This window comes from Lissotriton helveticus, chromosome 1_1 (genome assembly GCF_964261635.1).
Source record: "Lissotriton helveticus chromosome 1_1, aLisHel1.1, whole genome shotgun sequence".
Lineage (NCBI taxonomy): Eukaryota > Metazoa > Chordata > Amphibia > Caudata > Salamandridae > Lissotriton > Lissotriton helveticus.
Window position 1 is genome coordinate 894,365,652 of NC_136057.1, and position 144,179 is coordinate 894,509,830.

A 144,179-nucleotide genomic window follows, 5' to 3' on the forward strand; every position below is an offset into this window, starting at 1 on the left:
TGTTTCAATGGGTGAGAAGAGAGAAAAGTTGACAAATGGGAAATGTGCTTGTGTAACGTTTCAGGGATTTGCCCATATCTTCTGTGTGATAACAGTATTGTGCGGAACTGCCGCAGACGGGGCAGGTAGGAGCAGTGGTGTGTTGGGGATGTAATGGCGTGGCAGAGTGGAAATTGGACAACAGGATATGTGTTGGACATATTTACATCAGAGGATACTCTCACCATCTGCTTTGTGATTTAGGCTGGCACATGGTGAAGTACTTTTTGGAGATTTTGTGGCAGGTTACGACCCCCATGAAAAATAATTTACACTGTTGTTGCATCACTTCTGTGACACGACGGTGGTTTACAACAGACAACACATTTAGGATTATTTGCAACATGACGCTACCATGGTGAATCGTCGTGTTGTGAGGCCCTGCGCAACGTCAGCTTGGAGGTAGGCAGGGTGTGCACTCCTTTGGGATATGCCGCGTCCAAGTGAGTCAGTGTAATCTACATGATTTCACAGTATCACTTATCAGAGGGTGCTGCGACGCAACCTTACACATGCTTGAAGCAGACGTAAGGAGTGGCACAGCACGTTAGGTATGGGCAGTGCATGGACATTGTTGGAGTTGCAACGCTCTTGCGACACAACTTCAGCAAAGCCCCCCCTAGACACCATCAGATTCAACACACATCTGTTTATCCCTGCACCACAGTGCACCACCATATGTACACGACACATCCGTGTTTGCGCAAGGGTTGAATTGCATGTCACATTGGTACTGGCGCTTCCCTGCTAACGTTTGTCTTTAGCTAATTTATTTATTTAACTTAATTTTAAATTTCCATTTGTCACTGCACATTTTCAGTCAATATGTACAGTTATTGAATTAGCTGGGTTGTGAATGTATGGCATCAGTACTGTGCACATGTTTTTAATAGGGTGGGGGGTATTAGCCTTTTCTGATGCAAAGGATTCTGGGACTTGTGGTGCTACGTAGTGAGTGACACATGAGTCTCTGACTAACCATATATTTATATGCATTTTGGACAATTTCCATGATCACTATGACAGTGTAACACAGACAATCTCTTCATGCACTTTTTCTTTTCATTCCACTTACCTGGTACCACGTAGCGGACGTCACTAACAGGCAGCCCATGGACCAAGTGGGGGTGTATAGTTGTTAGGATATCCTCCTCCAGTGGGGTGAGCTGGATGCGGGGTCCAGGGCATGCAGCAGGGAGGACTCTCCTCAGTTCTTTCCTGGAGTACTTTTCCTTAACCCTCTGCTTTTCGTCCTGCCACTTTTTTTTAATGTCCTGTACAGTTCGCATCTCCACCCCCAGGGCTGAGACAGCAGTGGCTATCTGCTGCCATAGTTCTTGCTTCTGTGCACCACTGGTGCAATATGGTGGTAGCCCATATAGGCACTTGTGGTGCCTTACTATATATTCCACGAGCATGGTGGTCTCCTCTGCTGAGATTTTTTTTTTCTTCGCATCTCCATGGTCTCTGGCACTGGAAGCGTTGTAGTAACAGTCGCTCTGTGGCCAAACCTGTTCCTTCACTGTGTGCTGCTTTTATGTGTGTTGTGGTACTGGTCAAATAGTGTTAATTGGCTTTAGCTGGAGCGTGGTGGGGGATGGTAGGCAGTGGCAGCATACACCATGGCAAAATGGAGCTGTTGGCTGGGATTGGCTGCTGTGTGTCAGCTGATCCATGTTGGGGGATGGGTGGACCTTGGCCAGGTGTTTCCCCTTGGCTAACGTTATTATTATTATTATTAACGTGACCAACGGCCAGCAATCGTAATTTACGGCCCGTAATCATAATTTACGGCCCGTAATCGTAATTTACGGCCCGTAATCGTAATTTACGGCAAAGTGCCGTAAATTACGATTACGGGCCGTAAATTACGATTACGGGCCGTAAATTACGATTACGGGCTGTAAATTACTCCCCGGCGGCGGACGTAAAGTTAGTAGTCGTAAGTTCATTCTGTGAATCCCGAAAGTAGTAAGTTCATTCTGTGAATACCAAATAGTAGTAAGTGCATTCTGTGACTACCAAATAGTAGTAAGTTTAGGATTTTGTCTTAAGTTCATTCTGTGAATCGGGCCCATGGTTTGGTTCCTTTTTAGTAACTATTATGCAGAAACATGGTTTGTTGCATTTTTAGCAACTATTAATGTAGAAATTATTTTTGGTGAAATCTGCTAATTATGTGGCAAATGGTGGATTAAGTGGCAAATGCAGCAAGTTCATAATTAACTGGTAAATGATGCGGCCACAGAACAGCATCATTCTAATCACGGATGTCAATTATTGGTCGCAACTGCGACCCCTAAGCCACCTGTTGTGATCCCTGCCACCTTGCTTGAGACCGCTGGCTGTTTATCAGCCTTGGCAGGCGCACTGGTGAGCAGCGCTTGATTGCACTGCTGTGCTGAAGCTCTGCCTGCAGAGACATCATGATGGTGTGCAAGTTGGCTCTGGATAGGGGAAAGAACTCGTCTCACTTTTTGCTATGGTTACCTTGAGCAAGGCCGTCCAGTGCAGTACTTGGTTTCATATATTGTATGTATCTTCTGCAGGCCTGGGCCAGAAAGCTGACAAATGAGCACAAAGTGCATGGAGCATGGCTGGACATGATTGGACAGTGACTAACTACACATCCTGCAGCACATGTGTGTAAGTGCAGGCACACACATCTGCTGCACCCTACCCTAGCTGAAGACATGGTGGCTGATGCAGTATGTGTACCACCGTGTTTGGGACCACCAACTGGGTCCCAGGGCCATTAATCTGGTAGCACAAAAGCGCAACCAATGATGACAGCCCAGGCAAAATTTTTGGCCAGCTCCCACGTGGCTCGGCCTCAGAGCAGAGTTGGACTCATGCCTGCTGGGTGTCAAGACTCTGGAACAGTGATCTTCAAACTGTGGAGTGCACCACCCTGGCGGGTGTGAAGTCTTCTGAAAGGGGGCGCAGCTCCACACAACCCCACTAGTTCACGAGTCCAAAAAGAAAGTCACTCGCAGTTATCTTCAAAATATTTTGTTACCTGGTCCCCTCGTTTTGTATTTTGTGGCGTTATTTTTTTAAGGCAGTTTGACTTCTACTGCAAATGCTTTTTTTCGGCCAAAAGACCTTAGTGGGAACACTGGGAACTAGGTAAGAAGGACTAGACTGCAATCTGAAGGCAGCCTGAGCAAAATGTTGAAAACAGCACCTGCTACCTTTCTGTCTGTTTCCAACATCTATTTCTCACATTATGCACCCTATGTGCTTATTGGATTAAACCTGGCTGCTGGAGAAATAGGTCGTTGACCTTAAAAAACTGGCAGCTAACGGCCCCCACAGAACTCCCCCGGGGCAAGGAAATGCCCGACGGGCTAAACCGCTAATCAGACCCTGCCCATGGGCCTGTTGAATGAGTCCTGTACTAGGGTGACCAGACGTACCGGATTAGCCCGGACAGTCCAGTTTTTTTTAAGGACTGTCCCTGCGTACCTACACCTTCTCCTAAAACATAAAATGTCACTGTTTTTAAGGAAGGCTCGGGTGAACCTGCATAATAATCACAGTGTTGTGCAGGTTCACATTTCAACCACCCTCTTAGAAACCAGGGACAGAAGTTGATTTGTTTAAACACCCTTGGTGTGCTGCCTTGTTTCATTTAACTAGCACAGGAAGAGTAAATAATGTGTGAAGCCGGCCCGGACCTCTTTCAGGCAGGGGATATATATATATATATATATATATATATACATATATATATATATATATATATATATATATATCACCTACTGGCGGTCGCCAGTAGGTAGCTATAGTTAGGACCTAGTTTCCATAGGAAATCCGCAACATTCTATTGGGAATAACTTTGGCGCTGGTGGACGAATTTTCTCAAAGAAGATTGCCCGCTCCGCTCTGCTCCTTCCCTGAAAGTTTGGGGGGGATTCATCAAGCGGGGGCCGAGATAAAAGGGGGGTCCCAAAACGTGTTTTCTCCATGTTAATTTCCATAGGGCGGTTGGACTCACTTTTAGCCCGAATGGCTGAATGGATTCCCACCAAACTTGGCAAAATTGTAGGGACTGGTAGCCCGATGCGCCTTTGATATGTCTCAAGATATGTGCTCCAGTCGATTTTGAGTAATTTAGGTTAAAAAATATATATATATCTATATGCGCGCCCCGGTACGAGCACCGGGGCGCGTACCAGCGCGCTACGCGAGTTAGCGAGCAGAAAGCTGATTGGCTCCCGGGTGTCTGTCAACATTCCAAACAGTCCGGAGCAGCCGCCATCTTGTGTCTCGGTAGGATCGAGACACAAGAGGTGGCAAAAACAAAGGGGGAAATGACCAAAAGGGGGCACCGGGGAGCGTACCGGGGAGCGTACCATGGGGAAAACCCAGTGAAACAGTAAAATAATAATGTAAAGTGCTTAGAGGTAGGGTAGCTCTGAATAGAGTTGTTGTGTTGTATGGGTGATTTAAGTACCAACATGTAGGTACCAATGCAGAGTCTTAAATTCAATGTACACCGTCTTTTCTGTAGATATCTTGCATGTTGTTACAGAAGTTATTGTGGTATATGGAATCCATACCATAGTCTGTCAGGAAAGCAGAAACAGATCCTTTAAGCACTCCCTGAGAAGGCCTAGGGGATCATGGGTAGTCTACCCTGCTCCCTTATGATGTTTTAAAATTGCACAGTATACTGTAAGTCTCACTTTATATTATAATCATTTTGGTACTACTTCATGAATTACATATAAAAATGAATAATCTCTCAAACAATTTTTAATTATTAAATAAAAATGTGTTGTTTAGAATTTTCATAGTTTAATAAAACTTCCAGCATCAGATGATCTGGAATCTCCTCAAAATTGCATGATTCAATATTTGGTAAACAGTCAATAAATTGTTGGTCCAGAGACTCATCCATAAAATCCTCGTCAATAAAATCTTCTTGAAGAATCTCCTCATCAGTAATTTCGAAATAAATATTGATGTTTTCTTGCTGTAAATTGCATAAAAAATAACTATATCAGTAGAGTTAGGGCACTGTTGGGTTTAAGTTCAGAGAGGTACTTCTGAGTTTTTAACAGTGAAGTTATCTTTGGGCAGTGTATGGTATCAGGCAGGAAGTAGAAATATAAAAAAGTGCATGTGATGAAGCCTAAGTAAATTCATAATTATACCAGAGAAGCCTAACTCAATCTATAACTATAACAAAGAAGGGACAGTAAATAACTAACAGAAAACATTTTTCTAAATTAACTTAAAGTGCACAACATAGTTCCCCTTACAAATTAACAACTTACCTTTCAGAGAGCAGTTGAAGTTTTCTGTGAAAATCCTTTAGAAATGTACATCAGGTAATACTAGTCAAAATGGCCGTGTTTCCCTCTCATTTTTCATATATATTCATGTACATAACCAATCAAATGTCAGCACATAAAAATACAAAACGAAAGTAACATTTTAATTGGTTGTAAAATCTAACACTTTCATATGTGTTTTTGTCATGTCATTTACCTCAGGATATTTAGACAGGGCTACAGCCCAAATTGCTCAATGGAATTCCACCAAATTTGGGAAAATGGTAGGGACTGGTATGTAGTAGGGCCTATTCTATATTTGGTGAAAGTCTCTCCAGTGGTTTTTATGTAAATTAACTTTCCAAAATTTTTGGGGAGCGCTTACCGGTGCATGCCCCGGTACGCGCACCGGCAGCGCTACGGGAGTCCTCCATCTTGTGTTTCGGAAGAATTGAGACACAAGATGGAGGATAAACAACGTTGGGAATGGGTAAAAGGGGGCACGGTAGACACTCCCTGACCCCCTTGGTTTTCTGAGGGGGGCTTAGGAGGCCCATATAGGCACACCGGGAAGCGTACCGGGGAGCGCACAGGAAAGCGTACCGGGGAGCGTACTTTGGTGAAAAACAGTGAAAAAAGTTAGAGTAAAGTAATCATTTTGAGTGATCAGAGGTAGGGTAGCCCTGAAAAGAGCTTTTGGGTTCTGTGGCTGATTTAGGTACCTACAAGTAGGTTCCAATGCACAGTCTTAAATTTAGGAGGAATATTTTATTCCCCTCATCTGAGAAGTGCACACCATCTCCTCTGTAGATATCTTGCATGTTGTAACGCAAGTTATTGTTGTATATTGAACCCATTCCATAGTCTCTCATGTAAGCAGAAATAGATTTATTCACATGTTTCCGTGCTTTCTCAAATTGTGGACAAAATTGGTTGGACCACTTCCATTTCTGTCTTTGGCATATATTGGAATATACCGAGGCAGTTTGTGGAAAAAGTGTCATCAATTGCCCAAAGGTGTCCTTTAAAAGCATTTCCAGACCTACCCCAGTCAAAGTGCCTAGGTCATTTCCACCACTGTGCAAAATTATGAGGTCAGGGTGTGGCAGATGGTAAAAGGTTTTCACCAATGGTATCAATTGATGACATCTCAATCCTCTTTGGCCAATCCACTTGATGTCTACATTTGGTAAATCAAGGTTGTGAAAATTTCTGATAGCTGCATACCTTTGAGCCCAGTGGATGTAGCTATGTCCAATAATCCAGACAGAATACATGGTGAGAGGAGGTTCTGGTGCAGTCAGATGAAGTGTGGGAATGAAATGGCAGTTGGAACAGTAGGAGTTTGTAAAAAAAAACTGTGGGGTTTCAGTGCTCTTGAATCACAAGCAATGATTGGTGGATTCAGATAGTTGAAAACTGAAAGTTAGGGTGCATGGTTCTGTTCTGTGAAAGAAGTAATTTGTATGGTTAGGAAAAAGTCATTTAAAGAAACATTGCACCGGATAAGCTGGTTAAGCTGGTGTATTGAGAGGTCAAACATCCTTGCTGAGTTCATTTGCAACATTGTAGAATAAACGTTTAATCCTGAGAGCTCAGTGAGGAGGGAGTTGCTATGGTAACAGGTAGAAAGGGCTGAGGGGGTGAAGGGTGTTGGTTTGAAAATAGAGAGGGAAGAGTTTTGATTGGTTAACATGAGGGATATGTGTGTAGAATTAGAGGTTTTCTGTGCCATTCATGGTTGCAGTGCCTGGAGTGCATACCTTTTGCTCTGCTAAAGAAATATTGGTGTGTGTGTCTGACACTGTTCTCAATCTCCCAAAGCATTTGTAAAGGTGAGTAATGATTCATTTAATATAGATAGAGACTTGTATACTCTATGGAGACGATTTGGAAGCAAAATGTGTTTTTTTAATGTTGCTTTGTGTCATGTTTTTTGATAATGCTTGGTAAAACGTTTTTGCTGCATAGAGTAAATGTATTTTGTAAAATTGTGAAGTTTCAGTAGTGACATGGAATGCTTGTACATAGGACCTGTGCTGTGTTTCTTAAATGTGATGTGAAAAACGATTTTGGGGAAAATAAATAGAGTTTACATTTTTGAGAAGGAATAAATAGTGTCTATATGATTAAAGAAATATATTTGAACCTTTCACAATGATGTCACCTGTGTTATCTCAGATTAGGAAGCACATTGAACTTCTTTCTTGTTGGTTTGTGTCATGTTTTTTGATAATGCTTGGTATGAACATTTGCAAGATAGAGGATTTATATTTTGTGAAATAGTGAGGTTTCAGTAGTGAAATTGAATGTTTGTACATAGGACCTGCACTCTGTTTCTAAAATGTTATTTAAAAAACGATTTTGGGGCAAATGAATGGCTTTTACATTTTTGAGAAGGAATAAATAGTGTCTGCATGATTAAATAAATAGATTTGAACCTTTCACAATCATGTCACCTGTGTTACCTCAGATTAGGAAGCAGATTGAGCTTCTTTCTTGTTGGTTTGTGTCATGTTTTTTGATAAAGCTTGGTATGAACATTTGCATGATAGAGGAATTGTATTTTGTAAAATAGTAATGTTTCACTAGTGCAAATGAATGCTTGTACATAGGATCTGCGCACTGTTTCTTAAATGTTATTTAAAAAATGATTTGGGGGCAAATGAATGGCTTTTACATTTTTGAGAAGGAATAAATAGTGTCTGCATGATTAAATAAATATATTTGAAGCTTTCACAATGATGTCACCTGTGTTACCTCAAATTAGGAAGCAGATTGAGCTTTTTTCTTGTTGAATTGTGTCATGGTTTTCGATAATGCTTGGTAGCAATGTTTGCAAGATAGAGGAATTGTATATTATAAAATAGTAATGTTTCACTAGTGAAATGGAAGGCTTGTACATAGGATCTGCGCACTGTTTCTTAAATGTTATATAAAAAACGATTTTGGGGCAAATGAATGGCTTTTACATTTTTGAGAAGGAACAAATAGTGTCTGCATGATTAAATAAATATATTTGAAGCTTTCCCAATGATGTCACCTGTGTTACCTCAGATTAGGAAGCAGATTGAGCTTCTTTCTCGTTGGTTTGTGTAATGTTTTTTGATAATGCTTGATATCAACATTTGCAAGGTAGAGGAATTGTATTTTGTAAAATAGTAATGTTTCACTAGTGAAAATGAATGCTTGTACATAGGATCTGCGCACTGTTTCTTAAATGTTATTGGAAAAACGATTTGGGGCAAATGAATAGCTTTTACATTTTTGAGAAGGAATAAATAGTGTCTGCAAGATTAAATAGATATATTTGAACCTTTCACAATCATGTCACCTGTGTTTCCTCAGATTAGGAAGTAGATTGTGCAGATGAGGTGAGGTATGTTCAGGGGTGCAGAGGAGGTTACTCCCTCTCCCTATTACATCCTTTCTCTGTCTAACAACATATTATACACTCTGTCTGTATTACTCCTTCTCTATGTTTTACTCCCTCTACCTGTTTCTTTGTCTGACTCTCTCTGTGTCTTTGTGTTACTCCCTCTAGCTCTTTTTCTCTGTCTTACTCCTAGTTACATAGTTGCTGCGGTATAAACTTAGATATGTTGTAAACTAGTGTTTATATTGTTTGCTTATTGTCATTGCTTTGTTTTTTGGTAATAGTGGTCTATAATGTGTTATTTTTTTTGTTTACCACAGATTGAAATCAAGATTTCAATAGTAAAGAAATATGCCCTCAAGGCAGAGGAGAAGGAAAGATGCCAAGCGGAAAAAATCAAAAACAGCAACGGAATTAAAGCACACCCCTATAACAAATACTTCAAAAAACACCAAAAAAGCTCCTGGTAAGACAAATAAGTCTTTTTTTTCGGAACATATGTAGATAAAAAAAAAAATGTTAATGGAAATGTCAATATACCGAAGGAGAGACCAAATTTGAAAAAGAAGGAGAGGCCCCCCAAAAATGTTAATACTGGAGCAGGAGAGTTCAAGTTCAAGTTCAGAAATTTGTATAGCGCACAACTCACCCAGAGGGTCTCAAGGCGCTTGAGGGAGGGAGGTGAATTTACTTATCGAATATCCAGGTTTTTAGTTGCTTTCTGAAAGAGAGGTGGTTCTGAGTGAGTGAGGCGGAGGTGGGTGGGGAGAGAATTCCAGGTTTTAGCAGCTAAGTAGGAGAAGGATCTTCCCCCCTTGGTGGATCTGTGGATGCGCGGGATTGCGGCGATGGCTTGATTGGACGATCGTAGTTGGCGGGAGGGGGTGTAGAAGGATAGACGCGTGTTGAGGCATTCGGGTCCTAGGTCGTAGAGGGCTTTGTGTGCGTGGGTGAGGAGACGGAACGTTATTCTCTTGTTGACAGGGAGCCAATGGAGGTCTTTCAGATGGTCGGAAATGTGAGCTTGCCGAGGGATGTCCAAAATGAGCCTGGCTGAGGCGTTTTGGATGCGTTGGAGTTTTTTCTGTAGTTTGGCTGTGGTTCCGGCGTAAAGGGTGTTGCCGTAATCCAATCGGCTTGTGACCAGTGCGTGGGTGACTGTCTTCCTTGTTTCGGTGGGCATCCAACGGAAGATTTTTTTGAGCATTCGTAGGATGTTGAAGCAAGATGATGAGACGGCGTTGACTTGTCTGGTCATCGAGAGGGAGCAGTCTAGGATGAAGCCCAGGTTACGTGCGTGGTCCGTAGGTATGGGTGCGGTTCCGAGGGCCGGTGGCCACCATGAGTTGTCCCAGGCAGAGGGGGATGGACCTAGGATGAGGACTTCTGTTTTGTCCGAGTTTAGTTTTAGACGGCTGTTCTTCATCCATTCGGCTACTTCTTTCATTCCTTCGTGTAGGTTGGTTTTGGCGGTGTTTGGGTCTTTTGTGAGGGAGAGGATCAGCTGGGTGTCGTCTGCGTAGGAGATGATGTTAGGTTGTGTTGGCGCGCGATGGATGCGAGGGGACTCATGTATACGTTGAAGAGGGTGGGGCTGAGTGACGATCCTTGTGGTACGCCGCAGATGACTTCGGTGGCCTCTGATTTGAAAGGGGGAGGCGGACTCTCTGGGTTCTTCCGGTGAGGAACGATATTATCCAGTCCAATGCCTTTCCTTGTACTCCGATGTTGCTGAGGCGTTGTATGAGGGTGCTATGACAGACTGTGTCGAAGGCTGCGGAGAGGTCAAGTAAGATGAGAGCAACTGTTTCTCCGTTGTCCAGTAGTGTTCGGATGTCATCTGTTGCTGCGATGAGGGCGGTTTCGGTGCTGTGTTTGGCTCGGAAGCCTGATTGAGAGAAGTCGAGGGATTTGTTGGATTCTAGGAAGGCGGCGAGCTGACTGTTGACGGCTTTCTCGATGACTTTGGCGGGGAATGGGAGGAGCGAGATGGGGCGGTAGTTCTTAAGTTCGGTTGGGTCAGCCGTGGGTTTCTTCAGAAGGGCGCTGAGTTCGGCATGTTTCCAGTTTTCTGGGAAGGTGGCGGAGTTGAGGGAGCAGTTGATTACGTCTCGGAGATGGGGTGCGATGATGGAGTCTGCTTTGTTGAAGATGTGGTGGGGACAAGGGTCGGTTGGCGATCCTGAGTGGATGGAATTCATCAGGGGGATGGTGTCTTCATTGGTGATTGGGTTCCAGGCGCAAAGGTTGTTAGAGGGGGGTTTTGGTTCGGAGGTGGGTGGAGTGGGCCGGTCTTCGGACTGGTTTTGAAAGCTGTTGTGTATTTCGGCGATTTTGTTGTGGAAGAATGATGATAGAGAGTCGCAGAGGTCTTGGGAGGGGGTGATGTCGTTAGTGCCTGCGGAGGGGTTAGTGAATTCTTTGACGATGTTGAATAGTTCCTTGCTGTTTTGGGCATTGTTGTCAAGTCGATCCTTAAATGCTGATTTCTTGGTGGATCGGATGAGTTGGTGGTGTTTGCGGGTGGCGTTTTTGAAGGAGGCTAGGTTGTCAGTGGTAGGGTTTTTTCTCCAGGTTTTCTCGAGAGTCCGACAGAGCTTCTTGGATTTCTTAAGGTCATCGTTGAACCAGGGGGCTTTTTTGTTCCCTTGCTTGATTAGATGGTTTTTCAAGGGTGCTAGTTCGTCTGCGCTGTGGGTGATCCATTGTGTGAGGTTGGTGGCTGCTTGGATTGGGTCCGATGAATTGGCAGGAGTGTTTTGTTGAAGCGACGAGAAGAGCTGGTCGGTGGTGATTTTGTTCCAGTTTCTTCGGGGAATAGGTTGTGGGGGGTTATGGGACGTGGCTTTTTTGTAGTGGAAGTGAACGCAGCTGTGGTCCGTCCAGTGGAGAGCTGTGGTGTGATCGAAGGAGATGTGCTTGCTGGAGGTGAAGATAGGGTCGAGCGTGTGTCCGGCGGAGTGGGTGGGGGTGTCAACGAGTTGTTTGAGTCCGAGATTGGCAATGTTGTCCAGAAGGGTGGTGGTGTTGTTGTCGTTTTTCTTGTCCAGGTGGAAGTTGAGGTCTCCCAGTAGAATGTAGTTCTCGGATGGGATGGCATGTGGGCTGATGAAGTCAGCGATGTCTTCACTGAATTGTGAGCGGGGTCCTGGGGGTCTGTAGATAAGGGTGCCTCTGAGTGTGGTTTTGGGGTCGGTGTGTATCTGGAAGTGAAGGTGTTCGGCGGTAGCGAGGTTATCGTCGGAGCTGGTCGTGATGCGGATGGTGTTCTTATGGACGATGGCGATGCCTCCTCCTGTTTGGTTGATGCGGTCCTTTCGGATGATCTTGTCGGTGTCCTGGATGGCTATGGCGATGTCGGGGGCTGATGAGGCGTTCATCCAAGTTTCTGTAAGGAAGGCAACGTCCGGCGATGTAGTGTCGAGTAGGTTCCAGAGTTCGATGGAGTGTCTGTGGACTGAGCGGGTGTTGAGCAGTAAGCACTTTAGGTGGTTAGTGTCGGAGCTCTGTTTGGAGTTTGTGGATTTGGTGTGGGTCCTGATGCAGTCGAACTTGCAGGAGTGGCAGGTGAAGGGTCCATGGGTGTGTCCTGGAGCGGCTTGGTAGCAGTTAGGGAGTGGGCTGGGGTTAAGTGCTGAGAGGGTTGCGGCGTCGTATGCTAAGCGGGTGGAATGGGATTTGCGTGGACCAGGGGGGCTTGCGCTGGACGCGGTCCAGGCGCGGACGGGCGTAGACGGGCTTACCTTTGGCGCACCTTTGGCGCGCATAGTGCGCGACCGCTGCGCGTGAACGCTGCACGCGTAGGCATCTGTCATATGTGGATAGTGGAAGGGGAGGGGCGAGGGAGGATCAGCTGGGAGGCGGGAGCGGGGTGGAGATCAGGCCAGGGAGGCACAACACAACAACAAAAAACAAAATGGCAGCAAGCCAATATCGCAACAGGATTGGGGCACAATTGTAAATAGCGCGATGCAAATGGCAGTGGCGCCGGCACAATCAGGCACAAATAAGTCTGCAGGCAGCCCTGCACAAGTTCAAATATCGTACAAGCGCACCTTGGCAATCAAGCGCTACGATCTAATTTACATCAGCAATTTAATAAATAATAATAAACAAGCGGAGCAATCTAGCGCTACGAACTCTAATAAATAATTATGCAGGCTCAAGCCCTGATCTTTGGACTGGGTAGGAGTGTTATGCTTAATTCAGATACTCTGTCCATCACCACCCCCTTTTTGAATCGTTTTGGCACCACAAGTGTGGAAGGGTATGCTCAGATGTGAGTCCCTTGCACACTGCACCATCAGGATTCAAGCAAGCCGGGCCGAAGATGGCTGTAATGCCAGAAACCGGTCCCCGGAAGCTTGTTTCCTTTCCAGTAAAGAATTGGCTTGGTAGTTTGGTCTGCCCTGTTCCCATGATGCACTGGGCCAGGGTCAGACTAATTTGCATGTAGCCAGGTTCTGAACTGGGATGGTGCAGTGAGCTAAAAAACGGTGATGGATCAAGCCCTGATCTTTGGACTGGGTAGGAGTGTTCTGCTTAATTCAGATATTCTGTCCATCACCACCCCCTTTTTTAATCGTTTTGGCACCACAAGTGTGGAAGGGTATGCTCAGATGTGAGTCCCTTGCTCACTGCACCATCAGGATTCAAGCAAGCCGGGCCGAAGACGGCTGTAATGCCAGAAACCGGTCCCCGGAAGCTTGTTTCCTTTCCAGTAAAGAATTGGCTTGGTAGTTTGGTCTGCCCTGTTCCCATGATGCACTGGGCCAGGGTCAGACTAATATGCATGTAGCCAGGTTCTGAACTGCGATGGTGCAGTGAGCTAAAAAACGGTGATGGATCAAGCCCTGATCTTTGGACTGGGTAGGAGTGTTCTGCTTAATTCAGATACTCTGTCCATCACCACCCCCTTTTTGAATCGTTTTGGCACCACAAGTGTGGAAGGGTATGCTCAGATGTGAGTCCCTTGCTCACTGCACCATCAGGATTCAAGCAAGCTGGGCCGAAGACGGCTGTAATGCCAGAAACCGGTCCCCGGAAGCTTGTTTCCTTTCCAGTAAAGAATTGGCTTGGTAGTTTGGTCTGCCCTGTTCCCATGATGCACTGGGCCAGGGTCAGACTAATTTGCATGTAGCCAGGTTCTGAACTGGGATGGTGCAGTGAGCTAAAAAACGGTGATGGATCAAGCCCTGATCTTTGGACTGGGTAGGAGTGTTCTGCTTAATTCAGATACTCTGTCCATCCCACCCCCTTTTTGAATCGTTTTGGCACCACAAGTGTGGAAGGGTATGCTCAGATGTGAGTCCCTTGCTCACTGCACCATCAGGATTCAAGCAAGCCGGGCCGAAGACGGCTGTAATGCCAGAAACCGGTCCCCGGAAGCTTGTTTCCTTTCCAGTAAAGAATTGGCTTGGTAGTTTGGTCTGCCTTGTTCCCATGATGCACTGGGCCAGGGTCAGACTAATTTGCATGTAGCCAGGTTCTGAACTGGGATGGTGCAGTGAGCTAAAAAACGGTGATGGATCAAGCCCTGATCTTTGGACTGGGTAGGAGTGTTCTGCTTAATTCAGATACTCTGTCCATCACCACCCCCTTTTTGAATCGTTTTGGCACCACAAGTGTGGAAGGGTATGCTCAGATGTGAGTCCCTTGCTCACTGCACCATCAGAATTCAAGCAAGCCGGGCCGAAGACGGCTGTAATGCCAGAAACCGGTCCCCGGAAGCTTGTTTCCTTTCCAGTAAAGAATTGGCTTGGTAGTTTGGTCTGCCCTGTTCCCATGATGCACTGGGCCAGGGTCAGACTAATTTGCATGTAGCCAGTGTCTGAACTGGGATGGTGCAGTGAGCTAAAAAACGGTGATGGATCAAGCCCTGATCTTTGGACTGGGTAGGAGTGTTCTGCTTAATTCAGATACTCTGTCCATCACCACCCCCCCTTTTTGAATCGTTACGATACCAGGCAGGGCAGGGAGCAGCGTGTGGAGCGACCTCTTCTGCTGGGAGCAGTACGGTCACAGCGCTATCATGGCAGACCGGGGGTAAACAGTATCAGTGGGAGGGAGGATCAGCTGGGAGGCGGGAGCGGGGTGGAGATCAGGGCAGGGAGGCACAACACAACAACAGAAAACAAAATGGCAGCAAGCCAATATCGCAACAGGATTGGGGCACAATTGTAAATAGCGCGATGCAAATGGCAGTGGTGCCGGCACAATCAGGCACAAATAAGTCTGCAGGCAGCCCAGCACAAGTTCAAATATTGTTCAAGCGCACCTTGGCAATCAAGCGCTACCATCTAATTTACATCAGCAATTTAATAAATAATAATAAACAGGCGGGGCAATCTAGCGCTACGAACTCTAATAAATAATTATGCAGGCTAAAGCAGTTGTAGGTGCAAGGCGAGATAGGCACTCAGCAGTCTGGCGGTAAGTGCTACGATACCAGGCGAGGCAGGGAGCAGCGTGTGGAGCGACCTCTTCTGCTGGGAGCAGGACGGTCACAGCGCTAACACGGCAGAGCGGGGGTAAACAGTATCAGTGGCAGGGATGATCAGCTGGGAGGTGGGAGCGGGGTGGAGATCAGGGCAGGGAGGCACAACACAACAACAAAAAAACAAATGGCAGCAAGCCAATATCGCAACAGGATGGGGGCACAATTTTAAATAGCGCGATGTAAATGGCAGTGGTGCCGGCACAATCAGGCACAAATAAGTCTGCAGGCAGCCCAGCACAAGTTCAAATATCGTACAAGCGCACCTTGGCAATCAAGCGCTACGATCTAATTTACATCAGCAATTTAATAAATAATAATAAACAGGCTGGGCAATCTAGCGCTACGAACTCTAATAAATAATTATGCAGGCTAAAGCAGTTGTGGGTGCAAGGTGAGATAGGCACTCAGCAGTCTGGCGGTAAGCGCTACGATACCAGGCGAGGCAGGGAGCAGCTTGTGGAGCGACCTCTTCTGCTGGGAGCAGTACGGTCACAGCGCTACCACGGCAGAGCGGGGGTAAACAGTATCAGTGGGAGGGAGGATCAGCTGGGAGGCGGGAGCGGGGTGGAGATCAGGGCAGGGAGGCACAACACAAAAACAAAAAACAAAATGGCAGCAAGCCAATATCGCAACAGGATTGGGGCACAATTGTAAATAGCGCAATGCAAATGGCAGTAGTGCCGGCACAATCAGGCACAAATAAGTCTGCAGGCAGCCCAGCACAAGTTCAAATATCGTACAAGCGCACCTTGGCAATCAAGCGCTACCATCTAATTTACATCAGCAATTTAATAAATAATAATAAACAGGCGGGGCAATCTAGCGCTACGAACTCTAATAAATAATTATGCAGGCTAAAGCAGTTGTGGGTGCAAGGCGAGATAGGCACTCAGCAGTCTGGCGGTAAGCGCTACGATACCAGGCGAGGCAGGGAGCAGCGTGTGGAGCGACCTCTTCTGCTGGGAGCAGGATGGTCACAGCGCTACCACGGCAGAGCGGGGGTAAACAGTATCAGTGGGAGGGAGGATTAGCTGGGAGGTGGGAGCGGGGTGGAGATCAGGGCAGGGAGGCACAACACAACAACAAAAAACAAAATGGCAGCAAGCCAATATCGCAACAGGATTGGGGCACAATTGTAAATAACGCGATGTAAATGGCAGTGGTGCCGGCACAATCACGCACAAATAAGTCTGCAGGCAGCCCAGCACAAGTTCAAATATTGTACAAGCGCACCTTGGCAATCAAGCGCTGTGGTTCGGAAGATTCTGGATTCCTGTAATCGTTCTGGACTCGAGAATTAAAACTTTGTTGAAACATGACGAATTTGGTATCAAAAGACCGAGAATGACGAGCATACCATGTACAAATATTTTCAGCATATTCGGGTGACGATGTCACCTCAAAATCGTCATTTACGTCCTGAACCCTTGGCCTCCATTTATGTGTTGCCCTTTACATAGGCCTTAATCCAGCTGAATTCAATTCCACAAGGACACATACTCCTTAATCGACTTTTCTATGACCTGTGCAAGTTGGAACCATTGCCCCAGGCCGAACTCGTTAGGTCAGTTCCCCTCCCAGTGGCCGAACAAGATAGCATCAGGGCTCAACAGGCCATAAAACCATTTCAGCGCGCACACCTGCCGTATCTTACTCCCATCTGTCTCTACTCTTTTTGCTTCACTTACTTTATGGTGGGGAGGTGCCTGTTTTATTGGGGGTCCACCGATATCTGATGAAATGTTGGGCCTTGCCGGGTGATTTGTTGTGGGCAGCACGACGTGAAATATGTACATGTCATCATGACTCTGCTTTTACTTTGTAACCAAAACCTGTAAATGATATATTGCAAATTCGAAGAATGTTTGCCTGAAGCCGAATATTCTGTATAAAGAGAGAAGCCTGACTTTGTAAATTCGAGCAGTCTCCTGAGAATATACTTCCCCGTGTGTTGTACTTCTAGGACACTTGTTACCTTGGTTGCAGCCAATAAATCGATCTTTGACTTCACCTAGAAGACTCTGAGTTTCTGTGGTCTGGATCAGGAAGAACCCGAGGTCTCTGGGTGTACCCTGACACCGCTGGGTTACCGGTTCTGTGCCGGTTCTTAAAAACCCAGTACCTCAGCTGGCGCCCAACGTGGGGTGATTCCAGTGGTACCAGTCAGCCAGAGGTTCGTGAGGAGCTTCGTGTGAAAATTCCGGAGGACGGCCAACCACCTCATCGACCCCTGCATGTCGACGTGGTCCGAAGGTCTTTGCTGCGAGGTTCCCCGCTTCCCGACGGCTACAAGGACTGCTGCCCTGGCTATCACCCTGATTTGGACCCTTGAAGTTTGGTAGAGCAAAACACTAAGACGAGTCTTCTGGTGACGTCATCGATATCTCAGTTAAGTATAAGTGGAGCGTCTCCCAGTCCTTAGTTGGTCTTGATCTTGGGTATCCTTTGGGATAATTGTTGGTACTTGCAAGCACCAAAACCGAAGGACTCGTGTATTCACGAGAAATATCGTAATCGATAATCCTTTGAAGTTTGGAACTAGACTAGAGAGCAAAGATGCCTAGTCTTAGACTTGGAAATTTGTTTTGCCTTGGTTATAATAATAGGGACTCCCGATTGGAGGACTCATGTCCGGTTCCTCCGGTTGGAACTCCAACCTACAAGTTATATGTCAAACACGGAGTAGGCCCCATCACATACAATGAAGTGTGGATCAAATATACAAGGAAAGATGGTGTTTTAAAATGGCCCCAATATGGTAGCTTTGATACCGAAACCTTAGATAACCTTGAAGTTAAACTGTTCAAAAAGAAAGCCCGGCCGGCGATGTTTGACTCTTTTCGCCTATGGCGTAAGGAGGCCAAACAAAAGGAAATCAAATTAGCTACGAAAAATAAGAGAGAAGGAGGACTTTCAGTAATGCAAGCTGGTATGCAGTTTAAAGACAATGAAGAAGAGCAGATGAGTGAGCAGTTGCACAGGCAACGTAAAATGGCAATAGATAAATGTTATCCAGTTTTGCCGTCTCTTCAGCAAGAGGCAGCAAAAGAGCGTGAAAAAGATCCATTGATGTCACATTTGTTAAGTTCGCCACCCCCCTATGCGCAAAATGCCACGGCACCCCCGCAACCTTTAGTTGTGCAACCTGTACCTCCTATTCCTCCGCAGCACTCACCAGCTGTTCTCCAGCTGGCTCCTGTCCCTATGGTGCAGCCTCCTCAAGGCCCAGCAATCACACCTGTTTCACCTGTGCTTTCCACAATTTTGCCTACTGTACTTTCTACTTCTCCTAATGCTCCCTCAACGATTTTGCCTAGTGCTCCTTCTATTTCTCCTGATGCCTCCTCTGATATTGTCTCTGCCCCTGCCTTATCTCACCCCGTTTTTCTACCCGTTCTTCCCTCAGTTTCACGTTCCATTCGGCAGAAAATGGCCAGCACTGTCACTAACCTTTTCTCACCTCTTTTCGGGTCGCCTACTACGACCCCTAAAATGGAACGAAGACAGTTGCGAAGTCGACTGCCTGACTATCAAGAGAGAGACTCATTGAATCGTTTAGCACGGAAATGGGTCATAGACACCGTAAAGTATGATGTAGAGTCTGTCATGGAAGTCTTCCATCAATGGGAAGCACCGACGCAGAGATATGTTTTCGAACAGATGTGCGTTTTCCTTTGCGAGGATTTGGAAGACAATGATCTGGAATGCAACCCGCAAGAATTGTGTCGTGTACGGTTTAAGTTTGGAGAGGGCATGATTGTAGGTCCCGATGTAGAGCAAGCGGTTGAAATATTGTTATCATATCGGAGTAAGGGGAGCAGTTCTGGGTCACAATCTGAGCCTAGTGCATCTAGTAGGAAAAAGGCGCGACAATACCCCATGAGAGAAGTCCCCCCACAATGGAGAGAGGGCGACACAACTGTTAACCCACCTATTCTGCCACACTTTCAGCGTGTATGGGTACATGTCCCATGGAAGCGAGCTGAAGTTTTAGCACTTAAACAGACATTACCTGATCCGCGTAAAAATCCTGCAGGGTATTACAAAGAATTGTCACAGACTGCTGGATCATGCATAATGAATTTAGCCGATATCGATATGTTATTTGGGAATGTTGTTCCACAGCCTTTATGGGGTAAAATTCGTCATACAGATCATGATCAGGAATTAGGTGACTCATGGGCTAATATTGCCGCTGCAGACGCCCGACAAGTTGGTGGTGCTAAGCCTGAGCCTTTGATAGCAGAACTCCCTGGTAGAATAGTTGATTACATGAAAACGATAATGCCTGCAATACGCGTGAATTGGGATAAGTTGTCTGCATGTAAGCAGAAGAAAGACGAAACAGTCTCAGATTTCTTCACCAGGTTTGAAGAAACATTTGTCGACCACAGCGGTCAAGATATGACCACAGTAGGTGGTCAGAGATTGTTTGTCGATAAATTTGTGCACAATCTGCTTCCAGAATTGTGTAAAAAGTTAAAGGATTCAGAAAGTTCTTGGGCAGTCTCATCTTCAGCGCAGATATTAGCTACTGCACAATATTACGAAAATAGAGACAAGGACGAGAAAGGTAGAGTAGAAAAGAAAACTAAAGAGCTGAAAACGAAGGTTTTGCTACAGCAAGCATATCCGCCACGTGGTGGTGGTAATCAAAATAATAATGGTCAGAATAACTATCAGAATAATTTTCAGCACCCTCAACAGTATCAGAGGAACTCGCAAAGAGTCGAGTATACTCAGCCACGTGTCCCTGTAGGCCCCAACCAGTGTTCGTATTGCAAGGAAGAAGGTAATTTCAAGTATAGTTGTCCTATTTTGTTACAGCTTGCCAATGGTGCTTCTGGTGTAAGAGGTTGTGGTGTTCAGCAAGCGCCTAGAGGTAGAGGACGTGGAAACGTCCCCCAGAACACACGTCCCCTTCCACCACAAAATTCTATGAATAGGTTCGATCAGCAGAACAACGCATCTGACAGGACAGCTCAATACTACGTTGATGATTACTATACAGAAAATGAGTATTTGGAGGGTAATGATTGCTAGGACAGCCAAAGACAAAGAGAGGGAGTTGTTTCAGTTCCAGTAGATCAGAGTGGACCCTACGTTGAGGTGATTACATCAGGTGTGCCAGAGCCTTTTCTGTTGGATACTGGTGCTACAAAGAGTTCTATTATGCACTCCAAACTCCCTGGCGCACCTTTGTCTGGCGAAATTAACGTTTCTGTAGGTTTTTCTGGCGCCCCAGTTAGGAATCCGATTTCTGACCCTTTGTCTCTTTCTGTTGGTCCTTGCGAATTCGAAGCACCCCTCATTTTGACAACAGGTTGTGGTGAAAACTTGGTAGGATTGGATTTGTTAAAAAGATTGTATGCGACTTTGTACTGTTCTCCTTCAGGAGTACAACTTACTTTAGGCAAGAAAGTGGTTTCTCCCATGTATTTGTCGAGGGATAAACTTCCAGCAGAATTGTCGTTTCTTCCAGACATTCTTTGGGCCGCTGGTCCTAATGATGTAGGCCTTTTAGAAATTCCACCATATGTTGTAACATTGAAAGCCAAAGTTAAAATGCCACGAATTCCCTGATACAAAATCTCGAGTGAAGGTGAAAAAGCTTTGCTAGCGATCGTTTACGAATTGATTGAAAAGGATGTGATTGAAGAAACACGAGGCAACGTTTGCAATAGTCCAGTTCTGCCTGTTTTAAAACGAACTGACCCTTCTCAGCCACCTGTGTACAGATTCGTGATTGATCTTAGAGAGGTGAATAAAATAGTTGTGCCACAATTCCCAGTTGTCCCCGACATTACCACATTATTGACTGTGATTCCAGCTTCTGCCTCTTGGTTTTCGGTGATTGATCTGAAAAATGCTTTCTTCAGCATCCCGATTGCTGAGGAGAGCAGGGATATTTTTTCCTTCAGTTTAGGAGGTCGCAGCTTCCGCTTTAAACGCGGTCCTCAGGGCTACTGTGAAAGTCCATCAATATATAGTCAAGCTCTAAAAACACAGCTTGATACGATTGTTTTACCTGAAGGTGCTACTCTTGTACAGTACGTGGATGATTTGCTCATTGCTGCAGACACTGAGGAAATTTGTAAAAAGGCAACGCTGTCATTATTGCGTCATCTGTGTGAACTTCATCACAAGGTGTCACTTTCCAAACTGCAATATTGCCGACAAGAAGTGACCTACTTAGGTCACCTCTTATCGAAGGAGGGAAGGAAACTGACCCCAGAAAGAATTCAGGCAATAGCGAAATTGAATGTGCCAAGAACACAGAGAGAAGTGCGTGCTTTCTTGGGCATTACATCGTACTGTAGACAGTGGATTCCAAATTTTTCGTTATTAGCCAAACCCTTGGTGGTATTAACGTGCAAAAATACACCCAATCCCATTCCTTGGTCTGAAGAGTGTCAGAAAAGTGTTCTCGAATTGCGCACAGCATTGTGTTCGGCTCCTGCGTTAGGTACCCCCGATTACAGTAAGCCTTTCACATTATATGTCCACGAGAAAGGGGGCTGTGCATTGTCTGTGTTGACTCAGTTGTTTGGAGGTAGGCAGCGTCCATTTGCCTATTTTTTGTCGACTTTGGATCTGGTAGCAAAAGCATTGCCAAGTTGTTTAAGAGCCACAGCAGCAGCAGCTGTTTCTATTCGACAGTCTGCTGGTCTAGTAATGAATAATACACTAGTCGTGATGGTCCCACATGCAGTAGACACGTTGTTAAATAGAACCAAGACACAAAACTTAACTAGTGCTCGACTGTCCAGTTACGAATTGACATTACTAGCGAGTCATGTGCACATAAAAAGGTGCAGTACCTTAAACTTAGCTACGTTGTTGCCAATTGCAGAGGAATCAGATGTTTCAGAACAGCACGATTGTTTTCTCAGAACAGAGGAAGAGACGATAGGGAGAGTAGATCTATCCGATACTCCTCTTGCTAAATGTGATGGTACATTATGGGTGGATGGTTCATGCTTTAAGCTCCCGAGTGGTGACACGACTGCAGCATATGCTGTCACGACTTTGCATACCGTTGTTGAAGCTGCACGTGTCCCACATAATTCGGCTCAAGCAGCAGAATTAATTGCACTACAAGAGCATGTGTGCTGTCTAAAGGGATGAAAGTGACTATCTACACTGATAGTCAGTATGCATTTGGAGTGGCTCACAGTTTTGGGCGATTGTGGAGAGAACGTGGGTTCCTGACGTCGCATGGAGCTAAGATTCAGCATGGTCAGTTGGTGAGCTTCTTGAATCACTGACCTTGCCCCTGAAAATGGCGATTGTGAAATATAGTGCTCACAAGAAGGTGACTGATGATGTTGGTCGTGGAAATGCATTTGCTGATGAGATCGCGAAAGAAACGGCAAAGAATGTAATGAGCCGAATGTATGTTGCAGGTCCTACAAGATGGACTGGTGATGTTGGAATATGTGAAGACACAATAGAGAGTGTGAAGTCCATCCAAGCGGAGGCCACAGAGAAAGAATTGAGCACGTGGAGAGAAAGTACGGGTAGAATGGATGCAAATGGTTGTTGGATTGAATTATCAGAGCATCAGAGATGGTTGTTACCCGATGCATATGTGCTTGCAGTGGTTACAATGGCTCATGGAATGGCTCATATCAGCGTGAAAGGGATTTGCGAGTTGTTGGCCCCAGTATGGAAGAATTTAGGGATTCCCAAGTGTGCAGAGAATGTTGTCAAGAATTGCATGGTATGTCTGAAACACAATCCTGGTAGGGGAACCCCAACTCCAGCTGGTCATTTTGCACCTCCTACGTATCCGTTCGAGGTTTTGCAGCTAGATTTTATTCACATGGAGAGGTGCAACAATTTAAAATACGTACTCGTCGTTGTTTGTGCCTTCTCAAGATGGGTAGAAGCCTATCCCCTAAAAGACAATACTGCCTTGTCCACAGCAAAAGCTCTTGTGAAAGAGTACCTCCCCAGGTTTGGAATGCCTAGAATGGTCTGGTTTGATAATGGAAGCGAATTTGTGGGTCGTGTGATGAAGAGAGTGTGTGAAGGGCTAGGTATCCGGCAGAAGTTCCACGCTGCAAATCACCCCCAATCAGCTGGATTAGTAGAATGTTACAATGGCACTTTAAAACTTAAACTGGCCAAAATCCAAGCGAGCACAGGTCTTAAATGGCCTGACGCTCTACCCTTAGCACTCCTGTCCACTAGAATGACTGTGCATTCACGAGTGAAACTTAGTCCATATGAGATAGTTTTTGGCCGGCCAGCCAACATATGGGGAGTGCCTAGACCCACTAAGTTCAGCGAGCTTGAACACCCTATTTTGCTCGATTATCTGTATGAATTGACGGCTAAATTGCGTGTTTTGCATCAACAGGTTCACAGCACCCTGCCTCCGGTCTCTGAGACTCCGGGTCACGCCATTGACCCCGGTTCCTGGGTTCTTGTCCGCAACTTTCAAAGAACGAAGAACGACCAGCCCAGGTGGACCGGGCCTCACCTCGTCCTTCTTTCTACAAGAACAGCCGTTCGGGTGGAGGGGAAGACCAACTGGGTCCACGGGATCCATTGTAAGAAGATCCCTTTCCCTCTTCCTCCTGACCAGCGGGTCCAGAAGGGTGCCGCTGACCCAGAACCTAAAACAGTGCCACACGCCGCCCCCTTTAATGATTTGTATATAAAAAGAACTGACTCTGAGCGAGAAAGTGAAAACATTTTGCACAAGGCTGTGCCGCCACCCAATCGATTGAACACTACAGAGCCTGACCTTTTGTTCCAGGATCAGACAATACCTGGAAAACAACGATATAATTTGAGACCGAGGAAAACGAACTAATAAAACACTTTCTTTTTGCAATTTGAGACCAAGATCCATGGACTAATAAAAAGATATTTCTTTCTCCTCCCAAATACTATTTTTGAAAGTGCAGCTCTCCCATCTAAAAAACTTGCTTATTTTTGATTTTCGAACCGCCATCCGGGTTCCGCTGCTAGGGCCGCGGTTGATTAAAGTCTTTGGGGTACAGCTGACGACGTTAGGTCGGTAGTTCTAGTTGGTCCAAGGGAGTTGCCCTAGACTGACAGAAGCATCCCTTAGCAGAGGCAACCTCCCACCGCGGGCAGCACTTTAGAGAGGATGGAGTTTTCCGATGTGGAAAGACCTGCCAAACGGACGAATTTTAAGCACAAATTGTGCAACGTGATGACAAGGAAAAGTTTTATAATATTGGGTATTTCTATGTTATTCAGAATAATGATATTTTTGATAAGTTATGTCTTATTTTTTTTTCGTGTAACATTTGCACCCACTGCATCACCCATACCTCCTCCTACTGTTTCCTCTCTTTCTTTCCACCCTCTGCCTGACCACGAATCAAATAGGAGATTGGAGTTCATCAATAACTCCTTTGTTCAGTTGTTACACCAACATCAACTTGTAATGAACAAAACTAACTGTTGGGTGTGCGGTCTTATGCCTCACACCACGGATAACGGTATCCCTTATCTGGTCCTGCCATTTAGTCACAATGGTTCTGTATGGGCATATAGGACAATGTTCATATATGCACACGAAATCTACCCCCTGCGTTCTGTAACAGACAATCCTAGAAAAAGTGCTCTAGTCAAGGGTATAGTAGACATGATTAAGGAAGGTATTTCTTATGAGACTATCCCGAGAGAAGAGACGCTATTATACATAGGATGGAACATGACTGGATATGGAGCTACTCTGAGTGAGAAACAGCAAGCCAAGAGATCTTCCCCGATCTGGATTGTACCCCATCAGGGTCATCTGTGTCTGCAAGGTAATGGCACGAATCCCAGGGCTCAGTTAGGGAAGAGTGTCTGTACTGAAACGTATGTTTTTGGATCTCAGACTTCCCCCGCGTTTTTAGCAGCTAAGGGTACCTATTTCATCTGCCACGATAGAGCCTATACATGGTTGCCCCCTGACTTTTCGGGCTCATGTTTTGTTTCCTTTCTGTTGCCTCCCACCTACACAGCAGCGGCAGACTACCACAGGACAAGGATAGTTAGAGGTGTTTTGAGTGAAGAAGACACTGCAGGTCAAGAATTTGGGGACTTTGCAAAGAGTTTTCTGCCGTTCTGGGGATCCATGGCTAACAGCAGGAACATTAGGCAATTAACAAGGGTAGTTGAGTCCACTGTGATTGAAACTGCTGGTGCCCTTAGTAACTTGACTGCTGAGCTCCAGTCGGATCGACTTATGACCCTTCAGAACAGGGTCGCTCTAGATGTCATACTTGCAGACCGAGGTGGGGTATGCAGATTGATCCAATCGAGTTGTTGCGTTTTCATCCCAGATAACGCTCCAACAGTGTACCAGGCCATCTCCAAACTACATAAGATTTCCGAATCTATTCATGTGGATAAAGGAGATTGGTCGTTAATGGGATGGTTCTGGGAACTGATATCCGCCTGGGGATGGAAAATTCTGATGGTCATTGGGATGGTCTTAGCCATTCTTTTCCTGTTCTGTCTGTGCATACAGTGTGCTCCTGCAATATGTGGCCTCTGTGTTACATCATGTGTAAGAGATGAACTAAGTACTAGAATGATGTTACAGCAACATCTCAATGACTTTAGGAATATAGATCTGGACTCAGATTAACATGAGGATAGATTAATTGCCTATGTAAGGGCAAAAGGAGGGTTTGTGGTTCTGAAGATTCTGGATTCCTGTAATCGTTCTGGACTCGAGAATTAAAACTTCGTCGAAACATGACGAATTTGGTATCAAAAGACCGAGAATGACGAGCATACCATGTACAAATATTTTCAGCATATTCGGGTGACGATTTCACCTCGAAATCGTCATTTACGTCCTGAACCCTTGGCCTCCATTTATGTGTTGCCCTTTACATAGGCCTTAATCCAGCTGAATTCAATTCCACAAGGACACATACTCCTTAATCGACTTTTCTATGACCTGTGCAAGTTGGAACCATTGCCCCAGGCCGAACTTGTTAGGTCAGTTCCCCTCCCAGTGGCCGAACAAGATAGCATCAGGGCTCAACAGGCCATAAAACCATTTCAGCGCGCACACCTGCCGTATCTTACTCCCATCTGTCTCTACTCTTTTTGCTTCACTTACTTTATGGTGGGGAGGTGCCTGTTTTATTGGGGGTCCAACGATATCTGATGAAATGTTGGGCCTTGCCGGGTGATTTGTTGTGGGCAGCACGACGTGAAATATGTACATGTCATCATGACTCTGCTTTTCCTTTGTAACCAAAACCTGTAAATGATATATTGCAAATTCGAAGAATGTTTGCCTGAAGCCGAATATTCTGTATAAAGAGAGAAGCCTGACTTTGTAAATTCGAGCAGTCTCCTGAGAATATACTTCCCCATGTGTTGTACTTCTAGGACACTTGTTACCTTGGTTGCAGCCAATAAATCGATCTTTGACTTCACCTAGAAGACTCTGATTTTCTGTGGTCTGGATCAGGAAGAACCCGAGGTCTCTGGGTGTACCCTGACACCGCTGGGTTACCGGTTCTGTGCCGGTTCTTAAAAACCCAGTACCTCAGCGCTACCATCTAATTTACATCAGCAATTTAATAAATAATAATAAACAGGCGGGTCAATCTAGCGCTACGAACTCTAATAAATAATTATGCAGGCTAAAGCAGTTGTGGGTGCAAGGCGAGATAGGCACTCAGCAGTCTGGCGGTAAGCGCTACGATACCAGGCGAGGCAGGGAGCAGCGTGTGGAGCGACCTCTTCTGCTGGGAGCAGGACGGTCACCAGGAGAGAACAGTATGTATAGGAATAGAAGGCAAAACTAATTTAGGGACTTTCGTAGACGAATGTTTCGCAATAGGGTAGTTTTAAATTTGTTAAAAAATATTAAGAAAGGTAAACAGAGAGCTGCTTTTTACAAGAAAAAGAAAAATGTAGAGAAGATTGTTGATCAGGCTTTTGAAGTTAAGAAAAAATTATTTATTTTAGTAATCAATAGAATTAGGATACTTAACAAGGCAATTGATGTTTTCAAATCAAACAGTAGATGCAAAAGAATAATTAATCGGACTAATTTTTGTAAAGTTCTTGCTGGAGAATGGATGCGTAGTTCAAGTTGTGAGCCATTTTTTAATGAGGAGAGTTACTTCCAGAAGAATGTTTTGGTGCATGCAGTTGACACCAGTGGTCGAGCATATGAGGTGAAAGACGGTTGTCCGATTGAAAAAGAGAAACTTGTGTCTAGAGATGCAGAGGAGGTGTTAGCTGATGAAGTTTTAGGGAGACGTACTAAGGGTCCTGTGTACACTTGGAAGTGTAGTAGTATTTGTAGTGTGCGACAGGATTCAATTGATTTGCTTCGTAATTTCTTACGGACATATAGTAAGAAAAGTCTAAAACAGAAAATGAAGATGTTGCAAGACTTAGATCTTTGCAGAGTGAGAGAAAACACAGGTTTGCATGGGCATTCACTGGCTTGTCTTTCTAGAAAAGTATGTCAGAGTGTTTTTCATCATTTTAGGATGTTAGCAGTGCATCATACTAAAATGAGGAAATTAGTGAGAATGTTGTATTATGCAAAAAGTCCAGCACTTAAGCTTAAACAGTTAAACAGTGCTCTTTTGCATGGAACTGAATTAGATGTGTAGAACATTTGTGAAGAAATTGAGTTAAGTTACTTTCGTGAAAAAGAGGACAGTGTAGAAATTGACACAGTAATAGAAGGTAATGTGGAAGACAATGTACAGATTTCAAGTACAGAAAAGTTTGACCAGGAAATTTCCAAGTTTAAGGTGAAATCAAGTGAAAGGCCAAATTTTAGTTGTGTGTGTTGTCGACGAACTCAATATAAGCATCAGACTAGATTAGTTGATTTATATGTAAAAAGCGAAAAGGTAAATAATAATGAGTGGAAGGATTTTGCAACTTATTTATTGGTAGAAAATTGTTTTGATTTGGGTTCCGATCAACGTATTTGTAAATATTGTTATAATAAATTCAATGAAAACAGAATGCCTGCTAGAGCTGTTCATAATAATCTGGAGTTGGTAGACATTCCTTCTGAATTTATGGATTTAAATACCTATGAGTCTATTCTGATTCAATGTGTGCATCCTTTTCAGGCTATTGTCCGCATGGAGCCTAAGATAGGGAAATTGCCTCCTTCAGATTTACAGAGAGGATTAAAGGGAAGAGTTGTTTATTTGCCTCTAGATTGCAAGAAAAATATTGATACAATTGGTGTAGAAAAAGTGGAAGAGGAACCTCTGGGTATTCTAGTTAATGGGGTTCCGACAAAGAGTAAGAAAATCTGGCAAGATTTAGTGGATCTTAGGAAAGTTAAAAAGGCAACGTTGTATTTGGTCAAAAACAATGAGTACTACAAACATGTATGTGTTGGAGCAGAGGAAACAGTTGCAGAAGAAGACAGTGATTGTTCAGCCGGCCAAATTGAAAAAGTTGATGTGTCTAGAAGTGAAGAAATATATGAACATTATACTGTTCATCCTTTGCATTCCAAAGAAGTAATGGGGAATGCAATTGACTTGTTTTAAATGAAAGCAGCAAAAGGAAGTCCCATTAGTGTATGGGAAGAAAGTTTGGAAGCTCGTTGTTTTCCACAGTTATTTCCAACAGGTCAAGGTGGACGATATGACGATCGACCACTTCAAATTCCTGCATCTGAATACCGGACTTTAAGATTATATGCTGAAGATCCAAGATTTCGTCAATGCATTCCGTATTTGTTTCATCTACTGTATGAAAGTGACTTGTCTGGGCTTTCTTATGCAGTGAACCACATACTGAAAAGTGGACCACATCTGCAAAATGTTTCGGCGATTGACTTTATGGAGAAAGTCAATCTGCAAGACAGTATTTTGGAATCTCAGCTAATCAATCTCATGGCATGTCAACGTGGTACAAACGAGTATTGGTTCCGTCGACATGGGGAATTGAAATGTATGCTAAGAAACTTAGGAACTCCTACATGGTTCCTCACTCTTAGCTGTGCTGAGTATGCATGGGACGACTTACTTTAATTTCTACAAGAGGCAAACGCAAACATACAAAATATAGAATTCAAAACACCTGGAGAACTGTGTTCTTTGGATCAAGTGAATGTATGCAGATATTTCAATCATGGATTTGAAGCTATGATGTCTTTTATTACCAACAAAAAAAAATCCTCCCCTTGGAGAGGTTTTGGATTTCTTTTGGAGAAAGGAGTATCAAGCGAGAGGTGCTCCTCACATACATATGTTGTTGTGGATTAAAGATGCACCCAAATTTGGAACAGATTCGGATGAGACAGTGATGAGCTTCATTGAAGAGTATTCAACATGTGCTGTTCCGAAAACTACCGAAGAAAACAGTTTAAGGCGACAAGTTTTACGCTTTCAATCCCATCGTTGTGGAAAGTACTGTCGTCGAAAATTCAGAAACAAGGACAAGTTCTACGCAAAATGTCGTTTTGGGTTTCCACGACCAGTGATTTCTAAAGGAAGAGTAAATAATTTGATGTCTTCTCTGCGACATACTGTGACGAGGAAATCACCAAAAAATACATACAATTTAAAAAGAAACGAAGAGTCCAAGTACATCAACGACTACAACCCAGTGATTTTTTCCATGTGGAATGCTAACATGGATATTCAGTTCGTTGCTGACAACTCTATTGCTGTGGCTCGATATGTGACGTCTTACATCACAAAAAAAGAAAAGACAGAACTGAAGGAAATGTGGGGGGACATTTCACATGAAAAGAATATAAGTAAAAAATTATACAGTTTCAGTCTGAAGATGTTGTCGCATCAAGAAATTGGAGCATATGAATGTTCTGATCGGTTATCATCAGCAAGTCTCTATGCCAAATCTCGAACAATCATTTGGGCGAGTCTAGGTCTTGCTGCAACACGAAACCGAGTTTTGAAATCTGTACAAGAAATTGAGTATTTGGCGGCGAAAGAACCAAACAGTACAGATATTTTGAAGACAAACATGTTGGATACATACTATCCAAATAGAAGTAGTCATCTTGAGAACAGTTGTTTGTATGATGTTCTGAAAAACTATATTTATAAGAGGAACATCAGAGAAGATATCAATAATGGACTATATGCTGTCATTGGGTGTGAAGGATGTCTAGTGAAGCAGAGAAAAGGCCATTTGATTAATCATCGAAAATTGAGTTGCGAAAATCCAGAGAAAAGGGAATTTTACTATTTAGCTCTTTTGCGACTCTTTAAGCCATGGCGTATAGAAGAGGAACTACTTGGAGATTTTCTCTGTTACGAAGATTCTTTTAATGCAACCAAGGATACCATAGAATGTCCTGTTTTTCCAAATTATCTGCAAATGTTGAACGAAGAAATAGAGCAAGAATCCACAATTGCTGTAGAGATTGCTAGAGACAGTTCTCAAGACAGTCAGAGTTCTACTTCATTGAGTCAGGATCCACTAGGAGGACCAATTATCCAAAATAAAGCTGCCACTGCCATGGATGAGATGGAAAGAGCTATGGAACAAGCTCAAGAGGATGTAGTTAACTTAGAAGATTTGGTAAAACAACTAAACCTTGAGCAGAAACAGATATATGACTAAGTCACAGAACAGGTTGAACATGGATTCAGTCATGAGAAAAAGAGTGCTCATGTACATCATTTAAGCCTGTCCGACTGTACGTGAGTGGAGAAGCGGGAACTGGGAAAAGTTTTCTGATTAAAGCAATTGCAACTTATCTGCAGAAAAGGACTGAATCACCGCTGTCTTGTGTTGTTACCGCTCCAACTGGGCTTGCAGCACATAACATTAAAGGGATTACTTTACATTGTTTACTGATGCTACCAGTTGAGCATGATAATAAATTGCAATACCACAAGCTATCTGGAGATGCTTGTTCTGAACTTTCCAGAGTCCTGAAGAAAATGAAACTTCTTATCATTGATGAAGTAAGCATGGTCTCAAATCTAATGCTTGCTTTTGTGCATTTGAGAATGCAAAAAATCCTTAGAACAGAGTATGATGTGTTATTTGGAGGGAAACACATTATTGTTTTTGGAGATCAACTGCAGTTGACTCCAGTGTTTAAAATGCTCACGCATGAAGATACCAGGAAGTGCCTAGGAAGCATTGGAAACGTTAATATGTGGTTAAATTTCAAATATGCAGAACTACTTCAAAATATGCGACAGGCAAAGGATGAAGATTATAAAAATATTCTACAAGATGTAAGAATCGAAAAGTAAGTGAGCATGGGAAAGAAGCATTACATGCACGATTAATTTCAAATTTGTATCCAAATGAAAACATTCTTCCAGAGAATATTTTTAAGAAAATTACTGAGAACAAATCTGGGATATGTTTGATGCCAACTCTGCAAGAATGTTCCATCTTCAACAACAAAATGTTAAAGTTAGAAAATGAAGAGATCGTGAAACTGGAAGCTAGAGATAAAATAGAGCATATGGGAGCAACAATTATTTTGTTAGAAAATTTGAAATCAAAATTGGATTCATTAGAGAAGAGTATATCTAAAACTGCTGGTTTTGAAAAGACTCTGAATGTGTGTTTAAATTGTCGTATCATTTTGAGAAGGAATTTAAATGTTGATAGAGGTCTGGTAAATGGATCAATGGGTCATGTTGTTGAATTTCTGAATTACAGAAATAGAGATGGAATTGAATTTTTAAAAATTAAATTTGATGGCATTGAGGAAGTGCAACAAATCAGTCGTTGTTCTTCTAGATTTTTGCTTGTAAAAGACTTATATGTTCGCCGAAAACAGTTTCCTGTTTGTTTGGCATATGCGGTGACAATTCATAAATCTCAAGGTTTAAGTGTAGATAGTGCTTTGGTGAACATTGGAAGTTCTGTGTTTAAAGAGGGTATGGCATATGTGGCATTATCACGAGTCAGAACTTTATCAGGATTGTACTTGGTTGAGTGTGATGAGACAAAGATTTGTGCAGATCTAGATTATGTTAAAGAATACAATAGGTTAAGGAGAGAATATGCTCCACATTTGCCTCAATATCCTCTGTTTGAAAAACGTGTGGTAGGCCGAAAAATGAGAATAATTGCAGTGAGGTAGTAGCAAAAAGACAAAAAGTAGATGAAACTGTAATTGTAAGCAGAAAGAGAAAGGATTCTGTTGAAGATGTTGTTGGATTGCAGTTTGAAAACAGTTCTGGTGTCAACTGCTATGCTAATGTAGTGGTTAATGTTGTTTTTTTTCTTCAAAATTTACAAGAACAGATTGTTGAAAATCGAGATCAAAGATTTTGCTGTTTATTGAATTCTGTGTTTGAGAAATGTAGCAGTGATAGAGCAAAAATAGAAAGTGTTACAGAAATTCGAAATCTTTTAGACATATGTTCTGGTCAAAATCAATTTTCACAGAATATTCAGCAGGATTGTCAGGATTTTTAAATTTTTATGTTTGGTGTATTGGAAGATGAAGGTGTAGATGTAGAAAATCTTTTTGGCCTTTCTTATCAATGGCAGCATGACTGTGACAATTGTAGTTTATCAAGTAGTACTAGAATAGGCACTGAAAGATTTATATATTTGACTTTACCAGACTGCAAATCAGTGTCTTTTAATAATCTAGTTAAAGCAGATGATCACAATATGGTGTGTACCCAATGTAAGTGTGCAATGCTGTCCACATTATTTATACAAACTTATGGTCAGTATGTCATTTTAATGTTCCAACGATGTAGACCTGATGGAACTAAATTGACAACTTCTATTAAAAATTTCGTGGCCTCTCAGTTATCAATTTCAGGAAGAACCTTTGCAACTCTAGCTATTATTTATCATGATGGTCCTTCAACAACATCAGGGCATTACACATGCTATTTAAAATGTCAAAAAGGGTGGCAGCTGTGTAATGATACTCATTTGACTTCCAAACAACGTTTGCCTTTTGACTTAAAAAAATCATACCTAGTGTTTTTAGAACCAAAATTTAAGTAAAGGTAATTGGCCTATGAAGATGGGAGCAGTTAATAAAAGTTAGTTTACTGTTTAAAATTATATTCAGAGTAAAAGTGATCAAGATAATATAAAAAATTGAGTTGTCATATAGGTACTGTAAGTGGATATCATAGTAAGTGATATCAGTATTATAGGAAATGTTGAATATGAGTGAGCCAGAGATGAAAATATGAATATTTAAACATTGTGAAAATGTTCTATGAGCTTTTCTTTCAGAACGTCGGGAAAACGGTAATTTCAGAGTTTGTTTTGAGTAATTTGAAAACATACTGATACATCTGACACTATTTGGCCTTAAGGAAAATTGAAGGATTGAGCAAAGAGTCATGACTGAACACAAGGAGGAAATGAAAACATTGAAAAATATTTCAGATGTTCTTGGAGCTTTTCTTATAGAAAGTCGATGAAATGGAAGTTTTAGAGAACAGCAGAGTACTTTCCAACGAAAAGGACCTTCATGATGTATTATTTGGCCTAAAGGAAAAGTAAGTAAATCAAAGATTAGTGTACATATGTGATTTGTAAGTTTATATGTTTTTTTTAAACACAATCTTTTAGAATTCTGTCTTTTCCTCCTTTGCTCTTTTCGTAATTCCTCTTTACTCACTCACCTCTTTTGTCGTACTCTGTCACTATAACTCACCCACTCTCCCTCACTTATCTTTCTTTGCTCCTTTCTTTTGTCTTCTTCTCTCTGTTTTTCGTTGACTACCTCTATGTCCTCAGTCCCTCACTCTCCTTGTGTTATGCTCACTTGTGTTTATCTACCTTCTATCATTTCGCTTACAACAACTTCACTGCTCCTCTCTCATCGTTTTTCATCCCATTTCTTTTACTCCGGTTCCATTACTACCCCTCATTTCCTATTTTTCAGTGTCCTTCTCTTTACTTTTATCACCGAATCACATTCTCTCTGTTCCACTTTTTTTAAACTCTTGACCTGTCTCTTCTATTTTAAAATATATATGTTACTAATTATAACTTATTTGTTCTTCTCTCTTTCACAGATACAAAGTGTAGTAAAAACATGTAATTAAATTTACATTAATTATATGGTAAGTGTGACTAAAAAAATTTAGTTTGTTATCACCCTTTGCTTTAACCTCACTACTATTCTCTCACCCTACCTCACTCCTGTTTCCTTACTCTGTTTCCCTCACTTATTCTTATCCTACATGTTTACTCCTCTTTCCTTCACTCTCTGTCAGGACCCAGAATCTTCGCAGGAACAAAATGGCCGCTTGTTCCCAACTCCCCACCGCCGGTGACGTCGCGCTTCTGACAGAGCAACTCCACCAACGGATTGGAAAGGGGAATTGGAAGAGAAAGAAGAGACACTCCAAGTGTTGTCCTCGAATAATCTTCTGAGGAGGCCACTGGTCTTCGTACTTCTTGAAGGGTTCCTAATGCACAGATGGGAAGATACTTAAACACAAACACTCTAACAATTCCCAGTCTTATTATTCTCTAATATTAAATCTACTATACCAGTGTTAACTTGGAGTATTGCCTCTCTTCTGTGGTGTAGTTATGGTACTCAATGGAACTAGCAGAGCATGTGAACTGTAATGAGAAAACAATCTTAGTACTAATTCTTAACGTCTTCCTTGTGTGTTCTCTTTAACTAATGTACCTTTACCTTCTAATTCCAAAGAGGAGTTGTCTATACAATATCTTTAAATGAAGTTCGACACTTGACTTCTTTTCTTAGTCCTGAAATTGTTGAACGAGTAGGTCCTTTATTAGACGCGCAAAAAGGAACGAGGAAGGAAGGAATGGAAGGAAAAGATAGGTAACATTCAACTTATGCGGCGGCCATCTTGCAATGGTCAGTTGTCATTATACGTTATACCAAAGATTGACCATTTGTGGTTTGATTACCACTTTGGGTCTTCTCTTAGAGGTACAAGGCAAAGGTTGGTTCAGGATGGTAATAATTGCGTGGTTCCTGACAGTACCCATCCGCAATGACCGATTTATCGGTCCTGGCTTGTGAGGATGTTGTGAATGAAAGCGATTGACTAACTGAGGGGCATGAACATCAGCAGATGGCTCCCATGACCTATCCTCAGGGCCATAGCCTGTCCAATCAAATAAATAGAACAGTTTCCCCTTAGAAAGTTTAGAGTCCAGAATCTCTTTTACCTCAAATTCAGGGTGTCCATCTACCTCTAATGGTTCCGGGGGTTTTGAAAGTCGTACAGTAAGGGCGGTCTTTTTTAAAAGAGAAACATGGAAGACTGGATGGATGCCTAACTTGGGAGGTAATTTCAATTTTACAGTAACAGGCCCTAAAACTTGTGCAATGGAGTAGGGACCTACACAACGGGGCTGAAACTTCCTATTTCCTTTCAAACGAAGGTTTTTAGTAGACAACCAAACCTGATCTCCCACTTCATACTTGGGGGCAGGTTTCCTATGCCAATCGGCTCCCTTCTTGTATTTCTCCTTAGCTTTAATTAGATTAGATTCTGCCGACTGATGAAGGGCTGTTAGGTCTCTCGCTAGTATTTCCACCGCTGGAACTTTCAAATCTAATTGTGTGTGAAAAGGGTTCGGATGATAACCATAATTTAGATAAAAGGGTGAATAACCAGTAGATACACTCTTGGCATTGTTACATGCAAATTCGGCCATCCACAGTGTCTCTGACCAGCTACCCCCCCGATCCAGGAGGTACAAACGAAGATATTGTTCTAGTTCTTGATTTATTCTCTCCGTTTGACCGTGCCTCTGGGTGATAGCTGGTAGAGTATCTGGGTTCCACTCCTAATCCCTGCAGGAAGGCCTTCCAAAAATGGGACACAAATTGGGTACCTCGATCCGAAATTACCACTTTGGGAACCCCATGGATCTTGACAATATGCTCACTGAACACCTTGGCTAACTCTTTTGCTGAGGGTACCCCCTTGAAAGGGATGAAATGAGACATCTTGGAGAAGGTATCCACCACCACAATAATAGTGTTAAAACCTTGACTCAAGGGCAAATCTACAATCAAATCCATAGAAATAACCTGCCACGGATGAGAAGGAGTAGGCAAAGGCTGCAACATACCTTGAGGAGCTTGTCTGCAAGCCTTCCCTCGAGCACACAATTCACAAGATTGAACATATTGCTTAACATGCGAGGACAACCCAGGCCACCAAAAATAGCGCTGAACTAAATCCAGAGTTTTATTGATTTCCTTATGACCTGCTAGAGGCTGATCATGGCATTCTTGAAGGGCTTGATCTTGTAATTCCTTGGTGGGCAAATACAAAGAGTCTTTATAGTACGGTAACTGATTGTAAATTTTTCTATCCACATCATGGGAAGCCCACTGTTGCATTGCCTCTGGAGAAAGACTTTTTTGTATTTCTTCATGAAACTTCTCAATCCAAAGAGCACATACAAATTTAGATTCAGGGATGATGGCTCGTGGTTCGACTGAATGTTCAACCTCCTCTGTATTCAGCCGCGTCAAAGCATCTGCTTTTCCATTTTTACTTCCTGGACGAAAAGTGATAACAAAATCAAAATCCGCAAAATATAAGGACCAACGTAACTGCCTAGGAGTCAAGATCCTGGCGGTCTTCAAAAATAGGAGGTTCTTATGGTCTGTGATTACTGTGACCGTGTACTTGGCTCCCAATAAGTAGTGTCTCCAATCTTCGAATGCATCTTTCACCGCTAAGAGTTCTTTCTCGGTAATAGTATAATTAATTTCAGCAGAGCTCAATTTCCGAGATCGATACGCCACAGGATGTAGCTGTCCAGTGTCACGATGTCGTTGTGAAAGAACACCTCCTATTGCCTGATCAGAAGCATCCGCTTCAACAAAGAAAGGCTTGTCTGGATCTGCATGTAAAAGGATCGGTGCGGAAGTAAATCTTTCCTTCAAACTGGAGAAAGCTTGTTCTGCTTCAGAAGTCCATTGAAATTTTACTCCTTTTTTCAACAAACGAGTGATGGGTACGATCAGCTGAGAGAAACCTTGAATAAATCGTTGGTAAAAATTGGCAAAGCCCAAAAACCTCTGAATCTCCTTTACATCTTTAGGTGATGGCCACTCAGAAACTGCTTGCACCTTACGTTCATCCATAGTAACTCCATGTGCAGATAAAATGAACCCCAAAAACTCCACTTGAGGAGAACCGAAAACACATTTTTCAAGTTTCACATAGAGCTGATTGGTGCGCAAACGCTCTAATACCAAACGCACATGCTCATGATGATCTCGAGGGTCTTTGGAGTAGATTAAAATATCATCTAAATAGATCACTGCAATCTTGTCCAGTAGGTCTCCCATTACATCATTGATGAAATGTTGAAAGACTGCGGGGGCATTGCAAAGCCCAAAGGGCATGACTCGATAATCAAACAATCCAAACTTTGTTCGAAACGCAGTCTTCCACTCGTGGCCTTCCTTCATTCGAATCAAATGGTAAGCCCCGCGCAAGTCTAATTTAGTGAAAATTTTGGCCTCTTTAATTTGATCCAGCAAAACTGAAATCAGCGGAAGTGGATAACGATTCTTGATCGTAACTCGATTTAGGGCTCGATAATCAATACAAGTTCTCAAGGTTCTCTTAGGAATAAAAAACAAAGGCGAGGATACTGGAGACTGCGAAGGTCGAATAAACCCATTGGCAAGGTATCTGTCTAGGTATTCTTTGAGGTGTTGGTTTTCTGCTTCTGTTAAGGCGTATATCCTACTACACGGGAGTACATAACCAGGCTCCAGATCAATTGCACAATCGTAAGGACGATGCGGAGGTAACTGTTCAGCTTCTTTTTCACTAAAAACTTCTGCAAACTCTAAATACTCCTGGGGAATCTCAATGGAGTTGATTACTCCGATAGACTGTCCTCCAAAAGATAATAAACTTGCTTGAGTAGGTTCCAACTCTGATTCATGTAAGTGATAACAATGTTCCTGGCTGAAGGTAGATTGCATTTGCACTGTTCGATTTTCCCAATCTATGGTTGGATTGTGCATAGTCAGCCACGGTAACCCCAGAATGAGCTGAAATTGAGGCGCATCAATCAAATTAAACTGTAGAATCTCCCGATGACCATCTGACTGGATTAATTCTAGCGGTTCGGTGTGACAAGTGATGGGGCCCAAAGACAAGTTGGTTCCATCAACAGCGCGAACTGGCTCACTCTTTTCTTTCCGAATTGCTTGTATTCCAATTCGCTGGGCATACTTGATGTCACAGAAATTTCTGGTGGCTCCAGAATCCAACATTATGGCTACTCCCAAAATGTCTTTTTTTTTAAACTTGAGAGTCATATGAAGTATCACATGAGGGGTAAACGTTTGCAAGGTGTTCATAATTACATGAGTGTCCGGGATCGTCTTCTCTAATTTCGCCATCAGAGCGACCCCCTCTACTGATGGTTCAAGGCGTTTCCCTCCTTCGGAAACTTGGGTCTCTTTTGACACTCTTTTACGAAATGTCTAGGTGTTCCACAATATAAACACAGTTTCTTTAATCGCCGCTGGTCCTTTTCCTCTTTACTCAAAGGACCACGAACGGCTCCAATTTGCATGGGCTCCACCTCTGAATTGGAACCTGCCGACTTCCCTCCTTCCGTTCGGACTCTGTCAAAGCGTGGGATATTCCATTTGAACTCTTTCCTCTTCTCACCTTTTCTTTCTGAGTTACGGAAATCGATTTCCAAAACAAGATCCACCAAAGCAGACAGATCGGTAGGCCGATTGGGAATCTGAGCAAGGGTGTCTTTTATTTCATCTCGTAGACCTCTATAGAAGAGCGCTGCCCTTTTTTCTTCTGGCCAGTTAGTTTCCACCAGTAGTTTGTTAAATTGTGTCAAGTAAGTAATCAAATCTTTGTTTCCTTGACGAAGCTCAAGCAACTCATTATCAGTGGCCTGGGATATCCGACGCCTGCCGAATATGCGCAAAAATTCAGCTTTAAACAAATCAAAATCCTGTAAAAAAGTATCAACTCTAGTTACCAAAGGCATGGCCCAATTCGCCGCATCACCTCCTAAATAGGACAAAACAAACGCTACCTTAGACTGGGCATCTGGGAATAGGGTAGAACGGCACATAAAATGCAAGGAACACTGAGTTAAAAATAATTGGGCCGTTTGTGGGTCTCCTAGGAACCTTTCAGGTGCTGCCAAAGGAATTAATGGTGAAATGGAATGAATTACTTGGGCCACTGTTTGGGGATCTTGAACAGGTACTGACTTGACTGTTGTGGAAGAAGCTGCTACTGGATTCCCCATAACCAACCCATCAACCTTCTGTGAGAGAAGCATGGTTTCCTGTCGGGACACAACTAACTCTTGTCTTAAATTTTTATTTTCTTCTCTGACTGCCCCTATCTCACGCTGGATTCCTCCTATCATCTCACCCAAGGACTTTAAATTAAACCCCTCCACCATTTTGCTCGGGCGAAGTAATTTCGTGGGCACTTCAATCTGTCAGGACCCAGAATCTTCGCAGGAACAAAATGGCCGATTGTTCCCAACTCCCCACCGCCGGTGACGTCGCGCTTCTGACAGAGCAACTCCACCAACGGAAGGGAAAGGGGAATTGGAAGAGAAAGAAGAGACACTCCAAGTGTTGTCCTCGAATAATCTTCTGAGGAGGCCACTGGTCTTCGTACTTCTTGAAGGGTTCCTAATGCACAGATGGGAAGATACTTAAACACAAACACTCTAACAATTCCCAGTCTTATTATTCTCTAATAATAAATTTACTATACCAGTGTTAACTTGGAGTATTGCCTCTCTTCTGTGGTGTAGTTATGGTACTCAATGGAACTAGCAGAGCATGTGAACTGTAATGAGAAAACAATCTTAGTACTAATTCTTAACGTCTTCCTTGTGTGTTCTCTTCAACTAATGTACCTTTACCTTCTAATTCCAAAGAGGAGTTGTCTATACCATATCTTTAAATGAAGTTCGACACTTGACTTCTTTTCTTAGTCCTGAAATTGTTGAACGAGTAGGTCCTTTATTAGACGCGCAAAAAGGAACGAGGAAGGAAGGAAGGGAAGGAAAAGATAGGTAAAGCGCTAAAGGACGGGGTTTAGTTAGTTTAGTTTAGTTTATGACATTTGTTAAGCGCTTGGTTGCACAGAGAACAGTGCGTCCCCGCGCTGACGACCCTACCTACATCTCTTCAGCTTAGCACACAGAGGGTGAGCACAAGGACACGGGTGAACTATGCTGAGTTTATCATGGGGAAAAGATGGGTTTTCAGCCTCTGTCTGAACCTGGTTTCAGACGGCTCCATCGTTGTCTTGAAGAGATAATGTTCAGTGCGACAACCTATGGAAAAGTCTTACTTGGTAGTGGCGACGCTCGACTTATCCAGACACTATCTTACTGTCCCTCCTATTGAGTTCTCACGCTGATTCTTCCGATACTTCTTGGCGCATGAAGCCCTCGGAATCTCTGGTGACAACTTGCCGTTTTTTCCTGCTGCGAATTCTCAGCGCACGATATCCTCTGGAACTCTGAACCCTAGATAACAACAGGAATATCCGAGAGTGGAATGAGACTAGCTGAGCCTCTCGGAAACGGAATGACTTCTAAACTGGAATTTTATGAAACGCCCTCTCACGCACTAGACGGAGAGACGGTTCGGAACGTGTTGCTTCAAACAGATTCAAATTGAAGTGCGCAGTGGAACCTGCACGCGTCATCTAAATAGACTAGACTGTGAATGTGAAACAAAATGGCGTCGCATTCAACTTATGCGGCGGCCATCTTGCAATGGTCAGTTGTCATTATACGTTATACCAAAGATTGACCATTTGTGGTTTGATTACCACTTTGGGTCTTCTCTTAGAGGTACAAGGCAAAGGTTGGTTCAGGATGGTAATAATTGCGTGGTTCCTGACACTCTCCTACCACATTCAACTTCTTTCAGTCCCCCGGCTTTACTTCCCTTACCCTTTGTTCCCTTCCTTCGCTCCCTCACTCATTCCCTTTCCCTTACTCACTTACTCCACTCCTCTCACTCCTTCTCTCAGTCCGTCTGTCCTCACAGTTCCTCACTCCCGTTCCCTCATTCTGTCTCACTTACCCTCACTGTCTCTGTCCCCTCACTCTGTCACTACTCTTTCGTCATGCCCACTCCCTACAACTCACCCACACTCCCTCACTTACCTTTCTTTGGTGCTTCACTCAGTCCCTTTCATTCACTCCTTCCTTTACTCTCTCTGTCCTTTCTCTCTGTCACTCCCCATGTCTTACCCTTATTCACTTTTATCCACCCTCTTTCACCCCGCTTTACTTACACTCACTGCTCTTTTCTCACCCTACCTCACCGTTGTTCCTTTACTCCGGTTCCGTCACTACCCCTCATTCCCCATCCTTTACTGTCCTTCCCTTTAGTTTCAACACCCACTCGCATTCTCCCAGTACCTCTACTTTAGTCTTCTTCCTCTCTCTTCCCTTCTTTCGCTCCCTTATTCATTTTTCTTTTCTCACTTACACCCTATTACACCTTCTCTCTGTCTTACTATGTAATACACAGTCCCTCTGTGTTGCTCCCTCTAGCTCTCTTTCTCTTAACATCACTCTCTCTGTGTCCTTCCCTCATGCTCACTCCTTCTTTATTTTTTTTTATTTTTTTTTGGGTGCGCGCCCCGGTACGCGTACCAGTGCGCGTACCCTGGAGAAAAAATAATGACAGAGTTTTTTTAAAAATGTAGTTTTTTTTAATAAATTGGAAGTAGTTCTAAAAAGAACTGTTTTTTTATTCTTTTTGTTGTTTTATATTTTTTTATTGTTTTTTTGAACTTTTTTACTTTTTTTGGCTTTTATGAACAATTTTATATTTTTTTTGTATTTTTTATGGGGAGAAACAAAAAACAGGGAATTGTAAACGGCTCAACTGGAGCAAAAAAAAAGCAGGAAAAAAATTAAGGTTTCTTTGGGCACTTGTGGTTATCACCAGCATGGTTGATGAGTGTAATACTTTGCTCACCATAGGTAATTGTTTTTCCACAAAATATACAAACGATTTTGTATCCACCAAACTTGGTTTGAATGTTTGGGACCATCTCCCTTGTCTCTGGACCCAAGGGAGTGGGTTCTTTCCTTGTTGAGGTTCTGGAAGATGATTGGGGAAGGTTTCTGGACAGTTCTCTCACACCTCTGCCGCAGAATAGTTGTTAGGATGCTTGCGTTCCATGTGGTGAATCATGGTGTAATTACCAAAAGAATATTTTTTTGTAGGGTTCCCCCTGGAAAGTTCAGTGCCACAGATCAGACAAGTCACTTTTGCTGCATTGACTTTCTTCTGGCCTCTTGGGAATTTGAAAAACTCCCACACAATGTGCTCTCTCGGTTTGTAAGGGGGATTGTCTTCAGGCAGGAAAGTCCTCCTCTCCTCCTCCTCCTCTTCCTCCTCCTCCTCTTCTTCACCACCAATGTGGTGTTGTGGTGGTCCTTGTGGTGGTGGTGGTGGTGGTGCAGATGCACCTGCTGCTGCTGCTACTGTAGCCATTTCTTAATGAATGAAAACAGGTCTTCCTCACTCAAAGAACTAAGTGAGAATGGGGAAAAAAGGTGGGGGCTTTCATCATTTGGAAAACAAAACTGTTCTGAACCAATGAAAAGTGTTATTTTCAGGTCACATGACCCGGTCTTTCATCATTTGGAAACCAAAAGTGTTCTGAACCAATAAAAAGTGTTATTTTCAGGTCACATGACCCAACGCGCTTACGCTACGCGCCCCGGTGCGCACCCGGCGGCGCTTACGTTGCGCGATCGTATGCGCTCGGGCGCTTCCGGGTGCGCTTACGCCGTGCGTCATAAGACGCATCACGCGGCTACGTGATACGTCACGAAGATGTTTTCGTTCGCGGCAATAGCGCTAACGGGACGCTCACCGGTACGCGCACCGGGGCGTGCCGTAACACAGCGCTTACCTGTGCGCTCACCGGTACTCGCACCGGGAGCGCACCGAGGCAAAAATTTTAAAAAAAAGGGAAAAATATATATAGTATTACATAAATATACAATATAAAATTCAATATAAAAATATTACATTTCATACCTATAGAGATTTGCTATTAAAAAACTTTTGAAATTCACTGAAAAAAACATAGGTTTGAGGCCCTGTATATAGTTAGGAATTAGCATTTACAAAACCTATGAAATTCACTGAAAAAACCATAGGTTTCACACCAGTTATAGTTAGGAATTAGCATTTAAAAAACCTATGAAATTCACTGAAAAAACCATAGGTTTCACACCAGTTATAGTTAGGAATTAGCATTTAAAAAACCAATTAAATTCACTGAAAAAACCATAGGTTTCACACCAGTTATAGTTAGCTGGAAATCGTACTCGCATAAAACCATTGAAATTCCCACGTTATAGTTAGTTGGACTCACTATAACTTGCGCGTGCAATGCACTGTTGATGACGTCACATATTACATCACTCATGACATGGTCAGTGACATCACTCATGACATCACTGATGACACCATCCTTGTGACAGAGTGACAGAGTGACAGACCTTGGTTTTATGCGAGTAAAATTTCCAGCTAACTATAACTGGTGTAAAACCTATGGTTTTTTCAGTAAATATATATATATAGATTGTAGGTACTTTACCTCTGGTAGGGGATTCTAATGTTGTAATGACGGCCCCGATACCACTTTGGCCCTACTTCGCAGTCGGTTGCAGCAGTACGAGGGGACACGGTGTGGTGATCGTGGACGTTTGGATCCTATCATGGAGACATTTGCATCACCTATCTGCAGAATAACAGCGAGCCTACACCGATGTGTTTTCCTTGCTTCCCATACCGCCGACCTGGAGACATAGCCATGATGTATTCTGGGAGTTGCAGTTGGAACATTCATGCAACGAGCAACAGGTGTGCTAAAACATTTGGGGAGGGGCATTTTAGGCACGCTTACTTACAGCAGCAGTATTGGGCCAATAGGATGCAGGACTCCACGCAGTACAGGGCGCTGAGGAAGGCAAGATGCCGAAATGCATTCGCCGCTACTGTTTTGGTCCAAAAATAAACGTGTCTCCGTGCTGTGAAAACCCCTCTGGCCTCTGATTGCTTTCTTGGAGGTGATGTTTTGTTATACTTTGCCGCGCCAGCCAGTGACGCGGAAACAGATGGCCCTGCTGCACGAAGTGACCCGGACAGACCTGGCACCACGTTGCTTGTCGGCGTTTGTTACTCGGGGTACCAAGAAGTCCGGAGACCACCGACTGCGAAAAACAAGGACTGGAGATTGTAGGTACTTTACCTCTGGTAGAGGATTCTAATGTTGTAATGACGGCCCCGATACCACTTTGGCCCTACTTCGCAGTCGGTTGCAGCAGTACGAGGGGACACGGTGTGGTGATTGTGGACGTTTGGATCCTATCCTGGAGACATTTGCATCACCTATCTGCAGAATAACAGCGAGCCTACACCGATGTGTTTTCCTTGCTTCCCATGCCGCCGACCTGGAGACATAGCCATGATGTATTCTGGGAGTTGCAGTTGGAACATTCATGCAACGAGCAACAGGTGTGCTAAAACATTTGGGATGGGGCATTTTAGGCACGCTTACTTACAGCAGCAGTATTGGGCCAATAGGATGCAGGGCTCCACGCAGTACAGGGCGCTGAGGAAGGCAAGATGCCGAAATGCATTCGCCGCTACTGTTTTGGTCCAAAAATAAACGTGTCTCCGTGCTGTGAAAACCCCTCTGGCCTCTGATTGCTTTCTTGGAGGTGATGTTTTGTTATACTTTGCCGCGCCAGCCAGTGACGCGGAAACAGATGGCCCTGCTGCACGAAGTGACCCGGACAGACCTGGCACCACGTTGCTTGTCGGCGTTTGTTACTCGGGGTACCGAGAAGTCCGGAGACCACCGACTGCGAAAAACAAGGACTGGAGATTGTAGGTACTTTACCTCTGGTAGGGGATTCTAATGTTGTAATGACGGCCCGATACCACTTTGGCCCTACTTCGCAGTCGGTTGCAGCAGTACGAGGGGACACGGTGTGGTGATCGTGGACGTTTGGATCCTATCCTGGAGACATTTGCATCACCTATCTGCAGAATAACAGCGAGCCTACACCGATGTGTTTTCCTTGCTTCCCATGCCGCCGACCTGGAGACATAGCCATGATGTATTCTGGGAGTTGCAGTTGGAACATTCATGCAACGAGCAACAGGTGTGCTAAAACATTTGGGGAGGGGCATTTTAGGCACGCTTACTTACAGCAGCAGTATTGGGCCAATAGGATGCAGGACTCCACGCAGTACAGGGCGCTGAGGAAGGCAAGATGCCGAAATGCATTCGCCGCTACTGTTTTGGTCCAAAAATAAACGTGTCTCCGTGCTGTGAAAACCCCTCTGGCCTCTGATTGCTTTCTTGGAGGTGATGTTTTGTTATACTTTGCCGCGCCAGCCAGTGACGCGGAAACAGATGGCCCTGCTGCACGAAGTGACCCGGACAGACCTGGCACCACGTTGCTTGTCGGCGTTTGTTACTCGGGGTACCGAGAAGTCCGGAGACCACCGACTGCGAAAAACAAGGACTGGAGATTGTAGGTACTTTACCTCTGGTAGGGGATTCTAATGTTGTAATGACGGCCCCGATACCACTTTGGCCCTACTTCGCAGTCGGTTGCAGCAGTACGAGGGGACACGGTGTGGTGATCGTGGACGTTTGGATCCTATCCTGGAGACATTTGCATCACCTATCTGCAGAATAACAGCGAGCCTACACCGATGTGTTTTCCTTGCTTCCCATGCCGCCGACCTGGAGACATAGCCATGATGTATTCTGGGAGTTGCAGTTAGAACATTCATGCAACGAGCAACAGGTGTGCTAAAACATTTGGGGAGGGGCATTTTAGGCACGCTTACTTACAGCAGCAGTATTGGGCCAATAGGATGCAGGACTCCACGCAGTACAGGGCGCTGAGGAAGGCAAGATGCCGAAATGCATTCGCCGCTACTGTTTTGGTCCAAAAATAAACGTGTCTCTGTGCTGTGAAAACCCCTCTGGCCTCTGATTGCTTTCTTGGAGGTGATGTTTTGATATATATATAGATATATATATATATATATATATATATATATATATATATATATATATATATATATGAATCCGACTGTGATCCAAAGTTCAAGCATCCGGGTGCTCTTCAGCGGTGCACGCAAGGCGCGGCAGGACCCAGCCGCGTACGTATTTCTTTTGCGGTTTCTCCCGAAGGGGAGAATAGTTCCTTGTGCACTCCCAAGCTTCACAATAACTTTCTCTTACACGTATTGGTTCGTGTCTGAGTCGACACGAACCATTCTAAGTGAAGGATCTGCTATCCTACAAATGAACTGCTAAATCTTCCACACGTTTAGACCACCTAGCGACTTCGTTTGGAGATCGATAATGAAGCTCCAGTCTTCTCAAACATTTTTCTCTATTGCCTCCCCTTATGTTCTTTGGAACATGGTCCAGGCAAAACTACTGCAAAAGCAGCCTGTTGCTATCGTGATGACTCGCAAAGTGGCGTGCAACTGGGTAATTTATATCTAGGCTTGTTATGGCTCTTTGGTGTTCCAATACCCTTAGTTTTACTGGGTTCTTCGTGCTTTCTACGTAACGTAAGTTACATGGGCAAGTCAAGCAGTACACCACATACGGGGTGCTACATGTCATCAATTTGTTTAACTGTTTCTCTCTCATAATCCCTCTACCCTTCTATTTGTATGTGGTGACTCTCTTGCTGGTGGAACAAGCCCTGCATTTACCACAGGGAAACGAGCCACGGAGACTCTGTAGGCCTGACTCTAGTTTCCTGCCTTCTAGGTGACTTGCCACTAATTCATCCAGGGCCAGACTGGCCATAGCGGGCACCAGGCAATCCCTTGATGCGCCGCAAGGGTGGGGCCGGTTTTGGGCACCTGGGGGCCATTTTTGTTACAGGGCCGTTTTTGCAGCTTAGCTGCAAAATTGGCCCTGTACCAAAATCGGCCAAAAACCGGCCCCGGCAAAGAGCTCGGCGGCACCTCCAACCCCCCCGAGTGGGGGGGAGGGGGAGCGGCCGAGCACTTTGTCAGGGCCGGTTGTGGTTCCCAGTCCGGCCCAGAAATTCATCTCTTCTGGATCTCGATCTCGTGAATGTTAGACTCTGTTCCATAGGCAGATCTCTCCCTATAATCGTGTCAGACTTTAGAAATCTCCAATTCCTGAATAGAATGGCTCGTATTTTTTGTGCTGCGCTAGAATAATTGGTTATCATTCTGAATCTGTTTTCTGGTCTCTGTTCTTCACCCTGTATACTGTCTGGTCTCAGAAGCCCCAGTCTCTCTTTACCTGCTGATTTCTGTTCTGCGTTCTTTAAGGATTTTTCAGAATAACCCCTTTCTCTAAAACACTGGAAGCTCTCTTTGGCTGCCATACCGTAATCCTCATCTCTGGAGCTGTTCTATTTGATCCAAAGCAATTCCCCATAGGGGATACACTTAATAAGCCAGTGAACCAATCCATTTTTTTAAAAAAAACATCCATGTAAACCCTTATTTTAACATTTATTGTTCCATCAACTTTTACATATACATATATAACACATATTTATTTTTTTAAAATACACACATTCACTGGATGGTGTCATCAGTGATGTCATGAGTGATGTCACTGACCATGTCATGAGTGATGTAATTTGTGACGTCATCAGCAGTGCATTGCACGCGCAAGTTATAGTGAGTCCAACTAACTATAACGTGGGAATTTCAATGGTTTTATGCGAGTAAAATTTCCAGCTAACTATAACTGGTGTGAAACCTATGGTTTTTTCAGTGAATTTAATAGGTTTTTTAAATGCTAATTCCTAACTATAACTGGTGTGAAACCTATGGTTTTTTCAGTGAATTTCTTAGGTTTTTTAATAGCAAATCTCTATAGGTATGAAATGTAATATTTTTATAACGAATTTTATATGGTATAATTATGTAATACTTTTTTTTTGCCCCGGAGCACTCCCGGGGCGCGTACCGATGCGCTTACCGGTAAGCGCAGTGCTACGGCGCGCCCCGGGGCGCGTACCGGTGAGCGTCCCGTTAGCGCTATTCCCGCGAATGAAAACAACATTGTGACGTATCGTGTAGCCGCGTGATGCGTCATATGACGCACAGCGTAAGCGCACCCGGAAGCACGCGAGCGCATACGATCGCGAAACGTCCTGACGCGCTTACGCAATGTGCCCCGGGGCGCGACTACGGGCGCGCCCCGGGGCACGACTACGGGCGAGCCCCGGGGCGCGTAGCGTAAGCGCGTCGGGTCATGTGACCTGAAAATAACACTTTTCATTGGTTCACAACACTTTTGGTTTCCAAATGATGAAAGCCCTGGTCATGTGACTTTAAAATAACACTTTTCATTGGTTCACAACACTTTTGGTTTCCAAATGATGAAAGCCCTGGTCATGTGACTTGAAAATAACACTTTTCATTGGTTAAGAACACTTTTATTTTCCAAATGATGAAAGCCCCCACCTTTTTTCCTCATTTTCACTTTGTTATTTGAGTGAGGAAGACCTGCTTTTTCCTTACTGAGATGGCTACAGTCATATCAGCAGCTGGAGCATCTGCCCCACCACCACCACCACCACCATCAAAAAGACCACCAGAAGTTCACATTGGTGGTCAAGAAGAAGAGGAGGAGGATGATGAAGAGGAGGAACAGACAAGGCATTTCCTGCCTGAAGATAATCAGCCCTACAAACCAAAAGAGCACTTCGTATGGGAGTTCTACAAAATCCCAATCGCTGCGAAAGTGACTTGTTTGATTTGTGGTGCTGAGTTGTTCAGGGGGAACCCTAACAAAAAATATTCCTTCGGGAATCATACCATGATTCGGCACATGATGCGTTTGCACCCAAACAACTATTCTGCTGCAGAGGTAAGGGACCTCTGCAGTAAGCTACCCCCATCAACATCCAGACCCTCAACATCCAAAGAACCAACTCCATCGGGTACAGAGGCAAGCGAGACGATGCCTATCATACAACCAAAATTTAACGATTTTAAAATCGTGTGCAAATATTGTGGAAAGACACTTTGCTATGGTGAGCAAAGTATAAAACTTATTATCTGTGCTGGTGATAACCATAAGTGCCCGAAAAAACCCTAATTTTTTCTGTTTTTTTTTTGCTCCAGTTGAGCCATTTACAATTCCCTGTTTTTTGTTACTCCCCATAAAAAATACAAAAAAATATAAAACTGTTCAGAAAAGCCAAAAAAAGTAAAAAATGTTCAAAAAACAATAAAAAAAATATAAAACAACAAAAAGAATAAAAAAACAGTTCTTTTTAGAACTACCTTTAATTTATAAAAATAAACCTATATTTTTAAAGAATCTCTGTCAATCTTTTTTCTGCAGGGTACGCGTACCGGTACGTGCACCGGGGCGCGCACCGAGGCACGCACGCAAAAAATAAAATAAAGAAAGAGTGAGCATGAGGGAAGAACACAGAGAGAGTAATGTTAAGAGAAAAAGAGCTAGAGGGAGCAACACAGAGGGATTGTTTATTACATAGTAAAAAACAGAGAAGGTGTAATAGGGTGTAAGTGAGAAAAGGAAAATGAATAAGGGAGCGAAAGAAGGGAAGAGACAAAAAGAAGACTAAAGTAGAGGTACTGGTAGAATGTGAGTGGGTGTTGAAAGTAAAAGGAAGGACAGTAAAGAATGGGGGATGAGGGGTAGTGACGGAACCGGAATAAATGAACAACAGTGAGGGAGGGTGAGAAAAGAGCAGTGAGTGTAAGTAAAGAGGGGTGAAAGAGGGTGGATAAAAGTGAATAAGGGTAAGACATGGGGAGTGACAGAGAGAAAAGAGAGAGAGAGTAAAGGAAGGAGTGACTGAAAGAGTCTGAGTGAAACAGGAAAGAAAGGTAAGTAAGGCAGGGTGGGGGACTTATAGGGAGTCAGTGGGTGTAGGTGGGGGTGTGGGTGTGTAAGGTGTGTGTGTGGGTGTGGGGTGTGGGGTGTTTGGGTGTGGGTGTGTGAGATATGTGTGGGGGGTGTGGGTGTGGGGGGTATGTGTGTGGAGTGTGTGTGTGTATGTGGGATGTGTGGGTGTGTGTGTGTGTGTGTGTGAGGAGTGTGTGTGTGGCTGTGTGTGTGTGTGTTTAAGGTGTGTGTGTGGTGTGTGTGTGGGGTGTATGTCAGAGGTGTGTGTGTGTGTTGGGGGAGGTGTGTGTATAGGAGTGAAGTAAATGATTAAGGGAAAGAGAATGAGTGAGGGAGCAAAGGAAGGGAACAGAGGGTAAGGGAAGTAAAGAATGGGGACTGAAAGAAGTTGAATGTAGATGGGGAAATAGGGAAAGGGTAGTAAACATGGAGAATATGAATAAGTGAGGGAAGCAGAGTAAAGAAACAGGAGTGAGGTAGGTTGAGAAAATAGTAGTGAGGTTAAAGCAAAGGGTGATGACAAACTACATTTTTTAGTCACACTTATCATATTTACTACATTTTGTATCTGTGAAAGAGAGAAGAAAAAATAAGTTATAATTAGTAAAATATGTATTTTAAAATAAAAGATACAAATGAAGAGGTTAAAAATCATAACAGTGTATTTAGAAATAAAGTAAGAGTGAAGGACACAGAAAGCGAAATAAAGTGAGGTAGAAGGACAAAAAGAGGGAAAAAGAAATAGAAGGAGAGCAAATTACTAAGAGTAAGGCATATAGATTCACTGACAGAGAGGAAGAGAAGAAGAGAGAAATGAACTGAAGGTAAGAAAGATACTAAAAGAATGTGAGTTAGCAAACCTAAATCAGGAAACAGGAGTAAGTAAAAAGACAATGACTGAGAGGGAAAGGAGTCTAATTAAGGATGCATTTAGAAGAATGAGGAATGGAAGATAAATGAGAGTAAGTGAAGGAGAGTCATAGAGTGAAGGGATGAAGGGAGAGAGGATAATATAGAAGGATTGAGGGAAAAGGAGTGAGGAAGTTAGTAGACAGAGAGACTAAGGGAAGGACTGAGCGAAGTGGAGTACAATGAGTGAGGAAAGAAAAATGAGTAAGGGAGCAAAAGAAGGAAAGAGAGGAGAAGAAGACTAAAGCAGTGGTACTGAGAGAAAGTGATTCGGTGATGAAAGTAAAGAGAAGGACACTGAAAGATAGGAAATGAGGGGTAGTAATGGAACCGGACTAAAAGAAATGGGTTGAAGAACGATGAGAGAGGAGCAGTGAAGTTGTTGTAAGAGAAATGATAGAAGGTAGATAAACACCAGTGAACATAACACAAGGAGAGTGAGGGACTGAGGACATAGAGGTAGCGAACGGAAAATAGAGAGAAGAGGTCAAAAGAAAGGAGCAAACAAAGATAAGCGAGGGAGAGTGGGTGATTTATAGTGATAGAGTGCGACAATACTGCTGAGTGAGTAAAGAGGAATTACTAAAAGAGCAAAGAAGAAAAAGACGGAAAAGGGAAGTAAAGCAGAGAGACTGAAAGCTGAATAGTTATGCAAGGGAGAGAGGGGATGCAGACAATTGAAATGAGAATGAGGGGTTGTAAAAGAAGTGGAGTAAAGGAACGGGGCTGAAAGAGAGTGAAAGAAAAACATTATAAGTGAGTAAAAAGAGCTGAAAGAGGGTGGAAAAAGGAATGTGAGTGTGAGACAATGGGAATACAATTTAAATTACACAATACAAACTATAGAATAACTTGTACAACATGTTACATAGTTTATTTTTGCTGTTCTCAGAATATATTGAATTTCACTTAAAAAAGTGAATTCAAACTACTCATCATATGACAGCGGGGAAAAAAAACACAATCAAAAAGATTGTGTTTTAAAAAAAAACATCTAAACTTAAAAATCACAAATGTACACTAATCTTTGATTCACTTACTTTTCCTTTAGGCCAAATAGTATATCATGAAGGTCCTTTTCGTTGGAAAGTACTCTGCTGTTCACTAAAAAATCCAATTCATCGACTTTCTAGAAGAAAAGCTCCAAGAACATCTGAAATATTTTTATTATTTTCATATACTCCTTTTTTTCAGTCATGACTCTTTGCTCATTCTTTCACTTTTCCTTAAGGCTAAATAGTGTCAGATGTATCATTATATTTTCAAATTAATTAAAAGAAACTCTGAAATTACCGTTTTTACGACTTTCTGAAAGAAAGGCTCATACAACATTTTCACAATATTTAAATATTCGTAATTCCATCTCTGACTCACTCATGTTCATCATTTCCTATAACACTGATATCACTTACTATGAGATCCACTTACAGTACCAATATGACAACTCCATTTTTTATATTATCTTGATCACTTTTACTCAGAATATAATTTTAAACAGCAAACTAACCTTTATTAACTGCTCCCGTCTTCATAGGCCAATTACCTTTACTTAAATGTTGGTTCTAAAAACACTAGGTATGAATTTTTTAAGTCAAAAGGCAAACGTTGTTTGAAAGTCAAATGAGTGTCATTACAGTGGGTCCAACCTTTACGACTTTTTAAATAGCATGTGTAATGCCCTGATGTTGTTGAAGGACCGTCATGACAAATAATAGCTACAGTTGCAAAGGTTCTTCCTGAAATTGATAACTGAGAAGCCACAACATTTTTAATAGAAGTTGACAATTTACTTCCATCAGGTCTACATCAATGGAACATTAAAATCACATATTTACCATAAGTTTGTAAAAATAATGTGGACAGCATTGCAAACTTACATTGGGTACACACCATATTGTGATCAGCTGCTTTAACTAGATTATTAAAAGGCACTGATTTGCAGTCTGGTAAACTCAAATATATCAATCTAGTACTACTTGATAAACTACAGTTGTCGCAGTCATGCTGCCATTGATAAGAAAGGCTAAAAAGATTTTTTATAACTACACCTTCCTCTTCCAAAACATCAAACATATACATAAAAAATTCCTGACAATCCTGCTGAATATTCTGTGAAAATTGATTTTGACCAGAACATATGTCTAGAAGATTTCTAATTTCTGAAACACTTTCTATTTTTGCTCTATCACTGCTACATTTCTCAAACACAGAATTCAATAAACAGCAGAATGTTTGATAACGATTTTCAACAATCTGTTCTTGTAAATTTTGAAGAAAAAAAACAACATTAAGCACTACATTAGCATAGCAGTTGACACCAGAACTGTTTTCAAACTGAAATCCAACAACATCTTCAACAGAATCCTTTTTCTTTCTACTTACAATTACAGTTTCATCTACTTTTTGTCTTTTTGCTACTACCTCACTGCAATTATTCTCATTTCTTCTTTTTCGGCCTACCACACGTTTTTCAAACAGAGGATATTGAGGCAAATGTGGAGCATACTCTCTTCTTAACCTATTGTATTCCTTAACACAATCTAGATCAGCACAAATCTTTGTTTCATCACACTCAATCAAGTACAATCCTGATAAAGTTCTGACTCGTGATAATGCCACATATGCCATACCCTCTTTAAACACAGAACTTCCAATGTTCACCAAAGCACTATCTACACCTAAACCTTGAGATTTATGAATTGTCACCGCATATGCCAAACAAACAGGAAACTGTTTTCGGCGAACATAAAAGTCTTTCACAAGCAGAAATCTAGCTGAACAACCACAAATTTGTTCTATTTCGTCAATGCCATCAAATTTAATTTTTAAAATTTCAATTCCATCTCTATTTTTGTAATTCACAAAACCAACAACATGACCCATTGCTCCATTTACCAGACCTCTTTCAACATTTAAATTCCTTCTCAAAATGATACGACAATTTAAACACACATTCAGAGTCTTTTCAAAAACAGCAGTTTTCGATATACTCTTCTCTAATGAATCCAATTTTGATTTCAAATTTTCAGACAAAATAATTGTTGCTCCCATATGTTCTATTTTATCTATAGCTTCCAGTTTCACAATCTCTTCATTTTCTAACTTTAACATTTTGTTGTTGAAAATGGAACATTCTTTCAGAGTTGGCATCAAACATATTCCAGATTTGTTCTCGTTAATTTTCTTAAAAATATTCTCTGAAAGAATGTTTTCATTTGGATACAAATTTGAAGTTAATCGTGCATGTAAAGTTTCTTTCCCATGCTCACTTACTTTTCCGATTCTTACATCTTGTAGAATATTTTTATAATCTTCATCCTTTGCCTGTCGCATATTTTGAAGTAGTTCTGCATATTTGAAATTTAACCATATATTAATGTTTCCAATGCTTCATAGGCACTCCCTGGTATCTTCATGCGTGACCATTTTAAACACTGGTTGTCCTTTCACTGGAGTCAATTGCAGTAGATCTCCAAAAACAATAATGTGTTTTCCTCTGAATAAGACATCATAGTCTGTTCTAAGAATTTCTTGCATTCTCAAATGCACAAAAGCAAGCATTAGATTTGAGACCATGCTTACCTCATCAATGATAAGAAGTTTCATTTTCTTCAGGACTCTTGAAACTTCAGAACAAGCATCTCCAGATAGCTTGTGGTATTGTAATTTGTTATCATGCTCAACTGGTAGCATCAGTAAACGATGTAAAGTAATCCCTTTAATGTTATGTGCTGCAAGCCCGGTTGGAGCAGTAACAACACAAGACAACGCTGATTCAGTCCTTTTCTGCAAATAAGTTGCAATTGCTTTAATCAGAAAACTTTTTCCAGTTCCCGCTTCTCCACTCACGTACAGTCGGACAGGCTTAAATGATGTACATGAGCACTCTTTTTTCTCATGACTGAATCCATGTTCAACCTGTTCTGTGACTTCGTCATATATCTGTTTCTGCTCAATGTTTAGTTGTTTCACCAAATCTTCTAAGTTAACTACATCCTCTTCAGCTTGTTCCATAGCTCTTTCCACCTCATCCATAGCAGTTGAAGCCTCATTTTGAATAATTGGTCCTCCTAGTGGATCCTGACTCAATGAAGTAGAACTCTGACTGTCTTGAGAACTGTCTCTCGCAATCTCTGCAGCAATTGTTGCTTCTTGCTCTATTTCTTCGTTCAACAGTCTTCATAACAGAGAAAATCTCCAAGTAGTTAATCTTCTGTACGCCATGGTTTAAAGAGTTGCAAAAGAGCCAAATAGTAGAATTCCCTTTTGTCTGTATTTTCGCAACTTAATTTTCGATGATTAATCAAATGACCTTTTCTCTGTTTCACTAGACATCCTTCACATCCAATGACAGCATATATTCCATTATTGATATCTTCTCGGATGTTCCTCTTATAAATATATCTTTGCAGAACTTCATAGAGACAAGCGTTCTCAAGGTAAGGACTTCTATTTGGATAGTATGTATCCAACATGTTTGTCTTCAAAATATCTGTACTTTCTGGTTCTTTCTCCGCCAAATACTCTATTTCTTGTACAGATTTCAAAACTCGGTTTCGTGTTGCAGCAAGACCTAGACTCACCCAAATGATGGTTCTGGATTTGGCATATAGACTTGCTGATGACAATCGATCAGAACATTCATATGCTCCAATTTCTCGATGTGACAACATCTTCAGACTGTAACTGTATAATTTCTTGCTTAGACTCTTTTCATGTGAAATATCCTCCCACATTTCCTTCAGTTCTGTCTTTTCTTTTTTTGTGATGTAATACGTCACATATCGAGCCACAGCAATAGAGTTGTCAGCAACGAATTGAATATCCATGTTAGCATTCCACATGGACAAAATCACTGGGTTGTAGTCGTTGATGTACTTGGATTCTTCGTTTTTTTTAAATTGTATGTATTTTTGGGTGATTTCCTCGTCACAGTATGTCGTAGAGAAGACATCAAATTATTTACTCTTCCTTTAGAAATCACTGGTCGTGGAAAGCTGAAAAGGACATTTTGTGTAGAACTTTTCCTTGTTTTTGAATTTTCTACGACAATACTTCCCACAAAGGTGGGATTGAAAGCGTAAAACTTGTTGCCTTAAGCTGTTTTCCTCGGTAGTTTTCGGAACAGCACATTTTGAATACTCTTCAATGAAACTCATCACTGTTTCATCCGAATCTGTTCCAAATTTGGGTGCATCTTTAATCCATAACAACATATGTATGTGAGGAGCACCTCTCGCTTGATACTCCTTTCTCCAAAAGAAATCCAAAACCTCTCCAAGGGGAGGATTTTTTTTGTTGGTAATGAAAGACATCATAGCTTCAAATCTATGATTGAAATATCTGCATACATTCACTGGATCCAAAGAACACAGTTCTCCAGGTGTTTTGAATTCTATATTTTGTATGTTTGCATTTGCCTCTCGTAGAAATTGAAGTAAGTCATCCCATGCATACTCAGCACAGCTAAGAGTGAGGAACCATGTAGGAGTTCCTAAGTTTCTTAGCATACATTTCAATTCCCCATGACGACGGTACCAATACTCGTTTGTACCACGCTGACATGCCATGAGATTGATTAGATGAGATTCCAAAATATTATCCTGCAGATTGAGTTTCTCCATAAAGTCCCTCGCGGAAACATTTTGCAGATGTGCTCCACTTTTCAGTATATGGTTTACTGCATAAGAAAGCCCAGACAAGTCACTTTCATACAGTAGATGAAACAAATATGGGATGCATTGACAAAACCTTGGATCTTCAGCATATAATCTTAAAGTCCGGTATTCAGATGCAGGAATTTGAAGTGGTCAATCGTCATATCGTCCACCTCGACCTGTTGGAAATAGCTGTGGAAAACAACGAGCTTCCAAAATTTCTTCCCATACACTAATGGGACTTCCTTTTGCTGATTTCATTTGAAACAAGTCAATTGCATTCTCCATTACTTCTTTGGAATGCAAAGGATGAACAGTATAATGTTCATATATTTCTTCACTTCTAGACACATCAACTTTTTCAATTTGGCCAGCTCAACAATCACTGTCTTAATCTGCAGCTGTTTCCAAATACAACGTTGCCTTTTTGACTTTCCTAACATCCACTAAATCTTGCCAGATTTTCTTACTCTTTGTCGGAACCCCATTAACTAGAATAACCAGAGGTTCCTCTTCCACTTTCTCTACACCAATTGTATCAATATTTTTCTTGAAATCTAGAGGCAAATAAACAACTCTTCCCTTTAATCCTCTCTGTAAATCTGAAGGAGGCAATTTCCCTATCCTAGGCTCCATGCGAACAATTGCCTGAAAAGGATGGACACATTGAATCAAAATAGACTCATATGTATTTAAATCCATAAATTCAGGAGGAACGTCTACCAACTCCAGATTATTATGAACAGCTCTAGCAGGCATTCTGTTTTGATTTAATTTATCATAACAATATCTACAAATACGCTGATCAGAACTCAAATCAAAAAAATTCTCCACCCACAAATAAGTTGCAAAATCCTTCCACTCATAATTATTTATCTTTTCACTTTTTACGTATAAATCAACTAATCTAGTTTTATGCTTATAATGAGTTCATCGACAACACACCCAAGTAAAATTCGGCCTTTCACTTGATTTCACCTTAAACCTGATAATTTCCTGGTCAAACTTTTCTGTACTTGAAATCTGTACATTGTCTTCCACATTACCTTGAATTTCTGTGTCAATTTCTACACTGTCCTCTTTTTCACCAAAATAACAAGTCTCAATTTCTTCACAAATCTTCTTCACATCTAATTCAGTTCCATGCAAAAGAGCACTGTTTAATTGTTTAAGCTTAAGTGCCGGACTTTTTGCATAATACAACCTTCTCACTAATTTCCTCATTTTGTTATGATGCACTGCTAACATCCTAAAATGATGAAAAACACTCTGACAGACTTTTCTAGAAAGACAAGCCAGTGAATGTCCTTGCAAACCTGTGTTTTCTTCCACTCTGCAAGGATCTAAGTCTTGCAACATCTTCATTTTCTGTTTTAGAGTTTTCCTACTATATGTACGTTAGAAATTACAAAACAAATCGATTGATTCCTGTCGCACACTACAAATACTACTACACTTCCAAATGTACACTGGACCCTTAGTACGTCTCCCTAAAACTTCATCAGTTAACACCTCTTCTGGTTCTCTAGGCACAAGTTTCTCTTTTTCAATCGGACAACCGTCTTTCACCTCATATGCTCGACCACTGGTGTCAACTGCATGCACTAAATCATTCTCCTGAAAGTAACTCTCCTCATTAAAAAATGGCTCACAACTTGAACTGTGCATCCATTCTCCAGAAAAAACTTTACAAAAATTAGTCCGTTTAATTTCTGTTTTCCATTTACTGTTTGATTTGAAAACATCAATTGTCTTGTTAAGTGTCCTAATTCTATTGATTATTAAAATAAATATTTTTTTCTTAACTTCAAAAGCCTGATCAACAATTTTCTCTACACTTTTCTTTTTCTTATAAAAAGCAGATCTCTGTTTACCTTTTTTAATATTTTTTAACAAATTTAAAACCACCCTATTGCGAAACATTCGTTTACGAATGTCCCTAAATTGATTTTGCCTTCTATTCCTATACATATTATTGTCTCCTGCTGCAGTAGTAACATTTTTTGGGAATCTTTCCTTCCTCTTCAAATTTGCTCTCTCCTTCTCTTTTTCTACATTCTGTCCAACATTTTTTTTTGATCTACATATGTTCCGTAAGAAAGACTTAGTTGTCTTACCAGGAGCTTTTTTCCTGTTTTTTGAAGTATTTGTTGTAGGAGACTGCTTTAATTCCGTTGCTGTTTTTGATTTTTTCCGCTTAGCATCTTTTCGTCTCCTTTGCCTTGAGGGCATATTTCCTTACTATTGAAATCTTGATTTTAATCGGTGGAAAACAAAAAAAATAAAAAAATCATTATAGACCACTATTACCAAACAACAAAACAATGACAATAAGCAAACAATATAAACACTATAATACTTATACATATGACCTTATCTCTGTTTTTTAAATATAATTCTGAAAAAATATTTCGGGCACATGAATTGGTTTTACATTATTGACAAGGATTAGATAGTATCTGCATGACTAAAAAAATATATTTGCACATTTCACAATCATATCACCTGTGTTTCCTCAGATTAGTATGCAGATTGTACACATGAGGTAAGGACTGTCCTGGGGAGCATAGGTGGTGAGGCCGGTGTCTAAGAGTGCACTGGACTGCACTTCATGAAGCCTATCCCCCACTGCACTCTTAGACACAGCCCTCACCTCCTTTCCACCCCTGGACAGACCTCTCTTCCACTACACTCTTCAACACAGGCATCACCTCCTATGCACCCCTGGACAATCCTCACCTCATCTGCAACCCTGAATAGACCTCAACTCATCTGCACCATTAGACAGGCCTCAGTTCATCTACACCCCTGGACACGCCTCATCTCATCTGCACCCTGTTACCATCAATTATACTCAATGTATTGAGGCCTGTCCAAGGGGCACAGACTAGATAATGCTTGTCTAAGGGTCAGAGGAGGTAAGTCCTCTCAATTGCACTCATGGACACAGGCCTCAACTCCTTTGCGCCCCTGAACATGCCTCACCTCATCTGCACAATCCACTTCCTAATTTGAGGAAACACAGGTAACATAAATTTCCTCTCTCTTGCAAACATTCCTACCAAGCATTACCAACAAAATGACACAAACCAACAGCAAAGAAGCTCAGTGTCCTTCCTAATCTGAGGTAACACAGGTGACATGATTGTGAAAAGTTCAAATATTTTTATGTAATCATGCACACAATATTTATTCCTTCTCAAAAATGTAAAAGCCATTGATTTGCCCCAAAATCGTTTTTTGAATAACATTTTAGAAACAGAGCGCAGGTCCTATGTACAAGCATTCCATTTCAGTACTGAAAACTCACTATTTTACAAAATACATTTCCTCTCTCTTGCAAACATTCCTACCAAGCATTACCAAAAAAATGACACAAACCAACAGCAAAGAAGCTCAGTCTGCTTCCTAATCTGAGGTAACACAGGTGACATGATTGTGAAAGGTTCAAATATTTTTATGTAATCATGCACACACTATTTATTCCTTCTCAAAAATGTAAAAGCCATTGATTTGCCCCAAAATCGTTTTTTGAATAACATTTTAGAAACAGAGCGCAGGTCCTATGTACAAGCATTCCATTTCAGTACTGAAAACTCACTATTTTACAAAATACATTTCCTCTCTATTGCAAACATTCCTACCAAGCATTACCAAAAAAATGACACAAACCAACAGCAAACAAGCTCAGTCTGCTTCCTAATCTGAGGTAACACAGCTAACCTGATTGTGAAAGGTTCAAATATTTTTATGTACTCATGCACACACTATTTATTCCTTCTCAAAAATGTAAAAGCCATTAATTTGCCCCAAAACGTTTTTTGAATAACATTTTAGAAACAGAGCGCAGGTCCTATGTACAAGCATTCCATTTTAGTACTGAAAACTCACTATTTTACAAAATACATTTCCTCTCTCTTGCAAACATTCCTACCAAGCTTTACCAAAAAAATGACACAAACCAACAGCAAAGAAGCTCAGCCTGCTTCCTAATATGAGATAACACAGGTGACATGATTGTGAAAGGTTCAAATATTTTTATGTAATCACGCACACACTATTTATTCCTTCTCAAAAGTGTAAAAGCCATTGATTTGCCCCAAAATCGTTTTTTGAATAACATTTTAGAAACAGAACCCAGGTCCTATGTACAAGCATTCCATTTCAGTACTGAAAACTCACTATTTTACAAAATACATTTCCTCTCTCTTGCAAACATTCCTACCAAGCATTACCAAAAAAATGACACAAACCAACAGCAAAGAAGCTCAGTCTGCTTCCTAATCTGAGGTAACACAGGTGACATGATTGTGAAAGGTTCAAATATTTTTATGTAATCATGCACACTATTTGTTCCTTCTCAAAAATGTAAAAGCCATTCATTTGCCCCAAAATCGTTTTTTGAATAACATTTTAGAAACAGAGCACAGGTCCTATGTACAAGCGTTCATTTTCACTACTTAAACCCATTGATTTGCCCTAAAATCGTTTTTTAAATAACATTTTAGAAACAGAGCACAGGTCCTATGTACAAACATTCAATTTCACTACTGAAACCCATTGATTTGCCTCAAAATCATTTTTGTAATAACATTTTAGAAACAGAGCGCAGGTCCTATGTACAACCATTCAACTTCACTACTGAAACCTCACTATTTCACAAAATAAAAATACTCTATCTTGCAAATGTAGATACAACGCATTATCAAAAAGCATGACACAAACCAACAGCAAAGAAGCTCAGAGCCTCATTTATGAGGCCCTGCGTCAGTTTTGCGCTGGTGATGCGTCACTTTTTGTGACGCATCGGCGGCATAAAACATGTGCCTTGTTGCGCCATATTTTAAAAATGACGCATCTAGGTAGATGCGTCACTTTTTAAACTCCTGCGCCACATTATACCTGCGTCAGGTATAATGTATGCAGAGGGGGCGTTCCCCCGTAAAAAACCTCGTAATAGTGATGCAGTGAAATCTATGAGATTTCACTGCGTCATTTTTAGGACGCTGTTACGTCAAAATCTTGCGCCTGCCTCACAGCAGGCGTAAGACTGACGCAAGCCCTTTCACATGGGGCTTTCCCCATTTGAAAGGACGCATTGCTGGAGTTGCGTCACTTTTGTGACACACTCCAGCAATGCGTCACTTTTGCGCTTACAGATACATCAGAAATACTGACTTATCTGTAACTCCTTGCGACATGATGCGTCATACATTAAATATGACGCATCATTGGTGTCGCAAGGAGTGCGCAGTGAAAACTGACGCATCGCTGTTTTCATAAATAAGGCCCTCAGTGTGCTTCCTAATCTGAGGTAACACAGGTGACATGATTGTGAAAGGTTCAAATATTTTTATGTAATCATGCACACACTATTTATTCCTTCTCAAAAATGTAAAAACCATTGATTTGCCCCAAAACCGTTTTTACAATAACATTTTAGAAACAGAGCGCAGGTCATATGTACAAGCATTCCATTTCAGTACTGAAAACTCACTATTTTACAAAATACATTTCCTCTCTCTTGCAAACATTCCTACCAAGCTTTACCAAACAAATGACACAAACCAACAGCAAAGAACCTCAGTCTGCTTCCTAATCTGAGGTAACACAGGTGACATGATTGTGAAAGGTTCAAATATTTTTATGTAATCATGCACACACTATTTATTCCTTCTCAAAAATGTAAAAGCCATTGATTTGCCCCAAAATCGTTTTTTGAATAACATTTTAGAAACAGAGCGCAGGTCATATGTACAAGCATTCCATTTCAGTACTGAAAACTCACTATTTTACAAAATACATTTCCTCTCTCTTGCAAACATTCCTACCAAGCATTACCAAAACAATGACACAAACTAACAGCAAAGAAGCTCAGTCTGCTTCCTAATCTGAAGTAACACAGGTGACATGATTGTGAAAGGTTCAAATATTTTTATGTAATCATGCACACACTATTTATTCCGTCTCAAAAATGTAAAAGTCATTGATTTGCCCCAAAATCGTTTTTTGAATAACATTTTAGAAACAGAGCGCAGGTCCTATGTACAAGCATTCAATTTCACTACTAAAACCTCACTATTTTACAAAATACAAATCCTCTATCTTGCAAATATTGATACCATGCATTTTCAAAAAGCATCACACAAACCAACAGCAAAGAAGCTCAATGTGCTTCCTAATCTGAACTCTCTATCTATATTGAATGAATCATAACTCACCTTTACAAATGCTTTGGGAGATTAAGAACAGTGTCAGATACACACACCAATATTTCTTTAGCAGAGCAAAAGGTATGTACTCCAGGCACTGCAACCATGAATGGCACAGAAAACCTCTAATTCTACACACATATCCCTCATGTTAACCAATTAAAACTCTTCCCTCTCTATTTTCAAATCAACACCCTTCCCCCCCTCAACTCTTTCTACCTGTTATCATAGCAACTCCCTCCTCACTGAGCTCTCAGGGTTAACAGTTTATTCTACAATGTTGCAAATGAACTCAGCAAGGATGTTTGACCTCTCAATACACCAGCTTATCAGGTACAATGTTTCTTTTAATGACTTTTTCTTAACCATTCAAATTACTTCTTTCACAGAACAGAACCATGCACCCTAACTTTCAGTTTTCAACTATCTGAATCCACCAATCATTGCTTGTGATTCAAGAGCACTGAAACTCCACATTTTTTTTTTGCAAACTCCTACTGTTCCAACTGCCATTTTATTCCTACACTTCATCTGACTGCACCAGAACCTCCTCTCACCATGGACTCTGTCTGGATTATTAGACATAGCTACATTCACTGGGCTCAAAGGTATGCAGCTATCAGAAATGTTCACTACCTTGATTTACCAAATGTGCACATAAAATGGATTGGCCAAAGAGGATTGAGATGTCATCAATTGATACCATTGGTGAAAACCTTTTACCATCTGCCACACCCTGACCTCATAATTTTGCACTGTGGTGGAAATGACCTAGGCACTTTGACTGGGATAGGTCTGGAGATGCTTTTAAAGGACACCTTTGGGCAATTGATGACACATTTTCCACAAACTGCCTTGGTATATTCCAATATATGCCAAAGACAGAAATGGAAGTGGTCCAACCAATGTTGTCCACAATTTGAGAAAGCACGGAAACATGTGAATAAATCTGTTTCTGCTTACATGAGAGACTATGGAATGGGTTCAATATACAACAATAACTTGCATTACAACATGCAAGATATCTACAGAGGAGATGGTGTGCACTTCTCAGATGAGGGGAATAGAATATTCCTCCTGAATATAAGACTGTGCATTGGAACCTACTTGTACGGACCTAAATCAGCCACAGAACCCAAAAGCTCTTTTCAGAGCTACCCTACCTCTGATCACTCAAAATGATTACTTTTCTCTAACTCTTTTCACTATTTTTCACCAAAGTACCCTCCCCGGTATGCTCCCCGGTACGCGTACCGGGCGCTTCCCCCGTGAATTTTTTTTAAAAATGTTGCTTTTTTTGGGCCTATATGGGCCTCCTAAACCCCCCTCAGAAAACCTAGGGGGTCAGGGGGTGTCTACCGTGCCCCCTTTTACCCATTCCCAACATTGTTTGTCCACCATCTTGTGTCTCAAATCTACCGAAATACAAGATGGAGGACTCCCGTTGCGCTTACCGGTACGCGTACCGGGGCGCACACCGGTGAGCGCTCCCAAAAGTTTTTTAAAAGTTAATTTACATAAAAACCACTGGAGAGACTTTCACCAAATATAGAATAGACCCTACTACATACCAGTCCCTACCATTTTCCCAAATTTGGTGGAATTCCATTGAGCCATTTGAGCTGTAGCCCTGTCTAAATATCCTGAGGTAAATTACATAACAAAAACACATATGAAGTGTTAGGATTTACAACCAATTAAAATGTTACTTTCATTTTCTACTTTTTTTTTTCTTGACATTTGATTGGATATGTACATGAATATAAATGAAAAATGAGAGGGAAACACGGCCATTTTGACTACACCTACCTGAGGTACATCTTGAAAAAATGTTCTCCATTTATCTTCATCACCTTTTAATAAGGTAAGTTGTTAATTTGTAAGGGGTACTTTAAGTTAATTTGTAAAAACTATTTCTCATAGTTATTTACTGTCCCTCTGTTATAGTTATAGATTGAGATAGGCTTCTCTGTTATAGTTATGGATTGAGTTAGGCTTCTCTGTTACAATTATGAAATTACTTAGGCTTCTTCACATACACTTTTTTGATATTTCGACTTCCTGCCTGATACCATACACTGCCCAAAGATAACTTCACTGTTAAAAACTCAGAAGTACCTGTCTAAACTTAAACCCAACACTGCCCTAACTCTACTGATATATTTATTTTTAATGCAGTTTACAGCAAGAAAATGGAAGGAGAAGCAAATATTTCTTTCAAAATAGTTCTTCAAAACAATCCTGAGGAAGACTTTGACTTTATGGATCAGTCTCTAGATGAAGAGTTAGTTAATTGTGTGGAAGAAATGGAATCATGGACTGAAAATGAGGACATTCCTGATGATATAATTTTGGAAGTGTTATTAAATTTTGAAAAATCACAGCAATAAATTATTATTTAATAATTAAAAATTGTTCCAGACTTTATTCTTTTTTATATGTAATTCATGAAATAGTACCAAAATGAATATAATATAATGTGAGACTTATAGTATACTGTGCAACTTTTTTATGTTACATAGTAATTTTGCTCATAGTCACTTCCTTTCTCCCACTATATTATCTTCAATGTGTATTTGACATCTCTTTTTCATCTCCTGCCTTCATGTTGTTTCTACTTTCCTGACAAACTATGGTATGGATTCCATATACCACAATAACTTCTGTAACAACATGCAAATTATCTACAGAGGAGACAATCTATATTGAATTTAAAACTCTGCATTGGTACCTACATGCTGGTACTTATATCACCCACACAACACAACAACTCTATGCAGAGCTACCCTACCTCTAAGCACTTTAAATTATTATTTTACTGCTTCACTGGGTTTGCCTCTTGGTACGCTCCCCGGTAAGCTCCCCGGTGCGCGTACCGGACGCTCCCCCGCGAAAATCGAAAAAAAAGTAAAACATTTTTTTGTCCCGCTGGACCCTTTTATGGCCCCCACATCAAACCTAAGGGTTAGAGGGGGTCTACCCTGCCCCCTTTTGGTCATTTCCCTCTTTGTTTTTGCCATCTCTTGTGTCTCGATCCTACCGAGACACAAGATGGCGGCCGCTCCGGACTGTTTGGAATGTTTACAGACACCCGAGAGCCAATCAGCTTTCCGCGCGCGAACTCGCGTAGCGCGCTGGTACGCGCCTGGTGCGCGTACCGGGGCGCGCTTATAGATATATATATTTTTTTTAACCTAAATTATTCACAATCCTCTGGAGCGCACATCTTGAGACATAGCAAAGGCACATCGGGCTACCAGTCCCTACAATTTTGGCAAGTTTGGTGAAAATCCATTCAGCCGTTTGAGCTAAAAGTGAGTACAACCGCCCTATGGAAATTAACATGGGGAAAACACGTTTTGGGACCCCCCTTTTATCTCGGCCCCCGCTTGACGAATCCCCCCCAGAGGAAAGGAGCGGAGTGCAGCGAGGCAAATTTGAGGAAAATTACAGGCAGATCCCTCAATCTGCGCCAAAGTTATTCCCAATAGAATGTTGCGGATTTCCTATGGAAAACAATCCTAACTATGACTACCTACTGGCGACCGCCAGTAGGTAATATATATATATATGTTACCTACTTGCGATAGCCAATAGTTATATATAGTTAGGACCTAGCTACCATAGGAAATCCGCAACATTCTATTGGGAATAACTTTGGCGCGGTTGAGGAATTTGCGTGTAATTTTCAAAAATTTAGGCCAGCTCCGCTCCGCTTCTTCCCTGGAAGGTTCAGGGGGATTCGTCATGCGGGGGCCGAGAAAAAAGGGTTGTCCCAAAATGTGTTTTCCCCATGTTAATTTCCATAGGATGAATAGACAAGGCAACAGCCCGAACCGCTGAATGGAATTACACCAAACTTTGCAAAATTGTAGGGACTGGTACGCAGAAGTGCCTTTTCTATATTTGGTGAAAATTGCTCCAGTGGTTTTTATGAAAATTAACTTCAAAAACACATATATATCTATATAAGCTTACTGTAAGCTTACTGAACTCTGTACCTTCCCGAGTACGAGCTGCATTCTGATTGGCTGCCAATGTCTGTCAGCACTCCAAAACAGAAATTGTTGGCAGCCATCATGTACCTCGGTAGACTGAGGCACAGGAAAGCTGAAAAACAAACGTGTAGAACTCAAAAAGGGGGCAGGGTAGAAGCACCCTGACCCCCTAGGCCTGCTCAGGGGGTCCCACAAGGACCCCCAAGGCAAAAAAAAAATTTGTTTTCAAAATTCAAATTCTTCATCCAAGAAGTGTTGGCAGCCATCTTGGGACCAATATACATGATAGCACCTCATTAAAAAGCATTGCAGTTAATAGAAGGTTTTAGGACTTTAGTTACATTATAAATCATTTGTTGATGGTACCATACTCATTTTAGGAATTGTGATGTGTTCTAAGGTGATTTTACCATGTGCAAAAGCCTTCTGCTGGGATATCATGAATCATGTTTGAAAGAAAACTATTATCTCATGCTTTTCCCACAGTGGTTTGGAAGGGGATCTATAAGCTAACCGGAAAGCATATTTTCTGTAAATTCACATTATCCTTCTCAGTCATGTGAGAATGAAGTCTGACATTCTCAGTAAAACATGTACATCCAACAAGGACAGAGACTGTCAGTTGATTCCTTTGTGTTCTACTGCAGCTTCCCAGAGTGTTCTAAAGAACAACTAGAGCGCTAACTGTCCTACTTATTACAAAGGTATGGCACACCTGAAGCCATCTTGTTAGGAATAAAGTGGTAACTCTTAAAACATTTAACTTAAAAAGGAACAAAATGAGGGGTATATTTTGCCATAGAAAGTATGATTAGTGCTGCAGAAAGAAAAATTAGGCCACATTTTGAGTGACTTCTTAAATCCTCTTCTATTTCATTAAAAAATTCTGACATGCAGTCTCCCAAGATGGCCACCAGAGACAAAAGAGCCCAAATGTAGCCCAAATATCACCCAGATGTAGCCCAAGTATAGCCCAATGACAGAATGTCCCAGAGTGTTCTAAAGAACAACTAGAGCGCTAACAGTCTTACTTATGACAAAAGTATGGCACACCAGAAGCCATCTTGATTGGAATGAAGTGGTAAGTCTGAAAACATTTAATTTAAAAAGGAACAAAATTAGGGGGTTCATTTTGCCATAGAAAGTATGATTAGTGCTTCAGAAAGGTAAATTAGGGCACATTTTGAGTGACTTCTCAAATCCTCTTCTATTTCATTAAAAAACTTCTGACATGCAGTCTCCCAAGATAGCCACCAGAGACAAATGAGCCCAAACGTAGCCCAAATAGCACCCAGATGTAGCCCAAGTATAGCCCAATGACAGAATGTCTCAGAGTGTTCTAAAGAACAACTAGAGCGCTAACGGTCTTACTTATGACAAAATTATGGCACACCACAAGCCATTTTGATTGGAATGAAATGGTAACTCTTAAAACATTTAATATAAAAAGGAACAAAATGAGGGGGTATATTTTGCCACAGAAAGTATGATTAGTGCTGCAGAAAGAAAAATTAGGGCACATTTTGAGTGACTTCTCAAATCCTCTTCTATTTCATTAAAAAATTCTGACATGCAGTCTCCCAAGATGGCCACCAGAGACAAAAGAGCCTAAATGTAGCCCAAATATCACCCAGATGTAGCCCAAGTATAGCCCAATGACAGAATGTCCCAGAGTGTTCTAAAGAACAACTAGAGCACTAACAGTCTTACTTATGACAAAAGTGTGGCACAACAGAAGCCATCTTTATTTGAATGAAGTGGTAAGTCTGAAAACATTTAATTTAAAAAGCAACAACATGAGGGGGTTCATTTTGCCATAGAAAGTATGATTAGTGCTTCAGAAAGAAAAATTAGGGCACATTTTGAGTGACTTCTCAAATCCTCTTCTATTTCATTAAAAAATTCTGACATGCAGTCTCCCAAGATGGCCACCAGAGACAAAAGAGCCCAAATGTAGCCCAAATATCACCAGATGTAGCCCAAGTATAGCACAATGACAGAATGTCCCAGAGTGTTCTAAAGAACAACTAGAGCGCTAAATGTAAATGTCTTGTAAAGCGCACTGCTGCCCTGAGGCGTCGTGGCGCTGTAGACCGCTGGGGAACCCGTCCTGGCTATCCCTGTGAGATGGTCCCTACTGGGTATCTCCAAGGTGAAACCAGGCATCCCCGGCGAATGTGGGGGGCTGTTGTAGAGATGAGGCAAGCTAATGCCCAGAGTTGCCGAGTGTGATCCCTGGTTAGAGTAGGCACCGAGGCGAGAATTATCGAGTCCGCTGACTCTGGTCCACGACCGGCCGCGTCGGGAATTGAACCCTGGTCCCAGGCCGTTCTCTGCTTCCGGGTCTGCCGCCTCTAACCAGTCAGCCACACCACTTCACATTAACACTAACAGTCTTACTTATGACAAAAGTATGGCACAACAGAAGCCATCTTGATTGGAATAAAGTGGTAAGTCTGAAAACATTTAATTTAAAAAGGAACAGCATGAGGGGGTTCATTTGGCCATAGAAAGTATGATTAGTGCTTCAGAAAGAAAAATTAGGGCACATTTTGAGTGACTTCTCAAATCCTCTTCTATTTCATTAAAAAAATTCTGACAGGCAGACTGAAACATGCACTTTGAATATCAGCAGCAGACTTCCCTGGTGAGCAGTAGCTTTACTACAGTGATATAATGAGCAACTAGAGTGCTAACATTCAGAATTTATGGCAAATGTGTGACACATCTGAAGGCCTTCTTGATGGAACCAAAGTAAACAAGCATTGAAAATGCAATAGATCTCGCCCTCGTTTAAGTTAAAGCCATTCTGTTTGTAATGAGGTGGCTTTTTAGCTTTGCTTTTAATAGTGTTTTTCAAACTTTTGTGTAAATAACATGCATATGTATGCATATATGTATATGTATGCATGCATTTATATTTGTATTTATATAGATATGCAGATTATATATGTTTATATATATATGCACATACATATATATAAATGCAAATATATGCATATATATATGTGTGTATATGTGTGCGTGTAGATAGACCGAGGCACAAGAAAGCAGAAAAACAAACATGAAGAACACAAAAAGGGGGCAGGGTAGATACACCCTAACCCCCTAAGCCTGCCAAGGTGCTCCCACAAGGACAAAAAAGGCCCACTTTTTTTTTTTTTTTTAAACCTGGTCTGTTTTTTTAAAAATTACCCCCCGGGGGGACCAAATCGCTGCGGCATAGTGATAAAGAAGTGTGGGGGGTCCACAATCCCCCAACACTGATCCGGGGACCGCCGGCCCCGGGGCAAAGCAACGCAGCCCCTTGGCGCATACTGGAGGCTCCTGGTGGGCTACTTGACCCCCAGGGACCCCCAGTATGCAAGAGGAATTAGTTCCTATTCTGCAAACACGCCAGGGGTTGCGCTGCAGAGAGGTGTAAAAAAGGGTGTGGCCTCATTACACCTCTCTGCAAAGCAGCCCCCTGGCGCATACTGCAGCTTCCAGGTGGGCTAGTTGGCCCCAAGGGACCCACAGTATGCAAGGGGAATTAGTTCCCCCTCTGCAAACACGCCCGGGGGCTGCGTTGCAGAGAGGTGTAAAAAAGGGTGTGACCTCATTACACCTCTCTGTAATGCAGCTCCCTGGCTTATACTGGAAGCTCCTGGTGGGCTAGTTGCCCCCCAGTACCCCCAGTATGCTAGGGGAATTAGTTCCTCCTCTGCAAACACGCCAGGGGTTGCGTTGCAGAACATTGTAAAAAGGGAGGCGTGCCCTCTGAACACCTGCCTGCAAAATGTAGTAAATCAGTATAAAAAAAATAACAATTAATACATTTAAAAATTGTCAATGGAAAAACCATAGGTTTCAGGCCTTATATAGTTAGGAATTAGCATTTAAAAAACCTTGCAAATTCACTAAAAAAAACATAGGTTTCAGGCCTTATATAGTTAGGAATTAGCATTTAAAAAACCTTGCAAATTCACTGGAAAAACCATAGGTTTCAGTCCTTATATAGTTAGGAATTAACATTTAAAAAACTTTGCAAATTCACTGAAAAAACCATAGGTTTCAGGCCTTATATAGTTAGGAATTAGCATTTAAAAAACCTTTGAAATTCACTGAAAAAACCATAGGTTTCAGGCCTTATATAGTTAGGAATTAGCTTTTAAAAAACCTTTGAAATTCACTCAAAAAACTATAAGTTTTAGGGGTGTTATAGTTATCTGGACATTTCACTCATACAAAACCATTGAAATTGCTCCTATATAGTTAGTTGTACTAACTATATTTCGCGCACCCGCAATCCACTGCTGATGATGTCACATATTAGATCATTCATGACATGGTCAGTGACATCACTGATGACATCTCAAATGACATCACTGATGACATCACTGATGACATCATCCATGTGACAATCACATACACCTTTTCATACACTATTAACATTTTTCATCACTCTTTGTAAAATACAGAGTATCATATTTGAATCCATTGTCACAGCAATACAAGTATCTAAAAATCCACTCAGTGATTCATAGATGTATATACACATCTAATCACGTACCTGTAGATTCACTCATACATGCTGTCAATGAACAATAGAACAATATCAAAAATACTTATACACCTATATAGACATTAAACAACAGCACACATCCTATTCACATATGAAGTCATCCTACTCACTTATGCAAACAATGGATCATACTTACATATTTACTTAGCAAAACACTTATACAAACACCACTTCATCTATTCATTTAGATGGTAAGTCATACTTAGTGAAGCATAAAATCATTATTACAAGTATACAGTTATCCATACAGTCACTCACACAATCATTGAGTCTTATGTATACTTATTTATATACAACAACTGACACATACACTGCCTTTTATTTTTCTAGTTTGTTGGACATGTACCATTGAGAAATATATTTGCTCATCACCACACCCATAAAGAGATTCACTCACCCAAACTGTTAGAACATGTAGTTTTAACTTCATATATCTACTGAATCAACTATTCACTCATCTTTGGACAGTCACACCCCCCCCACCGAACCACACACACTTTCACACTCCCATACAAATACTCAGTTAACTAATCAATAACTAATATTGACTTTCACATAGCTAGTAACCAAGTGTAGAATCAGTTTACACAACTGACAAAGTGATACAGATATTCACACAGTTTAGTCACTATCCACTATATTTAGTGGGACATTATAAATTGATCAAGTAAACAGTCAATTACACTGCTACTAAATCCTCCTTCCAAATATTTATTTATATATATCCACTGATTCTTCAATGCAAATTGCTATATATATAATGCATATTTAAATAACGAAGCAAACCACATCCACTGGATGATGTCATCAGTGATGTCATCAGTGATGTCATTTGAGATGTCATCAGTGATGTCACTGACCATGTCATGAATTATCTAATATGTGACATCATCAGCAGTGGATTGCGGGTGCGCGAAATATAGTTAGTACAACTAACTATGTAGGAGCAATTTCAATGGTTTTGTATGAGTGAAATGTCCAGCTAACTATAACACCCCTAAAACTTATAGGGGCATATTATCAAGGAAAGGCGATATATTATCGGCGCTTTTATCGGCAGGAAACTGCCGATAAAGCGGCGATAATGGCCTTCATAATATGCTCTATGAATTCCAATCAAAGCCCATGTTAGATGTGTTCACATCTAACATGGGCTTCGATTGGAATTCATAGAGCATATTATCAAGGCCATTATCGCCGCTTTATCGGCAGTTTCCTGCCGATAAAAGCGGCGAAAATGTATCGCCTGTCTTTGATAATATGCCCCATAGTTTTTTGAGTGAATTTCAAAGGTTTTTTAAAAGCTAATTCCTAACTATATAAGGCCTGAAACCTATGTTTTTTTCAGTGAATATATATATATGTATGTATGTATATATATATATATATATATATATATATATATATATATATATATATATATTTATATATATAATGCACTGAGGCATAATAGGACATTTAGTCCTATTTCTATGTCTGTGCCCTCCCCTATCTGTACTGAGGAGAAGATCTCCAGGGAAACATAGGGCAAACAGGTAGTTTAAAAAATATATATATTATTTTATTTTACCCCTTTCAATAATACAATACAGACAAAATCAAAAGAATAGAAAATAGAAAAAAAGGACAAATCTCCATACAATAAAATGACAATGAAAAGATAAAGACATAATCAGCTTAAATATTCCTGCCAACCAAAATTCAGATAATACTCAACCAAAACGACAATTCACAATAAACAATCAAATCATACAATACTTGACTTTACGATATGAGTAATTCTCCGAAGAACAACAAGGTCATCCTTCCAATATCACCACTGCTTTAGCGGATGCATCACTCTTTTCACTTTATGTATTCAAGCACCAGGTAAGGCAGTTATGTCAATTGTGGCAGTGGATTCCCTTTCGCCAGTGGAGGTGTTACTGATTGTGTTAAAGTTTGAGTCTCAATATAGGTGGCATATAGGCTCCAAAAGTTCTTTGGGCGGCTTCTAGGGGGGAGGAGCACACTGTATATTTCTGTTTGCACGGGGTTGTTTGTTGGCCCAGGCCAATTTAATTAACAATGAACGAAGGTGTTTGAAGAATTGGGCTGTCAGGACCATAGATATATTAATAAAAAGGAAAAGAAAGCGGAGTAGGACAACCATTTTCATTAATGATATTCTACACAGATAGGGAGAGGAGAGGCGACTCCAGCGCGCAATGTCGTCCGTTAGTAACAATGTGACTATAATTTTCTCGGAAGACAAGGTCTGAACTTGTGTGTATTTTGATCCCCAAATAGCGTACTGTGTCAGTGGACCATTGTAACGGAAAGTCTAATTCCTCAGGGGAAATCGCTGGAGTGAGGGGGAATATCACAGACTTCGTCCAATTTATCTTAAGGCCAGATAGCTCACCAAATCGTACTATTTCACGCAACAAAGGAGAAACATTAGTGACCGGATCCCTTATATACAGGAGAATATTGTCTGCATATGAGGATACCATGAGGTTATAGCCCGGAAATCGTATTGCTATGGTGTTCTCACAGTGCGCATGTCAGTGGCTCAGCCTCCAGTTCATACAGCAGTGGTGACAGGGGGCAGCCCTGTCTGGTGCCCCTGGATATTCCCAGGGGAGCAGTAACCACGTCGCCCACCCTCACTCTAGCAGTGGGATTCTTATAGGGTGTACTAATTAGGCTTAGATACACACTTACCATCCCCATGCGCTCCAAAGTCTGCATCATGAACTTCCATTCCACCAAAACAAATGCTTTTTCAGCACCTAAAATGATTGCCGCTGCCTTAGTGGCAGGGGCAGTATGTTGTATAGCACCGAAGACTGTGCGCAGATCATATGTAAGAGTGTGTCCTGGTATAAACCCTGCCTGTTCTACTCCCACTAAGGTTGACATTAATGTGGCAAATCTATTTGTGAGCACCGTGGCGAAGATCTTCAATCAATCAATCAATCAATCAATCCACAATTTGTATAGCGCGCTACTCACCCAGTAGGATCTCAAGGCGCTGGGGGAGGGGTTCGTTACTGCTCGAAAAGCCAGGTCTTGAGTAGTTTCCTGAAGGAGAGGTGGTCCTGGGTCAGTGCTGGGTGGATGGGGAGGGAGTTCCATGTCTTAGCCGCGAGGTAGGAGAAGGATCTCCCTCCAGCGGTGGCTCTGCGAATGCGTGGTACGGCGGCGAGGGCGAGGCTGGCCGATCGTAGCTGGCGGTGGGTGTGTAGAAAGTGAGGCGGCTGTTGAGGTACTTCGGGCCCATGTCATGGAGAGCCTTGTGTGTGTAGGTGAGGAGTCTGAACGTGATCCTCTTGTTGACGGGGAGCCAGTGCAGGTCTCTCAGGTGGGTAGAGATGTGGCTGCGGCGAGGGATGTCCAGGATGAGTCATGCCGGAGTCGTTCTGTATGCGCTGGAGTCTTTTCTGTAGTTTGGCAGTGGTTCCCGCGTAGAGGGTGTTCGCGTAGTCCAGTTGGCTGGTGACGAGTGCCTGGGTGACTGTCTTCCTGGTTTTGGTGGGGATCCATTGGAAGATCTTGCGGAGCATGCGCAGGGTGTTGAAGCACGATGACGATACGGCGTTGACTTGTCTGGTCATCGAGAGGGAGGAGTCCAGGATGAAGCCCAGGTTTCGTGCGTGGTCCGTTGGCTTGGGGGTGGTACCCAGGGCAGGGGGCCACCTGGAGTCGTCCCAGGCGGAGGGCGATGATCCCAGAATGAGGACTTCCGTCTTGTCTGAGTTCAGTTTCAGGCGGCTGTTCTTCATCCACTCGGCGACGTCTTTCATCCCTTTGTGTAGGCTGGCTCTGGCGGTGGCGGGGTCGTTGGTGAGGGAGAGGATCAGCTGGGTGTCGTCGGCGTAGGAGATGATGTTAAGGTTGTGTTGGCGTGCGATGGCTGCGAGGGGGCTCATGTAGACGTTGAAGAGGGTGGGGCTGAGTGAGGATCCATGTGGTACGCCGCAGATGACTTCGGTGGCCTCGGATCTGAACGGGGGGAGGCGGACTCTCTGGGTTCTACCGGCGAGGAGCGAGATGATCCACTCCAGTGCCTTCTCTTGGATTCCGATGTTGCTGAGGCGCTGTACTAGGGTGCGGTGGCAGACAGTGTCGAATGCTGCAGAGAGGTCCAGGAGGATGAGGGCCGCTGTTTCCCTGTTGTCGAGCAGGGATCTGATGTCGTCGGTGGCTGCGATGAGGGCGGTCTCGGTGCTGTGGTTGGCTCGGAAGCCGGACTGTAAAGGGTCGAGGGATCCGTTTGTCTTGAGGAAGGCGGCGAACTGTTTGTTGACGGTCTTCTCGATGACTTTGGCAGGAAAAGGGAGGAGCGAGATGGGGCGGAAGTTCTTGAGGTCGGTGGGGTCCGCTGTTGGTTTCTTCAGGAGGGCGCTGAGATCAGTGTGCTTCCAGCTCTCCGGGAAGGTGGCGGTGTTGAAGGAGATGTTGATGATGTCACGGAGTTGGGGTGCGATGATGGAGTCGGCCTTGTTGAAGACGTGGTGGGGGCGGTCGGTTGGTGATCCATAGTGGATGGTGTTCATCGTGCGGGTGGTGTCTTCGGTGCTGACCGGGGTCCAGTTGCAGAGGGTGGTGGTGGGGGGCGTTAGTTCGGTGGTTGGTTGCATGGTCTGTGCGCCGAAGCTGTTGTGTATGTCGGCGATCTTGCAGTGGAAGAAGGTGGCGAGTGAGTCGCAGAGGTTTTGCGAGGGTGTGATGTCGCTGTTTCCGGCTTTGGGGTTGGAGAACTCTTTGACGATGCTGAAGAGTTCCTTGCTGTTGTGGGTGTTGTTGTCCAATCGTTCTTTAAATGTTGTCCTTTTGGTGGTGCGGATCAGCTGGTGGTGTTTGCGGGTGGCGTTCTTGCGGGCAGTCATGTTTTCGTGTCAACGTTCAATAAGGAGAGCGGGCGGTAGGAGGAGCAACTATTTGGGGGTCTGCCAGGTTTCAGTATAACCACCAGGAGCGTCTCTCTCATTGTGAGCGGCATCATGCCCTCTTCAGCCATTTCTTCAAAAAGAGTCAGCAGATGCGGTACCAGTAATTACTGGAATTCCTTGTAGAACCCTACTGTGAGTCCAACTTGTCCTAGCGCACTACCAGAACGCATTGCGGAAATAGCAACTCTTATTTCCCACGCCTCCAGCGGGCCTATCAAGTATTCTCTATGGTAATCTAGTAGCCAGGGTAGTTTAATATACTCCAGATATCCAATATATCAGTTTGTGTAGTATTGGACCTTGATTGGTAAAGATCCGCATAATACATCCGAAAACATTTCACCACAACATCTGTACCTGCCAGCACCTCCCCACTATCAGTCGTCAATTCTATAGGGGACACTCTACGGCCTTTCATTAGATTGGAGAGGGCAGCGCCTGGTCGTTCTCCCTCTCCATATACCCTTGTCACTGCATATTTACCCAGTAGCTTTACCTCCCTATCCGCCTCAGTGTGGTATTCTTCTAGTCAGACCCTCCAGCTTTTCGCGATTTCGCAAGTAGCAAAATAATTGTGAAATCGGCACAGGAGCGTGATTACTGAGATTTTTACCTTTCTGGACGCGAAAAAGGTCTCCGGCAGGCATTAAAAAAAAATAATTACATTTATTGGCTGTACGAGCACAAGTCACTACGTGGCGCCGTACAGCTGTAAATACCTGCCCGCTTCTTACTGTGGCCGGCATTAGAGATTACTGAAAAGAAATTAAACTTATCATTGCTTCAACACAGGGTGTCCGAACTAAGGGGGTAGTGATTTTAGCAAAAGGGGGGGGCTCCAATTCAGAGAGAATGTCAGTATAATAATGGACTAAATAAGATGACACTCTGCACCATCTATGGGAGTATCTCTGATGAACCAGAGATGCTGACTGATATATCCAATGAGCTAACACACTGGTCCCTACCCCTGATCATTTGCGGGGATCTCAACCCACATCTTCCAGGGGACTGGACAATTGGTCCTGAATTCAAATATCATGGTAGAAAACCAAGAGTCTTCCAGGCACTAAAAGATATGTGCATTGTACATGGCCTAATAGATGGGTGGCAACATAATCATATTGGAGATCCTGGATTTACATTTTATTCATATACTCACTCCCGACATGCACGGTTAGACTATATGCTTATGTCGAACTCACTGAAATCTTTGTACTCGATAGAAAAACTTCCTCGTGTATTGTCGGACCATAATCCACTAACTTTAAACTTATTATGCATTCAGAATAGCCGTCCATTCATGACCTGGACATTTGAGAGGGCTTTATTGAAGAATGAAAACTACTGTCAACACATGAGTGGGTGGATCCCGGGGTTTATAGTGGACAATCTGGGTAGTGTGCCTATAGCGATAGTGTGGGACGCCCTGAAGGCGGGCATAAGGGGTGAGACACTGCAATTTTCACTTAAGACAAACAGGGAAGGAAGACTCCGTATGGCAGCACTACAAGAAAATCTGGGCAAAACCGAGGAGGACCTGATTATAGCAGCACAACAGGGCCAGGTGCTAGATAACATTTTGGCTCAGGTAGCCGTCGCTAGAAATCTTATCTCAGAAATACTAGTGGAAAAAGCTATCATCAAAGCATCGATATATAAAGAGAAAGTATACGAGCTAAGTGAACAGGTTGGACATCAGCTTGCAGTGCGTATAAGAGAAGAGACATCAGCTAGCACTATAAAGGAAATTCAGGATCCCAGATTAGGCTTAAGATCAGAACCATCTGAAGTAAGGGCATCGTTTCAGAGATTTTATCAAGACCTATACACAGAACCTGCTGCTGGCCAGGGGGACCCTGATTCATATCTAGATGCAATCCCAGGGACTAGATTTGAGAAGGAAGATCAGGATATGCTGGATGATTTACCTAACTGGGAAGAGATCCTACACTCTTTAAATTCGTTATCCATTGGAAAGGCGGCAGGGCTGAACGGGAGCCCGACAGAGTTCTTTACGAAATTTGCTGACCAACTAAAAACGATAATGGTAGAACTCTTTATTCATATATTTCAGGGGGGGACCCCACCCGCCTCATGGTCAGAAGCTTAGATTGTGGTTTTCCTGAAAACGAATAAAAACCCTCTTGATTTAGGATCATACCGTCCTATTACTCTGATCAACGGGGATTCTAAAATGTATTAAAATTCTTAGCAGCTAGACTTGCACCAAAAATAAACAAAGTACTATCAAATTACCAGGAAGGTCAACAACTGACCATATACAGCGGGTAATCTCTCTATTCGATTATACGGAGTCAACAGGAGACCCTATGGCGCTTATCCTGCTTGACGCAGAGAAAGCGTTTGATAGGGTCTCCTGGAGATTTTTATGGGCTGCAATGTCTCATTGTGGAATCACTAACAGATTCATCAAGGCTATCCAAAGGCTATACGATAATCCAAGTGCCAGAGTATTGGTTAATGGGCTGCTGTCAGAGAATTTTGCGATTTCAAGAGGGACTAGGCAGGGGTGCTCTTACTCCCCTCTTCTTTTCGCAATATATATTGACCCATTCATCCGGTGGTTGGAATACCTTGTATCAATACCACCGATTCAAATACGTAATCATAATACCAAAATCTTAGCACACGCCGATGATATTGCGCTTGTTACTAGAGATCCCAATTTAGCCATGCCTGAGATAGAGGCGTATCGGTTTGGGTTAGTGTCCGAGACTGTTCTCAACAACAAAATTGCGATGAGAGACTCAAGAGTGACTGAAGAGGCTGTATATTTAGGTGTTAACATAAGTGCCAAAATAGAAAATATCGTTAATAACAACTTGACTCCACTGATATCACGTACTAAGAAAGAGCTGGTCCGATAATTTACATCTGACTTGGTGATCGATGTAATGTGATTAAGATGCTTTTTTTGCCCCGTTTTTTATATTTTTTCCGGACTAGATGTCTTGAATTTTCTCCCCAAATTTTTAGAACTATAGATTCCATGTTTTCAAGTTTTATTTGGGGATATAAGAAACCCCAACGGGCCCTTAAATGGATTATGCTACCAAAGTAAAGAGGAGGATTATCTCTGCCTAATTTTAAACTTTACTATTGGGCCACCATTCTAAAATATTGTGCTAAACTGATCTCTCACGATGTTATCAGGCAAGCGATCCCGACGCCGCAAGAAATTATACTAGGAGAAGAATGTGCTGGCTGCTTTTGGCGGCATGTCAACGATAGCTATTTTAAGAAAGTTAAGTTTAAAACTATCGCGGGGTATACAAAGTGTGGAGTAATGTGCGTGGGCTCTTGGGGTTTGGGCGATACTCACATTATACTCCAGTGAGCCTTAATAATGATTTACTCGAAATTTTCCAGGATAGCTGTATTAACAGATGGGTCTCGGCCGGAGTGGTACAGCTGGGCTGTTTTTATGCACCAGGTGGCTTTAAGATGTTTGAAGATCTACATGATGAATATAATATTAGCCACAGGGATTTTTTTAAAGTTTTTGCAGGTTAGAGATTTTTTAGCAAAGAAATGTGGCGGGCGGTGCAATTTCCAGAATAATCAATTGATTGATAATCTTTGTAAAAAAACACACCCAAGATTGGGGAAATATATGAAACCCTGAACTCAGTTTTTCCAGATGATATGGACAAACAGTCTTCTGTTTGGCAGATCAAGCTGGGAGTTCAGTCTACAATCCCCACAGGGCCTATGAATTAGCCCAAACATCGCTAATGTCCATAAAACTACAAGCACAATGCTATAAAACATTCTTTTTCCTATATTATACACCAAAGAAAATCACCAAATGGGGGACAGGGAAGGGAACTACGTGCCCACCTTGTGCATTGTTTGGGGCTGATATTATACATATGTTTGCCACATGGAACACGCTTAATATTCCGATCAAAAATATATCTGAATTCTTATCAGAAGTGTGCCAAATAAGAGTGGATGTTTCAACCGAGGAAATTATGTTGGGTGTAGCAAACTGCGAGCGGCAGACAAACATACAGGGGTTGATTTTTGTGGCTATGGCAATCCTGCGACTCTGTATTGCCTCAACCTGGCTCGATCCTAATCCATCTGCCTTCCAACAATGGAGGGCTAGGCTACTTGCGACCTGCAGCCTTGAAGTTGCAATCTATAAAAATAAAGGCTCTAATAAAAGAAGAAGGGGTATGCAGATCTGGGCACCACTGTTGCAGTGGATTCAGAGACATATATAGGTTGCCATGTACTTATTATTTATTATTATTATTTATTATCTATTATGATTTTGTTGTTGCCTCGACATGTGTCTTAACGAACTATAATGTATTAACTTCAGATTTATGTATATAATAAGTCTTTCTTGCTTATGGTATGATCTTGGTCTTGGGGGTGGGGGGTGGGAGGGAGGGGTTTGTGTATATTATAAAAAATTGTGAATAAAAAGATTTAAAAAAAAAAAAGAACTATGTAGCGACCTTGATGGGAACCAATAACCAATTCTGGCTTGGAGTTTATGGGGTGTGGAGTAATGCGTGAAGCCCCAATCGTGGTACCACGATTGGCGTTCCATTTAAGACACGGAAGGACGCCGTGTGTCATAGGTTGCGCTAACTTGAAAGTATAATATCGAAGTCTAAGCGTGGTACTCGAGTGCAGAGGGATAACATTGAAATAGTAATGCGTGAAGCCCCCAGCCAGGGGGCGAACGGAAACACCAGGCATCAAACATGTTTAATTCTGTAAGGGTGTCTAAAATTGCTTCTGCTGTCTGTGTGTGGCATCATGGTGGGCCTCCAGAGCGATCGAGGTCAGGGTGCAGTGTGCAGTTAAAATACCCCCCCAATCTGTGGCGTGTCAGGTAAGTGTCTAGCTATAGTCCGGAGATCAGAGTAAAATTGAGCGCAGTCATGGTTAGGACCATATACGTTTATTAGTAAATAGTCTGTGCCTAACCCCCTGCATCTGGACACCACATATTGACCATAGGCATCTGTATGTAATTCTTTGAGTGTAAGTCTGGATGTGGGATTGACCCACGTCATTACCGCTCGGGCATGAGAGGTGAATCCTGCTGCATGAAACGTACCCCTAATCCTGCTTCTGAGCTGTGAGAAATCTGCCGCAGGAAGATGTGTCTCCTGGAGGAGAGCCACATCCACGTTGTGTCTTTTGAGATAGGACACAACCTTCCTGGCCTTACGTTGGTTGTCTAGGCCTCTAATGTTTCACGTCAGGAGCCTCAGTTTAGGTTCCACTGACTATAGTAGTGCGATAGAATCCTGCGAGTATTGTGTCCCCGATTTACATGCTTGAGCCTGTGCACTATGTTTCAGGATCATGGTGCATCTTCTGTCTCGTGTAGGTCCTTAATTGGCATTCCTTGCAGCCAGACGGAACCCAGCCCATCTACTATTACAATGCACACAAGAGCTCATCCCGTATTTACTACTTTTTAACATATTCGACAACAATTGGTCTCTTCCAGATCCCTCACACTCCACCGAGGGGGATATCAGACCAATTCCTGGTGTGGGTTGAACGTACATATTTTAATCGCCAACCATAGTTCTCAGCCCTTGGTTGCTAAAAATCCCTGATATCAAAGAGGAGCTACTCACACAGATGGCAGAAAACGTGGGGTCAGTGAACTCAGCGCAGACCATATGGGAAGCCTTTAATGCGGTACTAAAGGAGCATGCCTTGGCACCAAAAGTGGATACATGAAAAAAAGACAGCAAAAGATCACACAACTAGAATGTGAACTCCATCTGTTGGAGGAAGAAAGTATCAAAACTCCCTCGGAGGCGGCTACATATCACCTGATGCTCAAACAGTCGGAATATTGGATCTTGGTGAGGGAACATATGAAAAACAAACTCCTCCACACCCAACATAAGCTCTATGAACTAGGGGACAGAGAGGGTAAATTACTGGCATGGTTGGAGAAGAGGGAACAGGGCGAAAGATGGGTACCCAAGCTGACTCTCAAAGATGGGACGCCGGTCTCAGACCCAAAAGCTATAGCTGATGTATTCCCTGACCACCTGGAACATATTTACACCCCCTCCACCATATACACGGCAGAAGATTCCCGCCAGCTATTATTAGATAGTAATCTGCCTACACTCTCCGAAGCCAACAGAGACGCTCTAGACGAGGTACTGACGGATGCTACTCGTGTAATCCAAAGTCCTTATGTAACGCAACTGGTTCTTTTGTAAAGTGCTCTGACACCTTCGGGTAATGTTTGCGCTATATAAAATGGCACTAAATAAATTAATGCTGAAATCCAAAAGGCCATAAACAATATTCAGTCAGGAAAAGCGATGGGGCCCAATGGAATACCAATAGAATTTTTGAAAATGGTCGCCTCCCAGGCTGTGCCTCACTTGCGGGCTATGTATAAGGAAAGTTATGAGAGGTGGATTCAGCCAGATTACCAGCGATTAGCGTTGGTAGTCGTTATCCATAAGCCGGGGAAACCCGGTGACAACTGCGGCTCTTATCGGCCAATCTCTTTCATTAATGTAGAAGCAAAAATTCTGGCCAAATTGCTGGCCTTTATGCTTGGTCTCGGTCATTCCATCACTGGTCCATCTAGACCAATCTGGCTTTATGCCAGGGAGAAATACGGCACTAAATATCCGGTGCCTTCATAATGTGCTCGCACGTCAGGAGTTTATAGAGGAGGACGCAGTGGTACTTTCCCTTGATGACTCAATGGTGTTCGATTCTATCGAATGGCCATACTTATTTGAAGTCCTGAGATGTCTGGGCTGGGTACGGTTGCTGTATACGGGCCTGCGGGGCCAAGTGCGAGTAAATAACCACACGTCTTGAATATTCTCACTAAAAAGGGGCACGAAGCAGGGTTGTCCCCCGTCCCCCCTAATGTTCTTAATGATGTTGGAACCACTGGCTTCTTGGGTGAGAAGGGACGTCATGCTGAGAGGGTTGAATTGGGCAGAAGGGCATGATGACTGCATATCATTATATGCAGACGATATCGTGTTATATCTCGGCTCCCCATATAAGTCTCTACATTGTGTTTTAAACATATTTACCAACTTTGATAAATACTCGGGCTATGCGATTAACTGGAGTAAGTCGGTGGTATTTGTCCTTCAGGCCTGATTCCCCGGCTCCCCACATGATGTAAGGTGGAGGTGGTCATCGAGGGCTTTCGTTACCTGGGAGTCTTCATAACTCCTGACACCAAACTCTTCTATGATTGTAACCTAGCCGCTCCCTTAGACAGGCTGCAAAATGATGTTAAACACTGGCGTTCCTTGCCCCTCTCGCTAGTGGGCTGCGTTGCTGTATTTAAGATGTTGGCCCTTCCACGTTTCCTCAATATCTTGCAGAACTGTCCCAATAGGGTCCCAGAGTCCTATTTTACAGGGGATGGAGAGTGAGGTCTGGATGCTACTATGGGACGGTGGATCCTCGCGTATAGCAATGAGCAAGTTAACCAAGGGGTGGTATGATAGGGGTATTGCCCTCCCTCACATTAGGCTTTACTATAGGGCATCGCTGTTAATGGTAGTAAACCACTGGATATATCGCTCCCCGATGTATACGGCCTATCTGCTAGACAGTTATCAAATGGGTAGAAAGGGCTATATGGGGGCGCTGTACTCAAAGGCACGGAAAGGAAAGTAGTTCGGCCCCACAGCACACACAGTTGTAATTTGGCACCAGGCAAACACCCGTTTGGGCTGGTTGAATGTACTGACCAAAGCCATACCCCTGTGGTCTACTCAACGACTTAGACTACTGTGTCACCAGCCTGGGTTTGATAGGTGGGACACCATTGGAATATCCACAATTGGGGACTTGGTGAGGAAGGGCACAATCCTTAAATTTGAGGAATTAAGAGAGAAATATGATATGGCTCCAGGGGAGGTATTTAGGTACCTACAGATTCGACATGCCCTAGCCACAGCTCTTCCCAACATGAGCGACATACCAGAGTTGTCCCCCTTGGAGGATCGTCTGCTAGATGGGCCGTTGCTCAATAAAGACATGTCACTCACATATAAAAAACTGTGTAACAACCTACCAGACATGTTTTACAAACTCCGAGGGAAATGGCAGATAGATCTCGGGCCCATTGACAATGAAGACTGGCAGGCGGCACTGATGTCCCCGAGAGAGGCGGCCATCACCCTTCATTTCCAACTAATCCAACTTAAGATCCTACATAGATCTTATCTCACTGGGGTAACACTGGCGAAGATAGGCTCAAGACCTGATGCACTCTGCTTACGTGGTTGCCATCAAGCCACAACCTTTTACCATGCAATTTGGGACTGTCCAGGTGTACGACCCATATGGGAGAGGGCCACAAGAGACATCCAAGATGCACTGGGGAAGGGACTCACCCTTACACCATGACTGGGCCTCCTCAATATGTGGAACAGACTGACCTCACAGAAGTGGAACAGTAACTAACCACACTGGGTCACACCTTAGTCAAGCCTGAGATAGCTAAGAAGTGGGGAGTGGCGGATAGGCCTTCTCATCGAATGTGGGCAAAAGAGGTAGACAAATGTATGATAGCTGAGAAAGAGGTATTTAAATCGAGAGGGTGCCCAAAGAAATGGGACAGAAAATGGGGTAAATGTAATGTGTATAGAGGCGACCTCAGTAAGGTGTAAGGTGGTGGTGGTAGTGGGTATGGAAGGGGCCTAAGGCCTCATAATACACTAACATCCATGAAGAACTTAATCTGCTTCCCTTGGATGGACTTGAATTTTGCTACTCCCATACTCAGCCTCAGGAAACCAGCCTAAACTCAAGGGCTTGGTCATCCTTGTCTCAGTGCTCCCATAGGACGATCCTTCCTTCAACACAATGGAAGAAAGCACAGCTTGGTCCAGAGAGCTACAGCTCCTCATCTCAGCACAAATTATAAACCCACCCCTGTTTAGTAGCAAACTTACCCTTGTCTCAATATATACCCCTTTAAAGGTTTGAGGGGGCCTGATACCAAAACATTTTGATCAGGGGTACCCCGTGTAACAAAGTTTGAAGACCACTGATCTAGGATGAAAGGAATGGTTGCTGGGAGAACTTGACCTGCATTAAATACCACTGTTTTCTATGTTCCAAGACTGATATTTAATTACATGGCACTCTTAGTTTCTAAAACAAATGATTAAGTGAACTTGTTTTGAACATTACACGCCCATCAACCTACCCATTTTATAAGTTATTTGATATTGATATTGATAATGGCTGATTTCAACTTGAATAGCACATTTTTCGTTGTTGTACACTATTTGATATGTTCCTAATCAATGCTACATTATCTTAATTGTATATCTGAGAGATACTGTTGGAAAAAATGTATGTAGCAGCATTTTCAAATGCCTTCCTGTGATGTCACCAGGTCAGAGTTCGTGAGATGTCACTCCCTGTCACATCAGGCGGGGCTCACATAATATGTTATGCTACTACCACTACCCCTGGCATTTTGATGAATCGATATCCATGATTCTATTAATGCAAAACATGAGCAGTGTAGATAAGTCAAATAATCTTTCCTGTTCTGTCCAAGGATAAGTCTTAGCAAAAGTAGCAAACCCCAGTCTTGGAAGAGTTAATATACATGTTCAGAAAATAGTTCATTGTTTATTTCCATAAATAACATGACTTTATGAGTATTTCCATGTATTCCCAATGTCCTCCAAATCAATTCCATGGGAAGCAAGGGGGTTTGACAAGGTCTGTAGCAAGGTTCTAGTGACATTAACATTATACCATGAATGAGATCTAAGAAGATAAGGGCTATGAGGGAAATTATTCCAAGATTTCCAAGATGGCTACTGTCTGACTGCAATAAGTGAGAGTTCATCTTCCGTTGGGAATTGTAGTGCCTTGTCAGAAAGTTGCAGAGTAGTGCATTTTCTATGCATGTGCAGCCTCAGTCCAGACAGCTCAGTCAGTGAGAGAAAAGCAGAAGGTTTGGAGTTTCACTCCCCTACTTCATCCAGTACCATGCGGTCCCAAAGTCCTCCAGCTGCTCTTTTTGTCAGAGAGTGCCTTAGAGATTTCTGTTTGGTGACTCAGACTGTGCAGATATAGCAATATCTCTTGTGTTTTATTGAAAAAAATATGAACTTGAAATTGAGTATCAGGCAATTGCTTGAGACAAATCAATTATTGTGTCATAAAAGTACTAAGGAGAAATCTTATTTTTTATTAAAAGAAGGTAAAAAGTAAGTTGTGGATAAACAATCGCTGGTACGCGTGAATAAACTGAGGTAGGCAAGGCATCAAATACCTCTCTAGTACATATTTGTTGTTATTATGTTTAAGGTTTCTATTTAGATACAAGAGCTTGGCAAATTGTGTTATACGCTCTATTTACAACAGAGGAACATTTAACCACATCGCTGCTTGATATTTTCCCCTGCTGTGCTGGACAGCAACGAAAACGGGTGTGGTCATGACGAGCTCAGCTCGTCATGAGCACCTGAGAGGTATATGCCATGACGAGCTGAGCTCGTCATGAGCATGGAAGGGGTTAAAGCCCCCACTGTCCAACTACATATTCTATGATGCCTGGCCATCCAGACGGAGAGGAAAATATATTTCTAGAATTTCTAGAAAGTCACTGGAACAAGGGGCGTGGCAACACTACCTGGATACAAATTGACCTTATTATGAGTCATTAATGTAATCGATCACAACAAGGGAATGACTGCAATTTAGGTCTGGTTTCAAGTTTGCACACATCGTACACAATCAAAATTACTCTACAGCCTTGAGAAAGTGATATAAACTGCAAAACGTGTGCTGTTTATCAAATATGAATAATTTATGAGATTTGTTTAAAGTGGTTGTAGCAAACACATTTATCTACAGGAATGTAAACTTCAACCATATGATATTTGTCAAAGAAGGACTGACGATTTGAAGTATTTGTGTATTAAATCAAGAAGAATACATTTGTACTATTGGACTGAACATGGACTCTTTGAATTATTTGTTGCATTTAAAGTTGTACATTCAATTCAATTCAGTTTATTAAAGTTTTGGAACTCCAACGAGATCCACTTAAAAAGATACATACCAGTTAATACATAAAATGCAATAAAACCATGCGACAACGCAGTAATGACAAGGCAGTCTGAATAAATGTTTTTCAACATATAGCAGTTTCAGGGAGAAAAATTTGGAATTTGGCAGCCAACAATGAGGAAACAGGGCCTATCCTAAATTATGCAAAGCAACTGGGACAACATACAGCAATTTCATGGAGCAAAGTTTGAAATTAGCAGCCAACAATGAAAGAACAGGGCATATCCTGCATGGTGCAAATAACAGATAAAGAGCAAATTTACAATTAAGATTAAAAATTAAACAAGCAAAAGCCTTTTAAATGGCAGACAGTACAGTGCAAAATACAATCGTATTTAAGAGAGAATATTACGACTACAAAGAAGGTCAATGGCTCAGAAATTATATCCCATTAAAAAAATACACAATTAAAATATGTACATAAATTCCTTTAAAAAGTTGAACAATTTTACACAAACTGCTTCATTTTTGGGACTAAGAAGAAAGCTGCGAGCTGAAGCTACATCCTTCACACCCTTATGCAAAAACATCGGCCTAAGCCAGCGACGACGATAAAAGGCCAGTGCCGGACAAACAAGCAAAACATAATCCATGTTCTGGATGCTCAGTTCACAATAATTACAATTTTTTCCATTTTTCGAATTCTGGGACCAATGTGCTGTTAAATAATTTAGAGGTAGAAGATTTTATCTCAATAAGGAGAACCAGCATCTTGTTCCATGATCTAAGTTCCAAGTTAAATATTTCTGGGGACGTTTCGGGGAAGATGTCCTTGCTATTATCTTTAATCTCTCTTTAGTATTATAGAACTCAATATCTCTATTAAAACTGATCTTCCCACTTAAGGTTTTTACGAAGGATTTAAATTCTAATAGTGGGAGGGAAATCACAGATTCTTCCTGAACGCAAACATTTTTTAGTGACAGAGAGAAATCTCGATATAAAGAGTATATTCCCCCATACCACCGGAAATTTCCTTACACATGAAACCTCTTAGTAAATGAAATTCACTATTTTTTAACTGGTATCCCCAACACAAAACTTTGGAAATGAATATAGGTGCTTATCAGTCCAAATTCAGATCTAATAGCAGCTATAGGAACTAGCGTATAAAAATAGCACAATTTACGTAAGATCTGGCCTTCTATCCTCTCTAAAAAAAAACTTCAATCCTTTACAGGGATTGATTCATTAGCATAGAGTAAGGTTGAAGGAATTTTTGCTTTAAACACCGTCAGTAGATGTAAAAAATGCCTTCTACCCATTGCACTATAAAAAATGCGCAGACCAGTAGCGTGGGCCATAGCTTTACAGGAGCTGTGATTGATATGAAGTTTATTCTTCGTATTGCTCGCAATTATTATCCCTAGATATAAATATGAATCAACCACCTCCAACTTTTCAAGACCAATATGCCAATTAAATGTACTTAATTTTCTGTTTCTGTCACCTTTCATGATTAAAATTTTACTTTTGGAAACATTGATCTTCAAAAAATGATCCGTCGTATAATTCTGTAATGATGACAACTTTTTGTTTAGCCCTATAGGAGTAAGATCCATCACTATTATATCGTCTGCATAAAGGAGACATGCGAAAGGCCGGCTGATCTTTGGAGCATCACCCTCTCGCTGAGAAAGACAGTCAGGTAAATCTGCTAAATATAAGGAGAATAGTAGCGGGGCTAACAAACAACCTTGTTTCAAACCATTTTCAATGGGAATTACAGATGTTAATCCCTGTTAATCCCTGGTTTCCTCCCATTAATACCTGACACTAGGGGTCCATTAGGATGTCGGGCGGTGGCCCCACCGCGGTGCTGGCGGTGCTGGCAGGGTGGAAAAACGCCTTTTTCCGCCTGTGCGCCATATTAGTATAGCTAAACATAGTTCATTTCCCGTCCGCCGCGGAGCGCCACACACAGCCATCAAAGTGCGCCTGTCACCGCGGCGGTGGGAGCCAATGGAGACTCACCGCCGTGCGGAATGACGTCCGCCCCACAAATTAGTATGGCCCAAACAGCCAGACGCACCGCAGCGGAGACACCGCCCAACCAGAGACGGCGGAAACTCGACAGTGGAGCGTGATAGCACAGACTCGGTCCTCTCCACTCGGTCATGAACGCCCTGGACCCAGCCCTACATATGCATCCGGTGATGTACCTGCTACAGCACTACCATCAAATGGGCCGCCGCGGACGACGCCACAGGTACGCAAATACACAAATACAACACATAACACACGGGCTGACACAGCGTCCAAAACCATAACAGACACCCTGCTGGGGGTTGTTTACAACAAGGAGGAGGGTTTGTTTAGTAGGGCAGTTGTCACTCCTATGGAGTGATAAGTCCAGACTCAGCAGTTGCCCTGAAGATGCTGTAGGGTTAAATAAGTACTACAGTTGGGCATCCATTTTATTGGATGTCATGCCCTCACACAACCTTTCAGGTGTCATGCTTCATCATCTGGGCTGCTCCTCGTTGGGTCGGTGGTGCAATACCCAACGGGCGCCACCTCAAAGAGGGGCACTTTGGCTGAGATCTTCTATCCAACTGCCGTTTAGATGAAGTGAGGATGTGGGGCCAGAATATCGTAGACGTGTTGTGTGAGTTAAGATAGGGCTGGGAGTACCAGGATCAAGTGTATTCTGGGGGTCTCCTGATCTAATTAAAACGAAAAACTAACCGGTACTTGCTGGAACGTTATGTTTCCTATTAGGAGTCTCAGTATAGTGTGTATTCTAGACGGTCGACATGTTTCTCGCTTGTGTGTATTAACTAGCGATTCTTCAGGACCTATATGATAAGTTTATCTACGAAAAAAACTATCTACGTGAGTATGATCTACCTGAGTATCTAATACATAAAGATAAAATTATCTACCATAGAAAATGATCCATGTGTAATACCTGTGTTGCGCTTCATTTACCTAATGGGTTAAATGTGCATGTAGCAACAGTACCCGGTGGCCTGTACATCGGGTTTGACATCCAGAGTCTTGGTTGTAGTCGCCCTTGTAGTTAGCTGCTCGACCTACCCCATGCCGCCGATACCCATTGGGTATTGCACCGCCGACCCAACGAGGAGCAGCCCAGATGATGAAGCATGACACCTGAAAGGGTGTGTGAGGGCATTACATCCAACAAAATGGATGCCCAAGCGTAGGACTTATTTAACCCTACAGCATCCAGAAACACCAGCGTGACACGTACATTCCCTATCCCTAGGAACAGCTCAGCCCTTTCTTGTATTACCCTGCTGGGGGTCACAACACATCCACAAGGGTACCCACTCATGACCCACCTGCCACCAAGTCACCCCTCTGCATCCGGGGCACACATCGACCATGAACTAGCAGCAACGTCCCGTTCCAGGTCACGTCATTGCCGCGGGCAACACATGCGCACAATGCAGAAGGCAGGGCCACTCCAAGGCATGGGCAGGGCACAAATACCACAGGGACACACCACCCCCAACCGCACATCAACACACCCCATCAAGTCACAGGCCAGGTGCCCATCCTGTGCACCCCCATGCACAGCAACAAGTAACAAGCACAGCAACAAGCAAGTGTAGAGTAGTTCCTATTATCCCAATAGGCTCTGCGCATTGGAATAATATCTTCAATAGTATAGATCTAGGGCAGAGGTTAACTAGGTCTTCTACTGACGATATTAGACTTAAAGTTTTTGGTTTTGCCAGCTAGCTCAGAGTTCACTAGAAACTTTCTCGAATAGACAAGGAGGAGTTTAACTTCCCTGGATAGTCAAGAAGGGATTTAGTTTCTGACAACCATAGAACATGACAACTTTGCTCTCCCCCAATCAAGAGTGTATCTCTAGAGTCGTGTGAAAACAAAAGACAACTTATTTTACTCAGTCAGTACGTGCATTCTTAGTTTCACCAGTTTGTAGAGAAAAGGAAGAGACGGGCGTGTTCAATAAAAGATGTTATTTATTGATCAGTCTCTTTTCTCGTACAAGAGAAATGAATCGATATTATTGCGATACTTATGGTTAAGTAAAGTGCATACAATAAAAGCAGAAGTATAAAATAATACTGCAGAAGCATTGATATGGTTTCTAAGCCATATGATAGTTAAAATTGATAAAATAGATACATACATATATACATTTGACTAATCGTACTCAACTGGTGCTTCTAACCACGCCTACCCCAGTGTACCTGACCTAAGCCTAATACGTGGGCGGGAGTAGATAAGTAGCAGTTTAAGTTAAGTTTGTTTTGCCAAGTGACTGACTCAAGAATTCTCTGCAAGGGGTTGTTCAGTTCTGTACCTGAGATCTAGAATGGTTGAGGGCTGGTATCTCTCGTCTCTGGTCTTGATATTCCAGCTGCCTGCGAGGGCTACTTGGAAGCGCCGGAGCTGGATTTCTCGGCAGGAGAAAAACAGCTTCTCGTTCTCAGCGCGTCAGGAAGGCGGGGCAGCGCGTGTGGGCTTCGCTCTCTGCTGGGCTCCTCAGCGCGTCTCGCTGCTCCGATCTCGTCACCACCGCGTGTGTTTGCTTAAGGCAATGTCGGTAATATTTATACCTGTAAGGTGTCGAGATTGACGTAAGGATGGACATGGATACGTCAATAAGGATGTCATACGAACGGGCTTGTTCGCACATTCTTTTGCTGAAGTTCTCGGTGAAATCAAAACAATGGCCGCAGGGATTTTCCCAGGTTGTCATAGGTTTGATTTGTTTTGAGAACTCTGTATGCCTTATCAGGGGCTGGAGGAATAGTGCTTGTCTAATTAGATGGCATGCGTTATTACCTAATCAGATAACACGTTTCTGTGCCGTGGTGTGGCTTAATCAGATAACGGTTTTTTGCACCGTGGGTCGGCTGCTAGTTAAGTATTAACCAGAACAGGGCCGGGAATAGGGGAATCGATACAGAACCTATAGGAATACATCACACCCACTCCACGCTGACTATGTCCATATTTACAAGATCTAGGCATAGCAAATACACTAGTAGAGCATGTGTATACCGTACCACCCCAAAATACATCCATATGCATTTTGAAACATGAAATATACGAAAATATATATATATATATACATTATATGCACTCAAGCAGTATATTAATGCTAAATATCACGCATATTCATACATCATAACTAATAAAATATGAAAATTACACATGAAATGGCTCTTAAGACAGAAGAAAAAAAATGCGAGACCATTTCATCACAAAATAAAATATATTTGAACATGCCAGAGGGCAGCTAATGTCTCTAAAGTTCCTAAAATAGAAATATAGTTCTCTAAGAATAGTTTCTACTTTAAGCAGAAGATAAGTGTCCCGAAAAATTGTACAATATTTTTGGGGCCGCTGAAAAATAATGTTCCGCTGTCCGTAAACTGGAGAAAATTGTTCATGATACTTTATTATCAAAGTTGAAGGCCAAATTCAGGGTGTTGGGAACGCCTTGTGCTAGCTTGTTCAAAAGTCATTATTTCTGCTCTGGTGAGAACATCATATCATTTAGACTCTCGAAAAAGCTGTCAACAGCTTCCTGTGAAAGTTCCATTAACTCGGAAAAAGATGTTACCATGCATTCGTGAGCATGATTGCCTTCATTGATGTTTGGATCAGCATAGCTGACAGAAGGTCGTACCGGATCGATGCTGCTTTCATCTTGAACCTCACTACCCCTTAATCGTAGTGGTGAAGTCTCCACGAATGCCGTCATCAGGATTGGTAGCCGCTGGGGACAGCACAATGCATGAGCCGTGACCGGACCCAAGAAAGTTTCTGCATCCATTGGCGCATCCGATTGTAGCGTCAGACAGGTGTCTAACACGCATTCTTCTCCGCATAGCAAGCACCTTAATACAGGTAAAACACAGCTTTGCCACATAGGTCTAAACGAAAGAAACCAAGTCATGTTCAGGTCTCTAAGCCGGGACAGTCCAAGGATTCTAGATATCTGGTCCCGGTATCCAATGGCTAGGATTGTTTCTTCCCTGGTCGCAGGTGTCTTGTCTGTGACACGGTTTGCCATAGCGAAATAGCAGGATCAAAAATAGGATTCCTGCCACTAGTCCCAAAAGGAGAGGAAGTCCACCAAAGACGGAATGGACAAAGTCTGGAAAAATACCCAGAATGGCTTTAAATGGTGTTAGAGCCCCTGAAAACACTGTCTTAAATACATTTGAGACCCCACTGGTATCAGAAATATTTAAGATTTCGTTCAGGATTTCTGCGAAATGTATGGGGGAATTAGTTGATAACAATGAATGAATCTCTGCCGTTGTCCTTGCAACTTGGAGATCATACGTTTCTTTTGATGACGTGAGCCTGGTTGGCGTCTGAAGGAGCACAGTTTTCATTCTGCTTAAAGTATCAACTCTAATGGAAGAAATTTTCAAATTCGCCCATAACCTTGCCTCCCTGTCTTGCATTGCGCTGGGGAACAATACTCGTTCACAGCACATGACCTTCGCAGTCGTAGTTATGAGATAAGCTACTCCGGGCACCAAGCTACAACATCTGCGGTCTACGATTATAATGTAACTCCCGTTCGATAGTCTCCTAAAGAATGGTTCTATTTGTGTCGCAGGTGTGCCTAGCTGGTGACATGAAAGGTTATTTGAGGACCCTTCACAGGCTCCGTGTAAACTAATACCATTACACAGAAGTGTACCGCTTAGTGACATGGCACAATTATTGCCACTAAGAAACACTGTCCGGCCTTTATTACTGACACAAGCATGTGAATAGGGCAAGTTCCATGTTGACTTAATGTACCCTTTACCCAATTTTTCGTACATGCCAGCCTGTATATATTTTTGGCAGTATTGAAACCTGAAAGTAGATATTGGAATATTAATTATTCCATGTATTATCCACTCACTGACAGGTCGTTCTGACATTGTCAATGGTAATCTCTCGAGTTTCTCAATGCTCAGGATTGTATAATCAGCACCCTTCTGTGCCATACTGATTTGTTTATCAGTAAGGTTAAAGATATTGAACAGTGACGTTGTGTTGATTAAACGCCAAGGCACATAGCCTGAACGCAGATTTTGTAACGTCCAGCCAAGTTGTACAATAGAACGCAATTGGGACTGACCGTGTTGTAATAACAGTAAGTCTTGCGATATTATGTCGATTGCTGAAGACACAATGCTGTCCAAGGAGTATATTCTGGAGGACAGAGTCATTAACCCATTGTCCACCACAGAAAGTGATTTTTCCAAATTAATACGGTCAATTTCCCGTATTTTCTCTGATGTTTCAATTTGAGTTATTTTCCAGGCTTCGTTATAAGCTGCATATACAGAGGCTGCTATGAAGCGTTTTTGACGCTGTTTGCGTGGTCCCATAATGAAATCACGCAAGTCAGCACCATCAGTAAGTAAAGTTAGGTGTTGCTTAATTTCTGCCAGTGTGGATGTTTGTAGCCATTGAAGGCAGAGCTTGCCCACACTGTACGTGGTAATTATCCCTGGGTGTTGTCTTTGGGAATATCTAGGGTCTGGCCTGGTCAATTTGAACCCCTGGATTTTGTTCAGGAATCTGTCTTGACAGTTATTAGTATCTGTGGGCCAGATCAACCACTTTTTCCAATCTGGATGTGTTCTGTTTTGGCTTAATATATGGTTTACGTCTATCTCCTCATCTGTCGAGCTATTACTGTTTATCGTTGGCTTTGGAATAGACGGTTTGTTTAAATCTTTGATTTTGGCTAGGCCAAGACAGGTAGTTTGTTGAATAGTGTTATTCAAAAATATCATTTGTTCTGGGATCATGCAGGCTCTAAACAATGATTCTATACCTTGTACTTGCCATTCCTTTGTACCCCAAACACTTTTTACTTCAACATTTTTGTCCCAGTATTCAAAACCAAATGTACTCATTTGCTCAAAAAATGAGTCTGAATATATCAATTTAGTGTTCGTAAGCATGGTCTTTGTACCTGTCTTGTTTGATAATTTGAAATAAAATGTTTCTGCATTACTTGTGTTGAACCCTGAAAAATATGAATATTTGTCATAATAAGTTCTTAAGCTACCTTTTGGAGGGGTTGCACAGTGTTCCCATTGATTATAATTTAAAACATTTCTAGGTTGTGCAGATTTATGCAGATAATGATTACTATAGTAATTATAGCAGAACATTTTATCATAATTAGATGAACCCTGCAAATAATCATGTTTTGTAAATTTAGCAGACATCACTAGGTCAGACATCATATTATTAATGCTTTCCACGTCCCAATCATCAGCAACTGAGCTTGGTTTTACAAAGTCACTCAATGAGATCTTGATTTGTTGTAGATATTTCAGGACTTCAACCGGACCATAGATTTCATAATCAGTATTGTCCCATGCTACCCCACCGGGTATAGGATTGGCTGTGAAGTTGACTGAAGAAAGTTCTCTTTTCTCGACGTGTGAAGACGTGTGTGGTTTGAGGACCAAGTTGATTTTCTGGCTTGCTGTGTCCATTTTAGCATATTTTCCCTCAATGAAGTGTCCCAAACATAGTATCATGATGAGCCAAAGGTATACACCCGTTACGACGCAACTTTTACTCCGCACTACCATTACAACGCGGGCATTACAACGCATGGCATTACAACGCATTGCGCTGGGGGGCGCTCTAGGATAAGAGGTAAGTTTAATTTACTATCCAACACCTTCCCTAGGGTCCACGGGGACTGGAGTTAGAATAGTAAATTATACTTACCACTATCCAGCACCCCAAAGCGCTATGCGTTGTAACGGTATTCGTTGTAAATACCGCGTTGTAATGGTACGCGGAGTAAAAGTATGCGTTGTAACGTCATACATCCTGAGCCAAAGTATGAGGATAAGTGCACCTAAGGCCACCCAGAATTCAATCCATGGAGAAATCAGATAGGTTTCTTTCAGATGTTGAAAAAGTTCCTTAGCTTTGTCTTTAAAGGTTTTTGTTGATGTTTGTTCCTTTGATTCACTCAGGTTTTCAGATGAATCGCTGAAGTTGATGAAGTAACCGGATGCCGTTCTGTCTATTGTTCCAATAGCTTCAGGATTGATATTTGCTTTATCCGTGTGTTTTGTTGCAGCAGCATAGTCATTCATTACTTCATTGTAGATTGGTGTGTCTCTGCTAAATGTTTTTATTTGGGTTTTTAGAGGTTTAAGTTCCATAGCATTGTTGCATAGACCTTGTTGTTGTTCTTTTGGCATTTCAAACGTGAGTAACCTCTTAGATTGAACCTCTGTGTTTGTAGCAAACCTTGGTGTTCTACTACTTATCGGGAGTCCACTTGGCCTACTGTTTGTTATCGGCCACATGATTGTGGTTTAACCAGGTCGATGGATACAACTCGGTTCTCCTTTTTACCAGCAAGGGGCGGTAGTACTACTGATCTTGTCCCGTTGATAGACAAGACAGGAACTGCTTTTCTGTAAGAAGGCCCAAATTCCTTCTTTACCGCGATCTTTTCTCTGACTAGATCCCCGACTTTTGGAATCCAGACAGGTCTTGCTGGGACAGGTGGTATTTCTTCAGTGGTCGTTGGCTGTTGTTTCAACTTTATGTTGCTCAGGTCTTTCCTTGTTTCGTTTAAGTCCTGTAAAATAGCCAAACGATCTTTGATATCAAAGCTTTTTTCTTTAACCACTGAAGTCTGACTGTCAAGATCTAAGACCATCATTCTAGTTCCAAACAATAGTTCGTACAGACTGAATCCCCTCAGAGAATTTCTTGGCAGGTTATTTAGACTACGTTGGACACTTATTAGATGTTTGACCCACCCAGCTCCCGAACCTAATACCTTCGCTGTTATAGATTGCTTTATGTCACGGTTTTTTCTTTCTACGATTCCGTTTCCCTCGGGATGAAATGGACAAGAATACCGCAATGCAATGCCCATGCTGGTCATGGCCTCCTTATAAGCTCGAGAGCTAAAAGCAGGACCCTGGTCAGAATGCAGCATGCCAATTGCGTATGTGCCGATAAAGACTCGCAAATCTCTTAGAACAGTTCTGGCGTCAGCCGATCGCTGGGGCCACATCCAAATGAATCTCGTGCAGGAATCCACTGCGACCATGATATATTTATAGTTACCATCCCTTTGTAAGGGACCACAGTGGTCCAGGTAAACACAAGCTAATGGTTTATCCGAGATTAGAAGGGGCGTCTGAGCTGGTCGTCTCACTGTTGATACTTTCATTTTTTGACAAATTTCACATTCTAGAACATAGTTCCGTGTTTGTCTTCTCATTTGCGGCCACCAGTATCTCTGTTTTAATAATGATACTGTGGCTGAGACGCCAGCATGTACAGAAGCAAGTCCTTCGTGTGCCGCTATGATAAGTCCTAACCTATGTTCCATGTTTGGAATCACTCTATCCCCCACTCCAGGGATTCGAGCAAACGGAACATTGTTTGTATCAGTCATATATGAGTATTTCACTGGAAAGCCTTTTGGGAGTGTTTCTATCGAATCTTTTCCTGTAGCGCTGACAGCTTGTAATATATCGCTGTCTATTTTTGTTTTTGACCATGTGATGGCGGCTACGGAAGCCGTTTGCACAGCTGCCTTCGCTGCCTCATCAGCCAATGAATTCCCTGCAACGTGAACGCCATCACGTTGATGACTCAGTGTATGTATCACGTGAGTCTTTGGTAGTTCTTTTTGCAAATGAACTACTTGTTCCCAAAGCATTTTATGCTTGATTGTGCCTCCTTTTGCATCCTTAAAACCATTCTGAAGCCAGATCTGCAAGTATTCATTGTAAGACTGAACGCAATAATACGAATCGCACACTATGAGTGTGGGGAATTCTCGATCGGTATTTTCAAGCGCCATCTTGAATGCTAGTAGTTCTGCTCTTTGAGCTGTACAATCTCCTAGAGATTGTGTTTTAGTGACCGCTGGTTTAAATTTCCCTTCGTGCCAGCGACCTTTAACGATCGCGCACGCAGCACTGTAAGCTTGTTTACCCCCTACTGCGGGTTGTGCTGACCCGTCTGTATATATTATACAGCCGTAGTGTTCTAGAGGCAGAATTTCGATTGGCGGAGGACATTCAAATTCGTATTGGAGAAATTCTTGTGTTTTTAAGTTGGGATCAAATTCGTATACAACGTCTGTTGCAGCAAGAGAATTAGCCCACTGTATCCACCTTGGATGGAGTGCTTTAGCATTCGGAATGCTTGCTTTTGTTACCGCCTCCAGGGCTGGTATTGGTGTCACGATGATTATTCGTTTACCTTGTGCTAGGGCCCTTTCCTTTGCTACAGCAGTCTGTACCGCTGTCAGAATTTTTTCCGTTGGACTAAATTTCATTTCAGCCTTTGTGTACAAGTGTGATTTGTATGCAATTGGTACCTTTTCTCCCTCATTAGAGGTCAGGTATGTGAATCCGCATCTTCCTGGGATGACTCGAATCACAAGATTGCGTGAGTTATCACGTGTTTCTAATTTTGTTTTAATTAGCATGTCTGTTTGTAAAGATCTCAAAATTTCTGTGTGTTTTTGAGTCCAATTGATTCTTTTAAAATCTGGTTTTATTAGATCATAAAGGGGTTTGATCCTTTCTGCGTAATTTGCAATGTATGTTCTTCCGAAATTTAGGAAGCCTAGAATTGATTGTAAGTTTTTTAGTGTTCTAGGAGCTTGGAGTACAGCACATTTCTCTAGGAAATTGTCAGCCAGGCTTTTGCCTTCACTTGATAATTCATATCCTAAAAACAGGACCGTTAGATGGGCAATTCTTGATTTTTTAAAGTTGAATTTGTAACCCTCTGCTGCGAACCCAAGTATTATGGTGTTCACTCTCTTCAAGTGAGTATCCAAGTCATCATCTGTTAGGTAAATGTCGTCGACATATGATAATGCCTCGTCATCGTATGTTTGTAGTAATTCTGTTACTCTCTTTGAGAATAATCCTGGGCTATTCTTGTGCCCCTGGGGTAAACGGCAGAAACTTTTTTGCGAGCCATTTACCGAGAACGCAGTCAAATATCTGCTCTCTGGTGCTATATTTTGACAAAAGAATCCATTAGAGATGTCTAATGTTGTTTTGTATTTTTTGCGTACTATGTTATTCATTAGTGCAGCACTATGTGAGTTTTGCATTGCAAAAGTTTTGCAACATGAGTTAAGGTGTCTGTAATCCAAAACTAGGCGATATGAGTTGTCTGGTTTGGAGACAGGAAACAAAGGATTGTTCATTTGTGAGGTGCAAGTTTCAATCACCCCCTGGTATTCAAGTTGATCTAAGATCTCTTTTACCTGTTTTTTAGCTTCTTGCTTAATTGGGTACTGCCTCTGTGCAGTAGGTTGTGATTTTAACTGGATTTTGTGAGGAGGAGAGTCCTCATCCCATCCTACATGATTTTTATATAAAGCAGGAGCTTGAGCTACTGCCCACTTTCTAGCAAGTGTATATTTTTTATGAATTGGAATGTGATTTGAGAAGGCAGGCATAATTATTTCTTCGCCATGAGGGCACTTTCTGACAAACTCGGGTGGCCAGTCTTTTTCAGCTAGAAGGATGTCATAGCCCTGGGAGAGATTATCCCAAAATAGTCCCCTTATTTTTCTAGTCTTATCCCCCTCTATACGCAATGTAATTTCATATATTTTGTGAGGTTTGCTAACTCTGGTGTCGGCAGTTTCCACTTGAATATATTCATTCGTGTCCACTGTCTCCAGATGATTCATAAGGACTTTGCGAGCTATGCTCACTTCTGCTGCGCTGTCTAGCATTGTCTGAGCCCATTCTCCGTTTTTCAGCTGTGTCCTCAGTATTCTCGGCATCTTTGATTACTTTAATACTGGCTACCTTCTTTTTTGGAAATTGTAACTTTTTATTCGGATGAGCAGGTTCCTTGTCTTTGGACTTGACGTGCTCTTCCCTGTGTTCTGATCGTCCTCTTCTTTCCGATTTCTGCGAGGAAGTCTGAAAAGATTGAGAGGGACGTGTATCATTATCTTGATATCTATCAGGTTTCTTTATATTATCCCTATTTCTAAGGTTGTATTTTTTCCCAGAGGGCTCACTTTGGGGAGACCTGCGTCCTTTCTTTCGGAGATCTTTCTCTCCGCCGAGGAGACCTTCCTCTGGACTGGAATCTTTTTTCTTTAGGATTGGATTGTTTGTTTCCATCCCAGCTCTTTTTTTGAGTGTTGAAATTATTTTTAATAAATATCTTTTCAGGACTTTCAATCAGTTGTGGTTTTACCGGTATTCCACCCAGACTATCTCTTCCTAGTTCTTCATAGGATTTCTCTATGATTCTGGCAATTTCAGTTGGTTGGTCTGCTATATCTGTCTCTTTTAACCTTTGGCGGATCGCCACGTTTGCTGCTTCTCCCTTTATGTTGGCTAATAATATAGCCGAGACCTGCTTGAAGTCCTTCAGTAATTTCATACCGAGAGTTAAAGCGGGTTCTGGACCATATTCATCTTGAATTTGTTTTAGCACATCTGGTATTACTGACATGGATGGTACACCATGTGTTTTTGTGTATATGGAAGCAAAGACTGTACCCCAAGTGTCACAGTCCTCCACGTGTGGTGCGATTCCCATTGGAAGACAGATAGTCAGAATCCTGTGTTTTTCTACCGGGGTGGTGTCTGGAAACACCGCCTCTATTTGAGTGATTTTTTGTGCTAGCCAGAAGGGTATTTGTTCCCGTTTTGCGGGTACTTTACCCAGACAGGACTGTATGTTCTGTGGTGTAATTTTATTTGTGTTACCCTGATGAGGGGTCAGCTGTGGAATTTTATTTGCTGGTTGGATTGTTGAAGTCCGCATTACATATTGGACTAATTGTCTATGTATTTTGATTAGTTGTTTTAGCTGTGCTAAAAGATCTGGTGCAGACATTTCTTCAATGTCTGGATGTGGTGTATATCCGGCTAGGACCGGCCACGTTGCTCCTGGTCTACCTAGTGGACCGAGCCTGGTGATGTGATTATTATGTTTTAGGGCGCCATTAAACAAGAGCAGGTGCTCTTGGAATTTGAGTGGTACTTCCACCTCCTCGAAAGGAGTGTAGGTATCCGGTGGTTCCTCTATTTTATAATAGTGGAACTCTTTTGTTACAGCGTTTGCTGCTGGAAAGTTTATCCATGAATAGAATACCTCTGTCTGCCGATATTCATGTGCCTCAATTACGAATATGACTGTACCACCTCTCGATGTCAGTCCATTTTCTATAAGTTTTAAAGTTATAGATTTTCTTATGTTGACCGGGATGAGTTTTGCATCCGGGTCATTTTGTAGCAGAGTATTATCAGCTGCTACGAGTTCAGCTGCTAGTCTAGCTGTCTCCCTTTCATCATCACTGTCTACCATTTTACTGACAGGAAGGTTATCCTGTTTGTTTGCAGATCAGGTTTCTATGGAAACAAAGATTAGATGCACAATATTTTGGGACAGTGTATCCTTCAACGTTGAATAAACCAAGAACCATACATAGGAGTCTCCTCCTGTGAGGTTTGGCGGATATGACCTTTTACCCACTCCAGACGTCTTTGGAGTATTATGGGAAAAAGGGGTTCTGTGTGAAAAAGCACGACTGAGTTACTCTAATGTCTTGCGTTAGTTTTATCGCCTATCCAAACGTTGGGCGCCATGTAGTGTAGTTCCTATTATCCCAATAGGCTCTGCGCATTGGAATAATATCTTCAATAGTATAGATCTAGGGCAGAGGTTAACTAGGTCTTCTACTGACGATATTAGACTTAAAGTTTTTGGTTTTGCCAGCTAGCTCAGAGTTCACTAGAAACTTTCTCGAATAGACAAGGAGGAGTTTAACTTCCCTGGATAGACAAGAAGGGATTTAGTTTCTGACAACCATAGAACATGACAACTTTGCTCTCCCCCAATCAAGAGTGTATCTCTAGAGTCGTGTGAAAACAAAAGACAACTTATTTTACTCAGTCAGTACGTGCATTCTTAGTTTCACCAGTTTGTAGAGAAAAGGAAGAGACGGGCGTGTTCAATAAAAGATGTTATTTATTGATCAGTCTCTTTTCTCGTACAAGAGAAATGAATCGATATTATTGCGATACTTATGGTTAAGTAAAGTGCATACAATAAAAGCAGAAGTATAAAATAATACTGCAGAAGCATTGATATGGTTTCTAAGCCATATGATAGTTAAAATTGATAAAATAGATACATACATATATACATTTGACTAATCGTACTCAACTGGTGCTTCTAACCACGCCTACCCCAGTGTACCTGACCCAAGCCTAATACGTGGGCGGGAGTAGATAAGTAGCAGTTTAAGTTAAGTTTGTTTTGCCAAGTGACTGACTCAAGAATTCTCTGCAAGGGGTTGTTCAGTTCTGTACCTGAGATCTAGAATGGTTGAGGGCTGGTATCTCTCGTCTCTGGTCTTGATATTCCAGCTGCCTGCGAGGGCTGCTTGGAAGCGCCGGAGCTGGATTTCTCGGCAGGAGAAAACAGCTTCTCGTTCTCAGCGCGTCAGGAAGGCCGGGCAGCGCGTGTGGGCTTCGCTCTCTGCTGGGCTCCTCAGCGCGTCTCGCTGCCCCGATCTCGTCACCACCGCGTGTGTTTGCTTAAGGCAATGTCGGTAATATTTATACCTGTAAGGTGTCGAGATTGACGTAAGGATGGACATGGATACGTCAATAAGGATGTCATACGAACGGGCTTGTTCGCACATTCTTTTGCTGAAGTTCTCGGTGAAATCAAAACAATGGCCGCAGGGATTTTCCCAGGTTGTCATAGGTTTGATTTGTTTTGAGAACTCCGTATGCCTTATCAGGGGCTGGAGGAATAGTGCTTGTCTAATTAGATGGCATGCGTTATTACCTAATCAGATAACACGTTTCTGTGCCGTGGTGTGGCTTAATCAGATAACGGTTTTTTGCACTGTGGGTCGGCTGCTAGTTAAGTATTAACCAGAACAGGGCCGGGAATAGGGGAATCGATACAGAACCTATAGGAATACATCACACAAGCACAATACACACCCTGCACCACACAACAAACAACCAGGGAGACAGCCATAGCAGGAGTGGCTGACAAGGAATACACAACACCAGTGCCTCACACTGACGGCTGCCTATACTTCCCAGCACATATACACACAAACAAACACACACCCTGGGAAGCCTGAACAGATGCCTGCCAAAAAACAACACACAAACACCACAGGAACACACACAGAACCCCAACAGAAACAGACATACCCTGTCAGCCAAACTGTGGAAAGGTAATGTGAGCACAAACACCACATGAGTGCACAACATCATCACTCAAGAACAAAACACACACAACATACCACAACTCACACAAGAAGTGCTTCTGTACAGAACTACACTGCCACAACAAACCAACCACACATGCACATGAAAGCAAAATTCAACAAACACCACAGGACATCAGGGGATGCACATCAGGCAATGCCAAGCCCACATACACACAGCACTGTATGCACAACAAGCAGTCTGTGCACACCAAGCACAACAGCTACACACAGACATGACTGATACAACCTCAACACACACACACCACAAATCAGCACAACACAAATACAACAGCACACACAGGAAGTGAAGCAATACCACAGCCAACACACATGCATCCAACACAACAACAACAGGATGCACCACTCTGAGATACAAGAGCAGAACCATCATCGCCAGAGCACTGGGCAGCACACACAGCTGAAGTGCACATGAGCAATCCTCACTGATAAATCGCTCAAGAACATCACACATAAACCATTGGGGCAATGTCCAGAGTGGAACATCACTCTTGGCCCAAGAACTGCACCACAAGGCACAGTGTCACAATTGAAGTGATGGGGAGGCACATACACATGTAAACCAAGGGGACAGCTGACATCCAAGTCAACTGACTAGCATGTCAATAGTAGACATGTAAGGGGTGTACCATACACAAATAGAGGGAGTGCAGACTCACAATGGCTAGGCACAAGTGATACACATAGGTGATGGTATCACACCACACACCATCCCATACAGGAGGTGAAAAGGCACCATATGCCTGCAATGCATGACAAACACAAAGACAATGCCAGTGAGGAGCAGCAGGGCCACACAGTCTACACAAACACACTCAAGACACATTGATGATCAAACAAACACAACACTGATGTGCAAGTCACACACATTACACACTCATAAGTGAACAAAACAACAAGGATGAGTCACACAGAACTGCACGGACACACCAACACACTGCACAGTGCACAGCAGACAACAACATGTGTGTCTATCACAATCCAGGGGCACACACACATCCACAACCACTACAAAGTCACACCCTTCACACTGCACACCTCTTCACCACCCAAGAGCACACATCTCATTAGGCCAGGGGACCAGGACTAAGGGCCAACACAAAATGACCATACACATACACAGCTGGGCACATATACAGGAATAACACACATACATCATGACACGCATGACACGCTCCTCATGGCGCGCAGCGGTGACGCGCAGTGGGAGCGCCCTCTCTGCACCTGAGTCGCGCCAGAGTCCTGCCCCTCTGCGCTCGTCAGCGTCTCGGAGGTCGGCGAGGTAGGCCGGCAGTTCTTCTCCCACGTCCTGTTTTTCTTGCTCGGCGGCGGCTGCGCATTTCTGGTTTCAATGCCTTCCTACTCCTCTAGTGAGTTATTAGCGCTACGAGGACCTATTTCCACCTGCCACCATGTTTTCCCAGGTGGCCGCTCTCTTAGGAAGGGCTGCTCTGGCTGTGGTTGGCATATGCCGAGTCGGGAGGGCCTATTGCCTGAACCCACACCCTTACACTTTTCTTGTCATCTGCTTAACACCAGATCTCTCTGTAGACATTCCACCGACATCTGGAATATGCTATCTGATTCAAAATCTTCGTGTCTGTTCCTTACAGAGACATGGCTGAGCGAGTGCTCCGGCCCTGATCTAGCCGCCGCTATCCCTCCGGATTATACCATCTTTAGGAAGGATAGAGTGGTCGGCCGGGGTGGAGGTGTGGCACTAATTGTTGACAAGAGTTTTTCTTGTTCAACTTTCCCCGTGGACAATATCACGGGTTGCGAAGCCTTAGGCTTCACTCTCATGCTATCTCCCCGTCAAACTTGTATAGGGATTATTATCTATAGGGCACCGGGACCGCTAGGCTCCTTCTTCGACGAACTTCAGGCGGCACTTTCTGTGCCTTGCCTGAGATCGGAGCATTGTATCCTATTGGGAGATTTTAATCTCCATATGGATAACACAGCGGACCCGGATACCAGTAAGCTGCAGGACATTGTCTTCTCCCTAGGGCTGATCCCATACGTTTCTAGTCCAACTCATATTAAAGGCCACATGATTGATCAGATCTTTTCTACTAGGTCAATCGATGTCTCCCCACCGCTTCCTGTTCTGTGGTCTGACCACTTTTTAATTACATTTTGTATTTCTTCTGTAGCTATGCCTGGTACAATATGGGCGAAAGATACTAGAAGGGTGTCTCAGCCTTTTCATCGAGTTACGGTGGAAATGCTTTCTGATGCTCTCGGTCAATATCCCTGCCCGCTATCAGGTAACCTGGAGCAAGACATTGAACTGGTTCAAAAGTGGCTCACAACTAGATTTGAGGAGCTAGCGCCTGGTAAGCCAGCCAATTCTGTGGGTAGACATGCCTCGGCGCCCTGGTTTACTCCTCTTCTGGGTAAGATGCGCCAATAGTGGAGAAGTGTGGCTCACTGGTTAGAGGAGGCAGACCCTGAAGCAGAGGTCAGCCCGGGACCAGGGTTCAATTCCCGACTTGGCAGGGTCTTGAGTCCATACGTCCATGGACTCGATAATTCTCGCTTCGGTGCCTACTTGAATCACGAGTTCACACTCTGCAACTCTGGGCAATAGCTTGCTTAATCTCCACGCCGGCCCCTCGCGGCGGGATGCCTGGCTTTCACCTTGCGGATGCCCTGTTGGGGTTATCTCACAGGGGAATACCAGGACGGGTTCCCTAAGCAAGCGCCGAGATGCCTACGGGTAGTCGTGCGCTATACAAGAGCGTAATCAATCAATCAATCAATCAAGACTGCAAGAGGGCAGAAAGAGCTTGGAGGCGCATGTATGACCCGGGAGATAAAATTAAATACAGGGAGACCATCCGACTTTACCAAAAGCATATTTTGGATGAAAAAAAAGTCTATCTGGAGTGCAGAATTGACGCAGCAGAAAATATGAGTAAAGACATTTTTAGAATTGTACAAGAGTTTATCTCCCCTTCCTCGAGTACACCTATCCACTCTCATACAGAAGTTTGGATTAGCCAACTCAGTGAGTTTTTTATTAATAAAATTAAATCTATTCAAGGCTCTTTTCCCGTTGTGGGCCTCAGTCCAGCTGTCTGTCATCTGACAACTGTATCACCATCTATGAAGGAGAAAGGCCCTTTTCTATCGGTTTTCCCTTCCATCTCTCTGGCTTCCTCTCTTGACTTCCTGTCTCGGCTGCAATCGGGCTCGCCGCTTGATCCTTGCCCTGCGAAATGTCTTGGGAGAGTGGCGTCGGCAGTTAACATCTTGCTCAACCCACTGCTTAATGCCTCCCTGACATCGGGAGAGGTTCCTTCGGCTTGGAAGCACGCCTTGATTCTGCCGCTGCTAAAAAAAACATCTTTAGATCCCCTTGCTCACGCGAATTATAGACCAATTTCCCTTCTTCCCTCTCTGGCTAAGGTGATTGAGAAGCATGTGCATCTCTCCATTTCCAGCTTTATAGAGAGTAATAATATCCTGCATGACTCTGAATCGGGTTTCCGTGCGAATTTTAGCACGGAGATAGCTCTTCTTGAGATCACCGATGCCATTCGAGAGACTTTGGATGGTGGGGGTAAAGCCATCTTGGTCATGTTGGATTTGTCGGCGGCCTTCGACACCGTTCCCCACGATGGTCTCCTTTTAAGACTCTGGGAGATCGGCTTTTGTGGGACGGTGTTGAATTGGTTTAAGTCTTTTCTGACCAACCGCCAACATGTGGTCTGGGCACCTCCGTTTTCTGCCGAAATGCCGCCGCTGGAGGTGGGGGTTCCTCAGGGGTCCATCTTGAGCCCCACCCTTTTTAATATCTATATGGCCCCTCTAGCGGCGGTGGCGGAATCTTTTGGTGCCCAGATCGTATCCTATGCTGATGACACCCAGCTCCTTTTTACGTGTAGCAAGGGTGAGGATTTTGACAGCGGTCGGGACAGGGAATGTCTGGAAGCCGTATTTGATTGGTTTCAGAGGCACAGTCTGAAGTGCAATTCCGATAAGTCGGAGCTGCTTTTTTTCGGATGCCCGCTGGATCCAGGTTGGAAGACATGGTGGCCCCGTGATATGTTTCCGCCTAATGCTGCCTCGTTAAAAGCTAAAAATCTGGGTGTCCTGTGTGATGTTGATCTCTCTTTTAGACCCCAGATCATAGGACTGACAGGGAAATGCCTCTGCATTTTGAAAATGTTGCGGAAGTTTCTTCCTCTACTATCCTTACAGCACAAAAAAATCACTGTCCAGGCCTTGATAGGCTCGCATCTCGATTACGCGAATGCTCTCTACCTTGGCCTTCCTAAATATTTGATGACACGCCTGCAGGTCGTGCAGAACTCGGCTGCTAGAGCCATCTTTGGATTACAGCGAAGGGCACGAGCCTCGGACCTTCTTGAGAGACTTCACTGGCTTCCGGACGCTAAGAGAGTCTATTTTAAGATCTTGACTCTGGCCTTCAAAGCTCTCCACTCGATTGGCCCAAAATACCTTGGGAAACGTATGGCCTTCTATGCCCCCAGGAGGACTCTAAGGTCCGCTCTGCTGGCCAAAGCCGCCGTTCCCACCATCAGACGCGCTCTCACGGGAGGTCGTTCTTTCCGGTACCTGGCACCTCGATGCTGGAACGAGCTCCCCTTTTCCTTGAGAACAGCCAATAGTCTGCTTTCTTTTAGAAAGGAACTGAAGACCTGGCTCTTCTCCCAGTATTTCTGTGCCGGCCTGCGGTGGGCGTTGTGTTGTGTACTTCCCTTTTAGTTCTCTTTGCCAAAGCGCCGGGACACTCCACGGAGTAGCCGTGCGCTATAGAAGAGCCCTTTATAACATAACATAACATAACATTGCCCAGCCTGCATGCAAACCTGTGCACAGCATCAGACCATGTGTTGGCAGTGTACCCCAAGCTGACATGGCAACAACGTAGCCAACAATAGCAAATCACTAAAAAGAGAACTGCATGACAGGCAAAAGAGCCAAAACAATTAACACAAGTATCAGTGTCTGAATGGACTGAAGACCCTGTCACCCCTGTTTAAAAATGTGATGCGGGCAAAGAGCTTGGCAATGTTGAAGTGACACATAGAGCATGGGGCACAGGCAACCAAATGCACACACAAAAATAACTTTAATCAGCAAGGACACTGACAAAACAAACAACAGGAGCAACTGTCTTTATTCACATATTGCACAGATGTGACAGTAGAACAACAGTAGACAAGAGCAAGGCACAAAATGCTGATCATATGCAATATAATCTACACAGGCAAACTCCAAACAGGAAGGCCAGTGTCCATGGCAGGTGGCACAGCAAGTACATGAGAGGCTGCACAGGGGAGACTCCAACACAGCAGAGCAACAGGGCCAGTGTCCATGGCACAGGTGAGAGTCCAACACAGCAGAGCAACAGGGCCAGTGTCCATGGCAGGTGGCACAGCATGTACATGAGAGGCTGCACATGTGAGACTCAAGCACAGCAGAGCAACAGGGCCAGTGTCCATGGCACAGGGGAGAGTACAACACAGCAGAGCAACAGGGTCAGTGTCCATGGCAGGTGGCACAGCAAGTACACGAGAGGCTGCACAGGGGAGACTCCAACACAGCAGAGCAATAGGGCCATTGTCCATGGCACAGGGGAGAGTACAGCACAGCAGAGCAACAGGGCCAGTGTCCATGGCACAGGGGAGAGTACAACACAACAGAGCAACAGGGCCAGTGTCCATGGCACAGGGGATAGTACAACACAGCAGAGCAACAGGGTCAGTGTCCATGGCACAGGTGAGACTCCAACATAGCAGAGCAACAGGGCCAGTGTCCATGGCACAGGGGAGAGTCCAACACAGCAGAGCAACAGGGCCAGTGTCCATGACAGGTGGCACAGCAAGTACATGAGAGGCTGCATAGGGTAGACTCCAACACAGCCGAGCAACAGGGCCAGTGGCCATGGCACAGGAGAGAGTACAACACAGCAGTGTATGACAATTTAAGTTGCCAGGGAGAAATGCGGAGTCAGGACATGAGAAGCTGCACAGTGAGTGTGTTTGACTGTACCCTTCCCTGACCAGCAACACTCCCAGGTGCCAAACAATGGGCAGGACTAGCACACCACCTGTATGAGAGACATGTGCATAAGGGGGACTGCCACTCACATTTGGCTGTCAGGCAGACTTGGAGCTGGCTGTGTGTCGGGCACAGCAAGAACACTTGACTGGGGAGACAGAGGCCTAGGTGAGGTAGGGCTATCAGTGGTTTGGCAAGCTGGAGGGCTGTTTGGACCGGGTGGTATAGTGGCACGTGGAAGTTGTGTCATGCAGAACTGTGACATCGTGTGGGTGGGAGAGGTTGGAGGGGTGCCCTTCCACTTCTTGGGAATACAAAATGGCTTCCCTATCTTGGGGTTAATGGGAACTGGTGATGACACAACAGGCACACACACCAACTGTCCCGCATCAGGTGCAGACACTGGCACTCCCTCTGGTGACGTGCTGGATCCTGCGGGACGCTTTGTCTGGCTACGCCTCTTGACCAACTTCCCCTGCCTGCCAGGTGTCCCACTTACAGTGCCCTCCTTTGCTTCTTTGCAAGGGCTGACCCCAACAGTGCTCTCCTCCACCTGCTTCATGGGCTTGGAATTGGAGTTGATGTGGTGGGGGATGTGGGCCTGTGCCCTTCCTAGGGGTAACCCTTGCCATACAACACCTCCTCAGTGGGTACAGACACTGCACGCCTAGCTCTGCGTGACGTTTTAAGGACAGTAGAGTCCTTTGCTGGTGATGCCTCTGAGGCATGTGAGCCTGATGTCAGCCCCATAGCTTTTTCGGCCTTGCTCTTCCCATACGGGCTCTTGTCTTTGCATTCTGGGCTGGCTCTGCTCTTCTGTGGGGATGGTGTCTGTGGGCGGGACCACTTGGGTTGTGTCTGCTGTGTGCTCCTTGTGCTATATTGTGTCTGTGACGCATGTGAACCATGGCCACTGTCATCTGATGTGGCCACTGACTGGGGGATGGACAAAGGCACCTGAGCAGGAATGGGAGCATGTGCCTGTTGAAGGGCAGACGTTACTGTGGATGACAAAGCCTGGACTGTACGGTGACGCCCACCCACGCCAGAGTGTATGCCCTCCATGTAGGCAACCACCTGGCCTAATTTCTTGTCATGGTCACTGAAGGCATTGAACAGGGCGGTCTGGCCCACACAAAGCTGGCGCAGGAGCTCTACAGACTCTGCACTGAGGACAGCAGGGGGGACATGTGCAGGCTCAGCGGTGCCAGGTGTGAATGTAACTTGTCCCCTCTTACTGAAACGGACACGGGCAGCACCAGATGAAGTGGATGGGAGGCTGGGCACTGGCCGCTGTGTGGTAGATGATGTTGCAGACTCACCATCCCCTGTGCCTGCCAACATGGATGTATCACCGCTGGCATCAAATGTTGTAGTACTCTGTGTCTCAGCCACGGATTCCTCCTGCATACTACGGTCCCCCTCAGATGCGCTGGTGAGCTCTGTGTCACCTGCCTCCGGTGCTGCTGTGGTGCTACTCTCACCACCACTGGTTTCCGGCTCCCGTTCCTCCGTGTCCGCTGGCGATTCTGCATGAGAGACAGATGCAGGGTTGTGTTAGTGTCATCATCAGGACAAAGCAATCCAATCAATGCAGTACAGGAGATGCCCAAATCAACATGGTGACCACCACACCCTGCAATCACATTGCAGCAACACACTACATAGACCACAACAGTGCCTTTAACCCTGAATATGTGCCATGACTGAGCCAAGTTCGAGGCCACACAGCACAATACCCTGCCCTGGATGAAGTGTACGAGACACACAACTTGCCCTGCCCATACCTAGGGACATGATGTGGGGACAACACTCATTGCCACTGACAGGCCTCCAGGGAACAGGAGGGGACGACACACTCACCTATTAGGACGTGACAGTCCACAATGCCAAGTAGGCCATACCAAGCACCATGTGGTACTCTGGGGCACCTTGTTGTCAGAAGTGTGGGCCTTTCTGATCATGGTGCATGCAAAGTAGGCATACATGAAGTCACAATAAGATAGTGGACCCTGCTGTTCACCCCCTAATAGATTCCCCACACTATCCCAATGCTGACTGACCATGTAGATCCTAACACATCTGGCTATGAGAAAGCACAGCAGGGAGGATCAGCTTTGTATGGCCAGTTTGGCCCAATGCCTGACACTGGCACACATCCCAGCAGCCACTCACATGACACAGCACAGCACCACCACACAAACATCACATGGACCACCGCTGCCACAGGCCCTGTACACATGCATCTGCTCCAGCCAAAGTCACCCTACACAAATAATCACCCCTGCCTTGCTGGCGATGCTCCTTCAGACGTGCGTCCAGCTCTGGATTAGTCACTGCCAATATGCGGACCATCAGCGGTGTTATGTTGCGCTGTGCCAAACGCCCAGTGCGTGGTAGCAGCCCCAATGTCATCTCTGCCACGTTCTTTGCCAGCCAGCTGATGTCGTCCCACCTCTTGTGACAGTGGGTGCGTCGTCGGTTGGATACCCCCAGGGCCCACACCTTTGCTGCAATGGCCCTCCACACGGCCTTATGCTGGTGTACCTTGAGCTGCAGGTATGGGATAAAAGGGTAAATGACCAGTAACACAGTGTCATGTACCAACATCTATCAGCACAGTAGCAAGACACAGACTCAGGACCTATTGTAATCTCCATCCATCCCAACCTGGTGGACACCTCACAAGGGCACTCTGCATGGGCCAAACAGATGTGATTGCATGCATACCTGAGGGCGTAGAGGGTCCCTGATAATCTCACACACATGCTGGATGACTGCACTGTACCACCTCAGTGGCTTGCAGACATCACCAGTCCCATGCATGTCTGCCCCTACATACCTCACATATCTATCTGTGTCTGTGTCTAGAAGCACTGTGTGCATGACTGGGCAGCATTCAATGAGCATGTCCAGTGAACATATGTGTTTGTAATGTGTATGGCCTCGGGGCACATGGACTCAACAACATAATAGCCATCTACAGAAGTGTGTTTGTGTGCAATTATACAGGGCTGAGATGGTGCATATCTTCTATTCAGTGTGAATGAACAGGAGCAAGGACCATGTAAGTTCGGTGGTGTGTTGTCGTTTGGGTGGGCAGGCACTGGGCCTAGTCTCTGGGTTCACACTGAGTCGGACAACAGGGGTACACAGAAACATTCACCCGAGCAATTACTGTCCTGGCACCTACATGTCCAACATCCTGTGGCTCTGTATGGCTGACAATGTAACACACTCCACTCACACATACAACTGCAAGCAGGGAAAACAGTGACATTGGGAAACACACACTCCCTCACCCTGGAGACAGCTTGTTTGTCAGTGTATGACACAACCCCACACCCTCATGCATATACTGCAGCAGTACAACTACATGTCTGACACCCCCCCTGCCCTCCAGCTCCCTTAATGATGACTTACCACTACATTGGGGCCACCATACAGCCTTGGGTACTGTGCCAGCACCTCGTCCACTAGGACCTCCAGCTCCTCGCTCGTGAATGAACTGGAACAGATCTTCTCTGTCCTTGCCATCACTGTGGACATGGAATACCTGTGGTGGAAGTGAGTGGTGAGGGGTCCCAGGCAGCAGGCACTTGAGGCAGCAGCAGGAGAGGGTCCCAGGCAGCAGGCACTTGAGGTAGCAGCTGGAGAGGGTCCCAGGCAGCAGGCACTTGAGGCAGCAGCAGGAGAGGGTCCCAGGCAGCAGGCTCTGTGAGCAGCGGAAATGAAATGCTCACTTCCACAGATTTATAGCCCCCTGGGACTCGTTTGTAAGGTGCAAAGCTGCAACAAATGGTTGTCCAGGTCTGCCTCATTCAAATGCATCCAATGACCGCCTCCGCGGTGGCGGAGCACGCCTTCCGCGATTTTCAAAACTGCATCATGCCACCACAATCATCGCTCCCATTGGCTGTAGGCAATGCTCCATGGCGGTGATGCACCGCAGGGGCCCGGGGTGCGCTACGGTGATGGTGCATTGTTCAAATGCATCCAATGACCGCCTCAGCGGTGGCGGAGAACGCCTTCCGCGTTTTTCAAAACTGCATCATGCCACGGCAATCATCGCTCCCATTGGTTGTAGGCAATGCCCTATGGCCGTGTCACATGCCATGCGGTAGCTACCGAGATTTGGGTGGCTGAGCATGCCCACCGCCATCTACCCATGTCTCCATGCCAATGGCTACCGAACTTGTGAAGGGGGTGGTGCTGGTGTCACACTGCCGTGGCCAGGCGGTAGCTACTGCGATTTGGGTGGCAGAGCATGCCCACCGCTATCTACCCATGTCTCCATGCCAATGGCTACCGCACTTGTGAAGGGGGTGGTGCTGGTGTCACACCGCCGTGGCCAGGTTGTAGCTACCATGATTTGGGTAGCGGAGCATGCCCACCGCCATCTACCCATGTCTCCATGCCAATGGCTACCACACTTGTAAAGGGGGTGGTGCTGGTGTCACAACACCGTGGCCAGGCGGTAGCTACCGCGATTTGGGTGGCGGAACATGCCCACCGCCATCTACCCATGTCTGCATGCCAATGGCTACCGCACGTGTGAAGGGGGTGGTTCTGGTGTCACACCGCCGTGGCCAGGCGGTAGCTACCGCGATTTGTGGCACATGCAATGCCAATGTCCATCATGAACACTGCATCAGTACACAGCAGCAACATGGTTAAGGGCACATCATTGGGCACGCAATGCCATTATTCCATATAATCCACAGGTGGACGCACGTTATGTGTGACGCACATTGGTCTGTGGTCCCTGCCATGTCACATATGCATTTGATGGTTGATGATGCTTCACAGTGTTAAGCTGGTGTCAATAATGTGTAACAAATCAATGTGTTGTGGGTCAGTGCTGACCTTGGCAAGGCTTGTCTCACTGTATGGTGTTGTTACTTACTTGTGCTTTCATATCAGCTCATGCACACAAGTGACAGTTTTCCAGATACTGTGATAATTGGGTTGTGGATGTGTGCTAAGTTCACATGATGCTTTGAGGTGTGACAGGTACAGCAGATGGGTATGAGAGAGTCATGGTCATTTTACCCACATTGGTGGATGGTACAGGACAAGGGGTGCACATGTGAAATGTGGGGTTCAGTATGTGTGCATTCACATTGACCTATGTGTTGTTTGCGGCACTTGTGTATTGTAAATGGAGAGGTGTGCCCTCTGTGTGTCTCAAATGTCCACCCATGTAACCTGGTGTGCCACGCATCTCTCACGGCAGTCTTTGGTTTCCCATGACATCCTCAACGGTATGTGCTGTGGCCATCTCATGATGGTTGTCAGTGACATTTGTCCATTTACATCTCAACTAGAAGGAGGCCTAATCTCATACGTCACTTGACAGTGCTGGAGGACATGGAGGATATAGCGATCATTCGCAAATTCCGCCTCGACAGACCGACACTGAAGACCCTTTGTGATCTGTTGGAGCCCCACCTGCAGCCTCATCACCACTACCCAACAGCATTCACACCCACATACAAAGTTATGGCAGCCCTCCACTTTTTTGCAACTGGTTCCTTTCAGGAGACCGTGGCCAGCGCTACAGGGATGTCGCAACCCATGTTCAGCCTGGTGCTGAGGGATGTTCTTGCAGCCATTATAATATATAAGGATCGATACATACATCTCCCCAGGGGAACAGAATTGGCCGGTGTGAAGGGTGACTTCTATCCCCTTTGGCACATCCCCCATGTTGGTGGTACCATTGATTGCACCCATGTAGGTCTTGTGCCATCACAGGGGAGTAAGCACATTTTTATAAATCGTAAACATTATCATTCAATCAATGTGCAGGTGGTGTGCCTTGCGGACATGACCATATCACATGTGTGTGAAAGATTCCTTGGCTCAGCCCATGATTCGTACATCCTGAGGAACAGCATGGTGCCCCGGATGATGGCAAATCTGCTTCCCGAGCGTGCTTCGATTGTGGGTGAGTATGCCTAGTGATATGGCGTGCTGTGTGTGTGACCTGCTGCCCTCTGCCTGTGCAACATTGCAATGTGTGTTTGTCATTCACAGGTGACACTGCATATCCCAGCCATCCATGGCTGCTGAGCCCAGTACGGAATCCCAGGACCCCGACTGACCTCAGGTACAATGAGGCCCATGGCAGGACCCGACGTGTCATTGAGCAGACTTTTGGCCTGCTCAAGTCAAGATTCCGCTGCCTTGACAGGACTGGAGGTGCACAGTCATACTCGCCTGGGAAGGTCTGCAAGATCATTGTAGCATGCTGTATGCTGCACAACATGGCCATTCACAAGGGGATTCCCCTGCTCCTGGATGATGGTGAGGACCCAAGGCCCCCGCCTGTTCAGGGCCCTGAGTCCAGTGATGAGGACAGTGGAGAGGAGGAAGGAGTTGACATGCGTCAACAGCTCATCACCCGCTACTTCACTTGAAGGTGGGTGACGAGGTACGACTTGTACATTTGTCTGGTGTGATTGCTGTTGTTGTGAAGGGCTATGCGTGGATGGTACAGACAGGCACATGTTGAGTTACCTGTGTGTGGAAATGTGGCAGTGACATTTCGCATGTGAACGTATACAGAACTCTGTTGACACTTGCTGCACATTGTGTTGTCTGCCTGTAGACTTATGTGGATGTTTGTTGTAGTGTTATGTCTGTGACTCCACACTAACGCCAGTGACTGTTGTTCTGTTGTGTCTCCCTAGGTGCTGCAAAATTGTCCAGGTCTACATACTGTACATCTTTTGAATACATCATGGACATTTTCAACACAGTAAATATTGCACTAAAAACAAAACTGCACAAATTCAAGTGTGTAAGGTATTTTATTGAAACAGTTGACATGTGAGGGGTGCGGGTATATTTACTTGAAGGTGGTGATGGAGCAGTGAGTTGACAGTCATGGTAAAAGAGATGCCAAGAGTAGACACCACATCGATGTGGTGACCCAGTCCAACAGACAGGTGCCATTCACAAGGCAGTGTGGGGAAGGACAGTCCAAACAGTCAATGCAGTGGGGAAGAGGGTTGCCATCAGGGCTGGCTTAATGACTGGCGTGTGGCTGGTGCTTTGCCTCCAGAGACTCCCAGGCTCTTCTTTGGACGCCCCCTTGATTGCTTTGGCGGGGGAAATTTTCAAACAAAGATTTGTCATGCAATATTTCCAAATTCCACAAAATTACACGAAGTGAAGAGAAATAGGGTTCATTTAATCTCAAAGGCTTTCCCTCAGTCCAGCCAACACGTGTTTCGTCGATTGGGCGGAGACCCACGACTTCATCAGGGCTGGGAAAAGATACAATACAAAAATATATTGGAGTTGCGAGATACACTATCTCGTAATTGTCAAATATACATTAAGTCATTCTATTTACATGAAAATGAGTGGGAGAAAACATTTCTCATGTACATCCTCGTGCAGTATAGATCCATGCATTTGGGGAGGAAAAAGAAAAAAGAAGAAGGTGGGAGTGATAGTAATCTCCCATAAAGAAACAAGTAGAGACATCTCAATGTCCAGAGATGGAAGCAATACCCCACAGTTCGTGATAGTTATTCCTATGTATATTGTGCTATAATAAATATAGTTAATGGACTTGTGCTCACCCCAGTATTCATCAACCCGTTTGGTGTTCAATTTCGTGAATTAATGGTGCCGGTTCTATAAGTCATTCAAGATAATATGTTTAATGAAAGTGCTCTGTTAAGCTCATTAGGATGCTGAGTACTTCATACTCAGGCTTACCTGATATCAAGTGCTAATGGACCTGTGTACCTAAAATGATCAGGTTATAAGGATATTAAATTTCCAACATGGTCCACGTTCTACCTCTACATTTATGACAATATTATATTTTAAAGCCGTGCCATAAGTAGAAAACGTACCTTCTAGCTGGTTATACTTCCGGCCCAGCTTCATGTGGCATGGGCAAAAAAAAATTTTTTTTCTTTGTCATGTCTTGGTCTGTATCAAATGAGTCCGCTAAAATCACAAAACGAATAGATTTTGTCCTGATCTGGTCTATTTAAAGCCTTAATTTGATTATTTAATCCTGCCAGTATAGGGTCAAGAGCTTACCTTCAGATCGGTAACTCTTAATATTCCCCGTTCTCCGGTAATCTATTTATTTGATCCCGGCATAAGTCTAGGATCGTCAAATCCTTCCTCCAGTAATATCGATGGAGTGAAGTTCTCGCCCGCTGCTAAAATAAAAGCCACAGGCTCGTGTTAGTGCGAGTGCTATTAGAAGTAACCTAGTAATGCTCGTCATTCTACTATGTCCAAAAGACCCGTTAGATATACGGCGCTTACCTCCCAATATTATGGAGTCCTAGGGCGACAAAGTCCCGACCGGTCTTCCGTATTTTGAAAGTCAGCGTTCGTGACCTGGAAGCTGGTACATACACAGCGGCTTCCCAATCCGGTTCACGATTCAGGTCTAGCGGTGAATCACGATATCTTAATCCGCCATATTTGAATGGTGTTCAAATATTTACCGAGAGTATCATATCCTTACAATCTCAGTGCGTCGGTGCTCTTAGTTCTACTTGTAATCACGTGTAATGCAGTGACTATATTTAGCCTAAACGTGCATTAACTTAGTAAGTGGTTTTACAGTGTCAGATGAGAACTGTGGGGTTAAAGACATATATTATTATGCATTTCTGCGCACGGAGGCACTTTGGTCGTTGACCCTTAATCACAGCGGCATTTCCAGGACCTTCAACCACAACTCGCCGCATTGGACACTGGGATATTTGGTGACGGACTGCAGGCTACCGGGTGAGTGCGGTCAGCGGGGCTGCGAGCGTGCAGGGGACTCCATTGCCCAGGAGTCCCTGCAGGACCATTTCCTAACTTCCGGTCCGCTCTCCCTGCTGCCGCCCCCCCGCCCTCAGCAGTCTTAAAAACCCTTCCCATCTTTTCATCAGCGGGACGCATTTCTGCGCACGGAGGCACTTTGGTCGTTGACCCTTAATCACAGCGGCATTTCCAGGACCTTCAACCACAACTCGCCGCACCCGCTCCGCAGGTGCCGCTTCGCCGCATTGGACACTGGGATATTTGGTGACGGACTGCAGGCTACCGGGTGAGTGCGGTCAGCGGGGCTGCGAGCGTGCAGGGGACTCCATTGCCCAGGAGTCCCTGCAAGACCATTTCCTAACTTCCGGTCCGCTCTCCCTGCTGCCGCCCCCCCGCCCTCAACAGTCTTAAAAACCCTTCCCATCTTTTCATCAGCGGGACGCATTTCTGCGCACGGAGGCACTTTGGTCGTTGACCCTTAATCACAGCGGCATTTCCAGGACCTTCAACCACAACTCGCCGCACCCGCTCCGCGGGTGCCGCTTCGCCGCATTGGACACTGGGATATTTGGTGACGGACTGCAGGCTACCGGGTGAGTGCGGTCAGCGGGGCTGCGAGCGTGCAGGGGACTCCATTGCCCAGGAGTCCCTGCAAGACCATTTCCTAACTTCCGGTCCGCTCTCCCTGCTGCCACCCCCCCGCCCTCAGCAGTCTTAAAAACCCTTCCCATCTTTTCATCAGCGGGACGCATTTCTGCGCACGGAGGCACTTTGGTCGTTGACCCTTAATCACAGCGGCATTTCCAGGACCTTCAACCACAACTCGCCGCACCCGCTCCGCGGGTGCCGCTTCGCCGCATTGGACACTGGGACATTTGGTGACGGACTGCAGGCTACCGGGTGAGTGCGGTCAGCGGGGCTGCGAGCGTGCAGGGGACTCCATTGCCCAGGAGTCCCTGCAAGACCATTTCCTAACTTCCGGTCCGCTCTCCCTGCTGCCGCCCCCCCGCCCTCAGCAGTCTTAAAAACCCTTCCCATCTTTTCATCAGCGGGACGCATTTCTGCGCACGGAGGCACTTTGGTCGTTGACCCTTAATCACAGCGGCATTTCCAGGACCTTCAACCACAACTCGCCGCATTGGACACTGGGATATTTGGTGACGGACTGCAGGCTACCGGGTGAGTGCGGTCAGCGGGGCTGCGAGCGTGCAGGGGACTCCATTGCCCAGGAGTCCCTGCAAGACCATTTCCTAACTTCCGGTCCGCTCTCCCTGCTGCCGCCCCCCCGCCCTCAGCAGTCTTAAAAACCCTTCCCATCTTTTCATCAGCGGGACGCATTTCTGCGCACGGAGGCACTTTGGTCGTTGACCCTTAATCACAGCGGCATTTCCAGGACCTTCAACCACAACTCGCCGCATTGGACACTGGGATATTTGGTGACGGACTGCAGGCTACCGGGTGAGTGCGGTCAGCGGGGCTGCGAGCGTGCAGGGGACTCCATTGCCCAGGAGTCCCTGCAAGACCATTTCCTAACTTCCGGTCCGCTCTCCCTGCTGCCGCCCCCCCGCCCTCAGCAGTCTTAAAAACCCTTCCCATCTTTTCATCAGCGGGACGCATTTCTGCGCACGGAGGCACTTTGGTCGTTGACCCTTAATCACAGCGGCATTTCCAGGACCTTCAACCACAACTCGCCGCACCCGCTCCGCGGGTGCCGCTTCGCCGCATTGGACACTGGGATATTTGGTGACGGACTGCAGGCTACCGGGTGAGTGCGGTCAGCGGGGCTGCGAGCGTGCAGGGGACTCCATTGCCCAGGAGTCCCTGCAAGACCATTTCCTAACTTCCGGTCCGCTCTCCCTGCTGCCGCCCCCCCGCCCTCAGCAGTCTTAAAAACCCTTCCCATCTTTTCATCAGCGGGACGCATTTCTGCGCACGGAGGCACTTTGGTCGTTGACCCTTAATCACAGCGGCATTTCCAGGACCTTCAACCACAACTCGCCGCACCCGCTCCGCGGGTGCCGCTTCGCCGCATTGGACACTGGGATATTTGGTGACGGACTGCAGGCTACCGGGTGAGTGCGGTCAGCGGGGCTGCGAGCGTGCAGGGGACTCCATTGCCCAGGAGTCCCTGCAAGACCATTTCCTAACTTCCGGTCCGCTCTCCCTGCTGCCACGCCCCCCTGTTTTACACGACCTCTTATTTATTGACTCAGCACTCCCGCAGCGCGGGACGCAGCCCGGGGCGAAGACCGGGCAAAGAGCGGGCCGTTTGAGGCCGTTCGAGGTCTAAGAGGGCTGGGCAGGGCTACCCCCCTTGGGTTCATTATATTACCTTTTTTGTTATTAGTGTTAACTTCATTGTGTATCCTTGTTTTCTGTTGTGTCAATAATGTGCTCACGGGGTAGTCGGAGCAAAACTGCCATGGGTCTTAAAAAACCTAGTGGGACTCTGGATGATTTCCTCACAAAGACTAACTTGGCCATTGATGCTGAAATAAATAAAATGCAGCACAGGGTTTCCTTGGAATTAGATGCTGCGCGGAAACTGTCTATGGACATTGCTTCCTCCAAAAAATCGTCCCTGGGAAAGCTGGCCTTAGCACTAACTCCCGAGCGTCCAGCTGGCCCTCGCCCCTTGATTACAATGGCTGAAATGCATCACCCGCCACCCGTATCTCCTCTTAAGCAAGTTAAGGTTTCTATTCCAACCGCTTCAGAGGTGCCTGTACCATCTATTTTTGTGGCAGGGAAAAAATCACTGGGGAAAATTGTTATGCCCAGGTCAGCTGCTATCGCTAGAAAGGCTGCTCTCCAGCGGAAAAAAATTCTGGCAAGGTCTACCTTTGCTCGTAAAAAGGCAAGGATTGCCCGTTCCCAGTTTTTTAATAATCGACGTCCATTGGGTATACTAGGGACAGAGGATGCAAAACATAAAGTTGTACCTGCTCCACTTGGTAGTGACATTAGTTTTGCCCCAAGTGATGTCGAGTTTGAATCCTTAGTGGAAAATTCCCAGGTTAACCATAACATAGTACCAAATAAGTGTAGATTGAGTGAGGTTGAGGGGGACAGAAGGAGGGATGAGGAATTTTTACAAACAGTTTGGGACACGCTCAAAAAGTTACTTAATCCCCTAGAACTACGACTCTCCTGTATGGAAAACCATTTGTTAGAAATGGACAAAACTATTGTTACATTGGCTAGCTTTAGTCTCAAGCAAATGGAAGCTAGGGTCATACAGGATGGGAGCTTGATTTCACAGCCACTTGTGGCAGACCCACCTGCCCCCCCCACCACAAACCCCAAACCTGTGCCTAAACCTCGCACAATTGTTGGAGATAGTGCCATCAACTCTTCTAATCTTAGCCTTTGTTCTATGCCTCAAGACCCAATACCACCGAAACCCACACAACAAGCTTGCCCTGCTAAAACTACAATTCCACCAAAGGCGAGGGCTCACACTACCGCATCACAGAATACAACACGTCCCAAACCTAGCCTACAACCTGTTGTACAACGTTCTAACGACTTGATTAACAAAAACTGCCCACCGTTAGAATCTAGTAGACCAAACTTTCGTGGTGGATATATTGATCTACCTCCTGAGGCGAGCTCATATGTCATCATACTAACTGGTGTTCCTTCTCTTGGCCAACAAACAAAAGAGGACCCTTGGTCTCTTAAAAATAAGGTCATCCACTGGCTAAACAAGAACAGACAGATACCTAGTCACCTAAGAAGCCAGGTCTTAATGGTGCGAAGAGTACCATGGGTTGGACGCACTTATAAAAACATTACTGGTGACTGTATAGTGGTGTCATTTGCTGATCCCAATACTGCACAGCACCTTTGCTCATGGCCCCATTATGAAGGTGATCAGTCAATCGTTGTTAGACCCCTCACCTTTTTTTATCCCCCTCAACGGCAATTTGACATGGGTGGGTCTTGGATGACAATTCAAAAGCCCAGGCATAGAGGCTTTGGGTACGGTGGGCCCACACAGAACACTGGATGGCAAGGCGTGCCTACCTGTAACATGTTTGGCTGTTTGGATGAGGTTGACTGACATGGGGGGGGGGGTTGCTCTTAAGCATCCAGTAGATCTCAGCTTGCCTTCCCGGGTAGCACCTAGTATAGAATGCACCATGATGCCATCGGGTTTACTACTTCCAGTGGACATTGTTGGTGAGCGTATTCTGAATGAGTCTGGAGTTCCGGGACATACTGCGACCTCCAGTTTTAGTAATCCAGCTAATCCAATAAATATGGCATCTTGGAACATAGCAGGTTTAAGGGGTCGCCTGGACAACGATGATTGGGTCGATTTCATCACCACTCACGATATCATCGTTTTCCAGGAAACCTGGTCAGTTGATCCCCTGTTTAGAGTAGGTTTTCTAAACTTTTATATACCTGCTTTGCAGGGTCTTAGGGGCAGGCCTTCAGGTGGGTTAACTATTTGGGTAAAAAACTCACTCTGCTTTAGTGTGAAGGAAATCCTGGTGAAGAACCCCGATCTCCTTTGTCTATTATTGCGCAAGGAGAACTGCAAGGATATCCTTTTAATTAATATCTATGCCCGGGGTTGTCAGGGTGGAAAAAAACAACCCATCCTTAATGACTTGGAAGCCTTCCTAAATGAGCAGAAAAGTGACCAGCTCGTTTTGGTGGCTGGTGACTTGAACTGTACATTTGAACCCATTATGAATCTTGGTGAGGATATAGGGTTGGAGGATGACTCTGTCTGGAACATTCCCCCGCTGGCTATAACTAAGGGAGTTAAGGGAACGGAGGCTGCCCTCCACTGGCTTGGTTTCTGTTTGGAATGGGGGTTCCGGGCGGTGAACGGGCGTTGCTTATCTGATAAGGTGGGCAATCCAACTTTCAATAATGGGCTTGGTGTGAGTCGTATTGACTATATTTTGGTCAATATTGATTCCTGGGACACAGTAGTGGACATGTCAATCGAAATAAGGCCAGAGAGTGATCATGATCCACTCTTATTTGTATTTAAGGTCCCGGGCTTAGCACCCCCCCAGGCTGAAACAGCCTGCATTACATCAGATCTGGTTCTAAGCGACAATAGAAGACGAGTCCAATGGCCGAGGGTCATAGTAGATCAGGAGCTTGTCAGTCAAATAGAAAATCTTGTCCTTGAAACCAGAGATAAGATGCTTGCATTTTCACCCGACGACGACAGGGCTAAGCCCACTATTGTTGATCTTCACGAGACATGTTTTGCGGCCATTAAAGAACTGCTTACTAGGCCATATAGAAAACAGAAAGTGAAGCAACCCAAAGGTTGGTATACTAAAAATTGTACAGAGGCCCATAGTATACTAATCGCTGCTGTTAAATCTAGAAATACCCCAGAAATCAGGACAGCCCGACAGGCCTATAAACACGTTATTTGGGAAGCCAAAAGGGAATGGGACGATTCATATTGGACGGAACTCCTTAAAGCCTGTGAATCGTCCAACCAGATTAAGTTTTGGGAGTTGGTTAGGTGGGGTCGGGGCTCTGACTCACTTACTCCGGAAAATTATGTTTCCTCTGATGATTGGGTGGAATTCTTTTCCTCTCAATTTAAAGACCCTAACATTGTTCATTTAGCTACTGAGTCTGTAGTGGGGACCTCACTAGAAGTTTATGGGGATGTTCTTAACTTCTGCTTCTCTGACACTGAACATGCCTTACACTTAGTCCAGTCTGGGAAAGCCCCAGGCATAGATGCTGTTCCTGCAGATCTTTTTAAATTAAATATAGATTTATGGGTCCCTTATATAACAATTTTAGCAAACTCTATTGCAGCGGGAGCTAGGGTGCCACAATCCTGGAAAGGGGCTGAAATACTTCCGGTACACAAGAAAGGGGATCGAACTTCTCCGAAAAATTATCGCCCCATCAGCTTGATTGATACTATTCAGAAAGTGGTATCAAGAATGGCCCTAGCTAGAATCCAGGGGTGGATGGAGCAGAATAATATACTCTCCCCCTTGCAAGCAGGGTTTAGATCAGGTACTAGCACCCTAGACCAGGTGTTTCGCCTTACCATGTTATATTGGAAGGTGGTCCTCTTGGGCGGAGGTGTCATGTACGCCGCCTTTGTCGATCTCAGGTCGGCTTTCGACCTGGTTCCGAGGGCCAAGTTATGGGATGCCCTTAGACTTATGGGCCTTCCACTTGAACTTCTAGAGCTGGTTAGGCGTCTACACGAGGATAATTTTGCCCGTGTAAGATGGGGGAAGCAGGGTCAGGTAACCGCCAACTTCCCTGTCGAACGCGGGGTTCGGCAGGGTTGTGTGTTGGCACCCACGCTGTTCCTCCTATTCATTAATCGGGTGGTTGCCTTCTTCAATGAAACTCAAACTGATGCACCCACCCTGGGGGGGGCCAAGTACCCCATGTTAATATTCGCCGATGATACCCTGCTCCTCTCTAGGACTCGGAGTGGCCTCCAGGCAGCTTTAAATAGATTTGCAGAATTTTGTTCCGAAAATGACCTTCAGATTAACGCTGATAAAACGAAATTTATGGTTTTTAACAAAAACAAACAAATTACAAGTTCATTTTTATTAGAAGGTGTCCCTATTGAACAGGTCAAAGTCATGTCCTATTTAGGCGTGACTCTTGACCATCAACTTAACTGGAATCCCCAGCTGGAGGTTTTAATTCTAAAATTTGTCCGCCTCACTGGCTGCTTGCTAAAGGAACAAAAAAAAACCTTGACAAAACGCATTACATCAGCTTTAAAAATTTATGAGGCCAAGGTTAACGCAGCCATTTTGTACGGTGCGGACATTTGGGGTTACAAAAGCTTGACAGCATTGACCATAGCACAGAATAGGTTCCTTCGGAGTCTAGTTGGGCTTCCGCAATCGACACCCATAAAACCCTTGCTTTTGGATTTGGGCTGTAGACCTCTGGATGAGATGGCACAGTACCGGCTTGTCGCCTTCTGGCGACGACTCTGGACTACTCATGAGCTTAGCCTTTTTGCCCACGAATTGTGCGAAATTAGATCATTGTGGGGTGCCATGAAAATCCCTTGGTTGCGGGAGGTCAAACAGATTCTGCACTCCATGGGCCTTTCTGAATTATGGTTGCATCCGGAATGTGCTAGGTTCCCCTCCAAAGTGGAGTTTAAAGAGCTATTTTGGGCAGCAAAGAAATCTGCTTTGGTTTCACTCTCATCAGAAAATAGCCTAACGGGATTGTTCTTATCACATAAGATTATACCATCCCTTGAGCCTTTTTGGGATTTGATATGCAAAGCCCTTGACCGCAAGCTGTACTTTCAGTTTCGGGTGGGAACGTTGCCGATCAATTCCTTTACTGCAAGATGGACAAAGTCTTCTACCTCCAAGTGTCCTTTTTGCTCTGATCAGGTTGTGAGTATTGGCCATATATTTTTTGCGTGCCCAGCATATCGATTGCCCCGACTAAAATGGCTGCAACCAATTTGTAAAACTTTAAATTGTGTAGAGAATCGCACTGCCCTGTTGAAACTACGCGACATGCGCACTGAAAAATCTGTGATTTGTGTTGCTAAATTTCTGGGGTGGATGTGGCTGATACGTGCAAAGAACGTGTAACCCTGCTTTGATTAACTTGTATTCTTCTTCTTAACTTGTGTTTTTAAATTTTGTATGTTGCCTACGGGCAACCTTTCTTTTTATATTTGGGGTTCCTTGGAATATGCAAAAATGTTGATATCTTGTAAATATTTTTATTTTGTGGTCTTTTATGAATTTTATTCGAAATAAAGACTTATGAACTTGAACTTATTATGCATACATTATTGACTGTCACAAATATAATCACAGTTGTCCGTTTTCATTATGGTACATTTAACACATTATTACAAATTTGAAGTAGGAGGGTACAATCAGATGTTAGATGGTAAAAATCATTATATACAGTTCAGTTATGATTGACAAAACATCTCTTTTGTTTTGATGTTCAATATAATATTCCAAATTAGTCACCCAAATAATAATGTAGTTCCTGATCTGAGTTCATCCCGTACTGTTGAAATAAATAAGGGTGGCACTACCAACCAGAATATAAGATCCTTAAGTATTGCCCGGCGGTGTCGCCTCTTGAACCCACAAAGAAGTTAAACTATTGAAGAGGCAGGCGCTGGAGACTGGAAGGCAGGAAACAAGGTTTTTATTCTCTCCGGAGGAGAACAAAACGAAACAGACAGAAGGTATCGTTCTGAGGTGCTCTAACTGCATCCCTGAGGCCTGGCCTCTTATACACAAGTTTATCTCTTTATTGCATGTAACACATTCTCGTCGATACTTTGATGTACGGAAAGACATCCTCAGAATCCCCCCTTCCCAGCCCGTTCCCACGCAAGGTTACAGTGGAAGTCCCCGCCCCGTTCACAACAGGTGATGATCATCGCGCAGCTGGATATTCCGCTGATTCACGGAGTGTGTGGGGTTCGATCGGATCTCGTAGGGCGGGGGGGCTTTGATCAACCCGGGGATCCCTTGCTGGGGGGAAACTTTCTATTGTACGGGGAGGGGCAAGGAGCAGTATTGGCAGGGCTGGGTGTCGGCCTGGGAACGAGGAAGACGAACGGGCACACGGGGAAAAGAGGTTTGCATCAAAGGGCCGGGGATCATAAATGGGAAGAAGGGAGGTGTCGCGCTGGGAACAGGACGAGGGCCTGGGGCAGAGCAGCGCCGAAGAGGGGTTTTATGATTCGCGGCAGGTGCAGGCAGGGGGGGTTGTCAGCGAAGCTAGGAGGGGGAGAGAGGCGCGCTGGCTCTCGGCGAGAGCAGGGAAGCCATGGTGCTCAAAATGGCGGCTGTTTACGCGCACAAAAGGTTTAAGGAGAGCAAGAGGGCGCCGATAATGTTGACGGTTTCAGCCCAACTTTCAACAGTCCCCCCTTTTCAACATATCTAGCCACCTTGCTTTACTCAATGTCAATTTTCATCAAATTCCTAACTTCGGTATCATACAATGCTCTCATATGTTCGCTTCCAATGTCCACAGTTTTGGGAAAAATACAACTCGCACATAAAGAACACATAGGTGCAGACATTGAATTCCTAAGCATAGGCCACATATTACAACTACGGGAATCATGATAATGGTGAGCAGTCTCCAGCCCCAGCTTTTGACGGTGTCCCAGAACCAACCACCAAGCGACCATTCTTCTTGCTCTTGGTGAACTTCCGAAGAGAGTCTGTGAAGATGTTCGATGGCTTTGTACACTGAGGGTGAGTTGTCCGGTATGTATGTACAACAGCTGGACCCAATAATGCGGCATGCTCCTCCACGGTCCGCTAGAACCACATCTAGAACGAGGCGGTTCTGAAGAGCCACCAAACGGACCGCTTGGAGCTCGGCAGTGTTGTTGGCAAAGATGCCCGCTGTGATGTTCATGGTTGTCTCGACTGCCTGAGTCAAATGTCGGATGGCACGGCTGTTTGCCATCGGGCCCCAGAGGGGGACGAGTCCTTTCATAGCATCGAGGACCTGCGCCCCTGTTGAGTCGGCTTGCTCAACGTCTTTGGCTCGTTTTTGCCTGTGGTGATTCGCTGGGGCCACATAAGTTGGAGGAAGGACGAAGGAGATGTAGCAAGTGCCCCCCCAGCCTTTGGGGAGCCAGGTGTAGGCCTTTGTGCCGCAGATGAAGTACATGTTTGGGGATGACACAAAGGAAGGTGGATCCGTGGAATCCAGAGTGCTGGTAAAGCGGCAAGCGCTGCGACCCACCAGCTGTGTCCCAAGTCCTTCTACACACATGTGGCCTGTGACGTTGATGACCGACAGGGCCACAGTCAGAGTGGCAGCCGTTCGTTTCCGCAGATAGGAGAAGGTGGGTCTGGTTGGATTGTTGAACACCTGCATTTCGATTCGTTCTTTAGCTGGGATGTCCATTTGGATCGAGTCGCTGGGGGTCAGCGGGCAGAAGTGTGTCTTTGTCTTGTTTCGCCCGGCCCCGTGAGAAGAATGTGCTGCAGTTCTGCTGGAGGTGGCATTGCCCGTATAGCTCTCTTGCAGGAGGATCAGCCAGGCAAGGCAGGAGCCGTGGACAGAGAAGGGTGAAGGGATGAATGGTATTGAATGTCCAGTGGCATGGGGTAGCAACCCACAGATCCAGCAGTTGGTGGTGTTGGTGGCAAGATTGTGCTGGTGAAGTAGCTGCACGAAAGAGTTGTTCCAAAACTCCTTTCGCCTCTCTCTTAGTTGAGGAGAGAGTGAAATTAGATAATGTTCCTTCATGGTGGTAGGCTGAGCAGTGGTTAGGAATGTTTCGTGAGCAGGTGCGTGTTCTTCCATAATCCAGAGCGTAGTCATGAGGAGAAAACAGAGGAGGATTACGATGAAGAGTGCAATTGTCTTTGAGCTATGGAGTCTGTCTGTTCTCGGATTTCTGTAGTGGGTATTTCCTGCTGTCTCCGTCGGCTTCTTATTTGGCGCTTCCATCATCTTCTTATCTGGCGCTTCCATCATCTTCGTCTTCAAGGTGCTCGGTAGTGGGCAGGACCACAGACTTAGTTTTAGCTTCTCTCCAGGTAACCCTTGGTAGCTTGGGTCACCGTTCTGAGATCCTTTAACCTAGTCCGTGGCCTACTTAGCCGAAGCTCCCTCCTTTCGACGCAGGAAATACCCTTCTCGAGATGGCACAGTGGGGTCAGGATGTTTTGAAAGTTCAAGTGTCTCAGTATCAGGATAGCAGTTCAACGATGGTCGGTCCTGGTTCAGGAGCTCTTCTTGGGTGTTGACGGTGTCTGTCGTGGCCAGGGCTGGAGAGACCCTTTTGCAGTGATGAGCGTGCAGCCAGTGTTTCTTCCCCTCCACTCGAAGTGCGGTCCGAGTGGTGATCAGCACTTGCCAGGGGCCCGTCCACCGGGGTTCCAAACTCTTTGATCGCTAAAAATTCCGGATCAGCACGAAGTCCCCCGGCTGGATGGCGTGACCCGGACCCCTGGAAGCATCGGGGATGGCCTGCTGCACCTGCTGATGAAGGACAGACAAAGTTTCAGTCAATTTGTACAGATAATCAGACATTAGGACGTCCGGAACGTCATGAATGGAAGTTGGTTTCGGGGCAGACCAGACGCTCATGGGTCGACCGAAGACAACTTCATAAGGGGTTAAGTGATGTCGGGTGGGGGTAGAGCGCATCGATAGCAATGCCAATGGGAGGGCGTCTGGCCATTTCAGGCCCGTGGTAGCCACTATTTTGGCCAGTTTAAGCTTTAGTGTGGCATTGTGTCGTTCGACAAGCCCAGCAGATTGAGGGTGGAAGACTGCGTGGAATTTCTGTTTAATACCCAGCCCATTTAGGATGAGCTGGATAACTTTGGCTACGAAGTGGGGGCCATTATCACTCCATAAAACACGACAGAGGCCATAGCGGGGGAAAAACTCCTTTAACAGAACCTTTGCAGTGGCCATAGCGGTGTTGTCACGGGTTGGATATGCTTCCACCCACTTGCTAAATGCGCACACCACGACGAGTACATATTTCAGGCCTTGGCATCTGTCTAGCTGGATGTAGTCCATCTGCAGGACTTCAAATGGGTGGTTTGGGACCCCAAATCCCCCCCGGGGTACTACAGTTCCTTTCCCGGGGTTGTGTTGCAGGCATATTAAGCATTGTTGGACCAGGCGTTTGGCGGAATCTGGGATCTTGTCATTGTGCCAAACCCTGGAGACAAGTTCGATCATGGGGGCTGATCCTATGTGGGCAGGGGAGTGTGCCATGGTTAATATGGGAATCAAGTACGAATCAGGTAGCAACCATCTGTTCGTGTCTTTTGTCCGCCAGCAGCCTTCATCGTCTTTCAATCCCACCCGTGTCCATTCAGTCAATTCGTGTTGTGTGCTAGACGTTTGTATGTCTCTAATTGTGTCCTTGGCGTCAGTCCAGTTTTCTGCTTGTGACCTGGTCACGTACATATGTGTTGTCGTTCTATTTTCAGCTGTCGTTCGGGCGGTGATGTCGGCTAGTGCATTTCCCTGTCCAATAATGTCTGTCACTTTCTTGTGTGCCTGGCATTTGATAACGGCCAGTTTATTGGGGAGGAGGACAGCTTCGATTAAGGCGGAGACTAAATCCCCGTGCAAAATGGGTGTGCCGTGTGAGGTCAAGAACCCTCTCTCTCTCCAGAGGAGCCCAAAATGGTGAACCACCCCGAAGGCATACTGGCTGTCGGTGTAAATGTTCGCTGTGGTTCCTGTTGCCAGGATGCAGGCTCGCGTCAAAGCAATCAGTTCCGCTGCCTGGGCAGATCGCTGGGTGATGCGGGCTGTTTCTACTACAGTTCGAGCCGTGGTGACTGCATAGGCAGCGGAAGTGGTACCATCGGAGAGTTTGATGCAAGAACCGTCCACCCACAGCTCCCCGTCGGGGTCAGGGAAAGCCGTGTCTCTGAGATCGACCCTACTCCTGGTCTGTTCGTCCGTAAGAGTCACGCAGTCGTGTACGGGGTGCACATTGGGATCGTTCTCTGGCAAGGGTAACAGAGTTGCTGGGTTCAGTGTGGTGCATCTTTTCAGGGTGATATGGGGGGCAAGCAAGGTCAGTTCGTATCCAGTCAGTCGTGCACTCGTCAGATGTTGCGTCTTGGTTTGGTTCAGGAGGGTGTCGACTGCATGGGGTACCAGTACCGTGAGGGAATTCGAGAGTACAATCCCCTCACTCTGTCGGATAGAGATTGCAGCAGCAGCTACAGCTCGAAGGCAGGCAGGCAAGGCTCTGGCGACAGGGTCAAGAGTGGCAGAGAAGTAGGCGCACGGTCGTTGCTTAGGGCCGATGGCCTGGGTCAGGACAGATAAAGCGCACCCCTCCCTTTCGTGAGTGTAAAGGGAGAAGGGCTTTTTGTAATCAGGGGTACCTAGGACAGGGGCTGAGCAAAGGGCATCTCGCAGTTCTGTGAAGGAAGTTTGACACTCAGGGGTCCAAGGGAGTGGGAAAGGGACGTTTTTGTTTAGCAGAGAAAGCAGTGGTTTTACAACGAGGCTGAAGTTTGGTAACCATTGTCGGCAGAAGGAGGTGAGGCCTAATAGGGAGCGAACCTGCTTCTGGGTCTTAGGGACAGGGGTATCTAGAATGGTTTGGATTCGATCTGGGGTGAGTTTTCTTCCATCTTTGGACAAGAGGTGGCCTAGGTAAGTGACCTGGGGTAGGCAGAATTGCAACTTCTTCTTGGAGACCTTGTGGCCATTTTCCGCGAGGAAGTGCAAGAGTTGAATGGTGGCGGTAACCGCTAGAGGGGTGGTGTCGGCTGCCAAAAGGATGTCATCGACATATTGTACCAACACCACTCCGTCGGGTAACTGGACTTGGTCTAGTTGTCTTTTGAGGGCCTGGCTGTAAATGCTAGGGCTTTCCGTGTAGCCTTGAGGCGCTCGGCAAAACCTATATGAGCGGGCTTTTAGGGTAAAGCCGAAGAGATATCGGCTGTCTGGGTGGATGGGGATGGAGAAGAATGCGTTCTTGAGGTCGATGACGGAAAAGGTGGTGGCAGTGGATGGAATCAAGGTCAGGATGGTGGTGATGTCTGAGACCACAGGGTACTGGTGTACCACCACTTTGTTGATCTCTCGGAGGTCGATGATGAAACGGTATGCTTTCTCATCTCCCTCTCCCTGCTTCTTGATAATGGGCAAGATAGGGCTGTTGCAAACGTTGCTAACCACTTCCTCTACCACTCCTGCGTCTATCAGTGACTGGATAATCATTACCAATGCCTTCTCGCCCTCTGGCGATATCCGATATTGTGGGAGTTTTGGGAGTGTTGCGTCTGGTCGGACAGTAATGTGCACTGGGTCAATTAACATACGCCCTACGTCCGAATCCGCTTTGGCCCACAGATACGGAGGTAGAGTGTCAAGCAGGGACGCGTCAACGTCGGTGATGGAAAACATGTGTCAGGGGGAGCAATGTCTAAGCAGAACGGGGTTGTCGTAAAGAAACACTCGAACTCCATCTTGGGAACACCTGATCGTCGCTCGGAAGTGTTTCAGTAAGTCAAGTCCCATAATGGCGTCAGGGCTATTGGAGGAAAGCAAGAACGTGGTGTCAGTGGTGTTGTTTTCTACGTCAAAGAGAATCGGGGCAGACAAAGGGTTGGTGGAGGGCGTACCATCGAAACCTGTTGATGTTATGAGTGAGCCAGACAAGGGTGCCCTTGGAATCAGTCGTTTAGATAACGCACTACGTGTTGCGCCAGTGTCTACCAGAAATGGAGACTTGGTACCCAGGACCTTAGCAGTGACATAAGGGCCCTGCTGGTCAACATAGAGCTCGACTGGATCCCTCCCTCGCCCTTGGCTGTCCTATGCGAAGGTGTGAGTATCGTCATAGTCAGATTGTTGATATTGGTTCTGCCTGGGTCGGTCGAACGTATTTGGTCTGCTTGATCTGTCGTTAGTCGCGTCATTTGGGGGCCCTCGTTGTTGTCCCTTAGGTCTCGGTCCGTTTGCTACGTCCCTGGGGTCTTTGTTTCTGATCATTTCCAGAAGAACCGGGCACTGGGATTTCCAATGGCCAGTCCCTTTGCAGAAAGCGCACTGATTTTCTCTAAGGTCTGTGCGTCCACTGTAGGAAGTCAGAGTGCGGTCCTGGGGAAATGTAGTCTTAGGGACGTTTGTCTGGTAGTTTCCCCGGTATTGGTCTCGTCCTATAGTCACCCCTTGCAGTTTGGCAATCATCACCCTCTCTTTTAAGTCCTTCTTCTTTTTCACTGTCGCCCTATCGTTTTCATTTTTCTGATGCTCATAATATTGGGCCATTTGGAGAATCGCTGTAGGTTTGGAGGCCGCCCAACTACTCTCGCTGGCCTGTAGTTTCTGGGAGATTTCCGATGATAGGCCCTTAACATAATTCTGGACAAACAGATGATGTCCGGTTGCAGTGGTCATGTCCTGGCCGCTGTAATCGGAGAACACCGTTTCAAACCGGGAGAAGTATTCCGATACATCCTCCTGGGGTTTTTGGCGACAGGCTGTTACTATCGATCAGTCCACTTTCTTTTCTGGGATTAGGGTTTTTAATTTCTCTACGATTTTATCTGGGAGGTCTAGAATTGATTTCAAAGGCTTTTGTCCTGGTCCCCGTTGTTTATCCAGATCATCGAGTTGTGACCAGGTATGTCCAAACAGCTCAAGGTGGTCGACTTTCCGGATTTGCTTCCACACATCAGCTGGTAGACATAACCCGAAGAACAAGTCGATGTCAGCCAGGGTCATAATCGTTGAGCCCAGGGCTGTACCCAATTCAGTATAGAAGGCAGTGGGGTTTTTTCGTAGGTCGGGTAGAGATTTCCGGAATGTCAGTATCTCTTGCCGGTCCCACGGCTGGTAGACCCAGTTGTACACTACCCTTCCCTTCGCATCTTGGTTGTTTGCATCATCGTGAGTCCCTGTACCCCGAGGAGGAACCCAGTAAGGGGCAGCCTCTCGTATCGGCATCATGGTGTTAGATTGCTCGGTTGGTGGTTCGGTCACTACGGAGGCTGCGGATTTAGCTCCCGGCTTTCGTTCAGTGAGGTGGCGGAAAACCTCAAGCGTACGCGTAAGGAGGTCCGACACATCACACTCGCCCTCATCCCCGATATCGACCTTCCGGTACAGAGTCCTTAGGCTCTCGGGACCTTTGTCTCGATATCGGTCCTCGTATGCATTCAAGACATGATAACACAGTCGTACAGTAAAATGTCGTCTGTGACTCCCTGTATACGAGCTGAACACATCCGTGATGTACTCTTCATCCTCCTTTCTTTCTACCAGTGTCCTTGCTATTTTGTCGATCCCCGCTCGCTCATCTTTGTCTAGTCTGTTTGTTCTTGCAGGGCCAGCCCCTCGAGTCTCATGGTCGTCTAACGTTGTTGTTGATGCGGGTTTTAATACAAGGGGTTCGGCTGGCACAGAGGCCATTGGGGCCGACGCTGTGGCAGTACCTTCGTTTGTACCTGGGGGTGGCGCGTGCTGCGCCAAGGGTTGAGAAGGGGCATATGGAGGGGGCATGTAGATGATAGGAGGACCTAACAGCAGGTCCTCATTGGCTCGTTGTTTCGAGGGTAAATCAGGGTAGAGCATGGAGGGAGTTCTAACCGGACACTGGCTTGGCGTTTCCATTTCTAGTTTCTGTTTAGCTTTCTCTCTTTCCTTTATCTCTTTTTCTAAGTTCTGGGCAGCTAGGTGGGCTGCTTTTCGCAGCTCTTTTTCCAGCCTACTCTCAGTTTTCTTTTTACGTTGTTCAGTTTCTTTTCGCCACATGCCGAAACTGTCAAGCATAGTGGGTGTTGTCTTGTTTTTACCCAGGGCAGTTTCTAGCGTTTTTATTTTATCATCATCGAAGGATCCTATCAGGGGCCACTGACTTTCTTGACCCTTTTTCGTATATTTATGCCATAGTTTACTATAGGCTATAGCGGTCAATCCATGCTTCATGAACATGTCCTTATTAGGGGTGCCTTCCAGTGGGGCTGGATGGTCCATCTCTAATAGGCGGTCCGGGCTAAACAGGCTACTAATCAGTGGGGAGAAGACAGACATGACGGCTCGTAACGAGGGACTAAAAAGTCAGCACTGCCTATCTTATCACTAGGTGCAAAGACTGGACAGAATATTTCTATTCTACGTTGTTTGCAGGCAGTGAATACCTCATGGATCAAAATAACAAAAGACCAATAAATAACAATGGGGAGAATGAGTAGGTCCGCAAAGATCTGCGTTACCTACCCTTTTCACTGTCTGCAAAAAGGGTGGTCTCTTCCCTGTTTGCAGACAGGGAATCTCCAGGAAACAATAGTTTTGCGAACAACAGTTCAGTTTCAAGTGATTATTGAGTGGGGGAGAAAAAATAAGCACGGCTGCTGCCCTACCTATCCTCCACTGCTTGCAAAGAGAGAGCCCGTTGTTTCTCCGTTTGCAGACAGTGAATCTCCAAATAAATAAAAAGAGCAATACTAGTATTTTTAAACAAACAAGCAATCAAGCAATCATTTCGCAACTTGTCGTGATTACACGACCTTACCCGGACCGCATGGACAGTTTCTTGTCTTCCGAATCCAGCGCCCGATCGTCCTCTCTTCTCCGTTATCCTCGCGGCACTCCTGATGGTTCCCAGTCAGGACCGTAGATCACTCGAGAGAGGTCTGTTCGGAACCAGTGAAGTTCGGATGATCGGCTGTCAGACGAGGGTCTATCGGACAGACGCGTTCCGATCGTTGCAGTCGTTCACTTTGTCGTCAGGACCTCTCCCACTGGATCCATGGGTCGCTGATGGGGCCCACGCTTGGGACGCCAATTGTTGAAATAAATAAGGGTGGCACTACCAACCAGAATATAAGATCCTTAAGTATTGCCCGGCGGTGTCGCCTCTTGAACCCACAAAGAAGTTAAACTATTGAAGAGGCAGGTGCTGGAGACTGGAAGGCAGGAAACAAGGTTTTTATTCTCTCCGGAGGAGAACACAACGAAACAGACAGAAGGTATCGTTCTGAGGTGCTCTAACTGCATCCCTGAGGCCTGGCCTTTTATACACAAGTTTATCTCTTTATTGCATGTAACACATTCTCGTCGATACTTTGATGTACGGAAAGACATCCTCAGAATCCCCCCTTCCCAGCCCGTTCCCACGCAAGGTTACAGTGGAAGTCCCCGCCCCGTTCACAACAGGTGATGATCATCGCGCAGCTGGATATTCCGCCGATTCACGGAGTGTGTGGGGTTCGATCGGATCTCGTAGGGCGGGGGGCTTTGATCAACCCGGGGATCCCTTGCTGGGGGGAAACTTTCTATTGTACGGGGAGGGGCAAGGAGCAGTATCGGCAGGGCTGGGTGTCGGCCTGGGAACGAGGAAGACGAACGGGCACACGGGTAAAAGAGGTTTGCATCAAAGGGCCGGGGATCATAAATGGGAAGAAGGGAGGTGTCGCGCTGGGAACAGGACGAGGGCCTGGGGCAGAGCAGCGCCGAAGAGGGGTTTTATGATTCGCGGCAGGTGCAGGCAGGGGGGGTTGTCAGCGAAGCTAGGAGGGGGAGAGAGGCGCGCTGGCTCTCGGCGAGAGCAGGGAAGCCATGGTGCTCAAAATGGCGGCTGTTTACGCGCACAAAAGGTTTAAGGAGAGCAAGAGGGCGCCGATAATGTTGACGGTTTCAGCCCAACTTTCAACAGTACTCAACCGCACGCATAGTCAATATCCATGACGCTTCTCTGCGCCTCAGGGCCAATTCTCTATTGCTTCCTCTTGGATCATTTTTTACCTGATCTATTGCACAGAAGCTGATTGTTTTGCATTTGCCTTGTTTGGGACATTGGTTCACGTGTGTGGCAGTGTTATATCTCGTGTCTTGGTGTTTGATGGCTCTTATATGTTCAAAAATCCTCTCCTTTAACATTCTTTTCGTGCTGCCTATATAAAAGCTGCCACAAATGCATTTAATCATGTAAACTACAAAGCAGCTATTACAGTTAAGTAGTTGCTTAATCACAAATTCTCTTCCCATGTAGTTGCGAAATGTTTTAATCTTGTTCATTGCCATGGGACATATTTTGCAAGTTCCACATTTGTGGAAACCAATGCTTTTTTGTGTCAGCCAGTCAGGAACTGTCTTAGATTTTACTGGGTAGGTTGGACTTATCCAGGATTTTATACTCCTCCCCTTTCTGTATGTTATGAGAGGATTTTTAGTGATATATTTGTTCAGAGCTTTATCATTGTTTAATATCCACCAATGTTTATGCATACTGTTTCTCAAGACAGTTGCTGCATTATCATAGTTAGTGATCAATCTGATCTTATTATTCTTTTTGTTCTCTTTCTGTATGTCCCGAAGGGTCATTTCTCTTGGAATTTTGTCTATTCTCTGTTCTGCCTTGGCAATCATGTCTCTATTGTACCCCCTAGATATGAATCTACTCTTCATGTTATGTTTACATTTTAAAAAATCATCATCTTTACTACAATTTCTTCTTGCTCGGGTAAATTCTCCAAAGGGAATGGATTGGATTTGATGTCTTGGGTGTGAGCTCCCAGCATGTAATAGGGAGTTACAAGAGGTTGGTTTTCTGAAAAGTCTACTTTGTATTTTGTTGTCTTCAATAAACAGTGATAAGTCTAAGAATTCTATTTGAGTGGTACTTATGGAGTGAGTTAAATGAATACCCATCAGATTTGAATTTAAATGTTCACAAAATTCCATGAGACTATTCATGTCTCCAGCCCAAATCAAAAGACAGTCGTCAATATAGCGACCCCAGTAAATGATATATTCACTCCACTTTGCACCTTGTGGGTCCCAGATCCACTCCTCCTCGAACCTGCCCATGAACAGGTTCGCATACGAGGGGGAGAATCTGGAGCCCATGGCTACTCCCTGTTTCTGACGGTACCAAGTGGTTTCAAATAGAAAAACATTGTTTTGTAGTATTAGATTCATCATATCTAGTAGCATCTCCGTGTGTGCCCATTGGGATGCTGGTCTTTTCTCCAGAAATTTCCTGGCTGCCCTAAGACCCAAATCCGTTCTTATGTTGGTATATAAGGAGGTGACATCTAGGCTTGCCATAATCATGCCCTCCTCCCATGCTACATCCGACAAAATACTTAGGATGTGCTTAGTGTCCCTGATATATGCTGGTAAGTTACGTACCAGTGGCTGTAAAAAGTTGTCAACATATTGCGAAAGTCTCTCAGTGGGGCCCCCTATGCTGGAGATGATGGGTCTCCCTGGTGGATATTGGGCGTTCTTATGTATTTTGGGTAGAGTATAGATACAGGGGAATCTAGGTTTGTCTATTTTCAAATATGTTAATTCTTCCCTGCTAATAAGACCCTCATGCCACCATTTTTCTAGGTGGATATTGATGTTAGCCTTTAGTTGTCCCATTGGATTTCCACTCAGTCTTTCATAGCATGTGTCATCTCTCAGTTGTGTCAAGATCTCAGTATTGTAATTTGTCGTGTTCATTACCACGATATTCCCCCCTTTATCTGCCTCCCTGATGGTCACATTTGATAGTTATACTTCAACAAAAAGAGAGAGGTCTGGTCAGTCGCAGGACTGCCACAAAATTGGAGCGAATGAAGAAGGGGTAACACACACACTCAATTTTGAGTAGGAAGGCCCTCACACACCGACCTGGTCAGTGTCATGCTTCATCATCGGGCCCCACCAAAGAGGCCGAGTGCCTCTTTGGTGTGCTGCGACGCCAGAAATACTGCGGAGCTGGTCGTGTGGGGAGGGCGTGATGTGAGTGAAGTATAATTAAAAGTGCCTAAGAGGGTATCAAAAAAGATTTTTTAATGAGTGATCCCTAAGACACGGGTAAGTGGTATATGTGTCTGAATTTACGTGCCAAGGTTGTTAGGATTTGGTTAAATTCAGCTAAATACCACACAGTTAATTAATCAGTCAACATGTTTCTGCCATACTAGTGGTATATATTCACCAAGGCATTCTTCAGGACTATACCCCGGCGGTATGGACACTCTAATAGTCCACCCTAACCTGGGGGCGTGAAAGTGAAAAAAGAAAAAGTGAAAAAAGTGCTTAAAATTAGAAGAGCGTGATGCTCATTCTAAAGAAAAAAGCCCCAAGTTCAGGGGTATTTCAGCACTTTAAAAGAGGGCGCTACTAGCACCATGGGTCTCGGGAGGAGGATTGGAGCGCGCCTGGCACATCGCCCTCAGCACTCGCAACCCGCTTTTGAACCTTCAAAATTCCTCTGGACCGGACCCCGACGAATTTTGAAGCTTTTTTCTTTAGAATGAGCATCACGCTCTTCTAATTTTAAGCACTTTTTTCACTTTTTCTTTTTTCACTTTCACGCCCCCAGGTTAGGGTGGACTATTAGAGTGTCCATACCGCCGGGGTATAGTCCTGAAGAATGCCTTGGTGAATATATACCACTAGTATGGCAGAAACATGTTGACTGATTAATTAACTGTGTGGTATTTAGCTGAATTTAACCAAATCCTAACAACCTTGGCACGTAAATTCAGACACATATACCACTTACCCGTGTCTTAGGGATCACTCATTAAAAAATCTTTTTTGATACCCTCTTAGGCACTTTTAATTATACTTCACTCACATCACGCCCTCCCCACACGACCAGCTCCGCAGTATTTCTGGCGTCGCAGCACACCAAAGAGGCACTCGGCCTCTTTGGTGGGGCCCGATGATGAAGCATGACACTGACCAGGTCGGTGTGTGAGGGCCTTCCTACTCAAAATTGAGTGTGTGTGTTACCCCTTCTTCATTCGCTCCAATTTTGTGGCAGTCCTGCGACTGACCAGACCTCTCTCTTTTTGTTGAAGTACATTTAACCGGGGACTGAGAGAGTGTCCTCGATTCTCCCTACCTCTCCCTTTGTTGATACACACATTTGATAGTTTACATAATTCCACCAGTGCTTTACGTTCATCTATATTTAGATTATCAGACAACCTTTTATGTTTCCTGTTATGTTTCAAGTGGGTGTATAGGTCTTCAGTGACTAGTTTGTGAAACATGTCCACACTATTACCACTCGGTAATGTGGGAGTCCATCGAGACTTGTTATGTAGACCACTAGAGATGGTGTTATCAGGTTCTATATCATGGTCAAGTAACAATTCATCTATAGACATATGGTCCCTGTCATCATCTACTATAGACAATAAAATCTCACTATCTCTGATATCTTGTATTGTAGGTATTACACGAGTCGCATACGAGGCTTGTGTTTCTATGCTTTTATTCACAGTTTGCATACAATCAAAATGTTTTTTCAATTTTAATTTTCGAGTAAATTTAAATAGGTCCACCATAGATTTATGGATGTCGCCCTGTTCCTTTGGACAGAAACTCATGCCACGTTCAAGTACAGAGATCATACCAGGAGATAGTTCTTTATCACTGAGATTCACCACTTGCACACCGGTACATTCATTCATATTATCCGTTACTTCCTCCAGGACCTCAATCTCATTCCCTGTCTTCCTGCATTTGGATCCTCCTCTTTTTCCCCTCCTTGTCCTTTTGGTGTATTTACCTTTTGTCTTGATTGGTCCCTGTCTCCCCGTTTTTTCAGTTTCACCTCCCTTAAAAAAGCACTACATTGTGCAGCGTCATCAGAAGAGACTCCTTCATTTTCACTAAGAAGGGTCTCCATAGATGTTGAAACAGAGCTCGCTGGGGTTAGGTTTTGAGCTTGTTCCGTGGTTCCCTTTGTTCCTAGTGAAAATGAAGGAGTCTCTTCTGATGACGCTGCACAATGTAGTGCTTTTTTAAGGGAGGTGAAACTGAAAAAACGGGGAGACAGGGACCAATCAAGACAAAAGGTAAATACACCAAAAGGACAAGGAGGGGAAAAAGAGGAGGATCCAAATGCAGGAAGACAGGGAATGAGATTGAGGTCCTGGAGGAAGTAACGGATAATATGAATGAATGTACCGGTGTGCAAGTGGTGAATCTCAGTGATAAAGAACTATCTCCTGGTATGATCTCTGTACTTGAACGTGGCATGAGTTTCTGTCCAAAGGAACAGGGCGACATCCATAAATCTATGGTGGACCTATTTAAATTTACTCGAAAATTAAAATTGAAAAAACATTTTGATTGTATGCAAACTGTGAATAAAAGCATAGAAACACAAGCCTCGTATGCGACTCGTGTAATACCTACAATACAAGATATCAGAGATAGTGAGATTTTATTGTCTATAGTAGATGATGACAGGGACCATATGTCTATAGATGAATTGTTACTTGACCATGATATAGAACCTGATAACACCATCTCTAGTGGTCTACATAACAAGTCTCGATGGACTCCCACATTACCGAGTGGTAATAGTGTGGACATGTTTCACAAACTAGTCACTGAAGACCTATACACCCACTTGAAACATAACAGGAAACATAAAAGGTTGTCTGATAATCTAAATATAGATGAACGTAAAGCACTGGTGGAATTATGTAAACTATCAAATGTGACCATCAGGGAGGCAGATAAAGGGGGGAATATCGTGGTAATGAACACAACAAATTACAATACTGAGATCTTGACACAACTGAGAGATGACACATGCTATGAAAGACTGAGTGGAAATCCAATGGGACAACTAAAGGCTAACATCAATATCCACCTAGAAAAATGGTGGCATGAGGGTCTTATCAGCAGGGAAGAATTAACATATTTGAAAATAGACAAACCTAGATTCCCCTGTATCTATACTCTACCCAAAATACATAAGAACGCCCAATATCCACCAGGGAGACCCATCATCTCCAGCATAGGGGGCCCCACTGAGAGACTTTCGCAATATGTTGACAACTTTTTACAGCCACTGGTACGTAACTTACCAGCATATATCAGGGACACTAAGCACATCCTAAGTATTTTGTCGGATGTAGCATGGGAGGAGGGCATGATTATGGCAAGCCTAGATGTCACCTCCTTATATACCAACATAAGAACGGATTTGGGTCTTAGGGCAGCCAGGAAATTTCTGGAGAAAAGACCAGCATCCCAATGGGAACACACGGAGATGCTACTAGATATGATGAATCTAATACTACAAAACAATGTTTTTCTATTTGAAACCACTTGGTACCGTCAGAAACAGGGAGTAGCCATGGGCTCCAGATTCTCCCCCTCGTATGCGAACCTGTTCATGGGCAGGTTCGAGGAGGAGTGGATCTGGGGCCCACAAGGCGCAAAGTGGAGTGAATATATCATTTACTGGGGTCGCTATATTGACGACTGTCTTTTGATTTGGGCTGGAGACATGAATAGTCTCATGGAATTTTGTGAACATTTAAATTCAAATCTGATGGGTATTCATTTAACTCACTCCATAAGTACCACTCAAATAGAATTCTTAGACTTATCACTGTTTATTGAAGACAACAAAATACAAAGTAGACTTTTCAGAAAACCAACCTCTTGTAACTCCCTATTACATGCTGGGAGCTCACACCCAAGACATCAAATCCAATCCATTCCCTTTGGAGAATTTACCCGAGCAAGAAGAAATTGTAGTAAAGATGATGATTTTTTAAAATGTAAACATAACATGAAGAGTAGATTCATATCTAGGGGGTACAATAGAGACATGATTGCCAAGGCAGAACAGAGAATAGACAAAATTCCAAGAGAAATGACCCTTCGGGACATACAGAAAGAGAACAAAAAGAATAATAAGATCAGATTGATCACTAACTATGATAATGCAGCAACTGTCTTGAGAAACAGTATGCATAAACATTGGTGGATATTAAACAATGATAAAGCTCTGAACAAATATATCACTAAAAATCCTCTCATAACATACAGAAAGGGGAGGAGTATAAAATCCTGGATAAGTCCAACCTACCCAGTAAAATCTAAGACAGTTCCTGACTGGCTGATACAAAAAAGCATTGGTTTCCACAAATGTGGAACTTGCAAAATATGTCCCATGGCAATGAACAAGATTAAAACATTTCGCAACTACATGGGAAGAGAATTTGTGATTAAGCAACTACTTAACTGTAATAGCTGCTTTGTAGTTTACATGATTAAATGCATTTGTGGCAGCTTTTATATAGGCAGCACGAAAAGAATGTTAAAGGAGAGGATTTTTGAACATATAAGAGCCATCAAACACCAAGACATGAGATATAACACTGCCACACACGTGAACCAATGTCCCAAACAAGGCAAATGCAAAACAATCAGCTTCTGTGCAATAGATCAGGTAAAAAATGATCCAAGAGGAGGCAATAGAGAATTGGCCCTGAGGCGCAGAGAAGCGTCATGGATATTGACTATGCGTGCGGTTGAGTACGGGATGAACTCAGATCAGGAACTACATTATTATTTGGGTGACTAATTTGGAATATTATATTGAACATCAAAACAAAAGAGATGTTTTGTCAATCATAACTGAACTGTATATAATGATTTTTACCATCTAACATCTGATTGTACCCTCCTACTTCAAATTTGTAATAATGTGTTAAATGTACCATAATGAAAACGGACAACTGTGATTATATTTGTGACAGTCAATAATGTATGCATAATAATATATGTCTTTAACCCCACAGTTCTCATCTGACACTGTAAAACCACTTACTAAGTTAATGCACGTTTAGGCTAAATATAGTCACTGCATTACACGTGATTACAAGTAGAACTAAGAGCACCGACGCACTGAGATTGTAAGGATATGATACTCTCGGTAAATATTTGAACACCATTCAAATATGGCGGATTAAGATATCGTGTATCACCGCTAGACCTGAATCGTGAACCGGATTGGGAAGCCGCTGTATATGTACCAGCTTCCGGGTCACGAACGCTGACTTTCAAAATACGGAAGACCGGTCGGGACTTTGTCGCCCTAGGACTCCATAATATTGGGAGGTAAGCGCCGTATATCTAACGGGTCTTTTGGACATAGTAGAATGACGAGCATTACTAGGTTACTTCTAATAGCACTCGCACTAACACGAGCCTGTGGCTTTTATTTTAGCAGCGGGTGAGAACTTCACTCCATCGATATTACTGGAGGAAGGATTTGACGATCCTAGACTTATGCCGGGATCAAATAAATAGATGACCGGAGAACGGGGAATATTAAGAGTTACCGATCTGA